We start from the raw sequence: 106,571 nt of genomic DNA, 5'->3' as shown, positions 1-106,571 counted from the left end.
TCATTAATTTCTACATATCAAAATGATTGGTTTCGACATTTTATCTGGTATTAATAAAAGGAAAGAACTTTATGTAATTTTTCTATTCAACTTATATATATTATAATCCCACTCCGAAGTAAATACCAGGTAGTCCTATAGTCGTAAAAACACAGTTTTATTAGTTACAGATAACTTTAATGACTATATAGTTTCAGTCATGGATATGGATACACAGGATTTACCCGAATTTGTGTTTTATATGTTCATACACAACCTACATGTATATTGAAAATAATTGATTTTATATAAACATTTTGGAGTCTGAAAAAAATAACACGTATCCTTCTTAATTATTGACATACAGTTCAATGAATTTTTTAATCAATTTGCTTTGCTAATTCTTCTGAAATTTCTTTAAAACTGCTTGGTCCGATTTTATATCAAAGTATGCGTTTTAAACGATGATTATGCTAAGTAAGTGTATATTAATAGACATTGCAGTAGTTCATACACTTTATATAAAAAGAATAGAATAATGAAACGCGCCATTTCAAAACTAGATCTTTTCTCGTAATTACGAGATAATGAACTCGTAATAACGAGATCTTTTCTCGTAATAACGAGATCTTTTCTCGTAATTACGAGATCTTTTCTCGTAATTACGAGATAATTAACTCGTAATATCGAGATAACTAACTCGTAATAACGAGATCTTTTCTCGGAATTACGAGATCTTTTCTCGTAATAACGAGATAATTAACTCGTAATAACGAGATCTTTTCTCGTAATAACGAGATAATTAACTCGTAATAACGAGATCTTTTCTCGTAATTACGAGATAAAAATATTTTTTTAAGTGGCCCTATTCGTCTTTCGTAGACATGCATGTTTGTGCCTATTAAAAAACCAAATCCCCTACCCGGCAAACTACTTGTGAAACTGTTTATCAGTTTAACTGAGGTACATGTAAACCGGATTGAAAGTCAAAAATTTTATTAAGTAGTTCCAAACTTTTAACCAAAACCAAAACTGGTTAAAGAGCTCCTAATTCGCCCTTAGATTAACATTCGTCAACTATAGTTTACAACCATTAAATATGGTTTTACAAATGAAAACTAAAGTTAACAAATCATTATATCCCTCGCAAACAAAGTTTGGGGGAACATAAAGGAATCATCTTGTCCGTCCGTCCGTCTGTCTGTCTGTGCAAAATTCGTGTCCGGTGTTATATAGTGCCTTTTCCCCCTAGCCATCTTTCCCTCCGGAAAAATGGCTATATAGCAGTTCTTCCCCCCGGAAAAATGGCTAAATAGCAGTTTTCCCCCCAGGGAAAGCTGACTATATAGTGGGCTTTCCCCCTTTTTATAGCCAGATTACCCCCATAGAAAACCTATACTATATAGTGGATTTCCCCCCTTTTTTTACATTCGGGCCATGTTTATGGTGGACCATTCGTGGCAATAATTTTCAATAATTGATATGATATTAATTTCTCATAAAAAAGGATAATTATGGTATTTATTAATACATAGAATAAAATAGTATTTCATGGTTTTTTAACCCCAAATATGAACTAAGGCACGCGCCTCCATAACATTCATGTGTCATCATCGTTTATTTCACCTGTTTTTACACCTTTTTGGAACACCTTTTACACGGATTTCGGAATACCTCGAATCTTTTTCATCTAATCAATGCTTATCTACAGTTTCGACTTCGACGTTAAGAACACGTGAGAACACATTTGAGTAAAAATACGCTGGTTTGGAACTTTAATTTTCCAATGTATTACCATCTCTGTATAAGCTACTCCGAGGGTACTAATTTTGTAGAGGAAGGGAATAAAAAGTGGAAATGTATTTCTCCCTTCGTCCAAAAGGCTATCAATTTTAAATAAATACCGTTCGAATTGACGATCTTAAAAACAATTATATATTTCTTCTTCTAAATATCAAACGGGAGACCGAGTGCAATGATATGATGAGAACTGAAATGTTTTAGTTTTATTTTGATTGATGGGGTTCTGGGGTGAAGTTACGCATATTCATATTTTTTAGCACATTTTTTACGAAACGCGAGATTTTATGATGTAAACATTTTGTTTAAAAAAAGGAAATGTCTTCACAACCAGAACAATGTCGGTATCTTTGCTGGTTACTTTGGAAAATGTGAAATGGAGCATGAACTAACCTTATGTATATATTTACACTCAGTATTTGCTTATTTTCTACTTTAAGTTTGCAACGTGATTTATAAATATACAATTTTGAAAACGATGCCATATAAATCAAGATATACGATTCACTTACCTAAAAATCGTATATTACTATTTGTTTCATATTTTTGCAATAAGATTTACTTGTGTACCATATTATTTCTTCGAACAATGAAACAAGGGTAATTAGAAAAAAAACCAAACCCCCAAAAAACCGACACATCTATTGTGATGAGCTGACCTATTTTTTTTTAAATATAAGCTTGGTCTTCTAATCAACTAACAAGTTAAAAAAGTCGTATACATGTATGCGCTTAGGTTGGTTATTTATTTTTGATTTTCGGTTGCTCACTTTATGAATAAAAGTTTATTGATTTATTTATCTAGTTATTTATTATATCAGTAGTCATCTTATGAACTGATTAAATGTTTTGAAGAATAATGAATTTACCTGCGTACCTTTTTAAAAAAAAATGTTCGTAAACTTTGGACTATATATATATATATATATATATATATATATATATATATATATATATATATATATATATATATATATATATATATATATATATATATATATGGGCGCCTTAGATGGCCCCCTAAAATGAACATCGTCGTATTACTTCAATTCTTTTTTTTCTTTGTACAGATATATATGTGTTGTTTATACATAATATTCATTTTGATTCAAGTGCTCACATTCAAGAAATATAACATCGTAAAGACAACCTTTTCCCGCCATTTTTGCAATTTTAGCACAAAACAGCTTGTTTTCAAGCAGTTTTTCTTTCAGAAAACATAGAGCGCATGCTTGAACAAACAAAATATTTTAATCAGAGATATATATAGCCAAGACTAATAAGTAACAAAAATATCTTTGTTCAAGCATGCGCTCTATATTTCCCATACGTAAACGGATAAGAAAAATGTCAATTTTTGACCGATTTTGATTGAATTGTAGTAATAGCGTAACTTCTGACGTCATATACTGCAAGTGAGTGCAAATAAATCAAATGAATAGGTAAAAAATATATTTTAAATCAACTCTTCTAAAAAATAACATAACATTTTACTGTACCCGAAACACTTTAAAAAATTGCGAATTATGGGGGCCAAATTTAAATCATATTACAGCTGTATATATAGTTCTTAAAAAAGAAAAGCAGAATCGTAATTTTCAATCATTTTGATAAGGAAATATATGAGCGATTGTGCATTTTTAAATGATGTTTTTACTTTTAAATGACCGTAAAAATGTGTTCATTTAAAAAATACATTTTCTTTATAATTGGATTTCATACATCGGGCTCGAAAACAACAAAGGCCCCTACCCTGCATGGGGGCTAAAATTTTCAGTGTCATCTACTAGTGGTATAACACTATCACTGTGAAAATATGGTTAAGTGGCCATCTCTAGAATATGAGATTCGGATCCCCACTTATAGAACACTATTCAATCATTATAATGGTGTTTTAAACATCGGGCCCTGAAACATCAATGGCCCCTACCCTGAGGGCTGAAATTATCAGAGTCATCTACAAGTGGTAAACCACTGCCACTATGAAAATATGGTGATATGGTCATCTCTAGTTTATGAGACATTGGACCCTTAAGAATATGCACTATAATCATTATAATAGGCTTTTAAAAATTGGGCTCTGAAACATTGGAAACAAAACTCTTTAAAACAGAGGTTTAGCCTTGATGAAATTTTCAAAAACAGACAGACAGTCTGATAGATTTATCAAAAAAATCTTAAAACATTCTCGCTTAGTACAATTTCAGAACACAGAATTATGCATATAAGTGTATAACTTGTAAAACCAAGTATTTTTTTTCCAATTAATTACCTAAATTAAGTTTTATGTGTAATTCCATTACACACATGTTCAATTTTCAGCATAGTCTATAAAAATAATACATGTAAATCGGCAAAACCAAACTTAGCCTTTATAGATGAATGCAGTTGTACATGTATGCAACCTGGGAGTGTAGAAACATTAATTTTAATCCTTACCAATATCTTTTATAAAATCTGAACCAAAAACGTGAGGGAGAAACCCTACTATGGGGGAAAAGTTACTATATAGTAGCTTTTCCCCACAGGGGGAAAGGCTACTATATAGTAGGTTTTCCGGGGGGAGAAGCTACTATGGGGGAAAACTGCTATACAACACCGGTCCATATCTATACTACTATATTAAAATAATAGACTCGAATTTTTGGTTTTTAATACCGAGAAATTGGAAGAATACTGTCTTTTGTTTCATATATTTTAAACATCATTGATACTTGAAGATTACCATTTTGTTTTTATTTGCTCTCAGTTAAGCTTAGTTAATTAATAATCAACGAAAATTCCTCAAATAATCCCGGAAATCACCTGGATATTTTGGATTTTACAATCTTGCGCTTACGCAATACATTCACGCTAACGGGATCTTTAGTTTATTTTTCCACAATATCACATCTGCATGAATAAACCCAGAAATGATAATACAAATACGGGTAAATTTTCATCGGACTTTTGCTATATATTCTGTTCATATATTTTAGTGATTTCTTATGAGAAGGTTTAAATTAACAAATATAATGTACATTTCAACTTTTCAAGTACGTAGTTTTGTCTTCGTGATGACAAAAATATTTGATTACATGCAAAATTGTTAGGAGAGTGAAGATAAAATATGTTTTATCGTAAAAATGAATAATGTCCTACGGACCCAGTTTTACAAAGAAAATACGTTTACGTTGGCGAAAAGTTGTTGAATTCTTCCATTCTATGGATTAATTTTTTTAGTTGAAAGGTATTTGCAGTCTCAAAAAGGTTTGTTGTGATGAATTTAACTGTTATTTTCAAGGCAAATTCATTAACTTTCTCCAAATTCGTTCCGGAGCGATTCTGCAATTTTCTGCTACATTACGGGTATAAGGGCCATGATGCCGATCATTACTGTTGTGTGCATATTGCATGGTATCCCGATCCCGATAAACGTGTGCTAACCTGGTTGCCTAAGCTACCCATTACGCACAGGAACCAGGCTAGCTCATGCGCAGGTTGAATTTTCCCCATAGCATCCGGTTTAATCTCGCTTACCTCAGGGTCCACGCAATAAAAAAAAAAAAAAAAAACAACCAAGAAATTTGTATTCAAAAAAATGTTAAAGATTTTACAGTAAAATAAATCCTTGTTTTTTTTTTAACAATTTACGAAATTAAATTACACGATGCTCTCTCTTTCTCTTTAAAATCTCAAAATATCAAATACAACCTTAAAACTATCATTTTCCATATGCATGAAAATAATAGATTATAGTTTTAATTACGTAACTTAAACGGGCGTACATTACTTTGCCCTTCTAGCTGTCCTTTAAAGGATTTCGTTAATGGCACAATATGTGTTTGTGTGTAGAATTATCTGAACATGTTACATAGACTTAATTGATGAAAGTATGTAAAATATCAACGCAAGTAAAATTCGAGATAAGATTTACTGGATCCGCCTGTGTTACTAATGTTTAAATAGGAAAGATGTAATGGGGTCATTCTAAACCGAAAGTTGATATGGACATTATTGATTATACCATATTTTCGCTACCTTTGAATACATATTCCTTAGATCCAGAAGTTATTGCAGGAGCAGTTTAAGCCTATCGATGTAAGTAATTGGAAGTTATTCTTATATTTAACTCCTCCGTTATATGTCTAAACGTTATATGCATGTCTCTGTTTTGTGTGAAAGGTCATCTATTTACACCCTTTCAACATGGCCGCTAGACTAAAAATTCAACTTTTACTTCCTCTCTACTATCCAATAAGACGACAAGTCACAATGGAGCAATAATAAATGAAAAAACAAGGTACGATTTCCGAGGTTGCATAATATCTAACAGCTTACAGATATGTTATTACATGCATACTGTAAGCTACACCCACAAAAAGCACCATTAACCACCAAAACTAGTACTAATCCCCGTTATTTCCCACCATATTCCCCGAAGGTATTGTACAATAATAAAATTAGTGTAAAAAATCTCAGAATAAACAGAAGAATCTACATATAAATGGTAAATGCAGATGAATAGTAAAAGGCACTTAATTATGGATGTCAAAACTATTTCACAGATGGGAATAAAAAAGAAAGTTTCATACAACTATTGTAAATCATTGACATTTTGTTATAGTGAAATAATATTTAATTTACATTTTGAATAGTGAAAAAAAACCCACCCCAAATTTTAATGAGCTGAAAGGTGATAATTTTCAACCATTTATGGTCTGTAACAGCTTCTAATGATACAGTATCCACTTATGATTGTTTTTTTGAAGAACTAGATAAGGATATTGATGTTGAAGAAATTAAAGTAGTTATTAAGAAATTAAAAAAAGGTAAATCACATGGTGACGACTGTTTACTTAATGAATATTTCATTGAATTTGAAGAATATGTTTCCTATCCTACATAGAATTTTATTTTATTTGTATACTACAAACAGGGTTCTTTCTTGAAACATGGTCTTCTTCTATTATTGTGTCTATTTTTAAAAAGGGAGATAAATCCGATCCTAATAACTATAGAGGAATCAGTCTTGTTAGCAACATTTGTAAACTTTTTACTTCTGTATTGAACAACAGAGTTATAACATGGTCAGATGAAAATAATGTCATTAATGATGCACAATTTGGTTTTAAATCTAAATGTGGTACAAGTGATGCAATTTTTGCTCTAATAATAAAAGACTTAACTGTGCCTTTATTAATTTCAAAAAAGCATTTGACTCTGTTGATAGATCTAAACTTTGGATGAAGTTGTCAAAAATTGGTATCCAATATGCTTTGTTGGCAGTGTCATTAACTATGCTTTTGAAGTATGTTCAAATTCTATTGAAGATGAATTTAATTTTATTAGTCCCCTACCGGTTTCACCGGAGGGGACTATAGCTTTCCTCTGCGTCCGTCAGTCCGTCTGTCCGTCCGTCCGTCCGTCTGTCTGTCTGTCTGTCCGTCCGTCCGTTAGTCCGTCTGTCTGTCCCACTTCAGTTTTCCACACTTTTTTTCTTTATGCATTTGAGGAATAATATGAAACTTGCTGAACAGCTTCAAAATGTCAAACTACAGATCAAGTTTACACTTTTGAAGCGTCTGATTGACATATTTTCGAGAAAATTAATTTTTTATATTCCAATTTTTTAATGTTCGGGTTCGTTATCGGGTTCGGTGTGTAACTGAATAAAGATCACATACCACTATTTTTACAAGTAGTTCCATTCTAAAAATGTATGTATTATTTCAAAAATTCCTAGGGGTACTTAATGGTCGAATTTGGTTCCTTTTATGGCATGGATGGAAAGAAGAAGGTTTGAAAAAAAATACAGGCAGGAAAAAATTTAGAAAAATTATCTTTACAGGCGCAATAGAAAGGGTGTAAAGAGGCCAATGTTTACACAAATTCCAAAGTGAAAATGAATTTTTCATGGTAGGGGTTATTTTAGGGGCCATATCTCAGTCCCCTCTCGATTGATTTTCCTGTAGTTTGGATATGTTGTTGGACTAGTGTCATTCTATAGGTATGCTGTATTTGAACTCATTTGAGCCGGTGGAATTTTTTATATGATTTATTTTTGTATAAAGGAATAAGAGGGAAAAATAATTGTGGTCTGTGTCCTAAACCGTAAACGAGGTCAGTATGTAGTCAGTAATAATATCGTGCGTTACTTGTACCATTCCTTTTCCTGTACCATTCCTTTTATCATTTCTAACAAACAAATAAATTCTATAAAATAGTGTCAAGCATTGTGTTGTAAATTTAATCAGCAGGTTTTTTTTGTATTATTACAATCGGGTTCGTTGTCGGGTTGGGCTGTTTAACTGTTTGGTTTGATTCGGGGTACAGAAGACGGTAAGAAATGATATTGTGCATAACAGTGCATTGTTATAGACTTGGCGAAATTACAGGGGATGAAATAAAGAGTATTATTTTACCTATTTCCTATTTAATTTCTATATCAACTATATAGTTTTAATTTCCTCTGTTCTTTTATCTCTGATTAAAGCATGACATCTCGTTTACAATAGCTCTGAAATAGTTGTGTGCTTGGAAGCTTTCATAGAATTATACAAACCGGTAGGGGACGTGTATTGCTTATGCAATACTCTCAGAATGCTTGTTTTAATATGTCCCATATACGAAGGCTATCGCAAAAAATACATTAAGCCTTATTACTGGAAAAAACCTTCAATGTGTAAACTTTTGCAACTATTTAATGTTGAACATGTAAAAGAACTATGTAATCATGGTAAATTTATTCACTTTAGTTTGAAAATAAGACAAGATTTACTTAATGCAAATTAGATGTTGATATCATATGTACACTTCTGTCACATTCTCCTGTTAACCTACCTGTACGTGTATATTGTTTAAGAAATAAAGTACGAGTTTTCGTGAATGTTGCAGAATAACCTCCGAGGTCGAGAAATGTTGTTTTGAAATATAAAAGCCGAGGCGTTAGCCGAGGCTTTTATATTTCAAACAACATTTCGAGACCGAGGAGGTTATTCTGCAACATTCACGATAACAAGAACTTTATTTCTATTCTACTAACAGCCCAGTATTTCTACAGATCGTTTCTTCTATAGAGAGACGATCTAGGTCATTTTGACGGCTGTTCCGTGTAACCCCAACGGTTTTGTTAGTAATGTTTACATGTGTATCGATCAAAGGAATCACATGCAGACGACAGACGTTTTCTTTGGATTTTTAATACTCTTCACTTATTTATAAAATATCTTTGAATCATGTTCCTAATATTTTAAGGGCAATTTTATACGATTATTACTGCTAAACGTGATATATTTAATGTAAAAACATGCAGTGAAAATGTGTTAGGGAGGTCCTAGGAACAGCCGCATTGATCTTTTGAGGCAATACACACCCTTTTGACTGGAACTAACACGTGAAATTGACATGGTTTTAAAAAAAAATTACGGTTTGAATTTGTACTTTCATGATCAGTGCGAGACAAATAGGTATTTCTGATCTGATAATTTACTGATGACGTTCGTGGTATATTGGAGAATAATGTCCGCGGCATTCTCTTTGATCTTGGCAATAACTGTAGTAGAATTATATTTATTGTACTGATAAGCTGTATAGCTTAAAGTTAATAAAGAACTGAATTGAACTGAACTGAACTGATATAAATTGCATTAGTGATTCCTGACTATTAATGATATTATTTTATCATTAACGAAATACCTAGCCCTCCATAAATAATACAATTTCAAATTACATCATAAAAGACCAAAATTCAAAATGCAAGATAAGTACATCATAGACCATTATTTTATACAATTCTTATTGCATTAGTGGAAACTTCAACCATTAATGATACAATTATGAATGAAATAGTACTGTTATGAACAAGCCATGGATTGTCGCATGCCCTTCTGGCTAGTTCTTTGCTTAAAATTAATTAAAAAAAGAATAGTTTTAGTTTATTTCATTTACGACATTATCTTTACTGTTAATGATCAGCTCGTACTGGATTCTTTATGGATATTTGAGGTAAAATAAAATCATATGGTATTTTTATATAAAAAGAAATGCAACAAAACGAGTTTTATCTCGAAAATAGAAGTTATATAAACATAAGCAAAATTATCAAAGGATTGTTCCTCTGCTTTTGTTCACATCTGGTCTGAACATTCTGCGCCATAAATGTTTTTTGTACATTCTATAAAATATAATACAAAACATTTAGCTTTAATGAATACACTTAACAGTTGGTGCATATGCAGACTTGTAAGAATCTTAGATAGTTCTTATACGACTGTGCCTAAAAGGTTAAACCTTCATTATCAACCTTAATCTAATAGAATAATCTATCTGATACTCCTTACATTCAAAATGCAAATTAAAAAAACTACATATAATGCTTTTAAGTTTATCCACTAATGCAGTATAAATTACCTAAATTATGACGTTTCCAATTGTGACAAGGAGCACGCGGCGGGTGCGGCCGGTCAGCAGAGGATGCTCACTCCTAGGCACCTGATTCTACCTCTATCTATTTGGAGGTCCGTGTTGCTCTGCTTTGAATTTGTATTTCGTTTTATGGATTTTTGAGATGGTTGACGGTTTGTTGTTGTAATTTTTTTATTATATCATAAATGGCCAACTACGTACCTATTTTGCGTTTTCTCTTATATTATTTTGACCCTAATGCAACTTTTTATAATTAGACAATAGTGTATAATTAGAGGTTGCTACATAACTCTCTCCCGGAGAGTGGATACGGTATCATTTGAGCCTTCAGTTACTTATATTATTCTCATTCTGCTGATATTGAAAAAAATATGAGTGCTAAAAAATATGCCATGGAGAAATGCATTTAGCTCACCTAAGAGAGAGGCTTAAGTGAGCTTTTCTGGTCAAACTTTGTCGGTTGTCTGTCGTCGTTTTTGTTGTTGTGACTGTATATAAACTAAACTTGAATCCCTCTTCTCAAAATTCAGTTGGCCAGAACTTGTGTGGAAGGTAGATATAAGTTTGTTCAGTCTTGTCACAAAGCATTCTTAGGTGAAGAAGATTTAAAGTTTCTGGTAGAAATAAGAGTAAATAAAGTCAATCAATGAACTACCGGTATTATTTCTCTCAAGGGGAGACGCTAATTTTTTTGCATTTTAAAATAAAACTTCTCAAAAACCTTTTGGCTAAAAAAAATCTTAATCTTTCGTGAAAGTATTCTTTAATTGTGTAGATACAATTGTCTCTGATTATCTTTTTAACACCATCATTAGACACGTAAAATGAAGTCGCGAAGCGAGTTTACTTGTAAAATGGCGAGTCACGATCTACACGTGACCTTAATTTACTTAATTTCAGAGGTTGGTTAGGATGTTTCGGAAACCGTTTAATGCGAGTAAAGCAACGGAATCAGTAGTATTTTGTCTGAAGATTTTAATAGTTCTGATTATTCCCACAAAATTTGTGTGGAAATAAGGTTAATAAGTCCAAAACTAGCACAAATATATGTGTGCCGTAAATTGCAAAATTTTAATACGTTTGATACTATAGCTCCCAGGTCGTCCATTCGAATTTTATCAGACTGGGAGCTAGCCCTGCAGCTAAACGGAAATGATATATTTTGAAAAGCAAAAACAATTTTATAATTATCAATTACTAGTTTTTAAAACCAGAACTTGTGGTCATTGAGGGTTATTGGTAATAAGATTATACAATTTAGTTCCCAAAGTATGCAAAGTAACTAAGTAAATATGAAATGAGATGTTGCGAATTATCAATTACATTTCACGCCTATACTAATATACCTTATCATAAGGACCAGAGAGTCACTGTTAGATAGAATTACATTTATTGCATTTATATTACAAGTATGTAAATATCTTCAATTAATTCACTGAATGTTACTTGAATCAAGTTTATCTTTTGTTTTCAGAATGACCTCGAGTAAAGCAGTATCTGATGATGACAGGACAAGGTTCTTCAGGTTAATTTCGGTCATAATTGAAGACTTAACAACAATTTTACAAGATCTGCTGCGTCGAGAAATCGGTCCTAGTCAATTATTTAATAGAGTTAAACAAAATTCGAAAAATTTACGACCAGATCAGATAGTCCTTATTAGCAATGCAAAGACTCAGGGTTACAAGGAATTTGACATCACTCTTCTGTATACACTTTTACGCAACTTCTGTCCAAAAATTCAACCTCCTACCCAAAGTTGGGGAATGTCAAATATGCCAGCACAAGGGGAAACAACAGAGGGGGATGACATAGAACGAATACGCCTGATGAGGAATAAATTATTGGGCCATATATCCGAACCTACGGTAACAGCTTCGAAATTTCAATCAGAATGGCGTATCATTTCTGACATTTGTACACGAATGCAGGCCAGGCTACCAAATACCCACTATGTCCAAATAATAGAGGAGGCTAAAGATCGAACAATAGATTCAGACATGGAAAAGGTTTACATGGAAAAAATTAAAGAACTTGTTGAGGATGAAAATACTGTTAAAAAATTACTTATGAAAGTTTTAGAAGATAGAGGTAAATTATTTCCACTTTGCTTTACGAAATCCTTAACTTAGTAAGATTTGCATATACAAGTAACAGTAGAAGTAATAAAAGCCACTTCTTCTGTATGGCAATATAGCTAGGTGTATCTAATTAGTTGCAAGGGGTTGGTTATCCAACTATACATAGCTCTTAATTATCGGTAAGGTGAACTTAAGTAACGTTAAACGTTTAAAAATTATCAATTTAAACATACAATGTAACTTTAAAGTATAACTAATAAATATTAAACACTTGTGTTGCACCGCCGAAGCAAAAGTCAGCCCAAACGGGTGTGCCAAAAATGGAGACGTATCGGCCCGATAAAATTTTATGATACTATCGTAAACCATAATTTATATATTTTTGCGACTTTTATGAAATATTGATTACAAAAAAGTAATACCAAGAACATTTTCAGATCTACAAAAACGTACTAGTAATGACGGTTTATCCGAGATACCTTTGACTTTAATTCACAACTTTTTTATTGAGGGAAATTCTCCGAACATGTGATAAGGTTAGAGTCAGGGTCGGACTAAAGGGAATATGCGTCCATCTTGTACATATGAGGATACGAATGTAAACATTTCTTGAACTGGCTTGTTTCTGCCCAAAACTGGCCAAAAATGTTGCCAAAAGATATAAAAAATAAATAAATACGAAGTCCTACATGTCATTTCGTCTGAAAAATATGCATACAAGAACAGGACAGTGCCCTTTTAATCACCCAGAACAGCTGTCGAACTACGCAGCTACAGATTGATTTTGAAGATCTAAAAAACTGAAAAAATATGAAGGGGGTTCATTGGTGTCCTCTCAACAACCATTTGTTGAGAAAAATGTCTAAGCTTCCTTATTTATTAGCTACCCTATTCTTAAAATGGGCGTCAAAAACCAAAAGATATATTTGTCTGTGTCTATGGAGGTACATTGCAGATATATTTTCATTAAAATAATATGATGTATACTTTTTAAATTTAAGATAATCACTTTTTTGTATCCCTATCCCATTTCTAAAAAGAATTTACTTTAATTTATACTTATAGAACTAAAATATCCCCATTAAACAAACATGGGACAGGTATAGAGATGTATATCAAATTCAAAACGGATTCTTTTGAATTGACATTTGTTTTTTGTTTTTCTATGAAAATATAACGTCAACGTGTCTCTATATACACAGGAGTTCTAAGTATAGACTTTTCTTGTTCTAAAAATTGATCCCATGCTGACGGATAAAAATAGGGTACCAAATTTTGAGGCAAAGTTTCAACTTGAATGAGCAAAATTCAAACTTTTTCTCAACAAATGGTTGTAAAGAGGACACCAATGAAATTTTCAGATTCTTTCAGATTTTTTTAATATTCAATCTGTAGCTGCGCAGTTTGACAGCTGTTCTCAGTGATTAAAAAGGCATTGTCCTGTTCTTGTATGCATACTTTTTCATACAAAATGATATGAAGGACTTCATATTTATTGCCTTTATATCCTTTGGCAACATTTTTGGCCAGTTTCGGGCGGAAACGAGCCAGTTCACGAAATGTTTACATTCTTATCCAGAAATGTTCAAGATGGCCGCATATCTCCCTTAATTTGCGTTAGTCGAAAGGAAGAAGCAATTAGAAAACTAATTGGTTCTTATCTATATTCATTCTTGTTTTACATGTATAAACTTTTCTTCTTTTAAAAGCTCTAACGTCAAGTGAAAATATAACAATTGAAGCCAAGGCTGGCCAGAAGAGAAAATTTGTGGAAACCTTTAGTGATATATGCATTCATATCTTGAATGAGATGATTGATACAATAAATGAGCTGACTTCTGAATCAGAAATAGAACAACTTTATGAATCAGTAGAAGATTTCATAAGGGATAACAGAGACATTGAAAATAGACATCTAGAAAATATGTTAAAAGGATTAGAAGAAAAGATCAAAACATATGCAAAACTGCAAGACGGTCAAAAAATGAAAATTCTGGCAAGATTTTTAAAGTTTAGCTTAGGAATGAAGAAGAATTATGGTGCCTGTGTGGAGAGCTCAAAGGGAAGCTTAATTCTCACAGTAACATTTTCCTCAACAAAATGCTATGATCTCTACAAAAAGGACTCGGAGAAAGGAAAAATTGGACAACAAATTCTCCAGCTGATTTTATATCCTCCTTTTCTTGCCAGTTTTCATCTTCAAGCTGATGAATTGGTTGTATATATGAATGGCCAGAAACTTACACATACGATTGGTAAGTTAAAAGATATTAAAAGACATGGGCTGCTCTCGAATACAGTCTTGAATTGCATAAGTATAAGGGAGTGGATAGTTCCATTAAAAGTTTAGAATCTGTTATAGATCAGTTTAGAAATCTGTGATTTTAAACTTTTATTGTAACAGGTTATCGATTTAAAATTTACAAGCTGCTATGAGAACTTCAGTTTATTTTTTTTCTCTCAAATTAACTACGCAATTTAGTTTGTAACAAAACAAAAAAGAGGAAATAACCAAACAAACAAACGGAGATTTTCAGGTGACAAAAATGTTAATCCTCTTGACACTAGTCATTGATATTTTCTTTACTTAATCTCCTGGCAAATTAAATAATTGTTGGACAATAGAAGTGTGAAATTATCGTAACAGCTAGGTGTGTGAATGTTTATTTTTCTGGCATGTCATTACCGTCTCTTTGTCAACGAAAAAAAAACCCAATGCCTGTCAAAAAATAACTCTCAAGAGAGAATGGTTTAATATCTGGAAGAGAACGGTTGGGCTAACTGTGCTTGAACCCCGCACGTAACCATAGAGTGTTATGTTGGGCTAACTGTGCTGGAACCCCGCACGTTATTGGAGTGTGTGTGGTATCGGGCTAGCTGTGCTGGATTTCTATGGAACGCCAAATTAACATATATTCAAATATTTGTACCTATCTTCAAATAATTGTACCTATCTTCAATTAATTGTACCTATCTTCAAATCATTTGAAGATAGGTACAATTGAATTAAAGATAGGTACAATTGAATTAAAGATAGGTGTAAATAATTATACCTATCTCTAAATAATTATACCTAGGTACAAATGAATTATACCTAGGTACAAATGAATTATACCTAGGTACAAATGAATTATACCTAGGTACAAATGAATTATATCTATCTTCAATTCAATTAAAGATAGGTTCAATTGAATTATACCTATCTCTAATTCTTTTGAAGATAGGTAAAATTCATTTAAAGATAGGTACAATTGATTTGAAGATAGGTTCAATTCAGACATATCTACAAAGGATTTGAAGATAGGTACAATTCAATTATACCTAGGTTCAATTCGTTTTGTGTATTGTTGAAAATAATGAACGCTCCCTTGAAGACATTTCAACATGGAGGGAAACGAGTGTGTGTGTATGTGTGTGTGTGTGCAATATATTTGCAAAAGGCATCATTTACTTATTAAAATATACATGTATATCAATAAGTAAGCCAAAAACATGTATACCCGAATACCCCAAAAGTGACGGAGTTAGGGTAGTGACGTAGTTAGGGTGACTAACGTTATATACCTAAATAAAAAAAACTGGCTTTATTTTTTTCCATAATTTTATCAAAGAATGTATAATTCAGTTGATAATCACTCTATTCATTAAAGCGGTAACAATTATTATAATTCTTTTTTTATTTATCGGCTCAATCTTTCTAAAAGTTGACAAAATCATATTTGTGACGTAACGGAAATGACGTACTATACAGGGAGTATTCATTATTGCCAATATTTTAGTAATTGAAGATAGGTTTAATTCAATTGTACCTATCTTTAATTCAATTGTACCTATCTTCAATTCATTGCATTTGTACCTATCTTCAAATGAATTGTACCTATCTTCAAATGAATAAGAGACAGGTATAATTGAATTGTACCTATCTCTAATTCAATTTGAAGAAAGGTACAATTGAATTGAAGATAGGTACAATTGAATTGAAGATAGGTACAATTGAATTAAAGATAGGTACAATTATTTGAAGATAGGTACAAATATTTGAATATATGTTAATTTGGCGTTCCATAGATTTCCGCACGTTAATGTCCATTTTGTGCACAGAATTATTTCGGACTGTCCGTGCTGGAATCTCCGCACGTTATTAAGTTGTTCCCTTCGGAACTCAGAGAATCGGTTTTCATTGGAATACCATGTACCGTTATTTCATCAACTTAAATACAACTTGTTGAACTTTTGTTTCGTTTGGAGTCTTTATTCAGCGTAAACTTGAGCGAGTGTAACGAATTAAGTTTTCCCCTGAATTCACCATATGGATTTTAAGAACTTTTACCTTACAATTTACAGTTTACAATACAATTAAAATACAAGATACGTTCCTGAAAGTTGGGTAGTATTTTTAGTAGAAAGCCGAGTAGCATGCTACCGGGCTAACCTCAACTTCACGGAAAATTCGCGATAGGAACGTTTACACTTAAAATTCATTGGTGAAAGGAGCATTTCGCTGTACAATAACAAAAATATCGAATTGTTCAAAATATACACTGCCACATTGTTAGCGCATGTACATGGTCACATATAATCAAAAAGTTATTATCTTGACGATTTTTTTTAAATAAAAAAAATCTTCACTAGTAATGAAAAGATTTTTCTCACAATGCAATATATTTTAAATTATATCAAAAGTTAAACGCAGATAACTTGTGTTGTTTTTAGACAAAAATTATTTCTTCTAACTCTACAAATAAATTGCTTTTCCTAAAATCCTGACCAACACTTTTGTTTTTAAATAAAATTTACTGTCATTGTTATTAAATAGTTTGTTAAAGTCCATAAACAATCATATTTTGATGTTATTATTTAAGGGGATGAGTCTATATTCAGCAAATCACCCGGCCTTGAGGCATGTGCTTTCCATCCACACCAGTATTATACAAGGGCATGTCAGCAATGCCAACTTCCTGTCTGTGTTGAATGTATGGAGCATTTAGAACATAAGCAGCATAACTTCTACAGCATATATGACTTATTGAGCGAAAAAAAGGCGGAGCTTAACAAATCACTCCAACTATGTCACTCAACTAGAAAAAAGTTGTTGTCTAGAAGAAAACAATTAAAAACAGAAGTTGATAAAATGCAGTTCATGATGATTTCAAAGTACAAAACTCTTCAAGAACTGCTTAATGAATATTTACTGCAAAATAATAAAAAAATTGAGGCATTTTGGGAATCAGAAAATGATGAAATTGACAGCAAAGTAGAGGATATTGATCGATATATTTCTAACGTAAACAAAACATTAAATACAGTTTCTAAAAATCGACCAGCTCAGGCTCTGATTCACTTGCAGAGTTGCTCGGATACAGAAGATTTATTTCAACTCCACAGAATTGTCTACCCCGATATTGGCATAAAAGAAACGGAATTATTAAAAACAATTAATCTTTTTGGCAATATACCAGAGAGCAAGGGAGCTATCCCTAAAACGAAAGAAGAACAGTTAACATCACTTTGAAAAGGCATTTAGAAGAACGTATGGAACATATCGTGTATGTATCGGATCTTAAATTTGTTCTGGATGTTTAATGTAATTGTTTGTACATGTATAAATAAAAATTAACTATTGCATAAAGTTTGTAAGAAAGCATTAGGTCTCATACATCATTGAACAATAAAGTCCATGAAATGAAGTGTATTATTATTTTTTATATACTGTAGACTACTATATATGTAAAATACAAAACATGGTCAGTCATCATAAAATACAGTGCAGCTGGATATTAGCTATGCGTTTTCATGCAATTGATATATTTGTGTCGACATAGAGGGTTAACTGAATACACTTTATAACATATTATCGTGTTCATTAAGCAGCTGCTAAGAGTTTGTCGTTGTCTTAACTATCTCAACGTATGCGGTCCTCACTTGGAGTCAGATATAGAGGATATCTATATTGTGTGATTTTATATTTGCTTTATCCAACGAGTTGAAATGGTGTATATATTCGCGAGGCTTGCCGAGCGAATATAACCATTTCAACGAGTTGGATAAAGCAAATATAAAATCACACAATTATAGATGTTCTATTTATCTCATACAATTTGATTTATATAATGAAGCTTTTGAGATAGTCCCTTGTGTGACCCAAATTGGTTTTTTTTCAAAGATTAAAAACGATGATGCAACGTTGTGTTATGCGGCTATTGTGACCTTGCGCAATACAATTTAGTACGTCACATTCCTGAGATAAATCTAACTGTTTTAATGTAAAGTTTCACTGAAATAAACCTTAAAATAGTTTTTTAGCTCTAGATAATTTTTCTTAGAGCTTATTCACTTGATTAAATGGAAATTCCGATTAGAAGACTTGAATAATCAGTTTTGTTGACATACACAAAGTTGCGAATGCTCGTTAGTTTGAATTGACTCGAACGAGGAACAGTTGTTGATGCATGATGTTTAATAAAACAAACACTAGGCTAGCCTTATGATTCAACATTGAAAATAGTGAATAAGGATGCTTACTGGTGGTGGAATAAAAGTCTCATGAAACATTATTTCGGTAAGTTCTTGTATATAAACACAACCAGAGCGCTCTGTTTTCATCGCGTCGTCAGGATGAACTCGATCCTTGATAGTTAACGTAATTTGTAGTTTTATAAACTTCACAAAGCAAATTGAAAGTTGGAAGTGGGCTAAATTTATCAAAAATCTTGACAAACAAGAAAAAAGGGTCTTGTGGTTACGGTTATGAATAACTTTGCAAAAAATGTAGGGGGTAGGGGCTACCCCCCCCCCCCCTCACAATAGCCCCCCGGTTCCGACGCCTGTGCTACGCAGTTATGTGTTTTCCTTCATATTTGTAATTTAAATCTTTGACAAAATCAATTTTATAATAATTTTTGTAGTAGATATAGTTATGTTGAAAGTACTCTAGCAAATCTTCGAAAAAAGGTAACTGAAGCGTTGAAGCGAGGGGCTGTGTCAAAAGTAGTTCCGACCGGAAGTATTTGATATAGCATCACCCGTGTGATATAGCAAAGGTTTATCACACGGGTAATATACACCACACGTATGAGATAAATACGTATAAAACTAGACTAGACAAACCATATGATATGGACGGCAAATGTTGCAGACACGAAGCAACCAAGAGGAATACTGGCAACGTCATTCAACTTATCTTACTCTGCACGTCATATATTTTATCAATCTTCAAAGAGGCCAGGGTTAGTAATCTTGGAGAGGTTTAAAAGCTTTTTGACAACACTGGATGTGAGCGCAATTAACTACACTCCTTTTCTTTGGGATCAAGAAGTAATACAATTACAAATCATAACAATCATATCGCTCACATGAGGAACAATAGGTATGATAAAATCATCTTAAGGTTCTCCGATCCTCATGAGCCTCAAAGTATTTTTTTCATCATAAGAATGATATTTTTCTTTCAACATTTATAAATCAAATGATATAAAAGGATTTTTTTTTTAGAGTATCAATGCATTTTACAAAGTTATTGTAAATTTGCCTACAATGGATATAATGGAATAAAGAAACAAGTTGAGTTTAAAAAAAATCCGATGCATCGATTGGCTCAAACTCTATACCAAGATGTATATAAGTGGGAGTGCTTCGTGGATCCACTACGCCAAGTATGTAGTTGTGTAACTGATGGTTATACAAGCAGTAGAATACTTAACTAAAATTGTCTGTATATAAGTCATATTTATGGTACGAATAAAAGAAATCTGGATAATTTAGAGTTATCGAACTTTGCAGAGGATCGGAAATAGTTAATGGAGTAATGATACAAACTATTTGGACAATGTTCAAAAATACATGTAGATCCTGTATAAATAAAATCCATTTTCCCCCTGGATATTCTTATGTTTATAATCATTAGTCCCTTTTCTAAAAGGATGATTTTATAGTCATATCACATGTTGAGTATTGCAGTTCTCAAACAACTGTTTATGTACGCGATATAAACCTACATCAAACTCTGAACCCCTTGTTAGGCCGAAGAACTGTCCTGGGGCCAAAGTCTTAACAATTAAAAAGAATCATCTGGCTGATTAGTTTCTGAGAAGATTATTAAAGATTTACTCTATATATTCTTATGTAAAACTTTGACCCACCCATTGTGGCCCCACCCTACCCCCCCCCCCCCCCCCCGGGGATCATAATTTTCACAACTTTGAATCTACACTACCTGAGGATGCTTCCACACAAGTTTCAGCTTTCCTGGCCAAATGGTTCTTGAGTGGAAGATTTTTGAAAATGTCTCAAAATTTTTCAATAATTTCTAATTATTTCCCCTTAAAAAAAGGCGTGGCCCTTAATTTTCACAACTTTGAATCCCCTTTGCCTAAGAGTGATTTGTGCAAAGTTTGGTTGAAATTGGCTCAGTAGTTCTTGAGAAGATGTTGAAAATGTAAAAAGTTACGGACAGACGGACGGACGACAGACAAAATGTGATCAGAAAAGCTCACTTGAGCTTTCAGCTCAGGTGAGCTTAAAAGGAAATTCTGAAAGTTTGACCAAAAAAAATTAGAATATAATCATCTCCTATTCTATATTCCCACGTTGTGTCTACTTGTTACAATTTAGTGAAGATAAAATAAAAGGCATGTCGGAAAAGAGTCTAGCCAGCAAACTTAGAATTTATAAGATTGCTCTATAATACATCACAGATAACATTAGCTGCAGAAATGTAGCTTTAAGTGAAATTTGGGTTGATGGACAATTTTTAGTACTGAAATTTTCACATATTCCTAAAATGGGCGAATACCGGTAAATCCAAAACCTTGCGCAACATTTTGAATGTAATGAAAATACAATTTTTTGTCTGGATATTACTGTAACTCTACGGTCCGTCAACCCAAACCTGAAGAGCTACAGTTCTGCATCTTCACAACGTCAAGGCTTTGTGATTTGTGTGGAGTTCCGTAATCACAATGCCTTGACGTTGTGAAGATGCAGTTCTGCAGCAAAGAAAATATTAATCAAGACGTAATAGCAAATAGAGACATCCTGTGAAACTTTTGCTTTTACCATCAAGACTTAAAGAAAACTAGGGAGTTAGATTTGTACGATCAGTCATGCTCATAATATCAAGAAAGGTGGACCATTCTTGTTGTTCCTGCCAATTACCAGAAGTGAGAATCTTAAACAAGATATACAGAGACTAAGTATTTGATCTAATCCAAGAATGCAATTATTTTCAATGTGCAGTTCCTTAAACAAAATAAGACATACAATTTGGTATAAATAGATTATTATCCTGTTAATAGTAGTAATAACTTTGAATAATGAGCATTATTAAATTACTGAATTTTTGTAATATTTCAAAAATAGATTTATATGTACAGTATAGCAATAAAGAAAAATAAATTCTTCTTATAGTTGATACCACAAGTACAGTGAATTATCGTATCATAACAAACAAAAAATTCTAACATCAGTCGCCTGTGATTGATATCATGTTAACATGGAGTTATCAATCACTCTTAGAAGTTACAGGCACGTAGCATCAGGGGGGGCCAGGGGGGGCCTGCCCCCCCCCCCCCCCCCCCCCACTTTTTCTTGCAGCAACAAATTGTTTAGAATTTACATATAAAAATATGAATTAAAATGGAGTTGGGCCCCCCTACTTTTTTGGAAGTTAGTAAAAAATTGATATGAAAATAAGGAAATGAGTAGTAAAAGTGAAGTAACCCCCCCCCCCCCACAGATTAGGAATTTCATGATTTGGAAGGAAAAAAATTTTGGTAGGGAAGAATTTTTTTTTGGAGGTATAGTTGAGTCCCCCCCCCCCCCCCCACGGATTAGGATTTTGAAGATTTTTGGATACTTTAAGTTTCCCTTTTTTTTTTTTTTTTTTTTTTTTTTTGCTTGTCAAGATTTTTTGGATGGGTCTGGCCCCCCCCCACTTTCAAAAACCTGAGTTAGAAGTGATTGTAACTATTTAAACCTTAATTCAATTAATATTTCAAAGTACAATTTTTTGTCACTTATCACCGATTATTCTGCTGACAAGATAAAACTCAATTCCATTTTGTGATAATTGTTTTAATTTGCATCATACAAAATCCTTTATGAAAAGAAGACAAAAAAAGGAATTTACATTTACACATTTTAATTACATGTATTACTAATTTATAGTATATAAATAAAATCTATAGTTGACAACGACCTGTCCATCGAGGAAATGCTGTGACATCTTTGATGCTGGGCATGCCCAGAAGGAACTGTAGATAGCGATCAAACCCCATTCCAAATCCTCCATGTGGACAGGAGCCAAACTCTCTCAACTCAAGGTACCTATGAGTTGCAAATGAATTGGGTAAAAAAAAACCAAAATGTTCTAGGGCTAACAATTGTCAAAAGATATCTGCATAAGATATAGTAATTAGTAATAAAATGCATGAAAGGTATGTAATGGATATATGCCAAAAACAGTTCTGTGTGAAAAAATATCAGAGTTTCGAGGCCCGTTAGGACCGAGAACTGTCTAATTTTTTTTTCATACAGAAGTGTTTGAGGTACATATCATACTTAAAACACTGCCATTGAATTTCATTGTCGATTTACTTGAGACAGTCCGATTTTGAAGGATATCAGTACTGTTATCACTGGTAATGGTCTGATATTGAGAATCTCACTAATATCCGACTGTCATAGGTCAAATTTTAGACTTTTGTAAAGTAGAATAGTGACCCTCATAGAATAATGACCGGGTGTCATTTTCCGATGTAGAATAATGATCCCCAGTCATTATTCTACGCAGAAAAATGACCCCCGATCATTATTCTACATAGAAAAATGACCCTTTTGCCTGAAGAGTAAGTGTCATTTTCATAAAAATGAGCACACTCTACATGAAGAAAAGTGACCCCTGTAGAATATTGACCCCCTTATAGATTTAAGTTTTTCAGTATTCATTTTTATATATTTGTGAAATATTCTTTACAATATTGTAATTTTTACTGCAGTTTACAGAGAGTAACAGAAATTATAATTCATATTTTAAAAAACTTAAAGTGAAAGAAGGGGTATATCTTAGAAAATAAAACTCCTTCCTTTATATCAAGATACTGACATATTGTATCGGGTATGGTTGTCATCTTAATGAATTACAAATACATGTATCCCTTTATTATTAGCGAAAACATATTAAAATTATTTTGACATACAAGAGACTATAAAACTAAATTCTGTTTATTGGCGATGAATGACTATACTCAACATTGTTCATGAATTATACTTGCATTGACGATCGATTTTCCCCATTTACAAACTACTGGGTATACAAGTGCCTCACCCAGAATTAATGATGAACCAAAGTAATGAAAAGTTCATCCCATTGTTAGGCATTATAACCATGCTGAGGTTAGCAGCCAGTAGAAGCTAACTTTCAGTAAGGAAAAAACATCAAAGTAATGAGAGTTCTCGAACAGAATATATTTTACTTTATCATCGGCATACTTTAATTAATATCAAGACGATTGCTGCATCAATAATTTGTAGGAGCATTGATAACTTCGGAGGCAGTAAAGATTGCCTGGATAAGAAATACAAATGCGTCTTGTGATCAAAATCAAGGGGGATATACATGTAAACCACATGTAAACATCTAAAATGAACCCGAACCTCTTATCAACGCTTTTAGAAATAATCTCTTTTTATTATATTTGATCAGTGTTTATTATCTATCTAAGATTTACTATAGTCAGGTACTCTTTACACAATTGCTCTAAAAAATAAAGTCTATTCATGATCACAAAAACAACATTACAACAAATGTTTAGAATATCGATGTAAATGTATTACGTGGAAGAAAACAAAACTAACGTAAAAAAAATCACATTGCCCTAGAAATGTAAATAAAAAGTATTCATATTCCTTCGTTACCTGCCTCCTCAGTCTTTTTCACAAATATATATATCATTCTTAGATTGAAAATTCGTTCACAAATGAATATTGCTTATAATATTACAACAATAATTCTTTCGTGATTATGTTCGTTAATTATCACACAATTTCCTCTGAGAGAGAATGTTAATTACCCATTGTGTATGAATTTTGCTTTGCAACAGTAGCAACACCTGAACATATTTCTAAACAAACACGTGTAGACCTGGCAATTTGTTGCCGATGCAATTGTAAAATCGCGTAAGTATAGCAAGTTGTGCATAAATTTTGTAAATCAAATATCGTGCATAAATTTTGTAAATCAAATATCGTTTTTAAATAACAAAGCTTTATAAAATGTTCAGAATTATTCATGGTAAAGTATCAAATACAGTTCAGCAGATTTCTACACAAGTGCAGTGTCATTTCCCACCATATGTCGACAAAAGAAGAGACGTAACTGTTAACAAAATTTGTGGCAATGTAAGTGTGATTGTGTGTGTTTGCTACGAATATGAAAAACTATAAACAGCTATTTCTTTACAAGTTCAGTGCTTAAAAATTCAAAATCAGCTGAACAGAGTAAAAATTTAAGTAATTTTAAAGTCAGATATCTTGGATACGGGGTAACCCATATCTATTCTTGTTTACAGCGGGGGTCATTTTTTACAGGGGTCATTTCTCTTTATGTTTTACATGAAGAAAAACAACCCCTGGGTCTTTTTTCTTCAGAAAAATCCAATTATTCTTCAGCAAGGGGGTCATTATTCTATATCGAAAAATGACCTCCGGTCATTATTCTACGGGGGTCATTATTCTTCTTTACACCGGAACAAAGGAATGACATCACAACAGTGTTTTAATGTAATTTTACAAAGAACATAAGCAAGTTCAAACAACAGAAAACAATGTTTGATAATTCACTCACTTTTCAGACTCTGACCATAGAATAAAATCCACATACCAAGAAAGAGTGCTCAGTAAGTTTTTTGATTTCAATCTCTGATGAAGTAAGTCGTATCTCTCTTCTCTCAGTGTTCCCCCACAAAGTTCTCCAACCCCTGGAATCAACAGGTCTAGACCAGCCACCTTTCATTCAAAAAGATTATAAAGAGAAAAATTCAATCCATTTAAGCTATGACCAGGACCCCATCACAAGTTAACTCCTTGCTATGCCCGTAACAATTGCAGATATATGTCTAAGAACACAACATAAATCAAGTGACCAGGGCTGGGCTTGATCCAGAGACCTTTGGGTTACTGGGTCAACAGCTATAACCATTGAGTTATGCCCTCCTTAAGATGATTATGGTCAGGAAACAAAGCTTTTAGCATATGTGCATGTACTGAACAAAGTCAACAGGTGTTTAAAAAAAAAATTCCAGCTTAAAATAAAATACACAAAAATATTCTAAAGCCATATGCATAGTATTATTATTTCCCTTAAACATATTTACATTAACCTTACTACCGGTAATTTAAATAAATCCTGTGAAAACAAAGCAAACAATTTACTTTGAAGTTTTTTTTCTTTTCATAGCATTCATAACTTACTGTTTTGTGGTCCTCATTCAGCCGTGCGTAAAACGGCTTAAGTTCCTCTGGGTAATCAGTAACAAACACAGGAACATTCCCACAATGCTTCACCAAGGCTTTCTCATGGGCTCTCTGTAGATCATCTCCCCACTATGATTATAGATAATTAATATTTTTATAGAGTATGCCAAACTTTCTCCCCCCCCCCCCACCAAAAAAAAATATAATAATAAGTAGCCAAAAAAACAAAACACTGAACAGATATAGAAAAAATTCATTCAGAAAATATTATCCAGTAAGAAAATATGCTAATATTTGTGTGAAGCATCTTTTAAATATAATTTTTTAACTTTGTGATATATAATTATGTTTACGATGCAGCCGATAGGAATCTTCAAACTAAGAAGAGTTCCACTTTTAACAAATTCGGTCGAAAAATCGCGTGAGTTACTATGATGTTTAAGCTAAGACAAATCTTGGTGGCATATCTCTGCCCCCCTGTGTGCATGTTATTTTTCTCTTAATTATGTTGACATGCAAGATAAACATGTTGACATGCAAGATAGTTATGTCAACATCCAACATAACTATGTTGACATGCAAGAAAACTGCAATCAAATAAGAGTTATAAAAAATCTCAAATATCGCCAACATGTGACATCCAAGATGCTAGATACGCTACCTATTGATGTCAACATGCAACTTATTTATGTTAACATGCAACTTCTATATGTCGACATGCAACTTATTTATGTCAACATGCAATTTAGTTATGTTGACATGCAAGATAAATATGTTGACATGCAACATATTTATGTCAACATGCAACTTAGTTATGTTGACATGCAACTTATAAGTTGCATGCCAACATATTTATATCGCATGTTAACATAACTAAGTTGCATGTTGACATATTCATCTCGCATGTCGACATATATAACTTGCATATCGACATAAATAAGTTGCATGTTGACATAAATAAGTTGCATATCAGCATATTTATCTTGCATGTTAACATAAATGAGTTGCATGTCGACATAGAAAGATAGCATCTTGGATGTCACAGGTGGGCGATTTTTTTAGATTTTGTGTAATTCATATCAGATTGCAATTTCTTGCATTTCAACATAGTTATGTTGCATGTTGACATAACTATCTTGCATGTCAACATATTTATCTTGCATGTCGACATATTTGATAGAAAAATAACTTGCACACAAGGGGCAGAGATATGCCACCATAATTTTGTGATCCGTTTAAGTAAGCAATCTTAACTAAAGTAAATCGACCCTCCTGTGACGTCATACATTTTACATAAACCATGAATTCATTAAAATTCTTGCAAGTAGATTTGTAATTTCTATGTTATCATAGGTGCACATCAAAAACTGAAATCATTGTTTACTTGGAGATATTTAATAAGCGTTTTTCATCCTTATATTCGACATAATTCAAAAATAACAAAGGGAAATAACTCTTTTCTACTTTTCTCTAAGTGATATATCTAAAAGCTATAATTTTTCTAAAGTAAACAATTTTTTCTTTTTTTTTAAATTAATTTTAGTTTTCTGGCATAGTAAGCAACAAAAAATAAATAGACAAACAAGTATCCATCCACTTATATTTAATTTAAAACCAAAAAAAGTATGATTTTCAGATGATAATTTCAGCCTTTGGTTTTTATTACCTTACATCTTAAATAGTATGGATACATATATATTCTTTTATTTTTTGATGAAATTCAAGTCCAATTAGTTAAAAAAAGTGAAGTTTTTAACTTTGAATCCATGATTTTATAGGTACGGAGGATGGACAACAACAGGACATGGGGACAAGTTTAGAGATGGACACATGACAGACCAACATGGAGATCCATGGTAACGGCCTTATGTGCTAATCAGCACAAAGAGGACTAAGTAGGTAAGTAAGTAATCTTTATATATATATATATATATATATATATATATATATATATATATATATATATATATATATATATATATATATATATATATATATATATATATATATTCTTGTATATCTAATTTTATTTAATATATTCCCCCTCTCGTTACTATTTGTGGTTACCGTACAAAAGTTGGTTATGAAAATTAAAAGATGACTAAATAACTTTAAATATGTATAATTTATGACACATTATCCTTATGAAATAAAAAAAAATAATAATAAAGATTTATCTCTCTTTGAAAATCACCAATGTGTAACGATAAGGCAATATGGCCGATCTACTCAAAGGAAGCCATATTATCATCTCCCAGTTCACTTTAAACAAGACAACAAGTGAAAATGCATTGCAGTAACAAATGACAATTAAGGTGAGTTTTTTTATTAAAGCTTTCTGGAAATCTGAAATATTTTCAATATCTTTTAAAATACAAATAAGTACCATATCAAGTTTTCAATGATAAATGCATTATCATTTTATGTTTAAGATAAGACAGGTGAGCAGTACCGTGAGCTATAGTACTGGAGTAATTCTGTACAATCTCTGTCAGGGTCAACAGGACAGTATGCCAAAATGTGCTCTTTTTTCTCATGCTCAGTGTTGTCATTGATATTCCAGGGTTGTTTACATTAATGTTTGGGTATCTCGACACACCAATATACAGATCTAGCAATTATATTGCTTGAAATACTAGTAAGCTCTTAGTTATCTAATATGATTTTTTGGGGGGTATTTTTTAAGGGATACTGGAAATTTTGACTGTAGTGCAAATAAGATATGTGTATGGAGCATAAAATTTAGCATTAATCGATGCCTAATGAAAATATCCAATTGATACATGACAAAGTTGATAAGCTTATTATTATTTCTAAAAACAAAAAATTATATTATCCTGCATGTCTTAATGTTCTAAGTTAATTCAACATTTTTTTTATCTGCAAAATTTACTTTATTGAGGTGAATACAATACTTCAGCTACCCTTAAAAGATAATGCCGATATGCATGTGCACTTTGGACTTAGTGTCTAAAATCTTTCTTGGTTAGATAAATAACGTTACCTGGTAATTGTATTGACTTCAACAAAGTTAAATGCATTATTTGTATTTTACCTTCTTTTTAGATATGGCAATAAATATCTTAATTCTTCAAATCAAATAATAGATAATATTAAGATATTTTCTTCAAATCTATTAATACATCTGTACATGATATTTGAACCTTAATATCTTGTTTTTTTTAGAATGGCACTGTCAGATGACGACAGGACAAGATTCTTCCGATTGAGTTCGGTCATCCTGGAAGAATTAACACCAATTTTACAAGATCTACTACAAAATGAAATCAGTCCTAGTCAGATATATATAGTAGTTAAACAAAAAGATTTCAAAAAGCTAAAATTAGAGCAGATATTAGTTATCAACAATGCAAAGGCCGTTGGTTGTTATAAGGAATTTGATATAACTTTGCTGTATACAATTTTACGCAATTACTGTCCAAATATTCAACCTCCTACCAAGAAATGGGGACTAAAGACGATGCCTGACATACAAACTGAAACAACAGTGGGAGATGACATAGAACGCATACGTATTATTAGGAACAGTTTATTTGGTCATATCTCTACACCTGCGGTACCAGAGAATGAATTTGAGGAGCACTGGAGCACTATTTCTGATATCTGTATTAGAATGGATGCCAAGCTACCGAACAAACAATACGTCAAAAAGTTAGAAGAGGCTAAAGATAGAACTATAGATTTGCACACAGAAAAAATATTCATAGACACAATAAAAAAACTTGTCGAGGATGAACTTAGTTTAAAAGAGATAATACTAAGGTTCATAGAAGAAAGAGGTAAAAATATTTTCATAATAATACATATGTATTTACATGTATGTTTCCTCATTTTCATTACTATTGCATGCATAAAGAGAGGTCATAATTTCAAGTTTTTAGTTTAGTTTTCCCTTTATTATTTACCATTATACGTAAAATGTATTAGCCCTGTATCTCTTGGTGAATTAAACTTCTGAGTTTCAAAGTTTAGTCAAGCACTGAATACATGTATATCTAAATGAATCATTCCAGCCATTCTTAAAAAACTAAATTTGGACATATACACTTTGATCATACCTCTTTTATTGATTCGAACCAAACAAATAAGACTCATTAGCAGAGGTATACCTATCTTTATCTGTTGTTAGTTTAATTGTTTTCTGAATCATGCATGCCAGAATGATGGTACAAGTTTGAAAATTCCAGATCTAGCTATTCCATTTATGTCTATTTCATAAAAAATCAAATGAATATCAGATAAGGGTTTAGATATCCCCCAACAAAAGAGCTAGAAATTATATTAATAAATTGATTTCAAAAGCAAAATTCTTCATTCGTGGCACTATATATGTTAAACACATATTTTACACGTATATTGTACTTGATTTTATATATATTGTACTTTTCTTCAATTGATAGAGCTAACTTCAAGTGAGAATGTAACAATTGCAGCCAAAGTTGGTCAGAAAAGAAAACATGCTGAAGCCTTCAGCAACATGTGCATTCGAGCCTTGAATATAGCTGTTGAAACAATTAATGAATTGACATCCGAGTCAGAAATAGAACAAATTTATAAATCAGTAGAGGATTTCTTTAAGGAGGACAAAGAAAACATTGAAAACAAAAATCTAGAAGACATGTTACAAAGACTTGAAGAAAAAATCATTCAATATGCAAAACTGCAAAAGGGAAACACAACGAAAATTATGTTAAGGTTTTTCTGGTTTAATTTACATTTGAAAAAAATGTATGGTGCCAGTGTGGAAAGCTCGAAAGGCAGTTTAATTCTAACATTTACATTTTCCTCAAAGAAAGGCTATGACCTTTACAAAAAGGACTTGGAGAGAGGAATAATTGGACAAAAGATTCTGCAACTGGTTTTATATCCTCCATACCTTGCCAGTTTTGATCTACAAGCTGAGGACCTGGTTGTGTTTTTAAATGGCCAAAAATTAACACAAGACAGTGGTAAGTATTAGGAATATAAAGAAAAACAGGGATGCCACAGCTCTTTTTGTATAAGGACCAAAACCCTCTCAATTGGGAAAAATCATTGACAACTTTTTGTCAAATTTGGAAATTTAACATACTCATGCATTCTCATAAAAATTACGATTTATCTTTGAATATCACCTCTAAAGGTATGTGTAAGGTGTCAGATGGCTTGAGGTAGATAAAATAATCAGCAGGTTTAATATGGATTGAGACTGAACTTTATATGGTCATCTTCCAAATGTAGATGTTTTCTTGAATTTGGTTTTGGTAACAGTAAATTTTGTGAGTTAAGAGCTTCTCAACCCTGACAAAAAAGTGACTTTGTTTAAATAAAATTGATTAGTTTCAAAAGTGAGACATTTGCCTCCTTTGCACTACGGCTGTGCTTACACTTAAAGATACTATCATTTAAACAGAATAAATATTTTAATGTCATTATTTCAGGCGATAATGATGAGTCTATACACAGCAAATCACCCAACCTTGAGGCATGTGCTGATCATCCAGATCAGAATTATATGATGGCATGTCAGCAATGCCAACTTCCTGTCTGTGTTCAATGTATCGAAAGTTCAGAACACAAGGACCATGACTTCAACGACCTTGGTGCCTCATTGAGGAAAAGACTAGCTGAGGTTTATAAAAACATTCAACAAGGTATTAGAAGTCAAAACCAATTATGGTTGGAAAAGAAAAGATTAGCATTAGAGGTCAAAGAAATACAGTCAAGAATGACAGCAAAATACCATGCTCTAAAGCAACTTCTTGAAGAAGTGTTCCAACAAAATCTTAATGATATTGAGAGATTTCAGGAATCACAAAGTGATATCATTGGAAAAAAAATAAATGATACAGACCAGTATATATCCCTTTTAATGAAAAACTTTAAAGAAATATCTGAAAGTCTACCAGCTAAAGGACTGATTCATTTGAAGAGTTGCTCCCTTAAAAAAGATTTGTTTCAACCTAGTGAGATCGACAACCTAAAATTTGATGAAAATGATACAAAATTATCAGATATAAATGATCTTTTTGGAATTCTAAACATTCCCAAAATCCCTCGCTCTGAATCAGGTATTGAATTAGACAAAATAGATGATTCAGAACTTGTTGATGAAGTCTCCAATGTTGAAGAGGTTAAAGACATGAAACTAGCAATAATAGAAGTTCCACCAGGAGTGTCTAATTTTGAATACACAGGACAGCAGCAGATAAAACTAACATTAGCAACATCATTCAGTTTATCGAGAACTGCTTGTCATGTGTCTCCAGTATCGTCAAACAGGGCCTGGGTTAGTGATTTTTATGGGGATCTCTATCTTTCGGATGATATTGGATATAAGCACTATCAGCTGAAGACTCTGTCAGGGGGCTCAGGAAGTCATACAGTCACAAAAGAAGGGGAACTCATATTTATCAATCCTGATAAAGAAATCATGAAAATTTCCCAAGACTTTAAGAAAGAAGATTTGAATATAAGACTCCCCTATTCAATGATACCTTCTTGTGTCTATTCTTCCCATTTCAATGCAGATCTTCTGATAGGCATGTGGAGCAAAATATCTGGCATGGGAACATGGCAAAGGATTTCTGAGACAACTATGGAGGAGAGCTATCCGATTCAATATGATGAAGGCGAACTGCTTTATGAATATCCGCAATACATCACAGAGAACAACAATCAGGATGTTATTGTTTGTGATTCTTCCAAAGGAGCTCTAGTTGTGACAGATTTCTGGGGAAATCTTCGATTTTGTTACAAGGGGCATCCAGAAAAGTTGGGATTTGAACCAAATGGAATATGTACTGACAGTTGGGCTCACATTTTGGTCTGTGACCTGGCCTCAAATTCAGTTCAAGTTATTGACAAAAATGGACATTTCTTATTCCCCCTCCTGATCAGCAGTTATGGGTTTGAAAGACCATTTTGTTTGAATCTTACACAAGACACCCTGTGGGTAGGAATCCAATCTTATCCCCTAATGCTAGTTTTTGATGTGCAGTATGATGACCAAAAATAAACAGTAATACCATGGTATACATACTGTATAATTACTTCAGTGGTCAGAGATTTTTCATCATTTTTAATTAAATGAATTTTTGATTAATAAACTTGTATAAAAATGAATTTAAAAAAATCATAAGCAATAAAGCTTTGCATTCTTTAAACTTAGTGAAGTGTATTCTTTTGTCAAGCACTTAATACCTTCAAATGTTTAGTCATTAAACACACTAGTATGTTTTCAATCCCAGTTCTCATGATAAGATGCTGAAAATGCCCCTCCAGCATTCCATGACAGATCTGATAATTATGTCAATGTTTTTCACCATTCTGTACACATGACATCATTTCATGTGGGAACTTATTTATTCATTTTATATATAATAACATATGTTTAATATAGGGAAAAATGCATGCTGGTAATTTACTTACTAGACATTCAGAAATTCCAAAATTTATATACCCTAATACATGTATTACCGTTTTCACATCTTGTTTTACTTAAATGTGAAGTAAAAATATTCTTGTGCAAGAATACTTTATGACATCTGTGAATCTTCATTATGAATTTTAATTTTGATGTTGCAAACCTCTGCCTGCAAACATGAAGTTTCATGCAGTTATTTCATGTTTGTAAGTCATAAAAAATGTCATTTAGATCCACTTACTGAAGTGATTTGTGAAATTAAGTTGTTAATTTTACAGTATTCTACTGCTTAAAGCTTAAGGTGATATTGGACACCTCCATTTTGTAATGTACTTCCTATTGAAATAAACAATAAAATCAGTATAATTCTATAAATGTTTTATTTCACTAAATTATTACCTAATAGCATAGCGCAATGGGTTAGAGCGTGAACTATGAGTCTGAAAGTCATGAGTTCGAATTCTGCAGGGGCTTTTATATTTTTTACATTTCAAGAAATTGGTAAAAAAAAAATTTGTCGAATTGGGTAGAATTGAAAAACATAGGTAATCATAGATTACTAAGCTCACCGAGACGGAGCATCACCCTTATGAGACATCACCTTCATAAGACCACCTTTATCATTTTATATGAAAATCATACTTTATGATCTTGGATATTCATGGATTCTGTTTTGACAAAATATCGTATATCATCTGATAATTTTTTTTATGATAATCATATGTTCATATATTAATCAATACAATGATATAAAATTAAATATTGCATCATGTCATATTTCTAATATAATATATATCATATAATAAATAAAATACCGTAATAAACAATAATGAGATTTGATATTGTAACGTATGATATGACATTGTATTGTGTTATACCTCATTGTATTTGATCACATAATACAATATCATAAAATATAATACAATATAGTATCATATTACAATATCATATTACATAATACACCATAACACTGAAACATGATATTATATTGTATAATATAGAATGATATTGTATTGAATGACACTGAAACATATTTGATACATTATATGATATTATATCATATAATACAATATAATTTGATTTCAACATTGTATCTTATCAAATGATACAATATTATGTGATATGGTAAAATATTATAAAATACATTATTATATTATACATATTGCATCATATGACACAATAAAATATATTACAATATCATATAATACAATTTCATGTGATATGATAATATATAGGGATGGGACGATCCACCGATGCACCGGTGCATCGCGGTATTTATTTTGACGATATTTGGATCGATACATTTACCATTAATACAACGATACCTTACCGAACTTTTTTTATTTTTCAAAAATATCCGAGCTTCATATATCGGCTATTTTTAGTCCGCGCGCCTAATATGAAAGTACAAAGATGGCGGAAAACCTCGTAAAGTTGTCAAAACTGTTAGGAAGCTAAATATGGAGTGTGGAAAACTTTTGGAGTACTTGTTTATGAAAAACTAGTGTACACGAGACTAAAGTAATTTGTAAATTGTGCAACGCTCATTATGAATATAACAAAATAACTTTGGACATGCAGTAATACATCGGCAGGTTGAATAAATTTTAAACTTTTATTCATGTTTTCATTTAATTGCAATGTATCGTGATATGTATCGTATTGCATCTCATGTATCGTGATATGTACCGAATCGGCTCAGTACAGTATCGTCCCAGCCCTAATAATATATCATATAAACCAATATCATATCATACAATATCGTATGATGCAATATTATATAATATTACAATATCATATAATACAATTTCATGTGATATAATTCTATATTACTGAAACCAATATCATATTATACAATATTGTATGATACAATATTATAGAATATACAATATTGTATCATAGAATACAATATAATATTTTGCAATATCTTATGTAATTGTATCATGTGATGAAATAATAAATTAAAAATACAATATAATATTATACAATATTGTATCATAATATACAATACTATACATAACAATATCATGATACATAATCATATCATAAAATATCAAAAAATTGATACAATATCATATCGTATCGTATAACTTTTTATAATATAACATATGATATCATATTGTATCATATCAAACAATATTGTTTCATATCATACAATACTTTATCATAGGAATCATGTTATATCATTTATCAACAAACACATCTATCTATCGAGCTGGTTTGAGTGAGGTAGGAGATTTCTTTAGCATCCTTGATAATGGAGATCAGGCTCTGCTTCTGAAGCAACCTCTGCATTTAATTTATAATAAAGTTAAATCAACTATGCAAGCTATCATCTATAAAACATGTGACCTGTTCCAAACAAGATATCTGTGAGCCAATGCTCACTAGTGATACCCCCGCTCTGATGTGAATATGAAAATAAGCAAAGTCGACATTTAACAGAAAGCTGGCATCCGATTGGTACAGAAATATATCCCACAATATGGCATGCCTAAACAAATAGTGTGTTAAAATTTCAAGCATCTGCGATAAATAGCTGCTGAGAAATCTTTGAGGAAAATTTTTTTGAAAATTTTGGCTAAAATAAACAAAGTACTCATTTAACAGGAAGATGACGTCCAGTTGGTACAAAAATATATCCCACGATATGGCATGCCTTAACAAACACTGTGTAAAAATTTCAAGCATCTCTGATAAATAGCTGCTGAGAAATCTTTGATGAAAATTTGTTTGAAAATTTTGGCAAAAAATAAACAGTCATTATTTAACAGGAAGTTGACGTCCGATTGATACAAAAATATATCCCACAATATGGCATGCCAAAACAAATAGTGTGTTAAAATTTTAAGCATCTGCGATAAATAGCTGCTGAGAAATCTTTGACGAAAATTTGTTTGAAAAATTTGGCTAAAAATAAACAAAGTCGACATTTAACAGGAAGTTGACACCCGATTGGTACAGAAATATATCCCACGATATGGCATGCCTATACAAATACTGTGTAAAAATTTCAAGCATCTGCGATAAATAGTTGCTAAGAAATCTTTGACGAAAATTTGTTTGAAAATTTTGGTTAAAAAATAAGCAAAGTCATCATTTAACAGGAAGTTGACGTCCGATTGATACATAAATATATCCCACAATATGGCATGCCTAAACAAATAGTGTGTTAAAATTTCAAGCATCTGCGATAAATAGCTGCTGAGAATTCTTTGACGGAAATTTGTTTGAAAATTTTGGCTAAAAATAAACAAAGTCGTCATTTAACAGGAAGTTGACGTCTGATTGGTACAAGAATATATCCCACGATATGGCATGCCTATACAAATACTGTGTAAAAATTTCAAGCATCTGCGATAAATAGTTGCTAAGAAATCTTTGACGAAAATTTGTTTGAAAATTTTGGTTAAAAAATAAGCAAAGTCATCATTTAACAGGAAGTTGACGTCCGATTGATACATAAATATATCCCACAATATGGCATGCCTAAACAAATAGTGTGTTAAAATTTCAAGCATCTGCGATAAATAGCTGCTGAGAATTCTTTGACGGAAATTTGTTTGAAAATTTTGGCTAAAAATAAACAAAGTCGTCATTTAACAGGAAGTTGACGTCTGATTGGTACAAAAATATATCCCACGATATGGCATGCCTATACAAATACTGTGTAAAAATTTCAAGCATCTGCGATAAACAGTAGCTGAGAAATCTTTGACGAAAATTTGTTTGAAAATTTTGGTTAAAAAATAAGCAAAGTCGTCATTTAACAGGAAGTTGACGTCCGATTGGTACAAAAATATATCCCACGATATGGCATGCCTTAACAAACACTGTCTTAAAATTTCAAGCATCTGCGATAAATAGTTGCTGAGATAAATGCGACAGAAATTTTTGTTACGGACGGACAGACAGACAGACAGACAGACAGACAGACGGACGGACAGACGGACGGACAGACAGACAGACACACAAGGGTAAAACAGTATACCCCCTCTCCTTCGGAGCGGGTGTATAAAAACTAAACCTCATCCAGCATCCGAAACCTATGGCTCAGATTCAGCATTCAAGCCCATCAGGTGCATTTGTATCATAAGACGCATCATCCATGCAATTTTGGTGAAGTTTGGACCAGTAATAACTAAGATATCATCATCAGAGGGCACTAGCAATTAAAACCTTAACTTCCTCCAGCATCCGCAACCTATGGCTCAGATTCAGCATTCATGCCTGTCAGGTGCATCTGTATCATAAGACACACCATCCATTCAAGTTTGGTGAAGTTAGGACCAGTAATAACTAAGATTTATTTTTTAGCATCTTTGATAATGGAGATCAAGCTCTGCATCTGAAGCTACCTCTGCGATTCATTCATATTACAGTTAAATCAACTATGCAAGTTTGAAATAGTACTATCATCTATTAAACATGTGACCTGTTCCTAAAAACTTAACTTTATCCAGCATCCGAAACCAGACTGTCAAGTGCATCAGTATCATAAGACACACCATCCATGGAAGTCTGGTGAAGTAAGGACAAGTAATAACTAAGATATCATCATCAGAGGGCACCTGTTTCAAAAACTTTATCTAACCAGCTCTTAAAACCTTAACCTCCTCCAGCATCCGAAACCTATTGCTCAGATTCAGCATTCAAGCTTGTCAGGTGCATCAGTATCATAAGACGCACCATCCATACAGGTTTGGTGAAGTTAGGACCAGTAGTAACTAAGATATAATCATCAGAGGGCACCTGCAACAAAAACTTAACCAGCTCTAAAAACCTTAACCTCTTCCAGCATCCGAAACCTATTGCTCAGATTCAGCATTCAAGCTTGTCAGGTGCATCAGTATCATAAGACGCACCATCCATACAAGTTTGGTGAAGTTAGGACCAGTAGTAACTAAGATTAATCATCAGAGGGCACCTGCAACAAAAACTTTAACCAGCTCTAAAAACCTTAACCTCTTCCAGCATCCGAAACCTATGGCTCAGATTCAGCATTCAAGCTTGTCAGGTGCATCAGTATCATAAGACGCATCATCCATACAAGTTTGGTGAAGTTAGGACCAGTAGTAACTTAGATATTGCTATCAATGGGTACCCGCAACAAAAACTTTAACCTGCTCCAAAAACCTTAACCTCCTCCAGCATCCGAAACCTATAGCTCAGATTCAGCACTCAAGCCTGTCTGGTGCATCAGTATCATAAGGCACACCATCCATGCAAGTTTGGTGAAGTACAGACCAGCAGTAACTAAGATACTGCTATCAAAGGGCACCTGCAACAAAAACTTTAACCTGGTCCAACAACCTTAATCTCCTCCAGCATCTGAAATTTAGGACCCAGATTCAGCATCCAAGTCTTTCAAGTCAATAGGTAGGTCCAGATGCATCATCCATGCAAGTTTGGTGAAGATAGGACAAGTAATAGCTTAGATACAGGACCTGCAACAAAAACTTTAACCAGGTCCGGACGCCGACGCCGACGCCACCGCCGACGCCGAGGGTATAGCATAAGCTCTCCTTGACTTCGTCTCGGTGAGCTAAAAATACTACACCAGTGAAAGTATTCTGATTACATAGTACCGGTACATGTACTTTTATAAAACTAATATCTACAGGTGTCCTATACCTCCCTAATTGTCTTAATTAGACTAATAGTATGCATAATTAAATCATAATTTCTTACCTTGAGTTCTGGGCTTTCACAAATTTGATTTACTATGCTGAGTGCTTCTACATAAGGCAATCTATATCAGACAAAAAAAAATATGTTGTTGATATAATATTATAATAATGTTGATATATATGGAAACAAAATATTGGACATATCAAAGGTATATTTGTAAACATATTTGTACCTTATAAATTCTTTTTCTATCATGTCGTCAATTGCTGTCTGGAAAAAGATCAGAATAGCATTAAAAAATAAGCATTGAAATAGTCAAAGCATGAATTTCAACACAAACTAATATTTGCAAAGGAAAGTGAAGTAAACAAATTCATTGACATATACAGTAAGCAGGTTTTGATTTTCTTCCTCATGTAGTTTTAAAATATACAGATTTATTAGGTAAAATTTAGTTACGATGAATCCCTATAAAAACAAAGTCCTAAAAAAAAATTCAAGTGAATTTTAAAGCATTAGGTGTTTTTTTCACTCTTTATGACTATCGGTACTGAAAAAGCTTTCTGAACCATCAAACTGAACACCAGCCTTGGAAAAATTTTCCAACAGTATTTTTTGTAAATTTAATTTTTCTATTATATACACATGTAATAAGAGCAATATGGTTATAAAGTGTGAATTTAGTTAATCTAATCAACCATTGGATAAAAGTTTGAAAAAGGCCATGATATGTTTGAGCTTACCAACAGATCAGAGGAGGCAGAATTTCTCCGGTGGACAAATCTAATATCATCGGCTGAAGTCTCCATCACTTCTCGAGTGAGGGACTTTATAAGACCTTCCATCACCTAAACAATAAATAAGGAATGCAAACTGGAATACAGCACAAGTTATTCTGATATAAGCAACCATTTTTTAAGGTCTACGAAATCATCCTAGAACACAGTTGTTCTGATAAAATAGGCCAGTCTAGAATATCATAAGTTTGTACCTGCATAATATCTTCTAAAGATTCAGTGAAGGAAAGCTCAGCTTCTATCATGTAAAACTCAGCTAAATGGTTACTTGTTTGACTTCTCTCTGCTCTAAAGGCTGGACTAAATGTGTAAACTTTACTGATACCACTGAAAGGCAAACAGCAGAAATGTTCAGTTCTCATTAGTCATGTAATATCTATATACAGATGATATAATTTATCATAACTAATAGGAAAACAGGAATGAATAGAACTTGTACTCCATATGCCATTACATTTTTCTGTTATTCTAAGAAGACCATATAATTTTTTGAGAAACTGTTAAGTTAACAATAGCCTTTCAAGCAAAATCATAACCATGTGTTTATAATAGCTGCAAGGAAATTGTAAGCAAATAATGACAAAAAAATATAAGTCTAATTTTATGTATCCTCTCGCATATGTATGAGTTTTTGAAAGATAGTGTTCCCCTCTCTTTCTCCACCCTCTTTTACCCCCCCCCCCCCCAACTCATAACTAAAAATACTCAAACTTTCATGGGTGATAAAAGCAAGTTTTCAAGATTGTTTGTGCATATATATGTTTGTCTGTCGGTGTATACACCTGTCTGTACATGTGCTTTTTTATGTGACTGTGTTTATATTATACTTATATTCTAAATCTCAAATGAAGTGAATATGTGATGTGTATGCACTGTAAACTAAATATATAAGAAGATGTAAATAACCTGTACATGAAAGTTTGAAAAAAAAAAAATCATAACCCTATTTCATTTTTGATGTCATCTGATCTTGATTAAATTTCCAGTTTATGACCACTTATACATGTCCTTATCCAGTAAACTTGTCCCTGGACTGTTTGGGACAAACCTATTTCAAAATACTTAGTTTCATGAAAACATCTGACCTTTAAATACCAGATAATGACTTAATGAAATGTAATCTTGCCCTTCAAACATATCTGTTATAGTTGTCAGTTAGGTACCAAGTTTTGAACTGAGTTAATTGCCTTGTCATACGTCTTGGTTTACCTTGCTATGGCCTCAAGGTGGAGCTGTCCTGAAACTGTGAGGAATACTGGGCTAGTGAAGAACTCTGGAATGGGTTTCTTTTCGTCATCATCATTTTTCTCTGAGACCTGTAAATCATGTTGTCTCTATACAGCAATGGTTTATGCATTGTGAACCTCTGACACTCAAGTACTTGTAGTACCGGTAAGTGTCTCAATAGTATGTCAAAGATAATTTAGGATTAATATCTATAAGAAATGTACTTTACAAACATACCTTAACAGTAAATAGTTGTCCAGCGCCTTCACAGTCATTGCTTGACAAAATAGGAGTGTGTATAAAAATGTACCCATTCTCCTACGATATAAAACAGAGAAGTGAAAGAATTAAAGACTTTTAAAATTCCAACAAAATAAGCTATTCATCCCCACTTTTTTTATATTGTCTTCAAAAAGAGTAATGAAAATGACATTAATATTGCAAACTGAATTAATAAGGCCAGGTATCTTTACCTGGAAGTACTTGTGTACCGCCATTGTGGCGGTGTTCCGGATCCTCAGGACGGCAGATGTCAAGGCGGTCTTTGGACGCAGGTGCAGGAACTGCCGCAGGTGTTCATGTGAGTGAATTTTCCTTGGTTGAAAAGGATATTTCTTAAAAAGAAAATTAAGATTCTTTTTAAAAATCTTTCTCTACCTATTGGCGTACATTTTCTAATGTTTTCCCTGAAATGAATTATAGGCCAACAGTTTCTAATTTAGAGTTTCACCTGCATGTTACAAGGTCCATGTACTTTAATCTCCTCTGCCAGGAATTCAACACTCTGTTCCTGTGCAATGCTTTCTTGATATTTTCCATATGCAGTAATACAACTTCCCTCTGTCACATCTCTAAAATGCCCACATTATGTAGTACATGTAGCAAACTAACAGTTTCATACAAAGGAGATAAAATCATCAATTCAAACCACGGATATAATATTCAATAAATCTGTTATCTTTGAATAACAATGTTCAAAAATAAGAAATTCTTTAAATACTTGGAACAGATTTCTGGTGATGTCACTATCTGTGCTGCTGGTTTGCCAGTTCCATCATTCAACTGAATGAAGTTTACATGTTTCTGTTTTCTCATATGACGGATCCAGCCCTGGAAAAATGTATATAATTCAACACACGTACTGCATATGATTGTATTTAACATTCATATGCACTGGAAACTTTCATATAACAAACTATCTCACAATGAATAATAGACTTCAATCAATATCATCTAGCTGATATCAAATCTTCTACACGTCTCTTTTACTAAAATTTTGTGTGAATAGAACTTAAGTGTAGCATCACCAACGAAGGGGAGTAAGTATACCGGTAATCCTTTTTTATTGGCTGTGGGTACATGAGAAGGAAATTACTGCATGTGAACGTATTATATTTAGCATGTATGATATTTAGCAAAAAATGAATTTTCAACAAGTAAGCGTGGATTTAAATTGGTGTTTTTCTGAATGTGCTCATCTTAATACATATATGAAAGGCATTTCCCAATGTACTTGAATTAGCAGAGTCCGCTTTCTGTCAAAAACGCTAAAACTAATACACAGCCAAATGCAATACATTAACAGTAATTATTTGTAGCCCATAAAAGATTTACAAAAAAAACCCCAAAGTATATTGGGAAATTGACCTTAGACCATACCATGTTGAGAACAATTCAGACTAATAACTAATGACCTTCATCGCCCACGCCCCATATCCGCACATGTTTCCTGGGAAAGAGAGATGACATGTCAATGAAGAAATCTTAGATTTCTCTCCTTATATTGCTTTTAATTGCATTTCCCTAACAAATGTATTTTTAATCGTCAAAATGTACCGTGAAAGAGAATCTGGGACAGGTAAAAATGAAAAAAGTTTCGGAAATTTTTGTAAGAGTGGTAGCACACGTGCATACTCGACCACAGTTTAGACCCCCAAATAAAAGTTTAGTATTGTAACGTGTCACTTTTCTCACCATGTTTATTTTTAATATCAAATCATTATAATCTGCACAAAAAGGTCAAACAATTCAACTAAGATAGTCTACTATACACATTTAAGTGACAGCCCATCTGTTTTACAATTATATAACGATCATGGTATTAACAATACCTTCATGGTACTTTCATATCCGCGTCCATCTGAAAACCGACGTACATTGCATCGCTGTAAAAACCTTTGACAGCTCACGCAAAACATTTTCATGTTTTTGCTTATGGACGCTGACATGTTGTTGCCCCGCAGCAAATCAAATATTAAATGATTACCATTGTCTAAATTAAATATATGCAGCGTTTCTCAAATACACATTCTGATTTAAAAATGTTTTATATCGGATAACTATATATCTATGGTATAATCAATTGAATATTCTTTATCGTCTGCGGTACTTAAACATATAAACTATCATGTGATAGCAAGGTGAAGGTCAATAAAATAGAAGTAGAGTATCCCAAAATATTTTGGTTAAAGTACGATGGGTTGCTGTTTTAGCGACAGCAGCGACAAAGATGGAGAGGAACCATATTCGGTATTTCATTCTTATTTACCAGGTTTCCTGCCTCTTAGACATTAGATACATACTACATTTTTGGGTAATCTCGAATTTACTCAACATCAAAACTGCACAGGGGGTAATTTAATGTATGAAGCTAAATTAACATCTTGATATAACGTTTTTTCTTTTTGAAGAATGACAGATCAATGTTCTATTTAGGCTGACACTTTGACCACATAAAGTATATATGTTTTTTTTACCTATTAGATTTATTTGTAAATCGAATTGACAACAGATCGACTGATTCATGAGTAATCAAGCTTCAATCACGTTTTTTTTCTCAATTTTTGTATGCGAAAAATACAAATCACACCATGGAGCCTGCATCTAAGTGAAATATAGAGGCTGGAAAATACATTTAGTATATTCATGTACATGCAACGATTGGAGTGGAATATTTCTTTTAGATTGGGGTAACATTTCTGGCATCAGACTAAGCCTACCTGTGTTTAATCCCAATTATTTATGTACATGTGTAATATATATCGTTTTAGAGTACAAATGAAAGAGCCAGATTATTACCAGAACCAACAAGTAGTGGCCAATCTGGACCAAGGTAGGAAGTGCTAGAAGTTTTTAATTAGATTAGTCAAGGGTTGTTGACATTTTATGTGTGGATTTTTTTTTTTAAACAAAACTTTATTAAAAAAAGAGACATAAAAGAATTTGACAGCAGGAATTCCTATATAGAGGTTCTTTTCATAATTTGTGGGATATACTGCTATCACAGAAATCCTTTTTTCAACATTTTATCTTTTATTTTAAAAAAGCTATAATACACAGTCTCAAAGAAATGCACAGAAGTTGGATGAACCCTCAGCCTTAGAAAAGATTCTGCATAAAACCGTGAGGTACTGTTGTTGATAAATTTCGGTTTGTTAAAAAATAGAAACCATAGCAAGAGAAATCCAATGTGTTTGCATTTGAAACCAATATGTATGGGAAAAAAAATTTCCTTGGTATTTAATTCAAAGGTACTTCATACAAGTTTGAATGATGAATATTTTTTTTTCAATAGAAAAATAATTGACGTGTCCCCTGGTGAAACAGTTGAACAACAGGAATACAATGATAGAGCACATCAATATGGGTAAGAGCATATATAGTTTATACAATATAATGGCAGAGTATTTCATCATCTTGAAGAATGCATCATCATAAAAAATAACTGATGAAATATTGGTTCATGAACAAAGCATTGATATGTGCATTATGATGCTCATAAAAGACTCTGTACATTTTGTTTTTCAGCATTAAAATAAACATGATTTTAAGTGGGTCTTCTAAGATAAGGACAAGTCGACCACCGCTACCCAATGGCATGGCAGCCCCACAGATAGTGCTTAGTTCTGCTCCAGTGTCACTGGCAGATATCCAGCTGGTAAGAGAAATATTGTAGTTAAGTCATACATATACACTGTTTTTCTGATACATGTATAGCTTCTGGAATTAACTCTTTATAATGAAAGTTTATATGTTAGAGTTCTCATATTGTTTATCTTTGGTACAAATCATCTAGAGGAATTCAGGAGGAGTATGCATTCATATATGTTCAGTAGGCAGAAGGATGTTGAATGGATTAAATATATACCCAATTATGCTCATAGATAACTTATGTTCAGGCAAATTGCTATCACCCAGCATTTTTATGCATAAATTGGGTGACAATTAAATTCTTTGATTTTTTCCCACCTTGTTCAGAAAATGGTCAAGTAAACACTGACATTAAATGGTACAAGATTTACATGTAGATATGAAGTGAAGCGCATTGATATGTTCTGCATAAGTCAGCTTTTAGCCAAACCAGGTTATAAGACATTATCTAAATGATAGGCAATTCAAAAAGTGTTGTACAAATAAAATTCCATTATTGGTAATTCTTGATTATTTAAGTGAAATTAAAACTTGCAGTATTGAAGTTAATACCGTTAAGATATTTGTATTCATAGATAACGCTATCTGCAGAAAAAGCATTACAGGCAGTGGGTAAAGTGAGGGTACAGCACAAGGAGGACTTGGTGGTGCCGTTTGGGGTCCCCTGAGGGGGCCACTGTATGTTAGGCTTGTGTTAGAACTATGATGAATGGACAAAGAATGCAGGAAAAAGACTGGGGAGTATGTGTTAGAGAGAGTTGGTTTTATTTCATTCCATCTTGTGATGTTTTGGGAGTGAATGATATCATTTAGCCATATTTATTATGATAAACATGAATCAGGTTTTCTACTTTTACCCATGATTCCTTTGTTTCTAGATCATGCCTTTATAAAAAATATTTTGTGCAATTGGAAGAAATTTTTTGAAAGAGAGTTGTGTATTTTAAAAATATGGGGTTTTTTTGGTTTAGCAACACAGTATTATTTAAATGTTATTATGTACACTAAAAAAATCTCACAGTTTTGGTAAGATTTATAGAAATGATGTGGATACTTTTATGTTCAAGAATTTTGATAAAGTATGCTATCTGTCTAAGTCATACACCTGTCTCTTTTCATGTTGATGTATAAATGCATTTTTAATTAAACCAACGGAAAATTTGAATAGTCAAGCAATTAACACATATTGGTGCATTGTACATGTATATACAAAAAGTTATACATTTATATACCAGGTATTATGTACCAGGTATGTACAAAAGAGAAGAAATTCAAGTGCGATATTGTATATTTTTTGGTCAAAAGTGACACCATTTCCATTTGAGATTTTCATCGGTGTGAATGTGAGATTACTTGGTTTAAAACCTGTTCAGATGAAATGAAACTGTGATAAGTTGTTCTCTGTGTTCAGTGGAAGACAACATATTGTACTGTGTAATATTGGTGTATTGGAAAGATTGTTTTCTGTAGTGGCCATGTAAATAGGTATAAAGTATTTTGGTGCATTTAAAAATGTTTCCATTATTAGCAAAAGTTTCCTTTTTTTATTCTGTTCTGTTATCACATTAGGTCTACTGATATTTCATATTGAAAATAGGTGTACAAGTACATACAGTCAAACTTTAAAAAAAACGTTCACCTCTGAAAATCAAAAATGTTTATAGTTTTATGTTCTTATGAATAAATTTGATGGTTTTTACAGAGTCAGTTTGAAAATTTTACAGTAAATTCATGTCAGAAAATATGAACAGAAATGTTTTTGAAAATTTATGTAGAAAATGGCTAAATAATATTTTTTGACCATCTAAGAAAATTAATGATTCCATGAAATGAACTGTGCATTTTCTTCTAAATACTTATGTACAGGATATTTTGTTTTCTTAACAATGCTTTCCAAAAAAAAATCTAAATACATTCTAAGTACGTATACCTTATGGATCAAAAGTTTATTTTTTATATTTTATAATGTATCTACCAAAAAAATGCATGTTATCTTTTGAACCAGGTACTGTAAATTGTGTTGAGCGATGTAAAACGCCTGTATTTGTATACTAGTACATGTGTATTTTGATATGTGCTTGTTTAGTTACACCATGATATTGATCAGTGAGCGTGTACTTGACCTGCTGTAGTGGACTTGACACTGAAGGAAATATCAGTCAACTCGATGCTGAATGTTTTCATTTATTCATAAAATCTGTGATAATGCCAATACAGAGGATAACCAATGAATATTTCAGGTGAATATTGAATAATGGAAATAATACCCCGGTATTTATTTTCAAAGCATAATAATTACTTAAAAAGTTAATATTAGTACATGTACATCTATTACCAAACAAACATTAAATTGAATATCTTTCCAGTTTCCAGTGCGATTTCAACCAGGGAATAATTTGAACAAGGCTAGTAAATATTTGTATTGTATTCTGTTGGTCAATGGTGTATATATTTATTATGCTAATTATGCAACTGATATCCACAATAAACTGATTACAAAGAATTTGAATTCACCGGTACATTTATTTTAATTGAATTGATATACATTGTTGGGCACCTATATGTATTGTATTCACATGCTGTACATATTTCTTATACTAACAAAGTACTCAACTGAAGCACTTTGAAAGACAATATTTTAGCAGTTGGCATAATATTATAGGAGTGGGCATGGGAATTATATACCAGACCAAACCACCACTATGATATAAAACTCCTAAAAGGTGATTTAAGGAAGGAACCTTGAGTGGTTATAGACAAAATATCAAAAAAATATATTTTGACCTTAAATCAAGATGTAAAAAAATAAAAGATCATAATTTTCTCCCTTTCTTACAGTTGTACGACTTTGCATAGAAAAAGTAATTGGAGTTTAGAATCTAAGAAGGACTATATTTTTAGCGGTGCAGTGTTATATAATTAATGCAAACAGCTTTCTTGGTGGTTCATTTCAGTAGGAAGATAGCGGACATTACAGATACTAAAATACGTCACCTGTGTTACTTAATATTTTTTCTACAATGCCTGAGACCGTTATACAGAAACCACTAAGAAAGCGCTGTTTAATCATAAGTAAGTACACTGCTTTCATTTGTGGCGTCAAACAATATTCCCACAAAGGGCTCTTGAACGTGAACATTTTCTCAATTGATGTTGGGTATAAATGTACAATTTCTCTCAAACTTTTACATGAATAATTTAATAATATATTTAGATTATCCTTACAATATAAAATAAAAGACAAATTAAAAAATATTAATCAACATTATTAAAACAGAATATGCTTCATTATTTCGTTTAGATAGCATCATAAAAAGCCTTTTCCACGTTGAACTTTCTTTTCTTTTCAAAAATATTTGTAAACAATTTAGTTTCAGTAATAATGATAAAAATTTTCAAGCCATTAAACACAGTGTTTTCACTATACTCTTGATTTTTTAAAGTAAAACCATGATATATTTAATTACATTATCTATCTTTTGATTCATCTAAGAATACACTCTAGAAATTAGATGTAATTCTGTTGCAAGATTTGCAATGAAAGAATAAATGCTATAGAGTTAATGTCCTTTGATCATTACGATGAAAAATTCGAAAATTTAAACATCAGTATATTGAAATATCTTCAATTAATAAAAATTGAAGATATTAACAACTTGAAAAGATCTGTAGTTCTTTACTACCAAAATATTTAACAGTTTAAGTAGGGTTTAGATTCCAAAATGAACCTTAACGTGCAAACATGGGACTCCCCGACTGGTCCATCTATGGGCTATGGTTTCAGATGGCCGTCAAGGCCTGTGGGTCTCTTGTTTTTATAAAAATTGTGTTTGAAACAAAATGTTGCTCTAAGCAAATTTTTTCTAACAATAAATGATATAGTTTATTTGTTAAAACAACAATGTAAGACAACGATGCCTGCTTTCTCCGTTTTGTTTCTTTTGGCCATTGAATGGATTATAAGAAAATCAACACCATCAAAAAGAAATGTTATCTTATAAACCAGATTGATATGCTGGGTTTTGCTGATGATTTGGATCTCTCAGCCTTGACTAATGATCAAATCAAGGAGAAAAAACACCAGTTCTCACTGAAAAGGCAGGGCTCCGAATCTACAGGGGTGGGGTGATGAATAAACAATATACTGCAGTAATCGATACTACATCATATCTAGGAAATGCTCTGAACTATCTTGGAGGCCCAGATGATAATCAGATGAAAAATCAAGACTAACAAATGATTGCTATGTACTTGGCATGATTCAAAGAGTATGGAAATGCAAATAACAACTAAGACTAAACCCAGAATATTAAGGCAAATTCAGTACCGTGTCAGAAACTTGTAAATCTCGAAGTTGCCATGAAAAACACCTCCAATCATTTATATACAGATGTCTGCGAATCATCCTTTAAATACTGAGTATGACCAAACAAAATAAGAAATGAAGACCATTGGCATTGAACAAATCAAATACCCTTTGCGAAAGAAATACAGAAAATAAAATGGATAGAACACATGTTATAAAAATGCAAAACCACCACCACTTGCTAAATTCTTTTATTAGACATTCCAAGGAAGACTAACTCGGAGAAAGATTCTTGAGAAAGAAATGACAGAAAACAGACGTAGCTTAAACACAATCTACCAACTATCAAATGACAGACAGAAGTGGAAAAGAATTGTCGATGGCCCGTGCTCAATAGGGGAGTGAAATAGGAATATGTCGAGTAAATCAATGAAATCTATAGAAACATTAAAATATGGTAAATACTAGTATTTGACAAATACAAATAAAGGACATTTTGAGGCGATATTGGACATAAATAGGTCTGGTATTTATTCTATAGAAATGATACATTTTCATATCATACTTAATGTAGAAATGACAATCTAATTAATACTTTTGATAACATAGGTAATCACAGATTACAAAGCTCACCGAGACGAGGCATCACCTTTATGAGACCACCTTTATCCTATTATAGGAAAATCATACTTTATTATCTTGGATATTCATGGATACTGTTTTGACACAATATCATATATCATCTGTTAAAAAATTGTATGATAATCATATGTTTATTTCATACGGTATTATAACATACAATGTTTATTATCAATACAATAAAATAAAATACAATATTGCATCCTATCATACATACAATGTATATCATATAATACAATAAAATACCGTAATAAATAATGATGAGACATGATATTTAAGATATTGTATGACATTGTATTGTGTTTTACATAATTGTATTTGATCATATAATACAATATCATCATACAAAATATATGATACAATATAGCATTATATGATATAATATCATATCACATAATACATCACAATATTGCACACAATGATATCATATTGTATAAAATAGTATGATATTGTATTGTATGATATTTAATCATATTTGAAACATGATATGATATTGTATCATATGATACATGTGATATAGTAAAATATTATATAATACAATATCATATTATACAATTTGTATAATATGGTACAATGTTATATATTTCAATATCATATAATTCAATTTCATGTGATATAATAATATATTATATTATATCATATTATAAATATTGTATGGTACTATATGATATAATGTATATTGTATCGTACCATTTGATACAATATTATATATTGCAATATCATATGTAACAGTATGATGTGATAAAATAATATATTTAATATGATACAATATCATATTATGCAATATTGTATCATAATATACAATACTATACATAACAATATCATGAAACAATATTATATTAAAATGTCAAAAAAATTAATACCATATCATACATATGATATAATATTGTTTCATATTAAACAATAGTGTATCATATCATATAATACTATATCATAGGAATCATGTTATATCATTTAACAACAAACACATCTTACAAGCAGGTTTGAGTGAGGTAGGAGATTTTTGTTAACTACCTTGATAATGGGGTCAGGCTATGCATCTGAAGCTACCTCTACGAATCATTTATATTAAAGCTAAATCAACTATGCAAGCTATTATCTATAAAACATGTGACCTGTTCCAAAAAACTAAACCTCATCCAGCATCCGAAACCTATGGCTCAGACTCAGCATTCAAGCCTGTCAGGTGCATCAGTATTATAACAAGCATCATCCATGCAAGTTTGGTGAAGCTAGGACTAGTAATAACCAAGATATCATCATCAGCATCAGAGGGCACTTGTTTCAAAAACTAGGTCTTAAAACTTTAACCTCCTCCAGCATCCGAAACCTATGGATCAGATTCAGCATCCATGCCTGTCAAGTGCATCAGTATTATAAGGTACACCATCCATGCAAGTTTGGTAACGTTAGGACCAATGATAAATAAGATATGTTTTAAGCGTCCTTGATAATGGAGGTCAGGCTTTGCATCTGAAGCTACCTCTGCAATTCACTTATATTAGATTTTAATCAAGTATGCAAGTTTAAAATAGTACTATTATCTATAAAACATGTGACCTGTTCCAAAAAAAATTAACTTTACCAAGCATCTGAAACCTATGGCTCAGAATTCAGCATTCAAGTCTGTCAGGTGCATCAGTATCAGAAGACACACAATCCATGCAAGTGACCTGTTCCAAAAAATATTAACCTTATCCAGCATCTGAAACCTATGGCTCAGAATTCAGCATTCAAGCCTGCCAGGTGCATCAGTATCACAAGACACACAATCCATGCAAGTTTAGTGAAGTTAGGACTAGTAATAATTAAGATATCGTCATCAGATGGCACCTGTTTCAAAAACTTTTAAAAGCTCTTAAAACTTTGACCTTCTCCAGCATCCGAAACCTATTGCTCAGATTTAGCATCAGTGACTGTCTGATGCATCAGTATCATAAGATGCACCATCCATGCTAGTTTGGTGAAGTTAGGAGCAGTAGTAACTAAGATATAATTATCAGAGGGCACTTGCCTCTAAAACTTTAACCAGCTCTTAAAACCTTAACCTCTCCAGCATCCAAAACCTATGGCTCAGATTCAGCATTCAAGCCTGTCAGGTGCATCAGTATCATAAGATGCACCATCCATGCTAGTTTGGTGAAGTTATGACCAGTAGCAAGTAAGATATAATCATCAGATGGCACTTGTCCTAAAAACTTTAACAAGCTCTAAAAACCATAACCTCTCCAGCATCCGAAACATATGGCTCAGATTCAGCATTCAACCTTGTCTGGTGCATCAGTATCATAATACCCACCATCCATGCAAGTTTGGTGACGTTAGGACCAGTAATATCTAAGATTAATTCTTCAGAGGGCACCTGCTCCAAAAACTTTAACCAGCTCTAAAAACCTTAACCGCCTCCAGCATCCAAAACCAATGGCTCAGATTCAGCATTCAAGCCTGTCGGGTGCATCAGTATCACAAGTCCATGCAAGTTTAGTAAAGTTAGGACCAGTAGTAACTTAGATATTGCAATCAAAGGGCACCTGCAACAAAAACTTTAACCTGCTCCAGCATCTGAATTCAGGATTCAGATTCAGCATCCAAGTCTTTCAAGTCCATAAGTAGGTCCAGATGTATCATCCATGCAAGTTTGGTGAAGATAGCTCAAGTAATAACTTAGATACAGGACCTGCAACAAAAACTTTAACCAGATCCGGACGCCGACGTTGGGGGTACAGCATAAGCTCCCCCTGACTTCGTCTCGGAGAGCTAAAAAGGAAAATTACTGTACTACTGATCAGTCACGTGACAAAGATCTAAACAAACACATCGCATTTCTAAATTATATACGCAAGCAAAACACAAATGCGCCGCCCGGGAATCGAACCCGGGTCGCAAGAATGGGAATCTTGCATGATACCACTACACCAGCGGCGCATACATTTTGTTTGAAAAGGGAATAAAAGAAAATACGAAAACGCGGTTAAACTGCTTGGAATGTCTTACTGCCTTTCCACATCGAGTTAAAGTCTCTCTGTCCGACGTCAAACTTGTTAGTCGTCAATGTTTTGGGTCCAACTGCGCATATCCAAACCATGCATCGAGTTCTCACAGTGACAAATCAGTAGTTTATTTGGCTAATTATCCTGTTCGTTTTTTTTTTCATATTTTGACTTATGAAAAAGTCCTGTAGTTTACTTTTACTTCTCTATCAATATGATTTTTGAAAAAAAAAATCTTGCAAAATGTTCTTAAAAATTTGATATGTTTGTGAAACACGAAATTGATTTACAGGTATGTAACTCTGACCGATTCTCAATATTTTTCCATCCAACCTTTTCCCGATGGCTCCTTCTTGCAAATTACAAAAACTGTATATAGAAGGTACAATTTCTAATTTTGTTTTTCCTCGAATCTGATATCTGCAAAAGAGTCTGAATATAGACGACTTGCTTCGTCATTTTTTAGTCCAGTGATTGAAGTCTCTTTGCTTCATTGCAAATTTAATTATCATCACGTTTTCAATGTTCACTAACTTGCTAACTTGTCAAACACTGGATAATATAAAAAATATATTACCAATCTAGTGGTAAAATATTTTTACCTTTCAAATTGTGTCTTATTTTTAATGACCAGATCATTAAATGAAGTTTAACAGTGTTATACTCATAATTTTAACTAATAAAACATTTTTCAACATAATTGACTTAATAATACCTTTAATGGCACGATAAAGGTCTTTTGTATAGCATTTAGCTTCGTTTGTCCAGTAAACGTCCTCATGAAGAGACTAACTTTCCCATAGAAATCTGTAAAAATGATCTGTCTTCCTAATTTCCTTGAAATAAGAAAAGACCGTCGTCATGTAGGAACATCCTCTAATGACAAAAAATTTTATTTTATTTTTGACAATCTATCTTTTACAAGGTAAGAAATGCAAATCGAAATGAATAGACAACAACATTTTGGAGAATCAAGTCAAGGACTTTTGAACATGCAGCAATTAAACTTGAAACAGAGACTATTAAATAAACTTCACTACAGAGGGACTTGTAAGAAGACGTTCCCAACTAAGCATTCGATAATTATTAACGCTTTTACGGTTTTATTCCAATGCATATACATGGGGTACCATTCATAGCGTATAAAAAGTGTCCAACTTTACTTGGAAAATTATGGCAACTTCACCGTGTAATTAGAGGAAAGGAACTATACTGGGAAGATGCAGAGGGGTATTCTGTGCCGAAATAAAAGAACTTTAAGACAATCAACAGTGTTATGAGCCAATTCATTAAGGAGGCCAAGTGAGGAAAGAAAACTTTGCATCAGTATGGTTAGACCTAGCAACGCCTATGGATCGATCTGTTCCCACAAGCTGTTCGGGTCGGCGATGGAGCTGTTCCTTATACAATACCAGGAAATCTTCTGGAGATTGTCAGGAGCTGCTTCAAAGGAATACAGATCCGATTCACGCTTGATGATTACACCACATCTTGGCAGAGAGCAGAGAATTGGTTAGTCACAGGATGTACGATGTCCCCAAATAAAATACCATGAAATTATAAGGCTTAGATATATCAGAATGGAATCCTTCCAAGACTAGTGTGGCCGCTTCATTTCTGTGAAGTTGTAACTACTACAGTCGAAAGAAAGGAAAGTGAGTGGGTATCTGAGGATATGGGTTAGAGCTCCACCATCATTTACATTAACTGGACTCTACAGTAACTCAACCCAATGCCGGATATCAGTTTCCACTGTGGTGGAAGAATTCATAGTAGCGAAATGCCGATTGGTGATGACTTTAAAGACCCAGCAGATGGTAGGATCGCTAGAGCAGAATTCAAACAAGAACATGGAAGAAAGTGGTCAGCAAAAACATCAGTGGACAAAGCAAAGAGTATGCTGCACTTACTAGGAATCACTGGAATCACAAGCACTGGGCACTAAGGCGAGGGAATGTCACATTTTCAGCACTAGTAAAAAGCATCAGCAGCATGCGCAGAGAGAAGCATTATGGTTTAGACTGAAGTAAGGCGCATACAGGAAGATCAAGGGAAATCAAGAGCAAACAGGAGGTGTGGATGAAGTAAGACTAACCAGAGCGGGAAACTATCTGGACAGAACTGTGAAGGAACAGTTTAGAATCTCATTTCTACCGAGGTCAGTGTTTGATAATTCCTATCTCCTGCAACATTGCAAAAGTGGAAACAAAGCGAAGACCCAACCCTTAAGCTGTGTGAACAGAGAGAGATAATTGCACAAATTCTATCAGTATGCCAAGTACTAGTAGTTCTGACTCAGGAGAGATATAATAGACGATTTCACAAAGTCCTGCGGGAGCTGGCTGACGTGCTGGAGGTGGAGAGAAAAAGGAATCGACCATCAGACACGAAGTAAAGATAGATCAGATTTGTGATCAAGGAGAAACAATAGCTGATACAATAGCGGCAAGGCTGACATCATTGCTGGACAGAGAGCATGCCTTGGAGCTCCGATTGAATCTAGATATGACGTTTTTTTTTCTGACATCATGTAAATTGATCTACAATCAGACGCAGTATTAGTGTCTAGCGTTCGAAGACTGTGCCACAGGGAGAAAATTGTGAAAGGACACAAAAGAGAAAATAAACATAAGTATGCATACCTCATGGTACATTGCAAGGGCAGAGGATGGTGCTCTTGGCTGTTTTCCGTTGATGTTGGTTGCAGACGGTTCCCTGTGCAATCGATGTGGAAGCTGCCCACGAGAAAAGGACCATCAGGAAGAGAACGCAAGAGAGCAATAAGAAGACTGAGAGAAGCAGCAGAAAGGTCATTATGCTGGATATGGCACCGTCGCGATGATCTGTGCTTGAAGTTGGAATCAATCGAGTAGTGGAGTGGCCACCACTGCTGACCCACCAGCTGGAAGCTGCCATGGAAAAGGGTAGAATTTAAGGACATAAAAGATTTTACCTTTTAAGAAGTATTGTCAGTGCATCACAAATGGAGACATCAAGGCAAGGAAAAGGAAGGCTCATTAAGCTGACTAGTGTGGAGCAGCAAAATATTAAGAACAAGCACCAAGCTCAGATATATAAGACAACTGTGGAGTAAGTAATTTTGTATACATGTATTTGAATAATGGAAATAAATTAAACATCCAGGTATTTGTCAACACGGGTCTGAAAAAACTCTTTCAGGAAAGGTAACCAGATATCACCAGCAACATACATATGTTGAATTGTGGAGGAGGACCAAACAAATACCAGTGAAAATAACCACCAGCAGGTGGAACTGGTAGGGCATATTCCAAGGAAAGCAAACACAAACATCACAAATTAAAGAAAGCCTTATAACAAAAGCATGGTAAAAGAATACTTGACGTCGAGTCCTTACTTCGGACCTGAAGAAAATTGAGCAGAGGCAGAAACATCACACAAAAAGACAAAGAAATGATAAGCGACTGTTACTGTCCTATCCTCCTTCTACGGGTACATATGTGCAAGAAAAGTAAGTCAACTTAAACTACTTTAGTGCCTTCTAGAATTACTTTATGTAGAACTTTTGATCTTACTATAAATATTTCCAAGTCTTAATTTGTGAAACCCTTTTCTATTTCGTTGTGCATTACTTTATAATCTAGTTGAAGGCAATAGTCGGCGTGAAGCGTTGTAACTTAACTTGTCGTACATTGAAAAATTATCAATTCGAAATACTGATATACCAAAAATATCAAAATATAAAACGATAACACTGTGCCGGATAATTATGCCAGTGCCAAGGTGGCATTTTTGCACCCGTCTAAGCTGCATAAATCGAAAAATTCAAATATGCCAAATGATAGACCATTGCTTAAAGATTTAACAACCACCTCTGTTATCATTGTATCTCATCTGTCAGGTAAGATATTAACCTTTCAAAAATAATTTTTCCCCACAGGAAAAACAATATTCCTATAGGTAATTTGAAATTTCCTATCGGAATACAAGAACTTCCTATAAGAATTTCAATTCCTACAGGAAATACCATTTTCCTATAGGAAATATAATTCCTATAGTACTTTTTAAAAATCCTATAGGATTGTCAATATTTCCTGTAGGAGAATTAATTCTCCTATAGGAATTATCATTTTCTTATGGAATATTAATTTTAAAAGGTAAATATCTCAACTCTCAGGTGAAACACACTAAAAACAAAAGTGGTTATATACTCTCTAGACAATGGTCTATCATTTGGTATGTATGGATTTTTCCGAAACTGCATCTTTAAGCGGGTGCAAAAATGCCACCTTGGCACTGACATAATTATCCGGCACAGTGTTCGATGGTTATGCACCGGTAATATAAAATGCCGATTATAAAAGAAGCAAACCATTGTTATCTTCTTGTGAATGTATGATTTAAACTGACCTCCCTCTTGTTCCTTTTGAAGAACTGTCAAATTAACACCCGAAGAAAAGAAAATGCCATTGGGTTTCGTTTCCCGACAGCTGTTACAACAGCAAAATACTCGCTGTTTTATTGGGCGGGGGTTGTTTTATATGAATATTGAGTGGATTCAAGAAGTTAATAAAACATTTTGATGTTTACATAATGAGTATTTTTGTACTCAATGGCAAGTGGGTTATCCATTGGCGATGATTACTGCAGTGCACTCTCTGTACATGATGTGAATCGGGTGTTTGATGACCGTCATTGGGGTGTCCCCAAGTTTTCAATAGGGTTAAAATCTGGACTCACATCTGGTCAAGGCTTTACATTTGCATCACTTTGCTCCAGGAAGTCTTTAGTTTATTTCGCTGTGTGTACACAAGTCCTATCATGCTTGATATCTGGATTTGGTGTTGGGGGCAAAAGGTGGCACAAGAAAAGGTTGAAGAACATTGTCAATATATTGGGCAGCTATTATACCATAGCCTCAACCTGGACCAATATGTCGAAACACAGTGAGGTCAAGTTGAACAGTCCAATGCAATGTTGCTTGGTCCTCCCAAGGAACCCCTTGAAATCGAAATAGCGTTCTCATTGTTTGCACTAAACTCTCTCAACGTATGAAAAACCGGCATTCGTAATTTAAGATGATATTCCGCCACTTGTCATGCCGTCAATTCCGTGGAGTTGTAGTCCACTGAAAGCGTCCGGACGATGTCTTTGGTGCAAGGAGTGGCCCTTGGGTTCAGCGACGACACTTGAGATTATGAGCAGTCTATATGCGACGAATAGCATCATCGCTGGCTGGTCTTCGGTATGTGAATTCTTATGGTCTATGTTGCGGCAGCAAATTTATTTTGTAGGAATTAACGAAGGAAAACGAGATAACATGTTTTATTCTTTTCCATTACTAGTATATGCTAATTAACTTGATAGTTTGTACAAAGGAACAGAAATTGCTGTTTCAAATCTTACATTGATAGCACATAGTCTGCTTCTTTTATAGTAAACTTTTGAAAATACCCGGGAAAAAACCCAGATAACGGGTTAATTTAATACTGACCATGGACAGTTAATAAAGTTTAAGGATAAATTGTGAATTATGTTCACTTTCCTAAGTGGTATAAAAAGGAACCATTTTTTAAAAAGAATTGCTCTATAATACCCGGTTTTGATTAATTCTTCGCAGCTACATCTGCGCCGCTGGTGTAGTGGTATCATGCAAGATTCCCATTCTTGCGACCCGGGTTCGATTCCCGGGCGGCGCAATTGATTTTTAATACTGAAAAAATATTCTCTTGTAGGGACAGCTATGGCAAATTAGAATTTGACCATATGGCAAATTAGAATTTGACCAATAACTGTAGCAGTTTTTGATGACCAACCGTGAACTGAATATTTCGTTATCACTTCGTCTTTATCACAAGGGGAGAAACTTAAAACAGTTCACCTACTTTTTGTGACACAAGAACGTTGCTAAATGTTGTAATAGATAAAGATAATAATGCCCAAGATAAATAAGATAACTGTTCACTTAGAGTAAAGACAGTTTTAGAAAAGTTGTAATGTTGCATGAGTGTTTTTTGTAACAATGCTGATATTGTTGTATATTTAAGACGTTTTTGAAATGTTTTAAAATAAATACTCGGTTCAGACGAATATGATGTTTTTGTTGCAATATATGCGCCGCTGGTGTAGTGGTATCATGCAAGATTCCCATTCTTGCGACCCGGGTTCGATTCCCGGGCGGCGCACTTCTTTTTATATTCAACATTGTAAGTCTTTAACGGAGGCAATTATGGCAAACCAGAATTTGACAAACTAGAGAAAGACCCTTCAGAGGCAGCTTTTTTTAAACATGACTCATTGTGAACTGAATATTAGTATTCGCGAGTTGAGCAACTTAAATAGTGTACCAAGTTTTAGTGACACCAAAACGGTGCAAAATGTTACACTTTTATAACGATAACAATGCCCCAAAGCATTAGGGAAACTGAGTTTGTAACTTTAAAAAGACATTTACATGAAATCTTACATGTATGTTACCAATCGGATTCTATCAGGTAAATGTATATTATACTTCTTCCTATTTTCTTATTCAGTTTTCAAAACATAAAAAATGTCAAAACCAACACTTTGGGTTGCGTTCAATTTCGTACCGGCTTAACAATGCAAAAAATTATTTAAATTTCCTTTTCTAATCTCAAGATGATTAAAATGCGTTTTTGCGCGTTTTTTTAGAAGCTGATCTCTGAAAAGAACTCTTGGGTTCTTTTCTCATAAAAAATCGGGGTTTATGTGGAGATGACATCATCTAACTGTATTCAGTTTGACACCCACCGTAAGTCTGAGGACCCCCGTGAGACGCTATTTATTAGCTGGTGTTTAGAATTTAATCTTGGTTAAATGCGTTAAAAGTAAACATAATCGATGTTAATGAGGACTGTGAGACTGTAAAAAAGTACTACAGTCTGTCAAGAAATTGCTTCCTTCTCTCGATTTTTTTTATGTCTCGGGTCGTTCATACAGAAGGTAGCGACCTTTGCAGTAAAATACTGTGGAATCTGATTTCATTAGAATTCGTGATGGCTCAATTTTCGTGGTGATTGTTAGTAGCCCTAATCCGCGAATTTACATCCTCGTTACATTGCGTTACAAATTTTGAAAGAGTTGGTTTTCTTACTGAAAGTGAAAACCAACACATCCTCGAAATTACATCCTCACGAATAAGCAAAAAATCAGCTACCCACGAAAATATATACTTTAGTATACTATACTCGGAGAATCCTACTGAGACTTTTACCCCTGTTTCATAACAAATCCGATTGTATTCATACACAGTGATACCGACATACCGAATCACGAACCAATCCGAGATATTTTCCTGCCATATTTTCATTTACCGAGTATAATTCCCTCTATTTCTTACCGAAACTTATAGTTTAATTCCTAGCTCTATAGAAACAACCAGACCGGTATCTACACAGCCTTTTTATCGATTGGTCAAAACCAACAGCGACCTAAGAATTATCACGAACTGCACGAAATAATCATGATGATGTCAGACTCAAATTCCAATAGGGGACAATTTGGCTGTTTCTTTTTGCTATCGTACTGATGTACATTAACAATATTTTAGTGATTTTTACTTACCTTTTACAATCAATTTATGAATTTGTTAACAGAAAGATGTAAATATAACTTTTTATAATAAAATGCTTTCTTTGGTGATTCATGTGGGTTATGAAGGTAGCGATCATTGCAGAAAAAATTACATAACCCGCTAACGAGGGCTTTATTGGATTTGACCCCGCCCTGACCGAAATTATCACATTATAATACTCAAATAATGATTCCTTATTCCTTAAATAATCACGATTCACGTTCTTCGATTCTTATGGCATGATATCATATGCTCATCAAAACTGTAACGAATTGTTTAGTTTCTAGAAGAAATAAAAGTTCCAAGAATGAAAATGATTTTCGTTGGATTTTCATATAATAATGATTGTTAAAATGGCTAATTTATTTTTAGTTCAAAACCTATGCTATAGGAAATAATATGAATCCGGAAGAAACTGCTTTTTTTGGCATTTAGGTAAGGAAGAATATTTAACTTGGAAGTTATTATTTTTCCGTCAGAATTTGATATGCAAAGGTATATATCTCCCTGTTTGATGAAAACACTTGAAACAATGGCGGAAAGACTTGATACATTCTAAAAACAATTGCCTATGATATGGCATAAATGATTTTTTTATAAACTGCTCTTTAGACGGGTGCAAAAATGCTGTTTTGGCACGAGTATAATCATCCCCTGAGTTCATGGGGACCGTATAACGGGGTATGTAAATTTGACGTGGTGAAGGCAGTCTGCTGTTTTGTAATCTCCTACATGTAATTTAGGCGTAATCTCAAATTGAATTCTTTCGAACTGGGGTCCCACTAACAGCCTGCTTAAAGTAATTATCAGACTACGTTAATTGCTAGTGTCATGTCCGTTAATTCGTTCTCTCTTGTCCGCATCGTACATGAATATTTCGAAGCAAAAATGATTTCCTGTTGTAATCTTATTTTACTTGGTTGTTAAATAAAGTTTCACCACATATTAGTCCAGTTGTATTTTAAACTAACGTATAGGCATGTATCATATATCAGAAGCTAACAAAACATATTCAAATCCAAATATAGCCATCACATAACAATATGCTTAAAGTCAATATTATGAACTCAAACAATAAATCAAATGTAAATTACTTGGAATAATTAGCATTTAATTAAGGTGGCTAAGTTTTCGTGGATATCTACTAGTAATTTGGTAACCCTTTGCTTCGTTTACATCCCAAATGAAGTATGGATTACAGTCTTACTATATCATTTGTACACCAGGAAATTACATCCCCACGAATCATAAAAAAATATTGATATTGACCTTCTCGAAGTTAAATGATTTTACAGAAGCTAAATGAAAAAAATTCCCCTCAATTTTTCGTTATTAGATGGCTCCAATACTAAGTAAAAATATTAAGACTTATTGCACATCTTCATGATATACCAATAATTATATACCAACAGATGATTTTATGTCAATGTAAACTCCTTGAGTGTCTGTTACAATTTTTGTAAGGCTATAAGCCAAGAAACGTTTCCTTTCGTTGGTATTTGTTTTAGTGTATTTAGAAAAAATTGATAACAAATGGCTAATGTATCGATGAAGTAAAACATACAACATCAGAATATACCGTGTTGTACCAATTCTGATTGTTTTTCCGTTGATAAGTAAATATTGATAAAGCTACATACAAACGTTAACATAATATTGTCCGACTCCGATTTCCGTTCCGTCCAATCAATAAATAAATCAAGATTTACTATTTTATACTTCGATTGCATTTTTTCGTTTTGTGGATTTTCGGCTAGACGATGATTAAAATTGTCTATAAACAGACAATAACCGAAAAAAAAAATCATAAAGCATCGAAGCGGAGAACAAGCTTGTGTAGAATTCCCGCCACAAATCACAAAGTAATGCCCGACGCTTTCTATTGTTTTGACATAATATACACAAGAGAATTTAAATGGACAATTTGGGGAAGCTATATTTCAGGAAATATTATCTCGGAATGTTGAGACTTACAGTATATTACATGTTGAGATCCCTTTTGGAGGTCGATATGATTCAATGGGAAGTGTTGTTTCGGTCTTTTAACAAGCTTAAGGACCTTTTATAGTAACTTTTCATAAATAAAGAAACAATGATAAACGAGGATCAGGCAATCCATTTGTTAATCATTTTTGATTTAATAAGCAATGAAAAATCTGAATTTAATGGATTTTTTCAATTGTATCTAATTTTTCTTTATTTTTTTAATGTTGTTTATTTACTTTTCAGTCTTGCATTCATTTTAAAATTCCTTTAATTATCTTGTAATAGCTTTCATTAGGATTTAATAGCAATCAAAAGAATGAACCAGAAACTGTGAATTATGATCAGTAAGAACAGTGGTGAGACTGATTTTAGTCTGTCCCCTCAGGAGACAGTCGACAGTTACGTAAATACTTTACGGTTTTATTTGAAATCTGAAAAGCAACCCAACAGAGACGATTTCAACAATGATTTGTAACCGTGCGCAATATCGTCATATTCCATGGGTTGCATTTTACAGTATGTATGATTTTACACTAATAAATTATAAGCTATATATCATGCACGAAATATAGCGGTATGATAAAATGTGTATAGTATCATACTGTATAAATATACATTTATTTGAAGCAGATGTGTACCTTAATATGAATTACACGTATGTCGCAGCTATAATTTCTTTTGATAATTTTTAACGATATTGCTCTAGAAATGGTACATTTATGGGTCATCAGATGGCACCTGGTAAGGAATATACCCAATTTATGGAGACCATTAGTCGTAATACGTCATGACACTGCGCTCGCTCTGAGCTACAGCAGCTGCCATTCCTAGCAAATCTGGACTCTTTATCTTCAAGACATCTTGCAGGAACCGGGCAAACACTTATTCAGTCCTTCTGAAAATTGATGATGATCAAATAAATGTCGCAACAGAAAAGTTGTTTTAAGCCATTTTGGAGAGAAAAGCTAATGTTGTAGAGTAAGTTTTACCGCCGCTCGTCTTGATATGGCTGCGATATCAAGTTTACAGAGGAGGAAGTGATGGTTCTTAAGAAATCCTGGGACTCCGCCATCGTGGAACATTGCACAAACAAAGGACTTGGTATCGAGGCACGGTATCTCCCTAATAAACCCATCAATGTCGGATGAAAACAAAACGTCGCTTAGGACCGCAAATATTTCTTTTTCGGAGTAGGGGGGTTCCTTCAAGAATTTTCTAGAACGAAAGAGCCGTTTTTGATTAAGATATCTTATATTCTAAGTTGAATTATTACGACATCAATAGTTATCATATTACAAATACAATATTTTCTCATAAAAATAGTAATTTGTTTGGCGTTTCAAGTAGCTTTATAATTATTTGCTTAAAAAGACGCGTGACAATGTATGTATTTTAGAAGAACGCTCTGGGTATTTCCTCTCTAGTATAATATCTCCAAACGTTTGATTTTGATTTTTTTTACAATCAAGTCGTGCTAAAGAAGGAGTTGTAAAACTTAAATCCCCGACGGACTTGGTACCTCCAGGAAGTCGATAGCTTTGCTATTCTTTACAGAACGTTAAATAAACTAAAGCCTGTACAGGATAAAAAACCAAACATAGGGTAATTGCAAAGACTTCTCTCGTATCATTATGATGAGTGACTCGCAGCCATTTTATAACAATAGTCAAAACGTGAAAATTATGACTGTTATGAGCGATTAGCTAAATGAAATCAATGTTCTACTGCCTAATGTGTAACTAATGCGGACTAAGCTTCCGATGAGAGTAGCGATGAGAAAATTGATTAGATCTATAAACAAATCGAATATCACTTGCATAAAACATTGCCGATTCTTTGCGGCTTGGGATGGTGTATTGAGGTTCGCAATACGAGAAAATTTAATTTAGCATTAAATCAGCCCCATCACCAGGCGTAGACTGGCCAGGGATTCGATTGGTTGGTACAATCTGTAAACCCACCCGCTCTCCGTAAAAAAAAGTCATCCTTATTCAGTGATGAGAAAAAAATAGCATAACGAATGACTTGCTTCCAAATTATCAAAAAACTTTTTTCACGGATGTTTTCAATTTGAAAAGCAGTGAAAAGGTTTGGGATTTTTTGCTAATTTTAAACCAGTGTGATGGAATCTGATTCTACGTAGGACAGACAGCTTAAATCCTAATTTTATGTTAGCTCTAAGATACTGCTTCATCAAATTTTCATGAAAGAAATTACTTTACAATTCTCTCCACAATATTACCTCCCCTGTCAATTGCCCTTGGAACACTGCAACACCTTGGTGATGGTGTGAAGAAACACAAGTTAGCCATTACGTCTGACTGACAAAAAGATTATGTCTCCAACGGATATCTAAAATAATCTTAAAACCGGTAAGTTGAATTTTTATTTTATTTTATTTTTTGGAAGGAAAAGGACTTTTGCAGTTTTTTTTTGTTTTTTTTTTTTTTACCTAGAATTTGAATCAAGCAAGTGTCTAAATAAACAAAAAAAAAACCTACGCTATTTTTTTTTTTTTTTTGTTGATTATTTTTAACATACCTAGAACTTCTATTGGTGTACTTTTAAAATAAATTCGAACAAGGCCTAGGGAAATTTATACATTTCTGTTATGAAAAAAAATTCAAGTGTTAAGTAGCTTCCCTTACCAATAGCACTGCAAGCAATGTATCCATTTGAAGACCATGTTTACCGAGTGATTTAAAGGCCCCCACTTCTTTACTCCTAGATCACTGCGATCTGTTGACTTTGTACATAGTCGATACCATGTCTCTTCCAACTCATGAAAGTCCTTATGTTTAAATGGATGCTACCAGAGAGTAAATAGCTCGTGTATAGTACATTTTGGACAAAATCGGTCCGAGCCATAAAGAAATAATTGATTGCACATACCAGTTCTTTTTCCTAAAAGAAAGTTTGTTTTTCTATACAATGATAAAAATGAAAAGTGATTTCCAGGGAATCAATGCATACACTTTATCTGGGAATCTGATAAGGTAAGCCTTCTTTATATACTAGTAAATAATAATTTTCCGTTTTTGTTCGAATAAATACAATGTACTTTTGTGAAGTACCGAATGATTTTGGAAAGAATGAAATGATTTTATATTTGAAGTTGAATCATTTTTATCATCTTTTTGTTTAATTTAGACTTATATTTGTATCAAATTATTAGAATATCAGTTTTGAATAAAAATATATTGAGTTTTTCAATTGTAAAATGCTAACTTCAGGATTTCATTTTTTTTTTACTTTACTGGAACTATAAAAATAATCTTCAATTTATATAAAATTCATCGTATCAAATTTTTGCTAACATTTAAATAAGCAATGTATTTCAAATTCCTTTTGAAATGAAAAACAGATGTAAAACTGTAGTGAATTCAGTGAGCGAATCCAGTTTGTTATTGAAGAGCATGTTATGTAATTAAACCAAACTTGAATTTGTTTAAAAAAAGAATATAAAGTTGACGCTGTTTGCGTATCAAAAATTAAAGGTGAATTAATGGAGTTATCATTTGAAGTATGAATCAAGGAAAACTGGGTCATGACGAGTAATTTAAGGCTTTGACTTGATAAGCGGGTAATCGCTTTGGTGGATGAAGTACGCCTTTGGTGTACCTTTTTACTATTTCACAAAGAACAATCAAAGTCACATTAATGTTTCACCTGTAGTGCTCTGATCAGTCTCCAGAAACACGAGTTTCACCCAGAACACAACCGTTTCAAGTGAGCATTGATCTATAATAGATGATGCTACCGTTTAGTCAATTCGATGTCAGTCTTGCTGGGTACGCACTCAACCACCCGCGGTGGGTCTTCCGTGATTTTACGGGGGGAAATAAAAGGGCGATTTATTGGACATAGTATCTTCTGTACATGTTTTACCAATAATTCAAGCCATCTCTCTCCGACTTCCACATCAACATGTATAGGCTATCGATTCCTATTCAGACTTTAAAAAAAGCTTTTGCAAGCATGCAACACTCCCAATTGACATGTGACAGTAACTAAAAAAGCTTTGTAAATTAATCTTTCCAGGTTCCTGATGTCATTCTATACAATAAAATTTGCCTAAATCCGAATGATTTAAACTTTTGTTAAGAGTTAATTGGGTTACTATAAAGAGAAGAACCATAACGGTGGAAACGCGATACCCGGACGTCAATAGGGACATCATTTTAAGACAACCGGACAGTCATTAGTCAATTAAAAGCTCTTCAATCTAACATTGTCATAATGACACGGCAAATATTTACTCAAACCTTCTCTAAACGAACTGAAAAAGTGTAGTTACTGCAGAACACAGACAAGAGTATTTCTCTGGTTTCTAAAACTTTAATTCCACATCCTACACGTGAAAAAGGAATCAATCTGAATGATCACTTCAAAAGTTTTACATAATCAGATAGGTTCATTCTCTCTTTGAAAATGATAGTCGTGACGTATTGCTTGTTAACTACTTCTATAATCAAAAATGCTGTTCGTGTTAAAAAGGACTTAAGTCAGTTGAATATCCAGAACAAAATTATGAAAATATAAAAAGATACATTTGTATATTCCTTGGAACCCGACACCAAGTTAATTAGTTCAATCTCATTCCTTGAGACGTTTCATAGGGAGATGGTGTGACTCGGATCACCTCGGGATTTACCTGTTATTGATGGAGGGCTACACCGACGCCTCAGGTTGTCTTCATTAAAGTTTGATTCTGTCTCCGCAATCTAATCCTACTCGGAGCTTACTCATCAAATATACACCATTCGTAGCGGGTGGCCTGAAAGAAAGAAATAAAACTCAATTCACTTTCTTTCTTTTTATGTTTTATCATGTAACGCTGTATCAATAAAAGAAACCCAAAGCAAAACACGCCAGCCTTCCACTGACCTCCACATGATAAATGTCTTTACATAACTTATCAAGACTTGGACGACCCGTCTAGAAATTCCCGACATGGTTTTGAATCAACGTATATGATTCGATATTCTTTTTGATGTTTCTGTATTGCAATGTACCAAAAAGCCTTCAGCATTAACTCTTTCTCTGCTTGAGAGACATCGTTGGATTTTATTCAGAATAACTCGTGTTTCAAACAAATTTGATAACCAGTATTTGTTTGATCAACATCTTTGTTTTGTGAAAGCGTATCACCAGAATCTATCAAACATGCAAGCCACCCGTAACTCCCTTTTAAGAATTATATGTAAAATTAGACTGTTTGTTTTAAACAACTTACAGGAATTTGTCTTTTTTGCAACGATTGAAGTGAAATACTTTTTGGTTGTTTTAAGGTGTTGCTGACATGAGACATGGATGCTGACGAAAGGTTCTTCGTGTGTTTCTTGTTTCTGATGCTCTTGGCACAAGGTAAGTCAAGGGATTAGCGATGAATAACACCCCCGGGGGAAACTGAATGCGCCATAAACTTACTACGTCAGGGTTTTATTAGCTCTTTATTTGCAATCAATAACTCTTTTATGTTTTAAAAGCCATGTTCCATTTTGCTTCCTTAACAATACCCTTTGTGTCTTGTAAAATACATCCGAACTTTTAAAACGACCCAAAAGTATATTCGTCTCCTCCGGTGGAAACTGTTGACCAATCAAAGAGGGCCTTTTGTAATCGTTTGGTTGCCTAACGATTGAAAGAGGATAAAAGTGATGTATGAAAGCAAATCCGACAAAGACTTAAGATAATCGGTGCGTGAAGACAGAATTCCCAGAATCCCAAAAGGAAATCAGTATCCGGACTTCTAGGTTGGGGGGACTTTTCCCTCCGCGGACACGATACTGCTGATGCTGATTCGGTCAGACAAGCAGAAGCCGGCTCTTTACGAGGTACATTCATTTAGCGCCCGCCCGTCCCTGGTAATCACTGTTAGTTAGGGAGTAACTCGATTATATGGGCCCGCGTTCTTTCGCCGAGAAGAACACGGCCAATCACATTAAAGGAACTATTGTTAAAGTCGTAGATCTAATTTCTTGAATGCCATTTAGCTTAATCGAGTTTTCCTTGAGAGACCATTTCCAAGAAATTTGAATGAGTGCGTTTTCTTTGAGGTTCTGTAAGTCGATAAATAACCAAAAGACGCCATGTTGAAAAAAGCGGTCGTGATTTGCCAGATTTTAACTGAAGAAACATAATCTGTTTGTGGTATATCCGATACTTATATTTACACACTTTACACATTTTATTCACAAAACAAAGATGTTCGATCGTTTTTGTCCGAAATGGAGATTTCCGTTTGTCTGGAACACCACATGGTCACGCAACATCTTGGCAGATCACGTGAAAACTGGTCCCCCATGGTTTAGTATTGCCCCTGTATGCTTCATACTAATATCTTACTGACTTACAAAAGGCCAATATTGTATAAGCGTAAACAGGGTATTAATGAATTTTAGCGTGTCACGCTCCGACTAATTGGGTAATCATTGAGAACAACCGTCTAGAATTCTTCGTTGAATATTTCATTACCATATATAACTCACCAGTTCAATCCGTTGGGTGATCTTTACTTACTTGTATAAGAAGTCTGTGAGATTGACCCTGATGCTTCTTGTCCATGAAATTAATCTTTACTTTAAAAGTATATATGCCGTTTGAAATGAAACATTTAAAAGAAAGAACTGTTTGCGTTTTTCCATCAAGCTACTAAAGTTATGCACTTTCTGCAAACTATACAGTTAAAATCAAACGCAATTAAAAGTATTAAATATAAAATCTAATTAATCAGTCAGTAAACGCCCATCTTTAAATATTCATAACACGTGATGTGACAAGCTAATTTTAGAACGTACACAAGATGTCGACGTGAAAACGTGTTCGGTCCGTTGGCTGTGAAATAATGCTTTCGAAGAGAAAAGAAAGAAAGAAAGAAAGAAACAATTTGACAGAGAACGTTGTCAAATCAGAATCTACTTTGGAGACCACTTTGAGCGGTGAACACAAGTTAGAAACTTCACGTTTAAATATGGGCTTGCCGGCTTCTTGCTATACAAGCTATAAAGAGGAGGGTCACACAGCGGTGCGTGTTTCCTTTGTCAAATAAGATATTTACTCAAAAAGGAAAAAAAAAAGCCTATGTGTATGGTACGATATTCAATATGATAAAACTTGTATAGCTGTCACTTGAAAATCTAAAATTTATAAATTGTATACGTTTTGACTCAAGGAGCCCCAGAAGGGACGATTTTGACATTCTATTTTATAATTATATATGTTGTCAAACGTATGAGAATAATGATCAATTGCAAAAGAGCTCTCATCGATTATCATCGACACCGATACGCAACAATCCTCATAAAATGTAGATGACAATATCTGATACTTTTTCTGTTAACAGCACATAAACCTGTTTATATGAACTCAAACGACTGTAAACAAACCTGTCGTATTACTTCGTTCTGCAAGCTTCTTTACTGAATTACATTGTAGTATTCCCATGCACATGCGCAAATCCACCTCAAACATTGATTGTATATGGATATGCATTGGTAAATCGCCGTTATTTATTTTCAAATCATGGCTAGTACATCGTTAATGTTTATCAAAAAATAAATTTTTCTATAGACTTCATTTTTTGGAGTTGATTTTAATCAACTCTCCTATGCAGTTACTCTGGCAAACCGAAAGTGAAACAGTGTTTGAACCCAAGCACAAATCATCACCGCTGACAAGACTTAGTTCTTGAAAATAATAGAAAAATTCGATGTTATTTATGCTGAAGCATTGTTTTTCAAGGAAACTTATCAATAAACACTTTAAAAATAGTCAGATTTTATATAAAACGAATAATTAAGATATTTTTATAGTCTCATGTATTCCTACGCCAGAGTTTAAAATAGCCTCGTTCAACCAAACTCTCGGCTGTCTCCGTAAATCTCCGACAAGCAGAGAGGCTCTCTTGCTTGTCGGAGATTAACGGAGACAGACGAGCGTCTGGGTGAACGAGACTAGAGTTCGATATCAATAGTGCTTGGATCCATACAATTTTTAGAATTGCTTCGATTACTAATACATAGTTTGAAATCTATCTTTAAATATTACACAACATGATTCATATGGGGTTTCTCGAAATTCTTGTAGGAAAAGTCTAAAATTCATATTATAAAAAAGTGCGTAATTCAAATACAGACTAGAAACTCATTGCCATGCAAGATAAGTTGATTTTAAAATAAATGATAATCGATAAAATCAACTCCCGACAGTACCTTAGTACTTTGATTACATATCTAGTCATGCTGGCAAAATTTGTGTTTGCTATTCAACACCGCAAAAATGTCGTTAAAACGGCATATATACCTTTAACTACTAGTTTCTGGGCTACATTCTTACAATACCTTTGTGGTACTTGTTGAGGTATTCCTATTATAACTTAGTGTAGATTAATGCATGAACCGTTTTCACTTTGTCCGGAAGATTGGCCCTGTTGCTTGAGATTAAACCTAATCTAATGAATCTTTTCGGTCTAGGGGCTTAACTCTTTTTTACTTGGACAATAAGACTCAACCTTTGTTTTAGTTCAAAGTTTTAGGTATTTTTTAGGTATTTACCAACAAATGTTTTCTGGGTTTAATTCCTATAAAACTTGTATATTGATTCCATTTTTTTTTACTTTTATTTAGGTCTTGGAAATAAGTTTTCGTTTTATATTTTAATTTCATAAGTTATAGGTTTTTTTCGTTAATTAGGTAACAGTTGTAGACTACTTTAAAGATTTTATCATTTGTAAGAAAAAAAAAAAGGTATCGAAAATCAAAATTACACAACGTCCTTTTTAACTTAAACGTGAATCGTAATGTAAAATTGAGGACATTACCCTGATGTTATTCAAGTTTAATTAATTCACCCAAGAAAAATATCACTTACATGATATTATTTTTCTTGAAATACAGAACACAATCTGTGAAACAAACTGTGAATTGGTAGGTTAAATTGAGGAAAATTTCTTGTGTTCAATTTAACCGACCTAAAAATATCATTTATGATCTGTAGAATATATATATATATATATATATATATATATATATATATATATATATATCATATTTTTTACTATCTAACCACACACTTTTATAGATTTCGTTATAATGACAGTTGAATGCATAATGTTACATATTTTAAATTGCAGTACAACTGAACTGAATAGTTATTTTCCCCGTCATTATTTTTGTTACATTTAACACTTATTTTATGTATTGTACCATTTTACTTGCTTTTGACTTTTTACTCAATAAAACCCACACGTACAGAAAAATAACCTCGTCAAACAGAATTGTTTAGTATCGATAATTTTCACAAATCTACATGTAATTTGTTATTTAAGATGACTACATGTATGTGGTTTGTATGTGGTTATGACCGTTTAAGACTTCTAGTTTATGAATCTTCTCAGGAAAGAACTCTGAATAAATATAGAAAAACAGTCAAAAGTTAAAATCAAGGATTTTTTTCTCTACTTAAAATAGATGATATCCTACAACTCAAACCTAGTATAAGGTGTTAGAACTTGTTCAAACCCTCTCAATATTATATATATAATAAGCTATGTTCGAAATAATAGATTTACAGCTAAATCAATTTTTTTTAAGTTTTAGGTAATTTAGGTAGGTAATTTGTTGATCACCAAGCCTCCTCAATTAAGTTTAACCACAATAATTCAAATCAAAAATTTTCAAAATTATTCGCAACCAATATTGAGAAGCGTATCCATTATTGAGAAAAAATCCTCTATGTGATTTATCTCCCTTTATTGGTTGATTTACATACATGTACATGTCCCTTAAGGTTTTCTATAACTTCATGTCGTTAAATCCTATATACTCGTACATGTATAAATATGCGCTTTCTCTTGGGGTTTCTTCGTTATGTCTCTTAGCTTTCATTACCAGGAGATTTGTGTTACAATTGACTGGGTATGTTGCACTTGTATTAAAAACAGAAGGGTTCGTAGTTTGAAATATTTTCTGTTTTCTCTTCAGACTCCATAGCCGTTACTTAATGGCTTATTTATATTCAATATTAGAATACATGGGCACATGCAACACTCCAAACCCGCTGAACTTTTTTTTATTTTTACAAATTTTATTATTTTTTGTCCGACATACTTTTCGCGATTTCATCTGTGAAAAGTTATGCAACTGTTTTGTTTTTGGACAATGATTTCACTGAGTTGACCAACTAGCAGACATACAAAAAGTATGAGATATTTCATAGCTTTGTTCATAGGGTACAAAGCTAATTTGACCGTTTCTTGTACTTTTTCACAGAATGCTTGACAGAATGTACGTTCCCCGAATTCCTTAGGAGTGCAAAGGACGAAGAAACGGGGCTGTTGAGGCCTTGGAAGACCGGAACCCACTGGTTCCAAATCAGCACCAACCCCCAGATACAGGAGCTGAGCGAGATCTACGTCACGGGGTCCGACCTGTGGCAGTTCAAGTTGGAGTTCCCCCGGAGCTGCGAGACCAAGGCCCGGCGCCTGTCCAATAAGATTTCCCGGTCAGAGAGATGTGGTCAGCGCACGCTTTCCTATAATCGCACCTGTCTGACGGTGGACAATGCTGGACTACACACCTACCGCTTGTTGGAGCACCACAGGGAGGGGTGGTCAGGGTAAGGACCTTACGGAGTTAAAAAATCTCCTCGTACGTCAGAGAGATTTAAAGAGGAATTGGGCCTCTCCATTTTGTTAATTTCATTAGAGAATAGCAATTTAACTGTTTTACTACTTTGTTGTCAAAGAGCCAGCGGACTTAGGTACGTTCTTTTCTTATCTATCATCCTGATATCAAGACTGGCCGGGCTATTCACAATTTTCATCTTCATAAGAATCTTCAAAATGAAATTTACGTCCATTTTTTAAGAATCTAAAGCTAAATAGCGTAAAAATATATGTAAAATATGAAGTTCTCCGTGTCATTGTGTCAGTGTTTGTTTATTATATTAAAGGAACGTCCAACCCATGTCGTTGATATACTCTCTCTCTCTCTCTCTCTCTCTCTCTCTCTCTCTCTCTCTCTCTCTCTCTCTCTCTCTCTCTCAGCTAGTCGCTAGCGCAAGTCCAAATTAGCTTTTTTTGTTAATGAATTGTTGGCACTCTAATTCGGTGTGAAGTACGGGAAAGTCTCTTTTCCAATTAGATACTTCCATACCCATCCCTTTCACATGGTGTAAACACAGGAAATTAAATGCTAAACTAACCAATTCGTGTCAGATGAATCCATCAGGCGGGGGTATAGAGAAACAATTTAAAAAAAAAGGATAACAGAGCTTTCATATTTAATTAATTTATCTACCCTCTACGTTCATGCACTTACTTATCCTTTATTTTTTGTTAACCCTCTTTTAAATTGTATCAATTCTTTTGCTTCTTAATTCATAACCTCCTCGATGTCAATCCTGAAAATTATCTATAGGATGCCATAATGCCTGTAGAAGGTTATTTTACTTTATGACATCTGCACTTGGAACAATGTAGTCTTCTAGATGTATTGTAACTTTGTAGAAAATATCGGTATGCGAATGACAATAAAACATTGGTTTGTCAATGTGGCATAGTATTTCATAAATTGATGACTATATTCAACATTACAGGACCAAGTATGTCTGTGTGTCGTTTCAGAGGAGAGGAAATAATGTGGTCACCATCAGGAAAGGTAAATACAGACATTTAATATGAAAGGAAGGAAGTGCAATTTAGTGCTGGGTAAAAATTGCACACAATATATGTATTTTTAAAAATATATACACGGTATAAAAAAGAAAATGGTAAAGAAAAAAAGAAAGAGGTTTAAAATTTCAATTTCGTATGCAAAAGAAAAACAAGATTTAGAGAAAATAAAACGGCCCCATTTAAGCCCAAATTATTCATATCCCAACAACAAGGCTTCCATTTATAAGTGCATGAAGCTATTGTATAATTTTAACGTTTCTGCTAACTTTTTATAGTTTTTTGTCTGCCTTCGGGTTTTAATTAATCTGAAAAGAAAAGAAAAAATCTTACACGAAGATATCGAAAAAACGAAATCCTTGATCACAAACTAGTTTAGGTGTATTCAGGAATCCCAAGACACTAGAAAGGAACTGGTAGACGACTTATTAAGTGTAGCAAGATTCTCCAAAGGTTTCAACTCCTGACGATTCTGTGTAGGACTTCAACGCGATTAATCCGTCGTAATTAGATCATCTATTGATCCAGAAATGCAAAAGCACAATTGTTAAAAAGTTCTACCGACAAGGGACGGGCTCGAGAGACCATGGTGACATTTCAGAGGGGTTCAGGAAAGGACTAAATGCGACTTCTTAGTTATCCCTATCTCTGGAGGCTTTGTTTCACTTACTTTTAACTTTTATAAAAGAAGCTCTGTTGCCCACACTACATGTGCATGGTTACATTTCCATGCAGTGCTACATATCCCAAAAGAAAACAAAAAACTTTTATATAGCACATATCTAATTAAAATTTTCAAATTATTGCAACTGTTCCTGATTAACTGAATTTTTGATGTGATATTTTCAAGTTTATTTTATTATAACCCTTATATTCACAGTTTAAAGTTCTAAACATCAATATCTTCACATTGTAATTTTCCCCAAATTGAGCATCAACGATTCTCTTGCCTATAGGCCTATAGATTTTAATGGTTGCTTTTATTAGACAATGTACATGTATAAGACAATGGAAGTGGTTAACATGGGGCTCCCCAGCATTAAATTGTTTCTTATTTCAAATATTGAACAGTTGTGTGACGAAAGATAAAACCAATGGAGTATATTTTCCTCAGCTTTATAAAGTGTTCCATACGCTTTCTGTTTCAGGGCCTCTTCGAGATAGAAATGTTCCCGAATTGTGCAATGACGTCAAAATGGAAAACGACGCATGGCCGTGGCTTGGTAATACTAGTAGATACGAATGAAATGAAAAATACGTGAACTTTAAAGTCAAACGCTATGGGAAAAGGAACTTGATTAAGAAACTTTACCTTCTTTTTGTAACATCTAAAAAGTAGGAACTTTGTCTTAAAAAGGGGACGTGCAAACAAGTTTTGCAAAACCGCCTTCTGTTTCAATTGATAAACTTTTTTTTTATCTGCCTTGACATCAACCACATATACATGTATTTGAATTCAATGCGAACACGTCTTTCTATTATTGTAGCCACGTGGGAACCGTCTCCCTATATCTGCCCTATTTCTGGCGGGTTTTCCCTCCGAGTTATCAGTGGCCTTACCATGAAGGTGGGTATAAGACACATTTACATTTTACTAAAGTGTTTAAAATAAACGCTTAAAAAATGCATTATGCATTTTTGCTCTTGTTTTGTATTAATATAATAATCAACACGTTTTATAGTGTAAGAACATTCTTTGCAGTATTCAGAATTTCTTATTCTACTGTAAGTTAAAAAAGAATATCGCGACCTACCTTATGTATGTAAAATTAGAGTATTGTCAATCAAATTCAACTTAATGTTTGGCGACTATTTTTTACTGGGATACAGTTATAGGCCAACTTACTCATTTATATAGTCTTGCAATAACCAATTGATAAACTGATGCTATAAATGCAATATTTCATTCAAGGAGAGACAAAGTAAGCTATTTCTTCATTCTGTCATGAAGAAAAAGTCTACTTGTTTTAAGAGGGCCCGATGGTCGATGGCCATTTTTAGACTGTATTGATCTCCTTTACAAGAAGAGCTCTATATAAGAATCTGGGAAGAAAACCCAAATTTGAAAGTTTAAATTTACGGATTTGTTTAATGAGAATGAATAGGTCAACACATCATATCCTAAACTTTTAGGTAGATCTGATGGTTAATTTGTAAACCACGAGCCTTTTGCTTTACAAAATTAATTGAATATATAGATTACTTGCATCATTAATTAAACCTTGATTATCCTCATTGTGTGTTTTATGTAATAATCTTACTCAGATGCTTCCATCAAACTAAATAAAATAAATATGGTTCATTTTATTAAAGTCTATTTGTTTTAATTTACAATTTACCGTGATAATTAATTGCGTCAGTAAGATGATTTTGATACCCTTTAGTAAAAATAAAGTCTATTTGTTTTAATTTACAGTTTACCGTGATAATTAATTGCGTCAGTAAGATGTGGTAAGCCTGCAATATCTTGAGTAATAATATGAAAAATATATTATATAAACTTGATTTGGTTATTATTTTAAAGTAAAAGATAAATTCTCTGTAAATATCAAAGTTTGGTGGCCACGCATAGTCACCGATTTTCTTCATATTTTGAATTTTGATACCCTTTAGTAAAAAAAAAAAAAAAAAAAAAAAGATGCAAGACAACCTTAAACGGTTGCTATGGGGACCGGCTGTCATGGTTATAGAGGTGAACGATTGTAAAATAGACGTTTTAAGCCGTATTTATGGAGAAATGAAAATTATTCATGGGCAGATGAATAGTTAAAAAAATTCTTACCATGGTAGCTAAACAACACTCTGAAAATAACATTTTTTCCTTTAACTCAGACATAAAAAGTTTTTATGAAAAAAAATTGACCTATTGTTTTTATTTTGGCAAAGATAATAATAATGTATACATAAACTGAAATCTGTTGCTGTGGTAACAACAACTAAAATCACAAAAATCTGCATATTTTAAAAATTTTAACCCATACCTGTAACAAGATGCTTCAAAATAAATTGATTGGAATGACCAAACATGTTCACAAATTTTATATAATATTAGTTGAAGCTGCAGCTTAGCAAACCAAATAGCCGTTGCTATGGCGTTTTGAACAATTAAGAATTTCAAAATGATTTTCTAAAGTTCACATATTTTACATCAATTTCACAATTTTACTCCCCTTTACCAATAGATACTATATGCCAAGTTTGGTTGAAATTGGTTCAGTGGTTCCAAAGAAGAAGCTAAAAATGTTCAAAAGTTTACGACCGGCGTACAACAAACGACGAACGACGACGGACAAAAACAGATATCAATTAGGTCACCCTAGTGACATAAGTGACCTAATAAGGGAAATCAGTAATACTTTAAATCCTCGTGTTTATGAGATCTTTTAATTTCCAGGATACCTGTGAGAATGAATGGAGGAATTCCTCCCTAGAAGTAGAGTGCAGCAAGGGTGAGGGTATCAGTTTTATCCCCCCTACCAAGAGCTCATGTAATCCGTTCTCCAACACCAGTCATAGTGGGTATTTAGTACTAGTCAGCACAATGAATCACTTACACGCATTTAAGAAGTAAAAAAACCCAGATATTTGTATAAGAATAAGTAGACAACAATAAAAAAAAGCATCAACTTGTGTGTAGAATTGGATGGTTTCTTTATTATTAATTGTTTAACATTGCACGTTTTAGTTACGCCTCTGTACTGCTGGGCCGGATGGCAGGATGGGCCGTATACGTACATGATCGTGTCTGCCAAGACAGAGTCTAATTACCACAACGAACCCCAGTTTTGTCTTGTAAGGAATCAAAGTTAGATAGTTTCAATCTGATTAAAAAAATGTTTCTAGTAAATATTTTGTAACATAGGCAGTTGAGGCGAATCTAATAGCAACTTATTACAATTATACACTGTATATAATCTGGATCAATAAATTTGGAATAAACTTTGCTATTCCATTTTTTGATAATTAAAGTAATTCCTTTTTCAGCGTTTTATCTCAATTTTTTTTCCTATTCCACCTTTTGATGGTTGGAATATTTCCTTTTTTCAGCGTTTTGAACTGGTTTTTGCTATTTCACCTTTTGATGGCGAAAATATTTTCTTTTTCAGCGTTTTCCCACTGTTTTTGGCACTGATTTTGAAGCTTTCCTTTACGTCAGTGTTATATGTCCAACTGAATGGGATGGAAGGCCACCTGCCGGAATCAACTACTTCAAGCTGAAGATAAGAAGAAAAAGTAGGCTTTGTTTAGTGATGCAGATTTTGTGGCACTCTGTGCATTAATTCCAAATTATTTTGAGACTTTATATAATTTGTTATAATTGAATTAGTGAACAAATCCCTTGTATAATATTTTGTTATAAAAGAATAAATGATTTGAGACTTTTAAACAATTACAATGATAAACAATATAAAATTGGGATAAAAAAGAAATGTAGATATTGGGGCATTGTACACCAAAAAAGAAAATTATTATATGACGACGAAAAAGCAAGTAATAATTCAGGATCCGTTTCGAAAAGTATAATACATCTCGGAAACCATTCAATGTTTTTTATACATGCTCCTCACGGAATCTAGATACTAATTTTTGATAATAAAGAGCTATTTGATCTTACATTCAGAGTATCATGATGTAAAAAAAATAAAAATCATTTATTCATTGACAAAAATTTTATACAAGTTTTGAATTCTCATTCTTTATTTTTTTAAAATAATATTCTTGTACTCCTTGTATAGATAATGCAATTTGTGAAGATGACAACGAAGAAGAATGCAGTAAACTGAAGGATTCCGGAATATGTGAAAATTCCCAGAATGGATTTTATGAACACTGCCTTAAGACCTGTGGAGAATGTGGTAAGCACACCAAGGGAGGTACACCCCATTAAAGGGCTTGGTGTACATTTATGCCATAACGGATTTTGTTGTTAAATTTATAACTATGAACATGCTCAACACACTTTCAGTACAATTAGTACTTTGATTCATTCACTGGTGTAGCATTCATGCTCATTTTTAGACTTTATTTATTTCTTGAGATGAATTAAGAACCCTGTATTAAGATATAAGAAAACAAAACTTAAAACTAAAATTAAAATAAAACCTGGATTTTTTTCTTTACTAAATCAGTGATATTATAGTTTATGGCTAAAATTATTTGTAACATTTATTTATATCATTTGTTGAGCCTCCTTCATAATTAGTTGTTAGTCAAAATATTTATATGTGACCAATCAACACAAAAACAGTTTAGTGTGGCAAAAAATGTAACATATGACTATTTTTGCAGACAATAGTGCAGCAGTACGGAAGACTTGTTCGTTTGAATCTAAATTGAATGCTAGATGGAAACTTATAGACCGAGATCGCTTTGAGAGAGTTACGATTAATTCGTCCCATGTAGTCTTTTCTGAGATGGGTGCGTTCGAGTGTTACCAGACGACACCAGACGTGCATCAATACACAGTGACGACAGCTCACAATAATGGATGGTACGTGTAAGAGAGAGAGAGAGAGAGAGAGAGAGAGAGAGAGAGAGAGAGAGGGGGGGAACACTAACAGCTATCCGTTAATTTTAACCTTGATATTCCTTTTTTGCCATCCTCAATCATTTACCTTCCTCTCACATGTTTGTTCAATAAAACAACAGGTGGTTTGGAACATAAAAAAAACTGTTATTTTTAACGACTATTGTATTTGTTTACAACATAGAACACAGGTTTTTCCTTCATATCGACCTTTGAAAGCGGAGCTTTCGATCTGGAACCTCTGCTCAGAGTTCTGTACCCTTAAAAGAATATCTGCTTGCAGAATATAAATCATTTATGATCCGTCATGGCATTCACAATCATAAAGTAAACAGTAAACACCATCATAATTGACGAGAAGATTTCTTTTGTCTTATAAATCTATGATTATTTTTCTTCTTCATGGAATCTTAGTTAATTTCTGTTAATCTTTGGCCACCTCCATACCTAATTGCAGACCTCTATATCTTTAATAGAAAATATGAACAGAAAACTTACACACTTCTGTACACGTAGACCTTGTTTGTTTGTCTCATATCTATTGAAATTATTAATACATGTACATGTTTTTCATAGTTTACACACAGATACCGGACGTTATAAATTTTTGTCATAATGAAAATAAATACCCTATACCTGATAGGGTATTAATTTTTATCATGACAAAAAATTATTACGTCAGGTGCCTGGTACCTGACGTTATAAATTTTTGTCATAATAAAAATAAAATTAATACCATATATATACCGAATAAAGTATTTATTTTCATCATGACCAAAATTTATAACGTTAGGTGCCTGTGAGTTTACAGGATGTGTTTATGCAAAAGGTATTTCAATTTTCAGTTCGAAACGATATTCTTGCATAGAATTAGAAAGGCTTGGCAACAATATCATTCGATACAGAATAGGTAAGTAAAACCCAAACGTATGACAAATTGGGGAAAATACAGTTGGTTTGACTTTGAAAGCCTAAATGGAAGATGGAATATTTCAAATTTAGATATATATAAAAATAATATTACATACATACCGGGTAATAAATGTATATAACCCCTGTTTTGGTATTTTTTTTTATTTTACAATGTTTGGAAATTAATGCTTTAGAGAATATATTCCAGAGCGGAACTCATGAATCCGATGCCGTATTTAAACTATTAAATTGAGCTTTCTTGTCAGACAACAACATGATAGGAATTTTTATAAAAAGTTATGACTCATGTTATTGCTGAACAATTTTAAGTTCAGTTGTGAATGTCAGACAACAATAATATGGAACATTTTTTATAAAAGGTCATGACACATGTTATTGCTTAACATATGTTTACAGTTACACAATAGGCATGTCTTGCTCCTTTAAAAGATACATGTACTAAGGATTTTTTTTACTTAATACATATTACTTTTTTTATTATCCTAATCAAAACGCTAGGCTTAAAAAATACCACGATTTACCAATTTTTGAGCTCACCTTATTTACAAAAAAAATGTGTGCATGTTGTTTCATTTTTTTCTTCAAACAAAGACCATTTCATGAAAATACATGAAGTACACATTTAATCTGTTCGATACATTTTTGATTTAAAAAAAATGTTAATTTTCATCACTATATGATAACTTATATGATGGTTTATGACAATCAGTTCTTTTTGTTTGTGTTCAGGACCGAGCGTTCGAGAAAACCAGCCATTTGAAACTCTCTGCCAGTTTCAGGATGATGGGTATCCCGTTATGGACACATACCGGAGCAGTGCCAAGAAAACCCTCATATGTACGTCAATTTTATAGTAATATAGAACTGCCTACGGAGGAAAACATGTCTTTATACTTTCCACAAAGAGAAAATCCGATGTGAATTTATTCAAACAAATATACTAGTACTTATAATTACTTTCTTTGGTGGTTCTGTGTTTTGAAGGTAGCGTGGAGTGTACGTAACTTCTTACCCGTATGGATCTTTTTTATTGTTTATTGGAGTACGTAGAGGTAATACAAGGATATTTAAACACCAACAGGGATCATTTGATGAAAAGACTTACTTTTGGAATCCGTATAAGGCCATATAATTCAGTATCGCACCATCGAGGCTAAATCGCTATCGCTTCATCGTGCCACCGCATCATCGCCATCGCAGTGTCGCGTCATCGCACCATCGCTTCATCGTCATTGCATCATCGCTTTATCACGTCATCGCTCTCGATGGCGCGATAGTGAACTACATGGCCCTAACCGGATTCCATACTTATCCATTACATAATACTTATAGATGTTATATTACCTCTATGCAAATGTTGACTTCACCGTATGCCTTTGATCTCTCGCAGTGATAATGATTCCTATCCTCTTTTTAATCCATTAATTGGGAATGTTTACCAGACATCCATCTTTACGGGGGTTATTTTATATTATTGTGACATATATTAAAATAGCGTATGTCTCATGTAATGTTTCCATGAAAGAATGCTGTAATCTCAAGATGAAATGTATTTTCTTGGTATAGTTTACTGAAACGTAGGCTCGATGGTATGTGTAGTAATAAATCTAATAACCGATTTTTAAACCTTATGAGCGACGAATGCTTCTCGTATTTTTACACATATAGGAAGATCCGACTATACAATTGTCCAGAAATGGCTAGAATTCGAGTGAAAATTAGCTATACAAGTACTATATATCTAGTAGCTTGTGCTAAAGCATTCCGTTATTCAGAAAAGGAAAATTTATACTATTTATAGCAACACATACAGGGTAAAAGAAAAAAAAATAATGATTTACGGTTTTGATTTTTTTTTAATCTAACAGATGATGATGAAGGGTATCTGTTAGAAACGTACTGTGGGTTTGAGGGTCAGTTCAAGTTTAACGGGACCTACGGGGGCCAGCAGTGCCTGGGGATGATCTCTGACAAGGACCCAGACACCTGTAACACAGTGGCTACCCTCACACTCCGCGGCAAAGACTGCCTTGGCATAACCGGGGTCAAACGTAAGAAATGCCTAGAAGCGCTACATCAGCAGTGGAGGATTATAGGGTTTTTTTTTTGGGGGGGGGGGGGGGTCGGGTTAGTTTATTATATATCTGTAACAGTACAGTGTTGTAATATTGAAATTGTTTGATGTCTATTTTTTAAATAGATAATTCGAAGGTACAAGTAGACTTTTGACACAAACTCCCCAAAGTTCATTGTTTTATTGTAAAATGGTTCTATACAAAGTTATTCCGCTTTGTTGATTTACGATAAAACCTTATCGTCGTAGAATTATTTTTGGAAAATATATCAAAGTTATGTAAATTTTAAACTTTATTTTTATAGTTTGTGTTTAAAATAATAGTACCGGAGAGATTGATTTTTTTTCCCAAAAAATATTTATAGAAAGACCTTGTAAATATTAATCATACTTATTAAGAAATTTGTTGTATTCGTTGTACCAAGAACTTGTTGCTACTGTTCCACAGAATACCAATGCTTACAATACATATCCGACGAAAGTTCCATGGACGAGACCTACCTAATCACAAAATCCAAAGATGGCGAGGAGGAATACAATTGCTGGGTAGGTGTACCGTGTATAAAATGGCTATGGTGCTACTGCGACTATTTGCAACATTGTTGTAGCTGGTGCCGTTCACTGGTATTTTTTGCCAAGATGAAGCCTATTTCAAATCGTAGAGTTGTGTCTCTTCTTATGCAAGATATTCATTAGAAACCATCACCAGCCAACCCCACAATCTGATTAAAATTAGATCCTTTGATCAGCTCACGAAGATCCTACACTAGTCATGTGTAGCGACCTTCGTGAGCGGATCAAAGGTCTGATTTTAATAAGATTGCCCCCCCCCCCCCGCCACCGTTCCTTTATCTATTACTGTATATATTTCCCCTAAAGTCTCGATGACATATCACGAGGCAAAACATATTTTGCCACAGTCAAGTATCTTACCATCGGGAAAACCGGTATACTAATTTTATATCGATATCCGATAACTAGGGTCAAAATAAATAGGCTTGAAATTAACCTATTTTTACAAACAGCATATGTCATGTTGGGTTATACAAACAAGAAAATGACTCTTAGAAGATTTGTTTTTCAAAATTCATAGGGTTTTTTTATTTGCTAATTATAGTTCAAAATACACGACATGCGTGCACTGGAGGCTCCAACACAATGCACTATGTAGTTGAATTTTAGTTTACTTTTTTTTAATCTTTTAATTTGTTTTTGAAATGGTTTTAATTTTTGGTTCAAGGGGTGTTTTTGTTTTTAGGTTTTCATTTGTTTTTTTACTGATACGAAATGAATTTTTTTAAACTTGTGACTTTGAAATTTAAAAAAAAATGACATTCCGCACCCAACACCTTAAGCTGACGACCTTTATTATACTTGACCCTTGGCCATTGAAACAAAGGATCGTCTGTTTCTATATGTCTTTTTACTCAATAAAGACCAGAGAAGAGCATGCGCTGCATTAACAATCAATTTCTATTTTACGTTGTATGTAAATTGTTAAGGTTGTTCACTACATCAAGGGTATTCTTTATAAGACACAGCGATGATCAAAATGTTTTGTGAAATTGTTTGTATTGATCGATTTGATCGGATATTACCATAGCTCAGTGGTTGAAGTATCGGGCTTGTAAGCCGCAGATCCCGAATTCAAATCCGCCTTGGGCTTTTGTTCATATTTACTGAATTAAATTTCGAAAATCACATCTTCCTCCCAAATTGCGTATTTTTTCACTTGTTTGTTTTGTTAACTTTTTTTGCATCATGCTATCTTTCATAATCAAATTGTTTTTCTGCTGATTTGAGAAATTATTTAGGAACAGTGAGCCATCTTAAATCGGCTTCAAGCCACCATTTACTTCAGACTTTTGAAATAGAAGAACATAACATGGCTAAAACATTCCATGTAATACAACACTTCGAAACGCTGAGGCAAAGGCAACGTGAACTACCAAAAGTTGTGTAAATTAGTAATGTTAATTTCAAACACTTTTAACTGTCATATATAAACAAATTGATATTTGTTGCTCAAAATTTATGACTGTCAATTATTGAAAGACGCAGTTGTTTAACATTTTGATTTAGTGAAGTAACATTTTCAAAGGCAGAACATTCTAGTTTTACAAATGCATTCTGCGTTAAGTGTAAATCTCAGCCTTCAAAAAAAATTCATATGATAATAAAGGAAAAGAAACCAGAACTCATTCCTAGCAGAAATAAATATGCAGCTATTTATGTTAATCAGACGTACAATTCCTTTGTCTTTTTCTATATTGATTATATTAAAATAAATGTTTAATTCAGGACGGTGCGAAAAATTCGTTTCCATATTTGGCAGTTACTGAATTTATTAACATTTTATGTAAGGATAAATTACGTGCAAGCGCAGTATCAGAAAAACCCTATTGATTTTAATTATCAGCGATTATTGCATCAATTAGCACAGATCTCGTGTGACCACAAAGTGGGCTTTTTCGTTTACCTAAAACGTCAATGGTTTACTAACCTTTTTGTTTATACGTGAATTCTTTCAGGTGAAATCCATGAGTCCTGAGTACGAATACATGTTCCCCCAGCCGATCATCTTTAAGATGCCCACCCCCCAATGTGGGATGTTTGCCAGGGTGCTGGTTCACCATGATAGGCAGTCAGACGCCGAACTTTATCTCAAAGGTACAGTTGTGAATGCCCAATAAGGCCAAAATAAAATATTGTTTGTTTGGAATTGTCTCCTGCCTCATTGAAATACCCCCGCTGATAAAAGTTTTTATAAGCAAAAAATAAAGAACATTATTTAGTATAGTATTTTTATTTTTTACAAAGTTTTATCTAGTTAAACTTCAAGTTTCAAAAATCCCATTCCTCCCTCCTTGGCCATGAAACCTCCAAGCCACAATTCCAAATAAACATTTTTTTTAAGGATGGCCTATTGTAAGCTTTATTTTAAAAAAGTATATCCCCAAACGACCAATAACCTATATTATAAAAAGTATGTTATTAAAAAACTGATGAACTTTATTTAAAAGGTATGTATCTAAATAACCAATGAACTTTATTTAAAAGGTGTATTTGTAAATGACAATTGAACTTTATATCTAAAAATTTATACGTGTATAAATAAATGACCATTGAACTTATCCTAAAAAGTATATTAGTGGATGACCAATGAAGGACAAAACCACAGTTCGTTCAGTTCATTTATTCGCTCAAAAGCATTTCAAACATATGGTACATGAGGACAAAAATATCATTAAAATATACATATAAATACATACACACAACATGTTAAAAATACAACAACAAAAAAGAAAAAAATGTAAAAGCAAGTCACGTAGATAGGCCACGGTAATTGGTTTGTTTTGTTCAGATTTTTTGTATTTTGAACACCGTGCAATTAACACCGAGAAGTCGAGATATCTAAATTTAAGCTGTCGTTTAGGTCACATATGAGTAATATCAAGAATTTTGTAGTTTCTTTTTTATAAAAATATCGTAATTTTTTTTAAAATTTCAAACAGTGAATCGTAGGTTTTAAAATTGGGACTCTGTTCATTAAATACATGATTGTGTAAGTTAAAAAGACTGTGCAAAAGGAAATTATCCATTTATTAGTTTGGGGTAAAAACTATTTAAGATTATTATGATACTGTCGATATATATAATATATATCAAGCTAAAGCAATGTACCTTAATTTGCAGAAATTATATCTAATATGTTATCAGTAGACCACAATAATAATACCCAAATCATCGCAGATTGTTGTACAATTGTATCTGCAGAATCAAAGAGGTAAATTGTTTGTTGAGGAACACCATTTGTGATTGCAGAATTTTAGCTCTACGAGACTGCTAACATGAATTTTCCCGTAGATCTTCGATTCGGCAGACATTAAATTTGGTTACTTTTAAATTTGTACTCATTAAGATGTGACTTATTGATTTTGAGGGTTTTGTTTCATATTTAAAGTGGATTGTTTCTGAAAACCAAATTATAATGCATAAATACTAATGTTTTATTTCATATTGCATGTCATATGTATGTCATATTATTTGCGTTACACCATCATTAACGTATTAAAAGTTCGAATCCCAATATATTTATATACAAGTATTCAGTAGTTCGCCATAAAGGTAGCCAAGTATAGATCAGGTGCTGTATAAACCCCTGTTTTTGTAAATTGTATTTTCTGTGGACTTTCATCTTATTTGTTATTCATATTATACTTAAAGCCAGCTCGTTCTTTCTTTGCAAGCGTTGTTCCAAATTTTATTCCATTCGAGATTAATCTGCTGAACACACTGTCTCATACTCTTACTCATTGCCGAAAATAGGTACGTGAGACATTTGCGCAGAATAAACTTAAGTCACATCAATATTCAAACATGCTGATATCATTATAATTCTATGCTTGCTAAGACAAAATAAACTTTGGGACGGCAAAAAGTCACTATTAAAGCAGGGCCCAGACCGCTACCATATAACCCTCGGTGAATGACAAATATAAATGTTGCTTTATTAGAGTCCTACATACCTTTGGAAAAACAAAATTTTCATGCAAGCCCAAACTTCTATACTCCTTATGATATTTAACTCTAGAATGCATTCGAAGTGAAAATGACGAAAAACTATTCAATTTTTTTTTGGGGGGGGGGGGGGGGGGGGGAAGGGGGAGGGTGTATCGCTATTCATAAAAACAAAAGTTCCTGCTAGATTCGAAGTTGGAATCTGTGGGGCAGTAGAACGAAACAATACGCACTGCGCTAGAGGACGGACACCCAATTGTGGTAATATAAATAGCTATGCAGGGACTTACTGTCACAAAAAGTATAAGTCACAGGGTGTCGAGGCCCCTTTTAAATGAAGACTAGTGGTTGACGATTGTTTCATTGCAAAAATAAAATACTCCATTTACAAATCAATAGATATGTAAGCATATGAGATCTCAATAAAAATACAAAAGAATGTCCTATATAAATGAATTAGAAAATTGTATCATTTAAGTTTTCTAATCAAAGAATTCAAAACTATCTGTAAGAATCAGATTGTTATAGTTGATTGAATTCTTTGAATTGCAAAGTTCAATGTAACAAATCGACATATATCAAGATAAAAAGAATACATTTGATAATAATGATAAATCGGTGACATCTTGTTTCGCATTGTTTGATAACATTTTTTATTTCTAAAAAATGTTTCCAATTTCAAACTGAACAATGCTTTAATGTTAATGTCAAAAGAAAACAAAAAAAAAACAACAAAAAATTCATTCACTCAGCCTGAATGAATTATCAATTTATCTATTTGCATTGCATTGAAAATCAGCTCGGTGTTTTATTAGCAGAGGTATAAATCACCGCGTTTCTCACTCCCTTTGCGCTCTCCCTTGTAAACAACCACTTCACCTAGATGTATGGAAATGCGGTCCATGTTTAACCACAAAACCGGAAGTAGCTTTGTCTCTTTTTGAATTTTATTGCCTTACAAAGAATGATTAATTTCACTCGTTTACGTAATAGGAACACCAATAGACAGCGCCTCATCTATATGTTTATGAACCTGGTCGCTTTTTGGCAGTCTTTTCATTCTTTTTCGGTTATTCATTTTTCTTTGAAACTTCTGTTGTTCACTTCTTTACTGCGCTGAATAAAGAGACATGTGGTTACGGTGCCCAATATCAGCAAGATTGACGACTTTCAAAGAAAAATTTTGATTTAACCTCTATTTGCTTTTATGTTTGCACTTCGAGTGGTTGTTGTTTTTATTAATTTAATGACAAAAAAATCTGGAGACAATAAATTTGCTCAGAGGACGAAATTAGACATTTAAAAATTGTATAACTTAACGAACATCTTTTGTTTTTGTTGTTGTTTTTCGTTACTATTAATATGCTTCTTGACATTTAGATATTATAGAATCATTTTTTCAACTCAATAAAAATTAAAATACCAGTATTAAGTATCGGTCTGGGTTCATAAATGTCCTTAATTTTATCAATTTGTTGTTGCTAATATATCCATGAACATGTAAAAGTTAAACATTTGAAAGTCAATTCCATTGCGTAGTGAAAGTCTATGATTTGTACCAAAATTTATTTCATATTGATGCTTATAAAAAGAAGATACAAGTACTGCTATTACATGTACTTAGGTCTGTCCCTGTATTGCTCTTGAACTGTTACGTTGTAAAATTTAGCCAATCCTATTTTAGCACATCAACGGCACTCGTGTGTCTATGTACGCGCAATTTGTAGGCGTACGTTCTCTTCACGAAAATAAGTTGTTTTTTTTTCTAAGAAAAAGCTGATTCAGTCGTTTGTTACTAGTGTATCGTCCGGAAAACCAATTTTTCGAAATTGTCTGACAGTGTCCCGTAGACTTAAATATCTTTATTTTCGTCTTTTGAACTTTTTAAGAAGATTGAGACGAAAGCGCAATTAAGAAAAAGAAAAATCTTAATCTTTTTATCGTCCGAAATTTCAAACAGTTTTTTTTTTAAAGATGTAATTTCAAAAGTTATGAATATGAATTACCTTCTGTGGTGGCGTGGAATTGTTTACCTGCTAATCAACAATTTTTATGAATAATTTTACAGAGTAGCTACAAAATAACAAATCATTAATAGGGAATTTCTTTTAATATTTCATTAATATCATATTCGCAAAAGCCGGGTTTTCTGTATATAGTATCCTTCTGAACGAAAATCCATTATTTTTTCGTAGATTTTTAAAAAATTCAAATTCACATGTTGTTGCAAATATTTGTCACTTTTCTCAATCTTCTCTGCCATCTTTTGACAACATAAGTTGCATCAGAAAAATTGGTTTTTAGAATGTTCAATTTGGTAACTAAACTTAGTAAAAGCAGAAGCCAAGAAACGACGCATTCTCTTGCTTTGCTTTTGATGTAATTGCTCTTCGTTCATTTTTGTAATTAAGAAGCAGCTAAATTATCTTTTATGATTAATGTGGCCAGTAATGAGGTTTCTGGAATGTTCAACCACTGCTACAGTATTCACTACTATTTTTCAGAAAATTGATATGGGGTAATTAAATAAGAAGCACAAAAGAAACCTCTGTTGTTTTACTAGTTGTTTTGTAAGTTAAAATTCCTCTGACACTGCAGAGCAGAGGCATTTTCCTGACTAGGGTTTTTTTAATAGATATATTGGTGTTTGCAAAGTGCATGCATCCAGTAGATTTTGTTATTTGTCAAAATGATACCTTAGTTCTTTGATTGGGATATTCTAATGAGTTCCAATTGATATCTTAGTACTTTAACTTGGATATTTAGATATACATGTAAGGTCTAGTAATTTCAAAAAGACATTGAAGTACTCTGATTTGTATCGTCTGATTTGAGGGCGGGTGGGTGGTTGTTTTTTATTCGTCTTTCTCGAATGCTGGGCTGCGTTCAAGATCGTAGCAGGTAGCCTAGCCGCTAGTTCGTAGATATCTAGGATTTTCTAGGTCTATTTAACGGACCGCTAGGTTAGCCGCTAGGTCTCAGATTTGAAGTTGGAAATATTCAACTAACGAAAGATTACATCGACATAACATGTCAATTTCAAGCGGAAATATACATGTTAAAATTCATTATAACTTAAAGGATGAACAAATTATTACTAAGTAAATAGATTTCATGTTTGTTACAAAGTGGTTACTAAGGTGGCCATCTTAAATTTGATGCTTAGCATAAAATATTTAGGCTACGAATATCTACGTAGCGGCTAGGATACCGTTCAGTTACGTAGCCATACTTGACAGCTATGATCTTAAACGAAGTCCTTGCTGCCTATATAACTTCAACTCGCCGCTTTGTTACAAAGAAGTAATTAAAACATTTTGTGTTTTTTTTTCTTTCAGAAAAAGAGAAGTGTGTCATTAAATCTCAAACCCGCCAGTCTCCGGTAGACCCCGCCCCCTCCACGGTCCCCTACCGGCCGGGTACAAATGGGGGCATTCACGTGGCCCCCCAGGGAAGTGAAGAGTTCCACAATATGGCGCCCCGGAACTCGGTCTTTTTGATGGCGTTTTTCTGCATCTTTGGACATTTTGTAAATTCATTGCTAACGATGCAAAGGTGATAAAATATCACAAATATTGACAATTAAATTCCGCAAAGAAAGCTTCTTAAAGCAAAGCTCACCAGTCAAAAGGATGACCTAAGATGTGTTCCTCTGTAGTGTAGCTATACATGTGTTGTTTGTTCACTTTGTCTGGAGAATTTAGACATGTATTTCAAAAAATACATTCACAATTTGAAATGACACTGCCTTTGGCAAGTATTGATCTGAAATCATGCTAGCAATATTGGCTGACTTATTGCAAACATATTTTGCAAGCTATTTATATTACGGTGTTTGATGATTTTTCCCCTCTTTTACGGCATACTTTGATAACCCGGATGTGTAAGTCTGTTTTACGTATCCGGTTAGAATTTTATTGTGTGCCAATCTATATGTTAGATAAACTGTTGGGATGAATCGTTTTAGTGCGACATATTTGTTGTCTCGAATTACGCGCTGCAAAATGTCCAAACTAGAGATGTTGCTGACAGTTATACATACTGAAGGGCTGTCCCGTTCAGAGTTGACTAGTATATTCATATCTGACATTATGCAATCTCAACGGTATCATTTTTTGTACTTTTGATTATGTTGGTAATTAAAATTATGAAATGTTATTCATCGTAATAATGTGCAATGTTGATATAAATTGAAAAATGATCTGCTCATATATATGTAATAAAATATCATCATGCCATTACTAGCCTCTAGATGAAGGTTTTCTTTGCAATGATGTATTCCGGTGCAAGCATGAGAACAAAAAACGGTAATGAAATATGTGTCCACACCTGTTGCACTTCATACGAACTCACATGAAAGAGGTTTGCGATGCAAATCTTGTCAAATTTGATTTATAGCATCCTAAACCGTTCATATATAAACGAACATATTATCATTTTTGAGATCCTATTTTAATAAAAGCATACGTTTTACTTTTAACATTAGCAATAGTGCGTATGTACTAATTCTAGTAAAAACGAATTTAGAATGCATTGTACAAAATGTATTTATTTGCAATATGACTCGCTGAAAATTGGTTTCAAACCTACCCACAATTTATACAACAAATACAATAATAATATTGATGAACGTCTGAATTGTATATTCATTATTCAAGTTAAAAAATAATATAAATCTAATTTTGCTTTAATCATAGTGTCTATGTACCAGCTTGTGGTTGAGTAACCCAGACAGTCCTCGGCTGCTGACGTCATACATTCTACCCCCCACACTTGATCATGTGACTTTGTTATTCCGTCCCGGATTAAAAGAATGCTCAACCTTTAAATATCTAATCTTTCTTTTTTTTAAACTGAATTGGTTGTTAACCGAATTCAGCATAATTGTTTCTCTTTCCATTTTCTGCAACTGGTTTAGATAAATTATGAACATTTTCGCGGACCACATCGTCACACCTCAATGAATTGACGTTCGTTATGGTTCAATGTTTGACCCCAAATAGAAATTCACATAATCATATATATTGATGATCTCGATTTTCAAAAAATACAACTTTTGACAGATACGCCCAACATTATATACTAGTACATGTATTACCATAATCATAATAAAGTCAAATATCAATATTTACAAAATTTTGGTTATTTTAAGTGTCTAAAATATAGATTAAAACCTGAGTCAATTGTTCCACAGTTACAAACAAAACACATTGTATTTAGTTGTATAACTTTGTAATAATTTGTAATGTACAGCTTTGCTATTAAAATAATAATAAATAAATTTGGATATAAATAAAAAATCCCAAATATATAAGGTTATCACATGCAATATATCTTTAATCGAAATTCGAACCTATTTATAGAAAAAAAAAATACTAGTATATTACGGTAGCATTTTTAACACCTTTAAAACAAGGATATTTTATTGTTTGATTAACAATTGAATATAGTATCCGCCTTCTTGAATAAAGCTAGGATCAAATGGCATTGTTTTTTAATAACTGTCAACTCGATGTCTGCAAAAATTGATCTTCTTTTGTGTTTTAAACATTTTTTTTTATCAGAGAAAAAAGATATAACATAAAATAAATAACATTTTTGTGCAGTTGCTACACATCATTTAAAATATTTTGAATTAAAGCTGAAGGTATTTAGAATAAAATTCTCCACTATGATGAATTGCTTTGAAATCAAGAAACCTCCACTGAAATAAGCTACTCTAAATGCAAGTTAATTGTTCTGTCATCAAGAGAGTCACCGCTACTGTCTAATCCTCACGTTACAGAGACTCGAAGTCTGGTGTTGTGCCGGGTACATAAACTGCCCCCACCCCCACCCCATCCCTATCCCTCCCCCACCCTTACCAAGTAAAGCGAACGTCGCTAACAACTCACAACGTTTTAATTTTGTAGTTTTTAGTTATTAATTGTTTTTCATCGAGTTCTTACTGACTATTGAACGTTCAACATATCTTAAAAGACTAGCACTGCCATAGTTATTTGGCTTAGCGGTTTTTCTATTAGCCATAGACATGTAATACGGTGATTTACGGTCACGTGGCTAAATGCAAATTTTATTGCAGTAAAAGTGTGTAAAAACTAATTCAGCAAAATAAAAATAAAACCTAACAATCATGTTGACATCTGAAAACCACATATATTTGAAGAAAACTACCGCTGGATGAGTCGCCAATTTCAGGTTTGCATACATTTAGTGCGAATATACTTATAAGTACAGATGTCAGTACACTATAGTAAGTGAACGCAAGGACATGCACAAACGCACGTGCAGAATCCCTTAAACACAACGTACTATTTAGAAACCATGTCACATGAAGTGTTCTTTATATACCGGTATTTGTTTATAAAAAGTCACGTTACAAAATGCATTTTTGGTTTTTTTCACATTATTCGCCTGTAAGCAAAGATAATAATGTCACATTTATCAGTTTGACTTATTTATCTGATCCCCATCCTTCTATCTATTAATGGAACAGTATTGATTTACCTCTTAGGAAATTGAAGAAACAAAAACGGAGACATTGCTAACATATGTTTTATTTCATAAAATTTGTGAACTTGGATTACTAAAAAAGAGTCACCTAAACGAGTTTTACCATTGTCTTGTAACTTTGACTATATAACGCAAAAAGGTATGTCTAGTTCAGCAGAGACAATTAATAACTCTGTGGGTTTTTTGACTTGACCTGACCAATACATTGTGAAGTAATGGTACATGCTGACGGTATTCTGTAACCTCAAAGGAGCCTTAATATATGACAAACAGAAAATATACACAAAACAAATCATACACTGTATATCCACATTTCTTGAAAGTGAAAGTTTGGTACATAGCCTTTGTTACCATGGTTACAAGGTCGTCGCCTAGGTACGAGAGGTTATCACCCCGGAGTGGTTCTATGACGCTAAGTTGGGCGTGTTCCGCGGGGGTAAGGATCAGACCGAGTGGTGTTTGCGGTCAGTGTTGACACGGAGAGGAACAGGGACGTGATGTTTTGGGAGTGGGTGTGTGTCGATACGGTCATTTTATTTGCTCTTTATGGCTAAAAAGGTCAATGCTTCTGTAAGACGGCCATTTTATTGCCTGCGACACAAGAATGTGACAGCTTAACACATTGTTTACAAAATGTTAGTTCCATTACAGGAAAAGAAGGGCTTTATTGCTGGCAATTTCTCTCGAGACTTCCGGAAGAGGCCACAGTTCCTGTAGGTTTATTTTTTGTAAGATGTTTTGATCAAAAACAAGTGTATAATTTTTATCTGTTTTAACCTGCAATATACATGTACTCGTAAGATATATATTTCATGAAATGTTGATCTATGGCATGTTTTATATTTTTATCTGTCGGTGCAAGTTACGGACATCTTTTAATAAATCATTCTCTCAATGATTGCATAAATTTTGCAATCGGTACCTTTGTAATTGAAACTCCCATACATAAACAATTATTACGGGCCATGTCAACTATACACAAATCATCTAATTTTAAATCAGGTGCAGAAAATGCTAAATGGAAAGGAAATCCCCTTGCAATTCGCCTGTGATTTGCATAATTTCAAAAACACACATTTATTAATTTTGCGGCTTAAAATATTTAAGTTAAAAAAAATTAAAAGAACCACATGACCCAAGGAATGAAAATTATAAGTTTTATCAAAGTAGAAAAAAGATGGGAATTGCAGAGAAATATGTACATATAGGTACTATTTTAGATGAACAAAGAAATATCATAATATTTGTGAACTGCAGCCATAAAACCAAGGTACCAACTACAAAAGTAATGCGGTCATTGAGAAAGTGATTTATAAAAGATAAGGTTAAATTATTCCTAATACTAAATTATATAGTTAATGGCTAAAAATTTTAAGAATAATTTTAAAAGTAGAATTTATGGACAATTTTCCAGCCTCCAAATAACACATCTAGATGGCATATATGAATGTAATAGTGTGTTTTAGGCACATAATAGTCTCAGTACTGCCACGCTCCTACTAGCACCAGCTAGTGGGTTAACCCTTTAGTCGGTGGAGCGTTGGTTTTTACATTGAAGGGTCCCGAGTTCGAGCCTAATCGTAATCAGTCTACCTCTTCCATCACACAAACATAATTTAGTATATACACATTAAGTAACGAATTAAACGAGATAATAAGGTGTAAATATAAAAGGAGATTATACATGAAAAGCCTGTAAAATTATAGAGATTTAAAAAAAAAAATGATGAGAACGTGCATGCTCTCTCAGTGATCTGAGATCAACAAGAAACGACGTCATATGGCACAAACAACACGATGTCGTAGTAGCAGAGTTGTTATTGTCGTGAACAACATTAATCCGAAAACGTTCCCCCAGTGTTCGTCTTGTCGCTTACTGTCCCATAGGCGGTTCATTTTTAACTTTACAGAAATCTTAATCGTAGACTACAAACAACGTCAACAAAAGTTTTGAACTCGCAGTTATATTATACTCTGTCCCGAGTTTTTGCTTCCACAATTTTTCGCTTGATATATCGATATATCGATAATAATAAATACTTTTGTGCTCAAACTACGCTCATCAACTAATATGAAAAATGTCCAGATTATCTGTTTTGAAACGCCCCCTCTACCGCTTCAGGTCCCAAAATAGAAAGTCTACGGAGATTTTGCATTGCATCAGCCATTAATAAGCCCGGATGATAACGTTGAAAAATTGCGCGAGGTGTCCCGAGTACCTCCGAATGGAGAAAAGATGTAATTATTTCCCAGTTTAAATCTCCGTAAGAAATTTGTTTTCCTCCATGTTAACTTTTATGAGTGAAAAGGGATAATTTGTTAATGAAGATAGGCCTATCTTGGATATTGTCCATTTCATCAAGTGTACTTCTTTCACAGGTATTTGTATTTTTATTAAAACTCATCAAAATGTGATGGAAGCAATAACTTGGGACAGACTATACAGTTTGATGTAAAAACTGCAACATAATTTGGATTGTGGGATGTCCATGAACACGAGAAGCACATTAAGTACACGTACATAGAATTAGACAGGTTCAACCATTTAGCAGTTATAGACCTATATGTAATGTACTAGTATGTACTTATAATACAAAGACGGTTTTGAGAATAACAATTATCTGGACAAATCAAAGTTAATAAAAGTTTAGTCTGCAAAGCAAACTGGCGATATACAAGGGTCTGATTTATAATATCATTAACGATTTTCATATTTGATGAAAATTAATTTTTTTTGTTTTTTGACTGCGGTGATTTATTATTATTGTTGCGAACTTTGACTTCAAATAAACAGTGTATTCTCTGAAGAATTTTACGAACACTGAAACAGCCAAACGTAATGTATAATTTGCATTCAATTTGCAAATATGCAAAAACGGGTCATGTGACTTCATACAAATAATGAAACGCTTCATTATTTCGATCTGACCTACATTAGAATGTCTGTGATTATTTTTGTGTACCAGTTTTTGACAAACCACAAATGTTAATGAAGAGTTCTTGGGAGAAGTGACAGAAATTGTTGAATTTTAAAACTTTTGATAACCACATGTTCACTCAAAGATTCATTAAGTTTTATATATGTAGATCTAGGTAAATGCTTCAGAATAAAAAAAATGTTAACCACAACTGCTCTCTCTCTCTCTCTCTCTCTCTCTCTCTCTCTCTCTCTCTCTCTCTCTCTCTCTCTCTCTCTCTCCTCTCTCTCTCTCGTTTTACAGATAAACACCAGCGTGCGTGCCTTTTGCACGTTTATAGAATGATTATTTAAAACTTGTAATTTGCAATTGCTGCCAAAGATTATCCATCAAATATGCAGGCTTTTGTGTTCAAAAATGATAATTGTTGGTTTGGCTGGGACTAGATAGATCGTATATAAAGACAATTTCCATACATGCATTTGCATTGCAAGTATTATAATATAAACTTCCGAAAAATTGTTTGATATTTGGTATTTTCTTGAGACATTTTCTGGAAACACTGATACCACATTTAAAATTTGATTTTTGTGATGGTTTTATTGCATTTGCTTTAAATTGAAAATGTCAGTTTTCGCAGGATCAGTACTAATAGAATACACTCTTCTTACCTTAGCATTCTGTACTTTTAATGCAGAAACAAGTACTGCATGGTAGCCTGGAACAAATGATGGCAGCAGACGCCCTTACACTTTTAGGTCATCTTAATACTATAAATATAAATTTTATACATTGACTAGATTTATTTTCGCTCTGTGTCTGGTAGCACATTGATAATAATTCAAAGTTCATACCAAAGTTGAAACCAATCCGTCATTTTTTTTATTTTACATATTCAGCTCCATATCCAACATATTCGACAGGTATAAGGGTTTGCTCCATTGCTTTACCGGCAGCCAATCAAAATTGGGCATGTTTTGATTTTGTTTCATTGCAAAGCATCTGCACCAATCGAAATTACGCATATTGTAACCAATCAGAATGCAGCGTCGCACAATTCAAAAACACTCGACGAGGTGTTATTGTTTAATGTAAATGTATTGAAATCTATTCCTAGCGCGCTTTCGACAATATTACATATCGTTTAGACATTTATGCAAATGACTTCCCGTCTCCCGACATCAAACGACAAAGGTTAACTTTTTGTGTCATTTTAAAATCTGGAGAGATGGTATCAAGCCTGGAACATTGGGCGTCAAAAGAATTGTTTTACGGAAGTCATTAAAATAATGCTAAAGATAGTGCGGGCTCTTGGTATAGTTGGCAATATTCAGGATGTCTTTGACTTGTCATTGCATCTCGGCGTGCACAGAAACCGGACAAGGTACATCGACACTTTTTGCATATATTCTGTTCTCAGCATACATGAATTTCTGTTTTCTTCTTTTTTTGATCATGTTGACTCTCTCACCAAAAACATTGTTCCAAAGAGGATTTCCTTAATTAAGCCCCTGTTTGATTACTCAGTAGTTGTTCCACCTCGTCTTGTTCAATGTAGAATTCTGTATACAGTGTCGGCTAACAAAGAGCGTATGTATTGTCACATGGCATGGTTTTCTTAATCTCTGTCAGAAGCTATAGATTTACGTCAGTACATTGATTAAGATACCGAAAAACAGACACATATAAAAGTAATAAACTCTTGAATGACGTGCATACTCCAGGAAAAAAACCGATATTGAACATGCGTTCATCAACATGGTTCCTACATTGTGTATATACATGTATATATCCAAAATACAAAATAAGAGAGAGAGAGAGAGAGAGAGAGAGAGAGAGAGAGAGAGAGAGAGAGAGAGAGAGAGAGAGAGAGACATGCTGATATATACTAGTGTTCTGTAAATCATACCGATCCCTAGAAATACATCCACTATGGTTTCTTTTGGTGAATAATACAGCCAGACACACTCCCTTCTCATTTATTGTAAGTAAAAACACATTCACAACAAACATTGTTCGGGATCGATAGGGCTCGAAAGCTGCGGTCAGTGGCTTGGTGACACGGCGAGCAGTAATTGTTTTGTACTAATATGGGACGGTGGGTAGGGTGGTACTTTAATTCACAGGACAACTGCAGTGTGTATCTAATTCAATAAGACCCTGTTCAGAGCGATAAGGCATTAGAAAAATAGATTAAAGTGCTACGGATATTGTTTTTGTGAATTTCTGCTGCCATAATTATTCATTTTCTGTATCTGAATAACATTTTTTTTTCATATTTATGAAATAATGAGAATGTGTAAAAAGTGGAACGAAGAAGTCGGTTTTTACACTGAATATCCTTTATATAGTTAATCTAAACAAATACCTGGTATCGATATAGATGCATAAACGTTACAAAAACTACAACACCGCCAATATTGGAGCATCCCCTCGAGACAGGAAATGTGTTTTGAGCGCCTTGCAGTATTTATGCACACAAAGGAAGCTCAGATCTTCATTGAACATTGAACAGAATATGCATTAAAATTAATTTGGTCTTCCCTTGAACAACGTCGATAATTCACGCGCGGAACCAAAGGGGGGGGGGGGGGGGGGGTTCCAGACCTTTAAGTTACTGAAAATAGGCCCTTGACCCCCCCCCCCCCCCTTTAATATCTTACAATTTTTCATCTTGAAAAATTGATTATAAACTGACTGCCAAGTCTAACTAGTTATGGGCAAAATTTAATAGCATATGAAAAAATCGCGTTTTGGAATTAGAAATTTCTTTAGACTATTATATTTTATAGTTCTCCTTATTTACAAAGTGTTCTAAAGAAAAATGAAATTTATTATAATGTCTTGAGTTTCAGACTAGGAGTTACGATATTCCAAATAAATTACAATTTTGCTAGTTTTAATAAGACCTAAATCAATATACAGATGTATTATACTGAATGTTTTAGTTTTTTAAGTCAATTAAATGACGTTTTTAGGAATGACGTCTACGGCGAACCGTATGCGCATAATTTACATGCCTGTAACAATTCGGTTTGTTACACTTTCATGTTAAATACTGAAATCTGATTGGTTTAGACGCAGTTGATAATCCGTTCTATTACCCTCAGCGTTAGCAACACACTTTGCAACGGGTAACACAACGAATTGTTATATGCGCGTTAATTATGCGCGTACGGTTCGCCATAGAATTCACGTCATTTCTATGTAAAAGCAACTAAGGTCTCTTTAAAATTAAGAAATTCAGTATGATAAAATAAATAGTGCCTGTTTGGGAGAATAACAGTTGAAATTGACACCCCTCGAAAATCGTTGTCAACCGAAGCGAACTGTTACCCTCCCAAAGGGCACTATTTATATAGCGTTACCCTTTGCCAAGTGTGTTGCTGACGCTGAGGGTAATGTCATGTTGTAAATTTTGAAATTTACTGGCTGGGTGTAAATTCAAAAATTTACAACATGACAGTAAAAAAACAGATTATAAACTGCGTTTTAACCAATCAAATTTCAGTATTTAACATGAAAGTACGTGTTTATTAATATGATTTATCATATCAAAGGATAATTGGACACATCGTAGTAGAACATTTCAAGTCAAACAAGTTTATCCCCCCCCCCCAAATCTTTTTATCGATCAAATTCGCCGCCCCAATATATGAAATACCTTCCGACGTCCCTGTCCCTAGTTATTCTATAAAGTTGAAAAAAACAAATTAATGTGATAAGTTATTGAATACATGTATAATAAATGTAATCTAAGCTTTTCATGCATAACGTCCCTTGGACTCTAGAAGTTGCCCTTTTCGGATACAAAAAAAATTATTTGTCATGTGAGTATAGTTAACGGTTTTGTTATGTGAGGATTTAAAACTGGATGTTTTATTTTGGTGGTTTTTGGAGGGTTTATGTGTGCGCTCGCATGTGATTGTATGTTATTTTTTGTCCGTTTGTTCGAATTGTTTTGCTTGTTTGTTGCATGGTTTGTGTTGTTTGATGTTTTCTTTTTTTGTTTTTTTTTTTTGACGTAGCATGTCAAGGCAAATTTATTTATTTTTCTCAGCTCTCAATACGTAATGTTCGAACTTCGAGAGATATTTATAACGGGTTTGTTTTCTCATGTTCTAATATTATATTTTTGGCCTCTATAAGACCCGATAAGATTCACGTTTCAGACAAATATTTTCTTTATCACCATTAAACCAGGTGCTTCTTGCAGCCAAAGCAAAGGTCTGTGTCATTGAGCATGCAATGCCACAATACATGGCGCAAGGTTATGTACAATCTATCTCTTTTGTTTGGGTTTGTTGCTGTTTTTATAATTGTTGTTTTGTTTTGTGGTTTTCGGGAGGGGCTGTTGTGCTCGCGCGTGTGTGTTATTTTAATTTTTTTAATGTTTCGTTTGTTTGGGTATTTTTAATTCAGGGAGCATAGCATGTCAAAGATCATTTTATTTATTCTTCTCAGCTCTCAAAACTTACTGTTTTAACTTCGAGAGATATCTATTACGGGTTTGTTTTCTCATGTTTTAATTAACAGTGTATTTTCTTGGCCTCTTTAAAACTCAATAAGATTCACAGTTCAGACAAATATCAACTTCATCATCATCAAACCAGGTGTTTCTTGCGGCCAAAGCAAAGGTCTGTGTTAATGAGTTTGTAATGGCACAACACCTGGCGCAGGGTCATGTAAAATCTATTTTGACATTACGGAGGCTGGTTGGTCAACAAATTAACCACCAGATCTACATACAATTTTAAGATATGATAGGTTTGCTTATGAACTACTAATATTATTTAGTAAAGAAAAATTCCGTCCTCCTTCATAAAAAAACTATGATACCATTGTTTACAGATTGAGTAGGTCCTATTTTTGATGCAATAAAATATTTTCCGTTTTATCTTGTGTCGTAAAATTAGCCCCTTCAATTTGTGTTTTTTCTTTTCTATATTTCTAAATAAAAGTTTTTCTTCTATAGCAGATCAATATACAGTCTAAAAATAGTCACGAACATCGAACCCTCTTAAACTTTATTTTAAACAATGCAAAAATGGAGGGGTAAATAAAGATTTATTTAACAAAGCGGGCAACACTTTAAACGGCTCATTCCAAAAACCTTGTCCAAGTGTATCGTGGTAATTCATTTGAATTCATCATTAGCAATGCTATCTCTTACTGGGTAAGCGGACAAACCAAGGGTTCGCTGGCAGGAAAACCTGCAGGTTAATCTCAACCTCATGTAATTCGTATTTATACTCTTAATAAACAACGGAAAAGATGACATATTTCTTATTCCCAATCTTTTATATCATTTTAGGCAGTCAACAGATACCTAGGCTATTCCTTTCTTTGTTATTTGTGCTATTGCAACTTGAACGTCAAATGACTGTGACTGTGGGAAGTCTCTTTATGTCCATCTTTGCAAGCCTACCTCCCGGTAGATGCGTGGATGCTTACTGTCATTTTGTTTCAATTTTAGAACCGTTTACGTTATGTCGTGTGTAACACATTCTATTCATGTTGAATAGGTTTGTTTTGTGATTTGCCAATGTTGAATAGGATTGTTTCATGGATTAAAGGTTTTGGTTTTTTTTATGGATTCGTGCTTTGCCTATGTTGGATTGATTTGTTTCGTAAATTGATGGTTATCCAAGTGTCTTTTACTAATTAACGATATTTTTTTAATTGTCGATGAGTTCATGACTAGTTAGTCATGACCTCATTGACAATTTTTAAAAGTTGTAAATTAGTAAGAAACAAGGTCGGTTTGTTTTGTGATTTACTGATTTGCCTATGTTGAAATATGCTTGTTTGATTAATGGTTTTCCATCGTTGATTTGGTTTGTTTCATGGATTCATTTTTTGGATTATTGGTTTTCCAACGTTCATTTAGTTTTTTTCATGAATTCATTTTTACCTTAGTATGTTGAATAACTTTGTTTCATGGAATCATGATTTGCATTTGCATTTTGCAGGATAAGTTTGTTTCACTGGTTATTGAATTGCCTCAGTTGGATAGGTTTCTTTGGTTTCATGGTTTACCTAGGTTGGAAAGATTTGTTTCATGAATTCATGAATTAATGGCTAGCCTATAGTTAGTTTTTCTTGATTTGTTTCACGAATCGTATTTTCCAAGGCTATTTTGGTTTGTTTTAGGATTTTGTTTGCCTAAATTTTTGTTTGTTTCGCAAGGAATGGTTTGTTTCATACTGTAGATGCAAAAACAGACTGAATACTTTAATTCCTGGATTCATGCAATGTTAATATGATCGGTCTGTTTGTTTCGTTCTTTCAGGGTTTATTTTTGCTAGCGCTCGAGAGTATTACAGTAATACTATACTGTACTACGTTAATTAAGAAATTTAAACCAATGTTTCAGAAATCTGCTTCTGTGTTTTGTGATGGCTACAGCGCTTAGCCCGTAAAGGTCTATGGCATTGGTTTGCAATATGGATTCGTGGTTTCTGAACGACTGTTAAGTTTATTTAATGGGTTTTGAGGTTTGTTTATGACCGAAACGAATTTTAAATCAACGAAACAAGTACAATGTGTTTTGATTGTTCCTCATCAAACAACATATTCCTGAAACATGTAAAAGCAAAAACCAGGTACAATTTTACAACATGGCCATTGAGTAAATATGGGTGAAAGGGTATGCAAGTTCCGATTTTGAAAAAAAAATGCTGTTATTGTTTTTTAAATGTAATATGTATATTTGTTAAACACTATTTAAGTGGGCGGGTTGTTTATATATATATATATATATATATATATATATATATATATATATATATATATATATATATATATATATATATATATATATATATATAAAAAACACCAAATACATTTAGCATTTATAAAATTGACAGGATGAAACAGTTGCACTGTAACATTTGTCAGAGGAAACCAGATGTCAGATTTTAAAATGTAAAATCCGAGGGCGGTTTGTGGATCCCTACCTACCTTCCGGATATAACTTTTAAATATGGTACACATTCATGTAATCCAGAATTAGTATGTCATACAGATTTAAACGGAAACAAAAAATACACTTCATAGCGCAGAAAAGGCACGGCATTCAGATGGGACTTACCGATGTACAGCAAACTATAAGAAACACTATTACACGAACCCAAAGGGACAAATAGAAAACACAACCAATATATATATATATACTTTTACCTATTTCATGTTTTTAAAATCATTGATGCATATTGTTATTAGTTTTGAATGAAAAGCTGTATGCCTGGAAAAAGAATGATGAATGTTTGAAATATAATGACCTAGAATATTAACTTGTTGATCAAAATACGACCAGATCCCTCTCCCCCGAGGGTCTGGTACACAACAGCGCTCGGGCGTGTCCACAACAGCTGGCTGTAGGGCCAGGCTCGAGTTATGGCAGGTGTAAATGATCTGTAGTCCGGTCCGCGGTATACACCGTTTCCGACGATGATAGACGAGGCGCTAACGAATCCTCTCTCGCCCTTGGGGCTGCAATGCGGGGCTGTGAGGAATGCGGACATATTTAGAGGACTTCCCATTCCAGTGATAGATAATGCGCGAGACATTAAAAATAAATCAAGGGGATCAAGTACATTCAAAAATACATTGAAAACGAAAGATGAAAGTGTTATTTGTATACAGGATGTATCACTAGGTTCAAATTATGATGCATTGAATTGGTCGAGTGAAGTTTTATCATTGAAAATAACTGGCTGTGAAAATCGAGAATCATTGCAGGAGTGGTGATGGTAATACTATAACGACCGAACTATGAAAACAGTGATTGAAAATATGTATAATGAGAAGGCCCATAGGCCTCCTCGCTCACCTACCAAAGGGCGAACAGTTTAATTGAAAAGAAATTGAAATACACACTCAACATGTTGGTTATAATCAGTTTCACACATTTTTGATACATTTTATTTTATTTATTGCATCTTCTGCTGCGGACACATTTCTCTTATTAAACAAGCTTTGTCACCTCATTTCTACTTCGATTTTATTATTGCACATGCATCTTTAATAGCCCCTTGCAGCAGTTCTCAAATTGAAACAATATATTTATCTCATCACTATGCGTTCATTACAAAGTAACTCGTCATGTGTGAATCGTCCACCCTCATTTTCCGGGCGTATGACGACAAATTAGTAACCGCCCGGGGAATAATTCAAATAAATACATTATACTAAAAAAAATTATTCTGTATCATAATTTGAGCTTGTTTGTGGCCTTTGGTGGTCAGTCTTTTGCACTAATACATGTATTAAGCAAGTTCCAAAGTAGGTATACATGTACGTTTAATCAATTCGCGTAATTATTCATGTGAGAATAGATGTCAGTTGTGTTTGCGTTCCATGAAAATACATAATTTGCGTATCACAAATCGTTCATATCGATAAAGCATCAAAACCTGAAAAGAGTTACTCCCCTTGCGATGGCCTTGGCTCAGAGTTCTCGAGCAACTTGTTGTATTCAAAAGAAACAAGAAACACAAACAGAATCAGGTAAAACAGGAATATTTAATAGATAACTGACATAGGAACAGATCACACGGTTACAACAAAACAGACTCGTGTGGTCACTGTTCAAAGCAGACGACAAGTCTGAATATTGAGCAACAGAGAGAGGCTGCCGACCCTACTTATGCCAATATGGCGCTTAGTCTTTGGTTAGGATATTACATCGTAATCTTCTGCATTCATTTTCAAACTTCTGAGTTAAAATGAGAGAAGCGTCTCATAAAAACCAATTTCTTGACATTTAACGCGTTTTTTACAAATTGGATGTAGATTGTAGCTGGCTACTGTAGATATGCTTTTTTTCAATTTAATGAGATATTGATTGCTTGAGGTCTCTGTAGAATAAAACAGTAGACAAGTACTATTGATTGTTAATAGTAAGGCACTGGAAAAAATAACTAGATATGTCAGGAAAGGAAATGGATTTCAGAGTACCACACTCCAATCTTGTGTTATAATCTGTTAGCAGGGTACTGTTACATAGGCTGACAACATATAGCAAAAATATCCCTCCCCCCAGGAAAATGCACTTTAGAGTTTGCAATCTCCAACCTACGGTGTAACAATTTTATCAAGATTTTAAAAAATATCTCGTCAGAAGAGAACAATATCACACTTTAATAATGGTATCTTTAAAATTTTTTGACAATTTAATCTTTGACAGCTTTGCTGAAGTTTGCAGACAATATTACACAGCCACTCATTTAAAAACTGTTTTAAAATAAGCAAAGAAATGTGGTACAAAGACATTTTAGCTGATAAATATACAGATCTCCTGATAGGTAACAAACAAAGATGGTCCAGAAAGACCATCCATTAACAGTATAAAAATAAGAATCTCAATTTAGAGGCACATACATTACAAGCCTGTACATCAATAATGCCTGATGTAGAATTGTACATTAAAATACACTTTATTTATAAAATAACACTATCTAATATCTATCGTCATTGTAAAAGGTGTGCTAAAATCCCAAAATGCCCTGTTCTTGTCAGTATCCAATCAGTTAACAGATAACAAAAAGATATAACAGACAAAAAACTGGAAGGTAAAGTGGTCAGATTTGGGAATGTAAGGAGAATTTGGTCAAATCCAGTGGCAATTCAATATGTACACAAAACTATTCAAACTTCGTGAGCCAAAATAACAGGTACATCTATGCATATGTACAAAGAGTCATTAAAGCTGATTTTTTTATTAAGTTTTGTGACCAGATGCTGCAGTGCACTGGGCAGAGGCAAAATAAAACCACAGAAGTCAACAGGGAAAGTTTTGGTCCGAGTTCAGTACATAGTCATGCAGTCCCTCGTGTACATCACAAGGTTGGGAGAGTATGGCACACCAGTCTGCACACTTGGAATTCACAGTATCACACAGTTAGAAGGAAAAAATAAGAACAGCTCTACCAGAGCTGAACAGGTCTTTAACAGGTTTCTGTGTGTCCATTTCACACGAGACCGGACGTGTCCGGCCAATATTTGGTCGCAGCGAAGGTGTCAGCTTAAGTGACTTTTTTTTCCGACAGCATTGTTCGTTGCCTTGAATCCTGCTTGACAGACTAGCATCATGAGGAGTAGTAACCCATTTAACTGAAGACCTGAGATAGAACCTGGCTCCAAGTTTCAACAAGGACAACAACACCT

At 33.3% G+C, this 106,571-nt stretch overlaps 6 protein-coding genes and 3 non-coding genes across 13 annotated transcripts in view; 6 read left to right on the top strand and 3 right to left on the bottom strand.

Annotated features, from left to right (window-relative positions):
- The first annotated feature begins 5,570 nt into the window (after window positions 1-5,570).
- LOC128191478 (uncharacterized) lies at window positions 5,571-17,953 on the top strand. Of its 2 annotated transcripts, none has more exons than XM_052863564.1 (4): window positions 5,571-5,859; window positions 11,660-12,276; window positions 13,976-14,521; window positions 17,129-17,953. In XM_052863564.1, the coding sequence occupies exons 2-4, from the start codon at window positions 11,661-11,663 to the stop codon at window positions 17,776-17,778; spliced, it is 1,812 nt and encodes a 603-aa protein (XP_052719524.1). In that variant the 5' UTR covers window positions 5,571-5,859; window position 11,660; the 3' UTR covers window positions 17,779-17,953. The 2 variants fall into 2 exon arrangements, with proteins under 2 accessions (XP_052719524.1, XP_052719525.1); XM_052863565.1 differs by lacking the exon at window positions 5,571-5,859 and adding an exon at window positions 5,970-6,061.
- A 4,368-nt stretch (window positions 17,954-22,321) lies between these two features.
- On the bottom strand, window positions 22,322-43,103 carry LOC128155145 (probable asparagine--tRNA ligase, mitochondrial). The gene is made up of 13 exons (XM_052816714.1): window positions 42,929-43,103; window positions 41,818-41,927; window positions 41,548-41,668; window positions 41,291-41,431; window positions 41,055-41,135; window positions 40,800-40,906; window positions 39,785-39,917; window positions 39,537-39,641; window positions 39,026-39,063; window positions 38,854-38,914; window positions 25,734-25,865; window positions 25,144-25,268; window positions 22,322-22,589 (listed from the first exon to the last, which is right to left on the bottom strand). Exons 1-13 carry the CDS (start codon window positions 43,043-43,045, stop codon window positions 22,445-22,447), a joined length of 1,416 nt encoding a protein of 471 aa, XP_052672674.1. The 5' UTR covers window positions 43,046-43,103; the 3' UTR covers window positions 22,322-22,444.
- LOC128155144 (uncharacterized) lies at window positions 27,941-33,634 on the top strand. The gene is made up of 4 exons (XM_052816713.1): window positions 27,941-28,051; window positions 28,923-29,536; window positions 30,158-30,706; window positions 31,178-33,634. Exons 2-4 carry the CDS (start codon window positions 28,924-28,926, stop codon window positions 32,752-32,754), a joined length of 2,739 nt encoding a protein of 912 aa, XP_052672673.1. The 5' UTR covers window positions 27,941-28,051; window position 28,923; the 3' UTR covers window positions 32,755-33,634.
- An 85-nt stretch (window positions 43,104-43,188) lies between the features above and the next one.
- On the top strand, window positions 43,189-46,008 carry LOC128155146 (ragulator complex protein LAMTOR1-like). Its single transcript, XM_052816715.1, has 6 exons — window positions 43,189-43,346; window positions 43,868-43,929; window positions 44,144-44,224; window positions 44,392-44,463; window positions 44,625-44,754; window positions 45,323-46,008. Exons 1-6 carry the CDS (start codon window positions 43,293-43,295, stop codon window positions 45,413-45,415), a joined length of 492 nt encoding a protein of 163 aa, XP_052672675.1. The 5' UTR covers window positions 43,189-43,292; the 3' UTR covers window positions 45,416-46,008.
- A 6,538-nt stretch (window positions 46,009-52,546) lies between these two features.
- Window positions 52,547-52,617, bottom strand: Trnag-ccc (transfer RNA glycine (anticodon CCC)). Its single transcript has one exon. It is a non-coding gene; the product is annotated as a tRNA-Gly (tRNA).
- Window positions 52,618-58,289: 5,672 nt separating this feature from the next.
- On the top strand, window positions 58,290-58,360 carry Trnag-ccc (transfer RNA glycine (anticodon CCC)). The gene has a single exon. It is a non-coding gene; the product is annotated as a tRNA-Gly (tRNA).
- Window positions 58,361-58,775: 415 nt separating this feature from the next.
- Trnag-ccc (transfer RNA glycine (anticodon CCC)) lies at window positions 58,776-58,846 on the top strand. Its single transcript has one exon. It is a non-coding gene; the product is annotated as a tRNA-Gly (tRNA).
- A 3,846-nt stretch (window positions 58,847-62,692) lies between these two features.
- LOC128156242 (uncharacterized) lies at window positions 62,693-91,799 on the top strand. 3 transcript variants are annotated; one of them, XM_052818301.1, is made up of 17 exons: window positions 62,693-62,757; window positions 67,533-67,608; window positions 72,513-72,858; window positions 73,840-73,901; window positions 75,064-75,138; window positions 75,403-75,482; window positions 77,310-77,430; window positions 77,601-77,707; window positions 78,022-78,148; window positions 78,652-78,771; window positions 79,205-79,406; window positions 80,288-80,352; window positions 81,105-81,212; window positions 82,244-82,426; window positions 82,898-82,995; window positions 84,981-85,119; window positions 90,309-91,799. In XM_052818301.1, the coding sequence occupies exons 2-17, from the start codon at window positions 67,551-67,553 to the stop codon at window positions 90,527-90,529; spliced, it is 2,112 nt and encodes a 703-aa protein (XP_052674261.1). In that variant the 5' UTR covers window positions 62,693-62,757; window positions 67,533-67,550; the 3' UTR covers window positions 90,530-91,799. The 3 variants fall into 3 exon arrangements, with proteins under 3 accessions (XP_052674261.1, XP_052674259.1, XP_052674260.1); XM_052818299.1 differs by lacking the exon at window positions 62,693-62,757 and adding an exon at window positions 63,489-64,613; XM_052818300.1 differs by lacking the exon at window positions 62,693-62,757 and adding an exon at window positions 64,805-65,237.
- A 13,109-nt stretch (window positions 91,800-104,908) lies between these two features.
- Window positions 104,909-106,571, bottom strand: part of LOC128192137 (ETS translocation variant 5-like) — a 41,697-nt gene continuing 40,034 nt past the window's right edge. For both annotated transcript variants that reach the window (XM_052864611.1, XM_052864612.1), the window contains exon 10: window positions 104,909-106,571. This exon is cut by the window's right edge and continues 253 nt beyond it. The gene's annotated coding sequence lies outside the window, so the exon portion shown is untranslated.

The sequence above is a fragment of the Crassostrea angulata genome, chromosome 7 (genome assembly GCF_025612915.1).
Source record: "Crassostrea angulata isolate pt1a10 chromosome 7, ASM2561291v2, whole genome shotgun sequence".
Lineage (NCBI taxonomy): Eukaryota > Metazoa > Mollusca > Bivalvia > Ostreida > Ostreidae > Magallana > Magallana angulata.
This window is presented reverse-complemented; position numbering and strand designations above follow the sequence as displayed.

Bases quoted from the DNA above. Each gene is read 5' to 3' on its own strand.
- LOC128191478 (XM_052863564.1), top strand. From the start codon at position 11,661: ATGACCTCGAGTAAAGCAGTATCTGATGATGACAGGACAAGGTTCTTC. The intron at 12,277-13,975 runs GTAAATTATTTC...TTCTTTTAAAAG, and splicing joins GAAAGTTTTAGAAGATAGAG to CTCTAACGTCAAGTGAAAAT. The intron at 14,522-17,128 runs GTAAGTTAAAAG...TTATTATTTAAG, and splicing joins GAAACTTACACATACGATTG to GGGATGAGTCTATATTCAGC.
- LOC128155144 (XM_052816713.1), top strand. From the start codon at position 28,924: ATGGCACTGTCAGATGACGACAGGACAAGATTCTTCCGATTGAGTTCG. The intron at 29,537-30,157 runs GTAAAAATATTT...TTCAATTGATAG, and splicing joins AAGGTTCATAGAAGAAAGAG to AGCTAACTTCAAGTGAGAAT. The intron at 30,707-31,177 runs GTAAGTATTAGG...TCATTATTTCAG, and splicing joins AAAATTAACACAAGACAGTG to GCGATAATGATGAGTCTATA.
- LOC128155145 (XM_052816714.1), bottom strand. From the start codon at position 43,045: ATGTCAGCGTCCATAAGCAAAAACATGAAAATGTTTTGCGTGAGCTGT. The intron at 40,907-41,054 runs GTATGTTTGTAA...CATGATTTACAG, and splicing joins GACAACTATTTACTGTTAAG to GTCTCAGAGAAAAATGATGA. The intron at 25,866-38,853 runs GTAAGAAATTAT...CTATAATCATAG, and splicing joins GTGAAAGCCCAGAACTCAAG to TGGGGAGATGATCTACAGAG.
- LOC128155146 (XM_052816715.1), top strand. From the start codon at position 43,293: ATGGGTTGCTGTTTTAGCGACAGCAGCGACAAAGATGGAGAGGAACCA. The intron at 44,225-44,391 runs GTACTGTTGTTG...TTTTTTCAATAG, and splicing joins ATTCTGCATAAAACCGTGAG to AAAAATAATTGACGTGTCCC. The intron at 44,755-45,322 runs GTAAGAGAAATA...TTGTATTCATAG, and splicing joins CACTGGCAGATATCCAGCTG to ATAACGCTATCTGCAGAAAA.
- LOC128156242 (XM_052818301.1), top strand. From the start codon at position 67,551: ATGGATGCTGACGAAAGGTTCTTCGTGTGTTTCTTGTTTCTGATGCTC. The intron at 81,213-82,243 runs GTACGTCAATTT...TTAATCTAACAG, and splicing joins TGCCAAGAAAACCCTCATAT to ATGATGATGAAGGGTATCTG. The intron at 82,427-82,897 runs GTAAGAAATGCC...ACTGTTCCACAG, and splicing joins TGGCATAACCGGGGTCAAAC to AATACCAATGCTTACAATAC.